We start from the raw sequence: 144,179 nt of genomic DNA, 5'->3' as shown, positions 1-144,179 counted from the left end.
CGTTGCCACCACCAATTTGATTGGCGACACGCTGCCACCAATAAAAGTTCGGCAGCCAAAGAGAATCAAATCAAATGCGAGCACGAAAGGAGCTAAATGCTAAAAAGTGGTCAGCAACTCAATTATCGTTTGACTTTATAAATTTTATCTTTAAAAGTAAATTTCCTTAAAAAGTTTTTTTTTAAGTGATTTGTGTCCCATTGCGATTTATGGTTGAAGAATATCAATCATAAAATGAGATAGTAACGAAAATACCTTGAACTAAGTATTAAATATTAATTTTATCTAAATTTCTTCATGCTACTAATGCAAATAAGAATTGGACAAAAAATAAGTCAAAACATCAATATAAAAAACTAAGCTTGAAAAGACATTTTTAGTTACTTCCTTAAAAAGTAATATTCTTCTTTTGTCTTGAATACATTTGATTTATAATTTTATCAAAGAATTTTGTAAAAAAAAAGCAGTTAAAAATACAGCATTTTACATAGAATAAGCATTCAACTATCAATTTCATTTACAGAGAAAATTTTAGGCATTAAGCTTTGCTAGAAAATCTGGAAGCGTTAAAATCAATTAAATTGAACGCTTTTTAAAACATGAGTACATAATATTAATTGAGTTGCTATATTTTGATTCCAGATTTTAGCATTGACAAGCGCTGCACTGCTCAAAATTAAAAATTACAAAAAAAAAAAAAAGGCCGAACTTGAAGAGGATTTTCTTATTTTCAATTTCAATTGAAGGAAAAACAACATATTCCGGCTTAAAACTGAAAACATATTGTAAATTGTGCATTCATACGTTACTTTCTTCCAGTCTGAAGAAGAAGCATATGTTGAAAGAAATTAATATTTTAAGTTGTAATACAAATTAAATATTAATCAAACAAGAAAATTATTTCTCAAATTACTTCAAATAACTAATAAATATTAACGAAACACATATCATACTAATAAACCAAGTCCGTGCAGTTGTAGAGTGAGAAGCTCTAAGCACAAAAGGGCTCAAATACGTCAAAAACGAATAGATGCGTTGGATTTCTGTTAAATTTAAATTTAAGTTAGCCGGGAAACAGCAATGCAATAAAGAAAAAGAGGTGCACACGGTATTTATATGGGGAACAGAATCTTTTTTTTTTTTTTTTGATGCGTCTATATTATATATATGTATGTCCAAAAAATATATTTAGACAGTGAGCTCTTATTTTTACCCACGCACGCGAAACCAATAACTTCGACGTCACTTGTTTTGACCACAACACCTTTCACTCACATTGACGTTATAAGGTTGGAAAACGTAGCTGTGAAATAATATCAGCAACTGTAAGCACAATCAAAATAATGCAAAAAAAAAAAAAAAAAAGCAAACAAAGTCTAAAGGGGCGAACGAATTTCGCCCTTTAGAATTGCTATGAATAGATTGAGAGAGGTCAATACGTGTGAGATTTTGCTGCAAAGTTACGCAGAGGTCAAGGAAGACGTCAGTGCTGACGTAATTGGGGGGATGATAATTTGTTTGTAAGCTTCCAGGCGTGGCCCACGAAGGTTAAAATTTGCAAAAACAGCGTAAAAACACGCTAAATTGAAGATTAAGTATCTCTAAATGCTGTCTTCAAAAGATTAGGTGTTATCTTTTAGCCCATCGACGTGTGGACATCCACTATGTTTCACTTGGAACATTTTGTTTTTTGAATTATTGATTCAAATTTGATATTAGCAATCAGGGGCGTACTTAAATTTTTTGTGAGGGCGGAAATACTCAATTTGTCGAATAAAACTGCAAATTTTACCGAATTTCGATAATTTTGACGAATGGAGTTCCAAGTGTAGCTGAATGATGATGACTTTGACGAATAGAACTCCAAATTTTGCCGAATCGCCAGACAAAATTTGCCGAATGATGAAATTTTTGGGAGGTCACAATCACCTCCCCTGACCTACCATCAGAGTACCCCTGTTTGCAATAATACCTCAGTAGAAAAAGATGCGTTAGAAAATAATTGTAACTGTTATTTCGAGGGGCGGGGGAAAAAAAGGTTAACTTAAAAAACACACACACACACACACATAGGGACGTAGCCGGAAAAAAAAAATCGGCAGAGGATAGGTTACATTTACATTTTCGGGGAGGGAGGATATGGTCAGTTTTGGTCTCCTCCTACGTTATAAAAGGAAAAAGTTTCGAGTATCGGGGGGGGGTGGGGGGGGACATATCCCCAAATCTCTTCTGAATACGTCCCTGCATGCGTGTGCTCGCATGTGTGTGTGTACGTGTAGTTTCTGTTCATAGAAAAAGTAATTAAATGAAAACCGAAAAAAATTATCTGTAGATTAAACATTGCCGACACTCATGAAAAAACTTTGAAAAACCTTGACTGAACCAAAGTGAAGTAAATTCAATGCGCTTCATATTTTCATGCAACAGAAACAGCTGCTACTGGTTTTATTTTTGCCGTGTCCGATTCACGGGTTGGGCATGGTCCATTCAGCCCTTCATACCTTCAGTGATTCTACAAAATGAGTTCCAAGCATGATTGGGAACTAAACACTTGAGGTCCTGCGTTCGGCTGACCACCTAGTTGGCCTTGCACACCCGAGCCCTCGTTCAAGAAAACTGAGTTGTCCCCATGGGCTGTTGAGCCCCTGAGTTTAGTTTGGTACCTAAATTATTGTTGATATGAATTTCATTTGTTTTAACTTAAACTTTTTGATTTAATACAAAAGATAAACCATCGTAGGAGCAATTTAGATTTATTGCACGCAAACCGTTTTAGATTGAATTATTTTGCTATTTTTCCTGCCTTTTTCCGTTTTTTTTCAAAGTTATGTAGAAAGACGACTCAAATATATTTAGAGAGAGAGAGACTTATTAATAGGAAATGCAGAACTGATGTAAAAAAAAAAAAAAAAAAGGTTGGGCGTCACTGTCTCAACACATTGTTAATAGCGAAAAAAAATAATCACCGCCGCGTTTTTCAACTTCGAAAACCTAAACTGATAAGAATTTCAAACAAGCAGGTTTCATTTTTTTAAATAGCAAATTTATCTCAGCATGTCAATATTTTGAACTCTTTAAAAAAATCATTGTTAAAAATTTCCCATAATCTCATAGAAAGATTTGTGGAGAAAGTGCTACTTCTTTTTCAAATGATAACATCAGAAGAAAACTACCCGGAAAGATATCGTTATCTGAAGGGACTTTTCGCAGCGGAAATATTCGTGTTAATAACTTTGGCAGTGGATGTTATCATTTAGAACGGAATTTCTTTTGACACATTAACCGAATGATAGTGTATGCTGTGAACAACACAATGCTTTGATTTTTTTTTCTCTTGAGACACGGAAAGATAAAGCCAACAGGATTATTTTAAATATTTGAACGTGGACTAAAAATTTGTTTCGATAGCTGAAACATTTTCTGTACATTACAAAGTTTTTGAAAAATACTGCTTTCTATTCGCAACTCCAGAGCTACAATACTAAAGAAAAATGTAAAACATTCCGTTTCTTTGGAGAAAATTACAGGCTTCAGAGAGTTTATGGTGTAATGTAATTTCAGAAGAATATAAAAGAAAGTTTCCCACAAACACGATGAAATATTACTGTCATTCATTAAGCTTCAAAGCAAGTTATAAGTTACGGCATCAATTTGTTTTTACCTTTTTCATCCGCCATTAGACAGTGGCTGCAGCGCCCCCTATAATTTATTGGAGTTGCGAATTTAAAAAAAAAGTTAGCTGAAGGAATTTTTTGGAAATATTCGTGTTAATTACTTTGGCAGTGGATGTTATCATTTAGAATGGAATTTCTTTTCACACATTAATCGAATGTGTTAGTGTTTTCAATGAAAAACACAATGCTTTGATTTTTTTTTCTTTTAAAACGTGGGAACATAAAGCTAACACTACCATTTTTAGTATTTGAACTTGAACTAAATGTGTGTTTGAAAAATGCTGCTGAATACATTTTCTGTACATTAATAAGTTTTTGACAAATATTGCTGTCTAAAAACACTCAATTGGCGTTGTGTCTGTAATGACGAAACAAATGAAAATTTTATGCGCAGACGGTAATAGAGAAAGAATAAGTTCGTTTTTCTTTAGCAAGATAATGCTCTTTGTTTGTGGTTTCCAAAGATCATTTGTTTCCGTATAAAAAATTGTTTTATCGAAATTGTTTTTTACATGTCGACTATGTCGTTAGGACAAAGTAACCTGCTGGAACAAAGTTTTCAACCAGCTATGTCTATTTTTATAGAGGTAATGTTACTGTCAGACTACATAAATTAAATTAAAAAAAAAAAAAACTACAGTCGAGCAGTAATGTTTTTCTAAGAACTTTGATGAACAAACACCTTTTAAAAAATGATAAGATTCCAATTTTATTTCTTAACTAGCTTTTACCCGCGGCTTCGCTCACGTTGATGTAGTTTTTTTTCCATCGATTCAAGTTAACGGTCAAAACAGGCAGAGGTCAAATAGTTGCCTGCCCCTTTAAATGTATCGAAAGGTATGATTAAAACCTGAAAAGCAGGGGGAAGGGGGGTAAATGAAATGTCGACGAAACTGGGAAGACACCCAAAAAATCACACAAAATAAATCACGAAAACGTTCAGGAGTTCTAAAGAAGTTAGTTTGGGTAATTCTCAAAAAATCCAATTCGAGTGGGGTCAACTATTCTTAAATAAAGTGAAACAGTTTCCTTATAATCCCGATCTCCGTCAAATAATATTCAGCGCTACACCGGCTATCTAAATTACTGTATAATGTATAGCTTTTTACTGGAGATATCGTCCCAAAATAGGGTCAACAATCACTACAAATCCTGATTCTAATAATGTCCCTTTAGATTGAGAACATCAAACCTTTAAAATCCCCATCAGAAGGAAATCAACTGTTTCTAAATAACGTAAACGGTCCTGATTACAATACCAAAAAGTTCAGAGTGAAAATACCATTAAAAGCAGAGTAAGGACAACAGTTTTTTTTAAAGTTCCCATTTAAATGAGGACAATAGTACAAAAACCCCTCATTTCACAAAGAGAAAAAAATCCCAAAAGTCTCTATTAGAATGGTCCTCTATCAGCGTTTTCAAATAACATTTCCCTCTGATGATCTCAGTCATGATTATTTCCAAAAATCTTCATCAGTACAGGTCCGATAGGATAAAAAACAAATACAAAAACAAAATAAAAGAAAAAAAAGAAAGAAAGAACAATATTCTCCATGGTTGACATTAAAATAGGGACATTAATTTAAAAAATCCTAATTAGCATCATCAACCCTTAAAAATACACACAACAAAAAAGAAAGAAGAAAATGAAAAGTTTCATAAAAATTTTAAATTATTCTACAATGCACTAACGTACTCGCCTGGTAAGACTGGAGATAAAAACAAACGAATTTGGTGGATTAATTTACATTTTAATAGTAGTTTTAATGTTATTTAAGAGTTTTGTTTCACTAATTTGGCGAATTAATTTGAACTTCAATACCTCATAGTACTTAATGATCTTTTTACCAAAATTAATTTGGGGGGAATTTTTACATTTTAATGCAACTTTTGTAATGGCTGTAGCGCCAAAATTTTTAAACCACTCGTCCCAACACTTTATTATAACTCTTCCTATCAAATAAGTTTTTAAAATGTCATTTTGTTTAGTTTCATTTTATAATTTTTATATTTTTACAATTAAAAGCAGCGTTAAAATGTAAAATAATAAATCCAAATCCATTATTAATCGCCAAAGGACCACAGTACCATTACATTCGCCAGAGTCTTGCCAAGTTTATGAAACTGCGTAAAATGTTTGGTTAATCTATATTCATAAGATATGATTTTTAACTCCGAACAGAAGATGCTATAAAGAAAATGTTTGCATGTATTTGGCCGTTCCTGGCCGAAAAAATAAATCTTTGTTCGACGGTTTAGCCTTGTCGGAAACTAGGGGCCTGACCGTTGAGGTGGGTCAGGCTCGAAATCGGAGTAGAGTAGATTTTACACGTTTAATATGGGAAGGGGAGGGACAGTGACCAAACTGACGAGGGAGCCGCCTGGGCTCTCGGCGGCCCTGATGAACATACCCTTGTGAAATAACAGCTAGTATTAAATTAGTTGCATATCGAATGTATAAAAATATCTTTAAAGAAATCTGAAGAAATTGTGTTATAGAAATCAGAAGTTTTAAAGAAGTAGTAATTAAAAATTAGATATTTGGAAAATAAAAGTATTTTTGGGCTACTGTCTGACCACGGATTGTATGGAAAGAGAAACATCCGTTTTACAGCTGGAAGTGGGCGAATCTATTATTTTTTAGCGATGTCAGTTTTGCAGAAACAGAGTCTCATCCAAATGAGCGGAATACCGGCATCAAAATTTTACTTCTCCCTCTCATTCAGATAGATTCCTTTTATCTAGACATTTGAAAATTCCATACTATACGTGGTTGGACAGTGCGTGTTTTTTTTTTTTTAGTTATTCTTTCAATTTCAGTGACTAAAAGTAGTATTTTTGACTGAAAGAACCAACCCCTCTTTCGTCTGTCAATTAAAAGGTTTTTACTTTCTTGTGCCCTATACTAGTTTTTAATCGTATTATGAATTTTTAATAATGCGCTTAAGTGTTCATTTACAAGTCAGCTTGCCCTAAAATCAGGGGTGATTGTAGTCCGGTATTTTACCGAATTTTCGGTATTTTCGGACGTATTCCCGGTATTTTCATGTCTGAAAATACCGGAATTATGTTCTTTATTATTTTATTCGTTATGCTTTTATCTCCCTACCTCCGCAATTTATTTTAAATTATATAATACTCATCAAATATACCTGCAAGAGCCTTAAGATGGACAACTATCCCTTAAGATGGACAAATGTCAAGATAATTTGTATAACACCAGCTCAAAAGTAACTTTGTAATCCATTAAAAATTTAATTAAATGTGCACGCAATATTTTGACTCAGAACTATTTAAAACTATGGCAAAGGTGCACTTAAGTAATAGGGGCCAAAGATTCCCCCCCCCCCGTTCTCGCTTTGAAACTTTCAGGTATTTTTTGATGAACTCACAATCACCCCTGCCTAAAATTAAAACAGATTATTGAAATACAATGAAATTTTCAGATGTCGAACTGAAAAGGCCATAATAAGCGATGAAAACAACCATATTAGTTTTGAAATAAGCAGTAAAAACAAACCTTCACTCGTGTTAAAAATGTAAAAATGCAATTAGTAGGGCTTGTGACCTTCTCGACTGGAGAGACTGGCTCGTTTTCAGAAATTTGAAACAAAGAAATGGAGAACTGAGCACCGAATAAACGCAATATCTTACGTAAACAAAGAAATGGCTGCTGCTGAAATGAAACTATTTTTGCATCGATCGCATTACACAGCCACGTGTAGTTAAGCATTTGGCAAATATTTTACGGCAGAATTGGGTTGCTTCCGAAAACTTTAAAATATTTTTTTTCTGAAAAAGCATGCTTAAAAATATAGGTTTTAACTATTTTTAAATTATTTGACAAAGTTTAATGTTTAAAAAAAATTATTTTAATCGGTGCGCAGATTCAATTTTATTTTGTACTTTTCTGCTCATGACATCACAAGTGATGAAATGCCATTCACTGATGCCCTTAGCGCAGAGCGTAATATTTTCTCTATATATTAAAAAAAAGCGACGTCTAAAAAATAGTGAAAGGAAGTCTGTGGCGGGTCTGCTTCCTGGAGACCCGGTAGCACCTACAGCCTTAAAATTTTGTACAAAATTACTTTGAACCCCTGCAGTTTGCACTTGGGGTTTATTTTCTTCTTCTTTTTTTTTTTTTTTCTTTAAATTTTGAATTCTTTTTTTTTTTTTTTTGGTAATAATTTTTTTTTACATAAAATTTCACGTAAATCTCTTATTAAAGGGATGAAAGATTTCCCACACCCCCTTACATTCTATATCGTTCGGAAGAGATTTTTTTCTGCATCAAATAAAGGTATTCAATTTTCACAATTAATTAGAAAAGCAGGTATAAGGGTTTCTAGTGAAAAGTCCTAGACTCAAGTCAATTCTAGCTTTAGCTAAAGAGCAAAATACATTACTAAAGATTACGAATATCAAAGCTACTTTTCAAACGGACAAACTTGCCGTTTTGCAATGCTCAGGAATGCCTTAGCACCTACAGCTGTGCAAACTGGTACAAGTTAGTTATGTTTGGAGCCAGGGAAAGGAAAGGGGGGTTCTTCAAAACTTTTTTTTTTTAAATATCTCTTCTATGCATATTTCTATCAAGTTCTTTTAGTCTTCGGGAGGGAGCGGAATTGTGTTCTAATAATAAGCGTTTTAGTTAAATTCTATTTTCTACGGGAATGAGAGGGAGATTTTCATTTTGTTCGAAACGGAACTCGTAACGTGTTTTTTCGTCTGATTCTTTCTAATAGACGATTTTACCTTTGCGAATCAAATAAGATTGCGGGGCAATCTTCGGAGGTTGGTGAGCGTCAGCGATCAGGTTGCGGAGCCCCCTAAGGCCATTAAATAAAAATATTACAGCGCAATGATAGTAATAAATTTCATGTTTGCTTCAGAAAAGTCATCATTCAAAATTCTCATTTTGATGGCAATTAATATTACTGTTCAATGACAGCCATTTTTTTGACAATGCGTAAACATTCATCGCGCCAAATTACATCACTTGTGACGTTATAAAGACCACACTGTATTTCCAAAATCGAATATTAAAAAATAAAAAATAAATGTTGAGGAAATAAAAGTTTTTTCGGGATTATTATTATTATTATTATTATTATTATTATTATTGCTTATTCTATCAATAGCAGAGACTTAAAGTAGTGCTTTTGACTGAAAGAAACAACCCCATTGCTTTCGCATGTCACTGCAAGTTACATATGAGGTAGTGATAAGAAAAAGGATGTAAGTGGACATTTTCAAGTTTTGAGTATAAAACGCATTTAAAGATACCATCCTAGGTAGACTTTTATTGAATTTGTTTTCTAAATCATGTTGTATAGCAGCAACTACCAGGGCTACTAGTACCATCTCTTGCCCCAAGACAGAGGAGAGATTCACATACCATGTGTACTGGTTATCCCCAAATTTTTAATTTTGCCACTTACATCCCTTTGCTTCTCACTGCCTCCATATGTAAATTTTGTTACTGAACCTTTATCTTCTTCTCGGGTTATACTAATTTTACTTTTTGTTGCTTATTTTGTGAGGTAAAGTGCAGTTTATATCCGTTCACGAATTACACTGAGCACTAAAATAGGTTGTGTAACTTTACTCCATAAAATCACTTCTCTGGAGTGACTTGACTGATATAACTGATGTAAAGTTACGCAGCGCAATACTAGTTTTATTTTTCTTTTAATGAAAACTAAGATTTTACTTATCAGTTATTATTTCTATACAAAATAAAATGAATTAGCTTTTGTAGTCAATAAGTCAAAGAGATTTTATTTTTTAAAACAGAATATCTACACTGTTAAAAATTCAGGAAGATTTTCTGGTAATTGTTACTGTAAAGTGCCGGACTTAACGCATCGCTGATATTTACGGTAATTTATACCTGAGAAATAAGCGATCCCAGCGCCAATTGTTTGCTGTGGCCTACCGAGGAAACCGTAAAATTTTACAGTAACATTTGATTTTTACGGTAATAGTTACTGGCAACATGGATGCCAGTAACAATTACCGTAAATTTTCCGGAAATTTTTTAACAGTGTATAGAAAAGAAAAAGAATAGTTTGTGGTGGCTACAAATGTTAAGAGTCCAAGCAAGAGAAGTTGTGGCTCAAAGTTACCCTCAATTTCTGAACAGAAAATGTTAAATTTTATCAAGATTGTTCAAATTAAAAAAAAAGTTTATATTATAATAAAGAAATCGTGTGAATTTTCCTTAAATTATTGCAATGTGTTACACTCAAATTTTTCAAAGATCTTACATAATTCCAGCCATAAATATTTGAGATAACACTGTAATATACGATGAAGCATAATTGTTTGTTTTACCATTGTAAAACTGATAACGTGAGTTAAAAACTTCACAAGACTTTAGAAAAATCCATTAAAAATGGATTTTAAATTTGTATGTGGATCATTCCACATCAAATTGCCTAAATTAAATAGTCGGTCGAGCCTTCATGTCTCCGATTTTTTGTCCGTTATTTTTTTATGAATAGATATCTATGAGAAAAGCCCAAAAAGACTTTTTGAATAAAAATTACGCTTTGGAGAAATTTTTCAAAAATTCGATTTTTTTTAGAGTTACCATTATGGCATGAATTTAGAAAATCTCTCTCTATTTTTTTCAACCAATTAAGCTAAATTTGGTATCAACTTCAAGTTAATACTTTTTTCTTTCAGTGTGAACGACAAAAAGTATTCTGTGAATAGTTGTGTGTTGCCACTCTTTATCTAAAGCCAGTTTTTGGTTGTCAATAATATTACATTTTTCTGACACCATCTACCTACAAACTACGATAGTCATTTCGTTTGTTTCTTTTTTAAATTTAAGGTTACAATTATTGAAATAAAAAACTGCCTTCGGTCCAAGCGGGTCGGGCAAAGCGGGTATAGGATTAAATCATATATTTATTTACACTTTATTGACTCTTGTGCTGACTTAGATTCTCTATTTCAGCAGGATAAGTATAAATTTAAAAAGGTATTTTTTAGGATGGCAATTAATTAGTCTATTAATTTAATGCGTTCGTTCTTTATATTTTATGAATAAATGTGCTGACTTTAAATTGGATAAGTACAAATGTTTATGCATTTTTTTACAATGGCACATAGCTAGTCAACTATTTTAATCATTCATATTTGATCGGCAAATGTACCAAATCACAAATAGTTAAGTTCAAATGAACTGTCAAAGGATAAAACTTGATTTGTATCGATAGTTAATCGCTAAAAAGTTGTTCACTTTGAAAAAGAATTGTGCAAAAACCTCCGTTTCAGACATCACAAAAAAAAAAAAACACTTTTGTTTGAAAGTGTACTAAATATTAAGAATAATAATATGAAGAATTGTGTAAAAAATATTTCTAATGACCTTTTATTTTTCGACATTAAAACATGGGGAAAAAATACTACTGAAAATTTTTTATAGTATAAACTTGTTTGGATTACGTAACACCTGACAATGATCTTCCACTCTTACAATACTCATGCAGCGCAACTCTAGATTTCTCTGAAGAAGATTATTTTTGATATTTGAAGTATATTTTAAAATCTCTTTGAAACTTATTGTTAGAAATTATGATTTTCTCGTCTTTTGATACAGAGGAAACAGAAAATTTTAAAAATAAATGCAGTCCGCACAAGCATGTCCTTCATTTCACATTTATAATCGACGAAAGTTATGTGTCGATTCAATTTCAAAGCGAAAGAAGATTGATGCATATTGCATGAGTATTGTAAGAGTGGATGAAAATTGGCAGGTGTTATGTAATCCAAACAAGTTTGCACTATGAAAACTTTTCAATAGTAATTTTTTTTTTCTTTTTATAAGGTCTAAAACGGAGGTTTTTGCACTAGGGGCATTCCACGGTATTTTTGACATTTATGTAGAGTCCGTAACATGACCTTTTTTGCCATAACTTTTTAATTTACTGTTTGATTAGCATATTATTTTATTTTGATCTTTTCCTACCAACACACCAGCTCAAAATAAAATAATTTGCAAATCAAACGGTAAATTAAAAAGTTATGGCAGAAAAAGGTCACGTTACGGACTCTACATAATGTCAAAAATACCGTGGAATGCCCCACTATTCTTTTCCAAAGTGAACAACTGTTTAGTGATTAACTATTGATACAAATCAATTTTTATCCTTTGGCAGTCCAGTACTAATTGTTCTGAAAAGTTTTTGGGCTTTTTAAGCTAAAAAGGGATTTAAAGTAATAAAAACTTGTATTTTCTGCAAAACAAACTTTACTTTTTTATTTCAAAACAACAAAAAACACCCTTCTAATTTTTTCTACATAGCAAGAGAATGATCTAAATATGCTACAAAAAAATGATGTGAATCATAGTAGCTACTCTCGAGACATGACTACACTGTAAAAAAATTCCGAAAGGTTACTGAGTATTTTCGTGTAACGTTTCGGGATTTTAGTGGTCTTTATCAACTTCCTGGAAAAATCAAGAATCATTGTCAAAAAGTTTCCTGAATGGCTACTAGTTGCAGGAATGCCGATTCCCACTGTTGGGGAAAATATTTTTAGCTCCCAGTTTAAAGATTAACTGAGCGTGTTTATAAAGTGTATCGGCTTCAGTTCGGTTACGGCCCGTCCAGACTGTTTAAGCTCCCAGAGGGAGCGGGTAAGTTTGGACAACGACAATTTGCAAGAATTGCAGGCGAGCAAAACTCTTTGTACTTACTTGCAATTCTGCTTACGAATCTCCCCTAATAAATCATTAAGGTATTAAGCTTTAGATTACCTACCTAAGTTTACTCTAAAGTTCCAGACACACGACTGGCTTAAACGGGAAGATTTCTGATTTTTTGAGGAAGGTTCCTGAATTTTAACGGAAAACTTTCATGGTTTTTGCTAGATTTGTTACTGGCAGAAGTTGGGCACATTAGCTGCCCATTATTTTCCAGGAACGTTTCTGAATCGTTTTTACAGTGTAGGGATTGCAATACCGGACCAAAAATTCAATACCGGTATTCGGTATTTTTAAAACGTGATTCCCCGGGATACCGGAATTAATACCTGTGCTTCAAATTTCTCAAAAAATGCTTGAAAACATATTGTTTCGTAGCCACATTTCATAATTTTGTACAAAAATTGTATTATTTTTGGAAATGTATTGTTAACAAATATAAAATGAACGAACATATGTCATAATAAAAAATCAATAATAATAAAAAAACTTAATGCATCTATTGAATTGTCTCTAAGCCTGGAACTCATTTAGTGATCAACTTTCCTAAAAATGAAAATACTCTTTCTGAATTGACGCAGATCGGTGGTACTGTTAACAATGCGCTATACACCTCCTCTAATTGTCTAGAAGTCCTTCATCTTCAAATAGTTCGGTCTCTTGCGTGTTATTTTTGGAAAAATCCTTTTGTGTGTGTGTTTCTTTTGCATTTATCATCATTATAATTTTTTTTAGTTTTATAGAAATTTTTAATTTCTTTCCAAGAGACGATACTTTTAGAATATTAACATCATTATCTCTTGAGCAGGAGAGGTTTATGTTTCATTTTTATTGTTAGCACTTCAATAACAATGAAACATAAACCACTCCCTGACATTTACTATAAATTTGACTAAATTTGATCTTGTCAGTTTCTCTTATTCGTTTTCGCGTTCTTTTCAAAATTCATTACAATTATAATTATGTAAATATCTGAAAACATGTTTCAAATGATTATGCCTAACCTCTATGCAAATTTTCAAGGCAATATATAATTTCTAAATATTATCTTGCCAAGTACAAAGCGAGACATGACAACAAACCAATACCGGTGACAACAAATTACCGTTTCTTTTACTAATAAGAAAATTTTAAGCCAAAAGTCAGTACAATTAAGACAAATATTTTAGAAAAATATCACAAAGTATTACTACAATTGATGGTTGGAATAAAGTATTCATAGGACAAATTCATTCGAAATTACACTCGAAATTAACTTTCACTAAAGGAAATAGAAAAAATAAAAACATGGTGCACAAAATCGCACAAAATTGCGATTCATCTCACCATCTAGTAATAAAAATATCACTTTGCAATCTTTCCGCTACTTTTGTTTAATGATATTCTATTAGTTGGTGCTTTTAAAGCAAAATTTTTACATCGATATATTGATTTTGGTTCTGTATCACGGAAAAAGAAATGTACATTTAGAACATTTATAGACATTTAATAAGTTAAATTGAAATTTTTTTAATTGAAACTATTTATTTTTTTCAGCTAATACCAAAAATACTGGTATTTTACCTCAGCAAACACCGGTATTACGAAATTGCAAAATTGCTCGAGATACCGGTATTCGGTATACCGGTATTGCAATCACTAGATATGACTTATTTAATCTCCCAAATGAAAAAGCATTATAACTGACTTTACATAAAGAGTGGCTACACCTTACAATTCACAGAATATTTTTTGTCGTTCACACTGAAAGAAAAAAGTATTAGCTTGAAACTGATACCGAATTCAGCTTAATTGGATGAAAAATAAAGAAATTAGAGAGATTTTCTAAATTCATGCCAAAATGGTGATACCGAAAAATGATCAAAAATCGAATTTTTGAAAAAATTCTACAAAGCGTTATTTTTATTCAAAAAAATCTCAAAAAAAATGGGCTTTTCTCATAAATATCCATTCATAAAAAATAATGAAAAAATTTGAAGACATGACGGCACATGGCATTAGGCGATTTGATGTGAAATGACCTATGTGGGAATCTAGTTTGGCATTTAGCAAAAAATAAGCGTACATCATTTTACGCATAAGTAAACCTTTCAGATCTCTTACCTTCTGCTTTTTATCGTATTTACTTATTTATTAATTTTTAGAGCATTTTTAAAAATTATGAATTAACATGTTGCTTATAAACAAGGAAGTTTAAGTAAACACAGCAAAGATTTTGAATAATTTTAATTTTGATGAATTTGAAATACGGAGCAAAATTGTTGTCCAATACCAAAAAATCACTTGTGATTTGTTTATTCAGTTTTATTCATTAAGATGAAATTATGCTCAATATTTATTCGTTCATAAAGCCTATATGCATTTTATAATACAAATTTTGCCGACTCGTAAGAATATTACTTTTTCTTACTTAGTTGAAGTATTTCAAAACTTTATCTGTTATTCTTTTCTCCCGCAGCATTTCAGAAGTGATTGCAGTCATAATGGGCTTGCAAATGATTTTTTTTTTTTTAACTTTTACCTTGGCCATGGAAATGACGCTATTCTTAAACAAAATATTAAAATATTAAATTAAAAAAATGTTTTAAAAAGAAATTCAACAAATATTCATAAAAGTATAAACTGCACTGACAAGTAAAAAGTAATGACTTTATTTTTCAAACAACATACTCTTAACTACGCTTTTAAACATAATTTTTAACATTTATTCTGCGTTTAAAAGTGATCAGAATGATTTCAATATAAAGACCTGACTTTTATGTAAATACAACAGAAACCAACCAAATATTTTTAGTTGTATTATTTTATTCATGATATATATATATATATATATATATATATATATATATATATATATATATATATATATATATATATATATATATATATATATATACTTCTATCATAACTTCCACCTTCAATACAAACATTTGCTTTTTTTCTTGTAGAAAAATAAGCTCCTAGCTCCATTCGAGCGGAGGAGGGAAGCGTTTTACCAGCACTTAAATGTAATTATTTTGAATAAGTTCTTGCAGTTATTAGCTACGCTTAATTACATTTTAAATTAAACTGTCTCCATCTGTAATAAACGTATGTATTTGCATTTGAGTGTGATCAACATACACCTACGCATTTACGATGATAAATAAGACGACATGTTTCTGACAGAAAAACATTTCTTTCAATTTCAAGATTGTTAATTGGTGATTTTTTTTTCTTCTTACGAGAGAATTGTATTTTTGAGCATTTTGTTTCGAAATCATAACAGAAAAATAAGAAAAGGAACGCATATACGCAGTTTAAAATTTTGACTTAACTTTAATGATTACTCAGTTCCAATAACTGCTTTTGAGAAAACAGTTTTAGATAAAATCAAAAACGGATTTATCAATTTTTTTATTGGACGTAACATAAAAATTACGTAAGAAACCAGCTTCGTCAATGAAATTATAATTCATTATTATCTCACAAAAAGACAATTTTTTTTTCTTTTTAATTTATTACTATTATTCTTATTATTATTTTAGCCCTGTTGATTTTTTTCTACTCCACATTGAAATTTAACTTTACTTATACAGGTTTAGTAAAAAAGCATTTCCGGGTTTAAAAACTTATATTTCATAAACTATTACACTTAGCACCATAAATGGTGCATAAAAATAAAAATAAACTGTGAAAGTTTTTTTTTTTTCATTCACAAATGTTCGATGTCTGCTCCTTTCATAACACGACACACATCTATAACATACATTTTGGAGGTTTTCACAGTCAATTTTTCGTAATGCTACATTTATGTGTTCACAAAATTAGTAGGAATTAACTATTTAACGAGCTGATGTGTGCGTCACATAACTTTCTTTTACTCCAATTTAATCTCATTTTCCCATTATTGGCAATTTTAATGAGATTCAATAGTTTACTCTCTAAATATCACCACCAGTGGCCAAATTGAAACCAGATTTAAAAGAAAAAAAAATTGCCAAATTTGTCGCCAAGTTGGTGACAAAACTTGCCGACAAAAAGACTGGCGATATATCGCCAAGTGTCCGCCAAATGATAACACCATTTGAGTATCCATCGAAATTAACAATGATTTCTTCCCAGAAAGGGGGAAAAGTCCCCTTTAGAAACACCCGAATACAACCGAAAGAGGAGGTGCACAACTAGACCCCACTATGAGTCTACGAACCAAATTTCAACTTTCTAGGACATACCGTTCTTGAGTTATGCGAGATACATCGGCACATACGCACATACATACATACCTACGTACGGACGTCACGAGAAAAGTTGTTGAAATTAACTCGAGGAATGTCAAAATGGATATTTCGGGTGTTTATACGTTCTTAGGCACTTATCCGCGTATGGTCGGATTGAAAAAAAAAAAAAACTCAACATTAATTTGGGGGTGAGCAAAATGGAAATTAAGGCCAAATTTTGAGTGAATTTTTTTCCGAGAATACAATACTTCCTGTTTTGTAAAAGGAGGTAAAAATAGGTTGCAGACAAAAAGCTATTTTTTGTTGCCTAGTGATAATTAGTGCGTCCATAAGCATGTTTTACCATGCTCTTTCAAATGCTACCTATTTGGATTTTTTAATTAATTAATTAATTTATTTATTTTTTCAAAATTCCTTGATCGTGTGCTTTTCTGGTTAGAAAACCAAAGATTAACTGTCACATTTGGAAATTATATGTTACTTGTAGGTTAAAGTTATCAAATGAAAAATTAACTTTCAACCATTTATGTGTACAAATTAATGCAGTACTTTAATATATATATATATATATATATATATATATATATATATATATATATATATATATATATATATATATATATATAAGAGAAATGAGTTTTAAATTTCATGTTTTTCGTAAGACAATTAGAAGTAAGTATGACTTTAGTAAATTTATAAAAATACCGGAGAAAGAAGTGAAAAGAGTATTTGATACTATGCTTAATAGGAAATATTATTCCCTTCATTACTAGAAAACTCATTAAGTGTGGTCTTGGCAGATGAAAACTGATTTCTGCCTTCGAAAGTAACCAAATCCTTCTTAAATAGTCTGCATCTACTGCATGAATAAGCCAGTCATTCAAAGAATCATGTTTCGATAGGCCACTAGCTGTTCTCAAATCATTAAAACTCTTCTGAAATTTCCACGGATCCTTTTCTCGAGTTTTAAAAATAAAATGTAAATTGCCTCGCAATTTACTAGAAAGTTAGCCAATGAGAGATTGAAAAGAAACGGATTTGAACCAATTAAACACGCTGGGTTTGGTAGAAGTCAACGTTCTTAAATAATCACGTTGTTAACAGGGGGCCCTAATGGGAGGTTACGGAAGGTCACCGTGACCTTCCAAAAATTTCCTTATTCGGTAAACTTTGTCTCACGATTCGGCAAAATTGGACTTTTATTCGGCAGAATTATCATCATTCGGCGAAATGTGGAGTTCCATTCGGCAAAATTTTATATCATTCGGCGAAATTTGGAGCCCCATTTGGCAAATTGAGAATTTCTGCTTCCAAAAAAATTGAGTTTGGGTCGCCCCTATGTTAATGTTCGAGGCTGATTAGGTAGGCTGTTAATGATATGCACTATTACCACCTCAGTTTTTAATTTTAACTTATCCTCTGACTAACCCAGGATAGTGCCTAGATTGGGAGGAGTCTTTCTCTGCCTTTTGTCTATTCATTTTACTCCATAATCATATTTAATTCCAAATTTACTAACCACTTTCTAACACTAAACAATGCTGTTTTTTTATCAACAACGTAACAGCTCCGTACCTTTAAATTCCCCTCTTGGAATTCGAGTTCGATCCTCACTCGGGTCAGTGCATTTCTTCACCAAAAGAAAACATTTTTGTGTTTACATAATATTTTTGAAGTGACAACTTCTTTAGACCCTTTGGGCATTTTTTGAGATGAGAAAAACAATAATATTTCTGATGTCGGTGGTACATGTGTTCGTCGTTGCCACTCCGCAAATGGTCGCCTAATTGTTATGGTTGCTGTTCATATTTCACCGGCTAAGTCTATTAACGCAATACAAGAATTTTCGAATTAACATTTATTTATTTTCACTAAAGACGCTTCTGCATTACTTCAAAATAAAATTGGGCAGAGCTTTGATGATTTGCCAATGATTTTGAGTGGGGATTTAAAAATGAACTCTGCAGATGATAAAAATCTACCATTAATGGAATATTTAAACAGAGAATTTAACTTAACGAAGTCCAGTGATTACAATCTTAGCGCAACGAGATATAAAACTACAATTGATGTAGTCTTTACAAGGTATTTAAATAGATTCGAATCAAACATCTTTATTACTTATTTTAGTTACCGTAAACCAATAGTATCAGCTTTGGAATATAATGATAATGATCAGGGTGTAAAAAAAATCATAATTTTTTTTGCAAAAAAAATTGGAATTTTTTTATTTAAATCAGATTTTGTTTGGCATTTTAATCTGATTTTTTCCCCCAAAGAGAATCCCAAATGGTCTGGCATGCCTCAAAATTCGAATTTTCCAGCATGCTGGTCAATCTCACGGCATGTCGGTTTTTAGAGGGATAATACAGGAAATTGATTACGTGGAAAGTTCTTTTTGTGCATGGAAAACTGAATAACACAAACTAAGAATTTGTTTTCAAAAATATTTCCTGTATTTGCATCAATATTTACTTTATAAACAAACTAAAATAGACCTTAACAAAATGTACATAATTGATATTCGGATTGCTGATAAACGTAAAAACTAGGCTGTAGCTGATATTTTGAACTAACAAATTATAAAATTTAAATTTTTGAAACTGCAATTACTTTTTAATGAAAATTAAACACACACCACACATACGCGCGAACAAACACACCAAATTTATTTTGTAGTTTTGAGTTTTCACTTCTGTCGGCATTTCCATTGCTGCCTGTTTTTTATATATAAATCTAAGAGAGTCTATTTTTAAAAAGATCTGTTCTGAAAAGTAAAATTGAACGATTTTTGTCATTGAAAAAAATCTTACCTTGAGCTAAATAAAAAAAGTACAAACATTAACTAATAACAACTACGCGTTTAAACTAATAAAGACCTAAAATTGAAAACGTTTTATTGCACAAAACTTGCATATTTATGCAGACACATGTTTCGGCGTTTTTCAATGCAAAAAGAAGTGGGCTTACGGATAAAAAGACAACCAACAAAGCCGTCACGAAACACGTGTCTGCGATAAGTAATCTGCAAATTTTGTGCATTACTTCCTTTGCATCGAAAAAGGCGTCCCCTGTAACGCCAAAACATGTGTCTGCAGTAATCCGCAAGTTATGTGTAATAAAGCCATGTTGTAACATGAATATAAGATTTACATATGTTCTTCTACTTTAGAGCTTCTAAATGCAAAGATTTTTATAATAATTTAAATCTATAAACTCAGCTCCAGCTCTGGTTAATACAGAAGAACAGCAAACTCCCCTCCCCCTCCAGAAGCAGAAGTTAATGATAAAATCAACCTGAATCTATTTTTCATCACTCTAAAACAGGCGTTCTTGTCAGTATTCTGTTTCAACTTTATTGTTATTACTCTACTTTAATTAAGAAGGAAATTTCAAAATTGCTTATATAAAGATAAAATTAAAACAAGCCAAAAATTAGCAGTGCACTATATTACAAATTTGCGAAATCTACTAATAATTTTTTGAGCAATAACCCCCCCCCCCCCCCCAAAAAAAAAATGGTCAATTCAACTGATATTTTTAATGTCAATATGTTAAATTAGTTTAAAGCCAAGATATGTTAGTATATTGAACAAAGACAATTACTTCTTTTTATAAAAAGATAGCATACCAGAAGTTAAACGAATCATCAGAAATCGGAATCAATTTTTGACATTTTGAATAAAATTAAATAAATAATTTCAAGTTCTGAGCAGAAAATGTAATGAGTGAATGCAGTTAAACTGAAAAGCATGTAATATAATGTTGGGACGCTGCTCTAGATCACAGAAGACGCTATTCTAAGGCATAGAATTCACAAGGTTTAGCAACAATTATTTCGTAGTTTCATGGTGCCCAACCTAAATTGTTTCTTAAAACTGTCATTCTGCTTTGGGGTGACTTTGAGACGCATTTTAAGAAAAATAGATTTTTTGTTCTGATTATTTAAGAAATTCTAAATTTCTTAAACTTACAATACTTTTGGGAAGTAGTGTGGTTTTTTTTTTTAAATCACTGCAAAAAAGCCCCTTAATTATATGTACAAGGACAACGAAGCATTTTGCTCAAAGGCATTTTTCCTCTAGACAACAATCTGTAATTTTTAAATATAACTTGAAATTTAAAAAAATGCTAAAATACATAAAACTGTGAAACTATGGTTTAAAGGTAAAATAAAATATTATAGTTCCTTTCCCTTAAAATCTCCTCGGGTAATGATTACCTTTTCAAGAAAACGTCTTTGATGCATCAGATTAAAAAACATTCTGCCCCTCCCCCCCCCCTCTAAAATCACTAAAGATAGCCTAAAACTAAACTTTTAAAAATTCAGTTTCGAAAAATCTACGCGTGATATCTTCCGTATCCCCTCACTCTTAAGTTCCCCTACAATGATGCTTTTAATACATCAGTTTCAAAACATTTTCACTTGAAATGATTACCTTTACCCTAACTTCCTTAAAGATGGCATAACTTTAGTTTTAAAACTTCTGTTTTAGAAAGTTTTCTCTATAAGTGCCCCATCCCTACCCCTTCTCCTCACCTTTCCATCACTAAAGACAATCTTAAATACTTTTATGACATTGGATTCGATAAATCTACGGGGGAGATCTCTCTACGCCTTTTCCTGAACTTCAAAAATGGCCTAAGATTTGCGTTATTGATATTAAATTCGGAAGTTCTCCCAGAATAACTCATAATAACTTCTGTTTCCCCAGTCTGAGGCCGTCCTTAACCCATCTTTTAATTAAATAAATGGCTTAAATACTACAGTAGACCCTCGTTTTATGCGGGTTTATTTTAAGCGGTTTCGATTATACGCGGTTTAATATTTGACACCTTTTTTTCATTTTACGCGGATGAGTTTCATGTTTTACGTGGATGCGGCAATGCAAACAGATAAAATTTCGCCCTATTTTAAAATCCAAATTCCTAAAGATTTCAGATTACACGTAATAAACTGCATTCGAGCTTGGGCCACTGGAGACCTTTTATGCAATCGGTTCTAGAGCTCTTTCCTGAAGTGAAATCATTAAACTCCCACAGTTCAGAACTCACTAGAAGAAGAGCTTTTAGGAGTGACGAAGGAGGACAAAAGCAATGAGGATACCGGCATCGCTGACATAGAACCAAAAACGTTTACATTGAAACTTTTGAGCCATACCTTGACAATTAAAATGATCTTTCTGATTTGTTAGTGAAGGAAGAATCTATTATGGAAGGAAGATTCTATCATGGAAATGATCATAGATGTGTTAATGCTCTGCAACAGAGAAAAAGTCTGGACGTTCAAAAGACTATCATAGCCAGCTCCTTTTCATAAACACTAAATTTATTTGAGTTTTCTTTATGCATGTTGGCATGTTGTGCATAGAAATCTATTTCAGTACACATTAAACTTATTATACAATTAGTCATCACAAGAATGAAGTATTTTTTTAATCTACGGAATCTAACTCCTATTTTAATACTAATATTAAATCTCAATTTACGCGGTTTCGATTTGTGCGGCATTTCCGAGGAACGTAACCCCCGGGTAAGACAAAGGGCTGTATATATAATTGTTTTTTTTTTTTTATTTTATAAATAACTAACAGAGTGCACGTTTTATTCAACATGTTTTCATAAAAACTTTCACCGTATTTTGCTTTCTTTTGTTTTTGTGTCACCATATTGCACTAAGCATATATCAAGGTTATTTTCTAAATCTAAAATTTAGTATTCACACGCAGAACAGCAATTGAAAATTGCAGTTTAAATATCGCAAAAAAGGACCGACTACTCAGAATTATATTCTGAACTAGCGGTTTTTAACCAATTTTCGTATCACGATTCGCTTATTAACAACCCGAGACTTGATAAATGCACTATACATATATAAAACACACGTTTAAATAAGACGCCACGTTTACATTAAGTGATTTAATGATTTCAGAAATTTGACTAAGAAAGGTAATAGAATTTTTAGTACACATTTTGAGCTCAGATTAAACATCCAAACATTACATTTCAGCAGCACTATGCATTTATGTTAAATATCAATTACAAAACTCAAATTTCATAAATGAATGTAATGTAACAAATAATAAAAATTAACCAGAAATAAATTGCTGAATGGCAAGCGATATTTTTTCCTCAAAACTGAGCTAAAATTAACTGAAATAAAACTGTAAACAATGCATTTTTTCACAAATATCATTGCTCAGAAAAATCTTGCTTCCTTGACTTAGACTCGAATCTCATCATGTTATTGTGGTCGATATAATCAAATTCTATTGGAACCCAATCTAAGCCATGGAACCTCCAGTGATTCGTGCTCTTTTGGTCTGTTTAGCCGAACATCGGTGCACGAGATGAACCATCGCTTGGGTCGTTTACAAGCAGAAGTACTAAACTAATAAAAAGTACTAACCATAAAAAATCATCTGAACTATTTGTTAAAACAAAATGTAATTGACCGACTTTATAAAAAAAGCACAAACATGAAACAAACTTGTTTTTAAAGATGGAAATAGAATAGCAGAAAAAATGTCTTACGACTTCCGTAAGAAATGCCTGACGGTTGGGAGCTCTTTTTTAAAATCCTAAATCCAAAGATCCTAATGAATTTTGTAATCTAAAGATTAGAAGCCCTACACCAAGGGAAAATATCAGGATTAGAATCGTAGCACGTTAATCTTTAAGTACCACACAGTTTTAAAACTTAGCCACTCACATTATTTCGTAACTTAAAGCAGTATGATAAACTCAGTTTATTTAAAGCAAAATTATAAAGCTCAGTAAATGTACAATTACAAAATTTATCATACTCTAAAGAACCTAAATTTAAACAAGTAACAAACCTGCAAAATCTTCAAAAGCAAGACGACGATGATTACGGATAAACCATAATGTTTACAAATACGGCTTGTTGCTGTTTTTGCGCAGCTTCGCAGAAATTGGTTCCAGATTCCTATTGGTTACATGGCGCACGTGATAAAAAAAGTTTCTGTTTTAATTGCACAAAATACTTATGATTCAAAAAATACAGCAAAATGTTTGCTCTAAAAGTACAGCATTTTTTTTCATGGAATACATACAGTATATATAGTACAACCAACCAGCCTTTTATCTCAGCGTTGCCGCAAAAAAAAGTGGCGATTTCTCAAGCACTCCACAAAGTGGCACCAGTATGTTTTGAAATGTGTCCCAAAGTTTTAATTCAACAACCAAACTGAGCAGAATTTGTTAGGTTCACTTTTGAAACACTTTCTTTCTAACTGAACATATTCGGAAATTATTTCAATACACTTGCATTAGGAGTACATCTTAGGCAACCGGAACTCTTTTCCTAAATAAAACTGTTCTCAATCTGCACCGGTTATTAGTAGTGTAAAAACTGAATTAGGTTGATGAAAACCTTCGAAAATGGAACTAAAAAGAATATATCGCGTTTTTTATTCAACTTAGAAATTTCGAACAGATGCCATCTTCATCAGAAAAATCAGAGCTTTCGCTGCAGGACGTCTGAAGGGAGAAGTGGGGGGGGGGGGGGGGGAGGGCGAGCTTGGCAATCGCCCTGGGCGCACGAAATGAGAGGGCGCCGCAAGGCGCCCCTCATTTCGTGTATCGTAGAGACACAATCATAAACACACAAAATCGAGAATCATTACAAATTTTTTCCTAGTATTCGAAAATATTCCTTTCTCCCATAGTCTAAACCATTTGTTTCTTTTGTATCATTGAAGCAGATACAAATTCTGTGAATATACCTGTTTAGAATCAAATAAAAGGCACTTTTCCTTTAGCTCCCACTAGACTTAAATTCTGTCCCTGTGTTGGATTACAGGTAAAGGGCGGTAGTACAGTAAAAATATGGGTCGGACCCAAACATCAAAAAAAAAAAAAAGTTTAAACCAGTTGAAAATTGTTTATTACCCTCCCAAAGAAAACATGTAAAAAGTCCCACCACATCCTGTGTTGGGTTTCGGAATGGGGGGCATCTAAAAATTGCTGTTTAGGATATTTTTTCGGAGTTTTTAATGTGCATTTCAGGTGGGAATATTGTATCATACTAAATTTAAAAGCATTAAATTTAAGGTGTTTACCCTCCAAGAGGGATGACACGACCCACCTATGCTGCAGAGCCCCCTCTCTCCGTAAAACGAAGCAGTATCCCCGAACCCCCCTCCATCAGGGTTGGCAAAAATCCGGGTTTTTTTAAAAAAGCCCATGAACACAGGGTGTTTTGGGTTTTTTAAATAAAACCCCAAAAAAACCCAACTAAAGTTGGGTTTTTTTTTTTAAAGAAATGTGGGGTTTTTTTTTTTTTTTTTTGTCTTTTTTAGGGAAAATATGGGATACTTGTAGCATATTGTAGCGTAAGTATATGGACAAAGTGCAAAAATTGTCTTCGGGTAAAAAAAGCTGGAAAACTAGTTAAAATTTAGTGTTTTCTGAAGAAAAGTATAAAAGGCGAAGAAACCCAAGAATGGTGAATGGTTCATTATTACCAACAGTTAAGGCAAAGTTACTTCTCGAGTGGTAAAATTTATTGTTCGTTTTTAATTACTACATTTCATTTTTTTTGCATTTTACTTTATTGTATTTCATTTTGTTATGCAAAACTACTGTAGAACTTCAAGTAGTTTAAATCCCTTTTTACTGAATTCCAGCTTAATCAAGACATTTCTTTGAATTTTATGTTGCCTGTGTTTCTATTTCTGTGTACAGAGTAAGAAATATTAAACTTTTTTGTAAGATAATGAAAATACTGTACCTTATTCAGTAAGTTACCGCCCTTATAGCCAGGGCTAAGGCAGAAATACATGAAATATACCGCCAGCTCAGTCAATTCCAGCCGAGGACTGCAGTTTCGTGCTTATTAGCACTCATCAGCCCGGCATAGGATTAACTGAGCTGGAGGTGGAAAACCTCTTAAGGAAGCCAAGAATGCCAAACAAACTGGTAGCTGATATAGAATTAGCACTGACCAGACGAGTGACCGAAACAATAGTTCGGTTCAACTCGAATATTGCAGGCAAGGCAGGTATATTCAGTAAGTTACCGCCCTATAGCCAGGGCTAAGGCAGAAATACATGAAATACACCGCCAGCTCAGTCAATTCAGATTGACTGAGCTGGTGGTGTATTTCATGTAATACTGTACCTGTTCTGTTTTCTGTCGACCGTTTGAAAAATCTGTTTATTTCTAAAAAATATACCTTGTGTTTATTCGAGATTTGTGACGTGTTGGTTGGCAAAAAATAATTCACATGAAAGACTTTTAACTAGATTAGTTTCCTCTGTACAATCTACAAATATTGAGAAAATCAGACGTGACAGGACTTGGCCAAGATAATTTGAGTTATTTATTGACCAGTTAAAGAAAAAAGTTAAATACATTTATTTAAAATCTTTGAAGTATTTTTTTAATGCTGTTAAGAGTTAAGAAATACTATTAAAGTTCAAATTTCATTTTTTATGTTCATTGTCTGTGGTGAAGAACAAATTAAAAAGAAGTTTAAATTGTGAAAGTATTTAAATTAATTATTTTTTTAAAAAAATTCTCAGAAATTTAAAAAAAAAAACAAAAGTGGGCTAAATAATGGGGATTTTTTAAATGGGTTTTTTCAAAAAAACCCATTGGGTCCAATGCGGCCAACCCTGCCCTCCATACATTTCAAGTGGAAGTATTGCGAAGTTGAAATTTGAAATCAAGTGTGTCCATCTTCCAAGAACGATGGCGCACCTCCTCCCAAAGCTACAGTACCCTCTAATCCAAATAAAATAATACTCGAACCCCCCCCCCCCTCGTCCACCATTTCAAGTAGAAGTATTATTTCATGCAAATTTAAAATGCATTAAATCAGGACTGTCCATCCCACAAGAACAGTGGCTCACCTCCCGAAACAAAATAATTTACGTAACGATTACCCTCCCCCCCCCTCTGGTGGCACATTTGATTAAATGATCAAAAAATTTCGCTGAACTGTTTTTTCCCTATAATATATTCCTTTTTTGCAGTATTTGAAATCTGAAATTTAAGTTTACGTTATATATAAGTGCATGCCCCAAATGCGTCATCAAATTGAGATTAACTCTCTGTTAGAGCTGGAGTTTTCGAATGACTTCTCCACCCCCCCCCCCTAAACTTTTAACAAAGAGTCTTCCTCATCAAGATATTTTTTGGCATCTAGATCCTCGACAAAATCGTTATTGTTGCAGCTATGTCTTACACAGTTTGTGCATCTTGTGGAGCACTTCAGTCCACTTTCAGACTTTTCAAACATCCACTATTTCCAATGATCTCCTCAGAGGAAGCACAAGACATATGGCACAGAAAATTTTCTAGAACAGAAGGCTTGGCTGTTGTAATAGGATGAAAATTATATTTCTTTGGTGCTTTCTCCTTCTTTGTACACATCAAAAACGACACTAGCTTTCCCACACTTACAAGCGAAATATGCACTGCATTGCTGGCAAAACTCTTTCCTTGAAGCTTGCAGATCATTACCGGAAAAAACCATGATGGAGAAGTTATATCTTCCATCTATAACATATATGACACTAACTGTTTGCTTTGTGATGGTGGATGGATCTTTTGCTTCAAGTAATAACACTTCAACGATACAGGATTTCTTTCCTTATGAAACCAGATTCAACGAAACTGATGGAACATCACCGCACAGCTCGTACTGGAAGATTTTAGCAACTTGTTATTCCATCCTTACTGTTCATACCATTCGGTGTAAAAGATGGTTTGGGTTTACACATCTTTACAGATAGTAACTACTCTCGTAACAGAAGCTAGAGACTTAACTGCATACTTCCTTTACAAAGAAATGCCACTAAATTTTTTGCTTTCAATATCCTTTTATGTTACTACCTCAGCGTTTAAGGCCTCATCACAACTCACCATATTATCAGCAACCGACCAGTATCAGCGAGCAATACCACTACCAAGTTTAGTCAATACCTGTAGAGAGGGAAGACACTTCTGATGACTTTAGAAACGGATTGTGATCTCAAAACTGGGAGACAGAAAGTTGTAAATATTTAGCACTCTACTGTTTTATTGCTCATTGCTCTCATCAAGACGTGTTCTATTGTTGAATCACAACAGGTTCCGGACTACCAAAATTTTTCGCTGCGTTGGACCGTTGGGCAGCTTGATGAGACACCTTTATCAATTTTTTTTATCGCATAATGTACTCAAAAGTTTTAGAGAGTGTTGCAAGTATATGTGTGCATATTTAGCATAATTCACATATCCGGCTCCGTAAAAGAGAGGCAGATTCCATATTGTTTGTATGCGCACCAAAGTTCGTCTGTCGAAGCAACAGGACGAGGATCACGAGCGAGACGCCGCCCAACGATATCCCACACATGTCAATCGGTGACATATCCGGGGACCTGCTGCAAATCAAGGTAGGATTTGACAGTCCTGGTGACATGTGGACGGCATTAAATGAAAACGGCTAAAATGAATGAAATTGAAGGTAGAATTATTGGTGATTGATGTTTGAGAAAAGTGCTTTTGAGTGCTAAAACTTCTTTACAATGTAATTTGACTTCACATTTTTGTTTCTTTTTTTCTCCCCCAAGGTGAAACTAAAATGAATGAAATTGAAAGCTTAAACATTGATGATTGAAGTTTGAGAAAAATGCTTTTGTGAATGCTAAAACTTCTTTACAATATAATGAGACTACATTGTTCTTTCTTTTTTTTCTCCCTCAAGATGAAAATAAAATGAATGAAATTGAAAGCAAGAACATTGATGATTGAATTTTGAGATAAGTGCTTTTGAGTGATAAAACTTCTTTACTACGTAATTAGACTCCACATTTTTGTTTCTTTTTTTTTTCTCCCCCAAGATGAAACTAAAATGAATGAAATTGAAAGCTAGAACATATTCATGATTGAAGTATGAGAAAAGTGCTAAAACTTCTAAACACTACACTCTTAATTCAAAAGAGGGAAAAAATAACTCTTAAAAAGAGTGAAATCTATTGCAGGTGCATTCATTCTTTCTGAGTGCGAGCTTTATCGAAAAAAGACGCTTTACAAAAAAACCAAGACTAAAACCTTTCTTTATTCGCGTGAAATTCGGAAACACTCCGTTTGATGAGCGAAATATGAAAACATTCTTTAAAAGAAGGACTCAAAAACATTTTCATTGGTTCGATTCTGTCACGTGATTTTGTTTAGGGAGAATCTTCTATACCTCCACGTAAGGCTTACCTAACGTTGGTCGCGAGTACCAAGTGGATGTCGCTATCTAAATGTCTTCATTTAATGAATTTAAGCAATATTTGTTGCCGAATGAGGTTTCTGAAGGAAGTGCACAAAAACTGCATGGTAAGTGCGAAGAATTTTCTTTTTTATTAAAACTTGTAACTGTTAATATTTCTTGAACTGCTCGTATATCATTACAAATCACCCACGTGCAATGTTACGGCAAACTTTTTGTAACTTTTTCTTCCAAATGAATGAAACTTTCATCAACAATTTTGTTTCGGTCATCGAATCAAAAATAGGACATTTGAAACAGTCGTTACCATCTTTGGTGTGTGTGTGTGTGTGTGTACTGTATATATATTTTAGGCAGGTGTTACAGACCCGACCATGCGCAAATCTATAGGTCGGATACCGAATCCGCTCCCGATGGTCGGAGCTCCAACCACTACGTATATTTTAAATTAATCAAATATTGTTTGTGTGTATAATAAACTTTAAAGAGTATCATAAACTTTGTACAATACACTCATTCATATGTGTAACATCCAATTCATTAATTAAGTAAGTGTCCTGAGGGGGAGGGGGTGGAAAATTCTCTACATACCCTTGCTTGGAGGGGGGGAGTTAGATCCATTCTTACTAATATTTTCCAAGCCGATATTTTATATTAGAAATCCGCGGTCAAGTGGTTTGGCAAATATTATATTTCATTTGCTTCAGGAAGGTAAAAGTATGTATTATAGGATGAGCTGTTTTGTGTTTCAAAGAATGAAACATGTAAAATATAATAAAAGAATCGCTCTGTGTTTTGCATGCCTTATTTTTAATTAGTATCGCATCATATACAAAAATTATTTGTCGAAAAAACATTCGGTCTAGATTCCTTACAGTAAACATTTCTTTGCTCAAAAAGGTTTTAAAAAAATAATAATGATAGTTAATTTATGAACGATCCCAGTGATGTAATATTTGTTATTTTATTATTGTGAAGAAAAAAAAGAATCTTACGTAAGATGGGGGGGGAGGGAATCTTCCATACCCTTACATAGGGGGAAGGGAAGGTCAAAAATATTGCCAAAATTGTCCTTACGTAATTAATGAATGGCCCCGAAGAAACAAAATTGAATTCAAACGTATCTTGTCATAATTTATGAGTGACTTTTTAAATTAATTTGACCTGAGCTAACTTTTAAAACATTATTAATGTTAAAAGGCACACCGAGAATATCAATATAGTTTCAAAATTTTAAATCTATTTATTTGGAACTGTGTGGGTTTGTTTAATTTTATTTCAATCTTTAAATTCGGAAATGTACGTAATATTGCACGTGGGTGATTTGTAACGATATACGAGTAGTTCAAGAAATATTACCAGTTAAAGTTTTAATAAATTAGAAAAGTCTTCGTACTTACCATACAGTTTTCGTGCAACCTCTTCGGAAACACTAAAAATAGTTTTTTTTTTTCACACTTTTTTAACCTAATTTTTTTTCAAATGAAATAACAATTTTAAAAACAGTTTTAAATTCAAATACACAGCATAAGCACATGAAAACACATTTAAAAAACAATTTCACCAAATGAGAGTGAAATGATTTTACCTATTTTATTCTAAAAAAGAGTGAAATAGCGGCTTTCCAAAAGGGAAAGCAGTCACTCATTTAGGATATTAATTTAGTCTTAAAAAAGAGTGGAAAACACTTATCAAAAGGGAGTGAAATTAGCTTATACAAATGGAGTGAAAATAACCGCTCCGCAAAAGGAATGAAATTCACTCCTATAAGGAAAGTGCGCTTTCGAAACTGTAAAGGAGTGAAAATTTACTCAGTCTGAGTTAAAATCGCTGGAATTTTTTAAGAGAGTATAATAAGACTTCACATTGTTTTCTTTTCTCTTCTCTCCCAAGATGAAAATAAAATGAATGAAATTGAAAGCAAGAAGATTGATGATTGAATTTCAAGAGAATTGTATCAAAACATTTAAAATATTGTTCTTGGACTAATTGATATTTTTAGCTCGGTCAGAAAGAAGCAATAATCGATTTCCAATGACGTCCAAATCGTGTATCGAGGAGCCCAAAGATAAGAGGGATAAAATTCTCTTACTCTTCAGATGAGAAAACTCCTCTCTTCTGCCCAGCAAAACAACATTTTCTAAATATAAACTAATCTATGCATCTCTCTGGTCAGGAAAACATCGACCTGGGAAAAGATTTAAGTACAATTCAAGAAGCCCACGTCATTCGGTATCCATCACATCCATCTGGGGAGATAACAGATACCTCATACAGAAACCAATTGGCACCTCAACATTACGTCATCGGGCATATAATCTGGATGATACTTTTATCATTATGTTTTTTTATAGCTTTTGATGTTTGTTTAATGACATCTTTGTCACAAAAAGAGAAATCGCAACTCTTTCTGAGCCAATTCCATGCAGGAGGTGTTCGCTCCGCAGGTGGTTTTTCTTCAGCGGGACGATTTTATCTTTGACGATTTGATGAATTCAATGTTGGAACTCACTAGGACTTCCCCCGAAAGTTCTATTACGGACACTTATGCAGATCAGTGTGGTCTTCAGCCCATTACACGTTATCTTTTAGTAAAATTATTTAGGTATTAAAATTAATTTTGAACTTAACAACGATGAATAATAATGTAAAGAATTGCTTGATTCTTCTTGTGCAAGTCATGATCGTAAGTATAAAAATATTTCAATAATCAGCTGCCTTTCGATTTATGAATTAGTAAAAATTACATGCAAAAAATTAGTCAATTTTGAAATTCCCACATTCGAAGTAAAATATAAAATACAGCCAAAACAATTGTTAGTGTAAAATTGCGCAAAACTCATTCTATTAATATTACTAAATTAAGCATATATGCATAATTTCTTAAGAAGTCTTTTTTTTTTGGAGAGGGGGTTTTTTTTTTTTTTTTTTTTTGGAGTTTTTTTTTTTTTTTTTTTTTTTTTGAGTTTTTTGGATGTTTTTAATTTTTCAAGTAATATTCTCGTCACAGTTGACCGGTGTTCCATTCATACTTTAAAAATGGCTGCATTAAATAAAATCAACGCATTTCTTCGTTGAAAAAAATATAGGGGTATTTTACGAAAACACTACAAATGATACAAAATTTTAACATACCAGATTGCAAAAGATATGGTGAAATGAATATGGTCTTTTTTTTTTAATGAGGTTTTATTTTTTTTTTTTTTAATTTGGTCACTCTTTTGAGTTTTATGAGTTTTAAGCTGTTGCTTAATTTCTTACGCACAATTAATTTTTAAGTTAAAATTTATTATTTGCACTTCAAATTTTATGACGAGTTTTTTTAACTTTTTTTTTTTTTTTTTTTTTTTGAAGTACAGTACAACTTTGGTTATCCGGACTAACTGGGATCGAAGGCAATCCGGATAATTCGGGTTGTAGAGATAATGAGCAAAACGCTTTCTTAAATGAGCAGATTTATCTTTTATTGCAGCAAAAAACGATGCTTTGTAACAAAATTACATAGGATCACCCATTTCTCGTAAACACTTTATCATTTATAATTTAGCTGAAGTGGTGTTGGATTAATGTTCCAAGTACGCCATGTTGTTTATTAGATTATCGTAATTTATTGTACGACCTATGCAGGAGTTATTAAAAGCTAATATTTGAAGCATTTATAGTTCCGCCCTTGCATTAATAATTTAGAATTATTTTTTAAGTGAATGTAATACTTTTATACTCAACAAAATTGATCCTGATAAATCGGAGATCCGGATAACCGAGGTTCTATTTTATTTAAAAAATATTTAAAACCTGTTTTTGATGAATTTTAACCATTAAAACATGCCTTAGTTTTTTTTTTTTTTTTTTTTTTTTTGGTGGAATTCTTTGTTGCAATTATTGAAGACATACTAAACGTTCTTCCATTTGAGTTTCGACAGTTACTTAATTTTTAAAACTACTATCATTTTCTTATTCGAAAGTACAAATGCTCGAGTCTTAAGTTACAGAATGATTAATGCTAATAATAATGCTCGAATGATATTTAAATCATAATTATTATTTAATCTCGTGTCTTTTATTATTATTATTTTCTTTTTGGTACTTTTTCGTTGCGCAATTTTAAAGATATTTCCTTCAATCTGTGAGAATTTTAGGTATCAAAATATAAATAAAATGAACATTTTTAAAGATCGAAACAACAGTTTGTCTAAAACGTTTTTCTTATAATATTGTACAAATTGTCGAATGCCGTGACCGGTTTTTTTTTTTTTTTTTTTTTTTTAAATTTCATAACTCATATTTGTGTAATGCTATCTACAATGTTCCTCGTCTTAAACGCCGTCGTAACTTATGCATCTTCTTTTTTGTTTCTATAACAAATATATGCTTAAATATACGTAACTGATTGCACTGATATTGTCAATTGCATCTAGCTTTCTGTGCCAAATAAGATAGCCTAAGAGTCATTTAATTTTCAGCGATATTTTTTACTCAGATTAATTATGTTGAATACTTTGTCTGTTTAAATTTTAAACTTTTTAACAATTATTGTCATGAGTTATGCATTTCTAGCATGCCTATTTATGAGTTCAAGTCAAGATGCTTTAAATTTTCAAACGTTTAATATGTTTTACTTAATTCACGTATGTTTCTGACATTATTTTAATTGCCACTGTATTAGTTTTTCTGTATTATACAATATTTTTAAATAATAAATAAATAATAATTACAAGTTAGAAAATAATTTTTACATTTTTGGTGGACTGCATTTCGCCTATTTGGTCTTTAATAATTGGAAACACTTATTTTACAAATTGTTTCGTTTCTCACTGATGGCGCAACGTTCAGCGCCAATTTTAGCTTCCTTTCCTACAATTATCAATAATGATCCGTTTTTTAACTTGATTCACTCGATGAAATTGGAGATGGATCCCCGAGGTTTTTCTGCGTATAAGAAGTGGTTATTCTTTTCTTTTTCTCATTCTTTTTTTCTTTTGTTGCTCAGAACATTTTATGTATAGGGTTACCATAAACGAATATACCGGTTTGAAAAATTTATATTTCATAAACTATTACACTTATACCACTACAAGTAATACATAAAAATAAAGATAAACTGTCCAAGTTTTTTTGAACGTAAATAACTATTTAAACGTGCACGTTCCGCACTAACGCAGCCAAAAATTCCATCCGGAGGGGTTTTTTGGTCATAACAATCCTTACACGTGTATTAACTACTGTATTAGGATTGGGGACAATGTTAAAATCAAGACCTCTAAGGGGGGGGTTACCCCCAAATCCCGCCACTTCGCTGCGCCACTGACAGTGCTGGAATAGCCACCACCATTGCCTATACAACATTGCAAGAACTGAAAGATCGCATATGTGCAGCATTACAAAAAAATGACAGTAAAACACTATAAAATGTATGATATAGACGTGTGTCGCGTTACGAAAGGCGCACACTTCGAACATTTGTGAGTGAAAAAAAACTTGGACAGTTTATCTTCATCTTTATGCATCATTTATAGTACTAAGTATAATGAAATAAAAATTTTTAAAACCGGAATATTCTTTTATGCTAACCCTGTGTTTTCTTCGTTCAACTATTACGAGCAATTTCGTACGCTTCTTCAATTCTTTTAAAGTTAAAGCATGAAAATTGAGGTTTACAAAAATTAAGCTGAAACTCGTTAAATACAGTAGACCCTCGTTTTACGCGGGGGTCATACGTTCCTCGGAAATGCCGCGTAAATCAAAACCATGTAAATTGAGACTTAATACTAGTGTTAAAATCGGGGTTATGTTCCGTACATGAAAAAAAAATACTTCATTCTTGTGATGGTTAATTGTATAATAAGTTTAATGTGTACTGAAATCGATTTCTATTCACAACATGCCAATATGCATAAAGAAAACTCAAATAAATTTAGCGTTTATGAAAAGGAGCTGACTGTGATAGTCTTTTGAACGTTCAGACTTTCTCTGTAGTTCTTTGCAGAGCATTAACACATCCATGATAGAATATTCCATGATATAATCTTCCTTCCATGATAAATTCTTCCTTCACTAACACATCAGAAAGATCATTTTTAATGTCAAGGTATGGCTCAAAAATTTCAATGTAAACGATTTTGGTTCTGTGCCAGCGATGTCGGTAACCTCGTTGCTTTTGTTCTCCTTTGTCACTCCTAAAAGCTCTTCTTCTAGTGAGTTCTGAACGGTGCGAGTTTAACAATTTTGCTTCTGGGAAGAGCTCTAGAACCGATTTCATAAAATGTCTCCAGTGGCCCAAGCTCGAATGCAGTTTATTACGGGTAATCTGAAATCTTTAGGAATTTGGATTTTAAAATAGGGCAAAATTTTATCTGTTTGCGTTGCCGCATCCGCGTAAAACCGAAACTCATCCGCGTAAAATAAAATTAAGGTGTCAAATATTAAACCGCGCATGACAAAAAAGGAAATACCTTTAGATGCAGTGAATATACGGTATTATTACTATTTCTTGTGAACAGAGGCGGCGGTTGGGGGCGGATATATTTTTAATGGAGAAAAGTGCAGTTCATTTTTTATAGGGTAATTCCACTAAGGACTAATTTTTAACTTCTTGAGTTTTTTATTTATTTTTCAGTATAGATACATTTTACGTGGTTAAAAATGTTTTCAATAAATGCTTTGAGAAGACTCACATAAATTAAAGCTACATATAGTATTTTCATACCGAGCTTAGAGACATAGCTCATTTACCTCTCCAAATAACTGCTTTCGTGTTTATCATTTCCTACGAAATGTTAATCAATTTTTGCATTGAATATATTTTTTCCTCTAAATTATTTTATAATTCTTTTTTTTCTCTTTTTCTTTCGTTTTAGCTCCTATCTCTGTTCACTTGTGTATACTCCAGAGCTTTTGGTGCTCATCGAAATGGCTGGAAACCAGGTCACAAAAAGCATAAATATATCTCGTAAGTATTGTCAGTAAATTTACTCAGTTAATCATTCAGAAACGATGGTAGGATTGAGTAAAAATCATGCGGAAATAGTCTGAAGTAGATATTCTGATCAAATTGGAAACTGAAGCTAACTTTTGCATGTCCATTTGCTCAGATTTTTAAGTGAGGAGAGAAAATAACATGCATTAGATAGAAATTGTTACACAAGTTAGCCTATATCAAAGTTTCAATAAATAAATAAATAAATATTTTAGCACTGAACAGAACACTAGCTTTGATTTTTTAAAATATAAATGTAAGAAATCGAAATTTGAAAAAAGTACTAATAATTATAATTAATAAAATACTTGGGTAGGATTGAACAACAATCATGGTGTAAAATGTACGTAATGTGAACAAATTGAGAATCAAGATTACTACTATATTGAGATTTCGTTGGATTTTGAAACATAGAGGAAAAATAAAATGTATTAGATCACAACGATTATGAAAGTAGTCATAAGATCTATCATTCAAAAGAAATAATTGTATTGGTACTGAACAGAGCTTTAGCTGTTATTCTTTCTAATTTAAATATAAGCAATGGAAATTGAAAACGAAAGGAAAAAACTACTAAAATAATTAGCAGAAACTTCAAAAGAACTGAAAATAAATCATGCAGAAAAATTTAGGCAGAAAAAAAAATAGAGTCTTTGCTAACATTCCCACTTACGTAGGTTTGTTCGGGGTTTTAAACATAAAGAGAGAAATAATAAGTATTAAATGGCAACTCTGTTTCAAGAATAACCATATATCTATACTTCAATTAAATATTGTATTACTTAATATTATATTAGCTTAAATTCTTTTAAATATAAAAGCAAGAAATTAAAGTTAAAAAAGGTACAAATAGTATTGGTAAGATTGAGTAAAAATCTTGCGACAAAAAAAGAGGATAGCGTGAGCAAATCAGGAATCGAGGCTATCATTTTTACGTCAATTTGTTCATGTTTTTAAACATAGAGAAAAACATTAATATGAATGATATAGCTATTGTTTCAAGAGTAAGGAAACTTCTAAGCTTCAAAAAAATTAAATCATTTAATACTAAAAAATATCTTTTATTACTTTTAAAATAGCGCTTGTATAAATACTACAAATGAGATTTAAAAAAAAATAATTAGGAAAAAAGTTAACCTAAACAAAATGGGAATCGAGGCTTACATTCACAAGTCGATTTTCTCAGATTTTTAACATAGTAAAAAAATAACCTGTCGTAGATGGCAATTTAGTTGTAAGAGTAAACATAGTTCTATGTTTCAAAAGACTGAAATATTTAGTAACTAAGCAGAAAATAAACTTTTAACAGAATATATTTATTTTTATTCATAAAATATTAATATAAGTGCAAGAAATGAAAATCTAAAAATACTGTATATAATAGTCTGCAATTTTGTGCAATTAAACGTTGTTATTTCTTATTGTAGGGGAATGTGGGGCAAAGTGAAATAGTGGGTCAACGTGAAATGGTGAAATATTTAGTCTGCTTTTAGCGCCACCTATCCAGTAATATTTTAACTACGTAGTAACATATGTAGCCTACTCCAGTGAGGAAAAGGGTAACTCTGAAACTCGTAGAATATGATAATACAAGCAATTTTCAAAAAATGATACTCACATTGAAATATTCTGATGTAAGTCGAAAATTATTTTTGGTATTATTGAATGATAAAGTTCTTGTAATTAACATTTGAAATATTAATTGAGACCTTCTAATATTCGGTGCAACATTTATTTTGTTAATATTAAGCCTATTTTTATTTTAAATATTTTTTACAATTAGATAAGTACATGCGGGGCAAAGTGGATGGAGCAAAGCGAAATAGTTAATTTCGTTTAATTATTCAATCATTTATTAAATCTCTTACTATTTTTTATTAATTATTTTATTAATATACCATAATTCAGTAATTCACTTATTTACTCATTCATTCATTTTTTTTCACTCGTTTATTTGTCTTCATACCACTAGTTAATTAATTTATTTAATTATTCATTTATTTTTTTTAGAATCTTTTCATTTAGTCATTCAACCTTTTATTTACTGATTCATTTGATCAAAAATATTTTTATAATCGAATAGAAAACATTTCCTTACAAAAATAATTCATTCTCACTTTGCCCCATAAAAAAATAAAGTGAAATTTTCCCACTTTTTTTTAAGCGAAAATTCACGTCCAAGAATAAAAAATACTATTTCAATGCCAATTAACCATTTAACTTTGCTCTACATTCCCCTACTTTTCAAGCACAAAAGTATTTATTCAACTAGTAAGTATTTTGGTTGGATTACACAAAATTCCTGCTGCAAAATGCAGATAATCTAATCAAATAGGGAATCAAAACTAGCATTCGCATGTCAGTTTGTTACGCTGGTATCACTAAATGCTTCTTTTATAAAACTAAAAAATTTTAGTCAAAATCGTAAACATCAATAAACGAGTAAAACCACACAGCTAGTGTGGCGTAATATTTCTGCTGAGTAAGTGTAAAAACAAGGTTTGAAAGAAATTCGGAAAAAAAATGGAGACATGTTTTTCAGGGTTTGTTTTAATGAACCGTTTTTTTTTTTTTTTTTTGGATGCAAAAACATGTAAGTTTATGGACATTAAGCCTTTCAAAGAAGCCCCTTTTTCAATACAGAAATATGTGAGCTTGTGGACGTAAAGTCACTCGACAAAAGCAAGGTTTTGGCCAAAGACTTTACTACCATAAGCTTATATCTGTCTGCACTGAAAAAGAGGTTCCTTGAAACACATCCTGAAAAACGTGTCTGCATTTTTTCCTTTCGAAACTTGCGTTTTTAACGTTGTTTTTCTTAGTAATGTTTTCTTTGATTCTCAAAAGTATTTATTGAGCAATAACGACTCACTTGACCGAGGTTGATGTTGCTCTGATTTTTCCGATTAATATGACGACGAGAAATAGTCATCCTCATTGTTTCAATATTTATAAAGAGATCAAATTTTTGATCTCCATACTTGCAAATCGTTTACGTTCACTCAAGGTTTAACTTAAGCAGATGATACTTTTAAAACGTAAATGAACTTAAACGTAAATGAACTTGAAAAGCAAGTCTTCCTCCAAATACAAATATTTCTGATTACTAGTCCCTATCATTTAAGGTTAGCAAGAAATAAAAATACCGTAAAGGTATATACTGTATATTTAATCTTTATGATGAGTATACGGGTGCAAATTTGTGCTAATAACCAGATCTTTATTACCGCGTCCTAATAACCATTTCATTTTTTATGATATGCCTCGTATTCATAATTTTGAAAATCAACAGTCATAATAGGACGGGTGAGAATTTCTTCTCCATTTCCATCCCAGTGCATTTGTGGAAGCAAGAAACTCAATGAGTAGACTCCTATCGCAATCCGTGATTGCAAAAAAAAAAAAAAAAAAAAAACATAATTTGAATTCAAGACGTCAAAGTTCAAGCGATTTTATTTTCTTATTTATCATTTCTGCTGAAGTTTCCACAATGTCTGAAGCAAACCTTTCTGTTTCAGGGACATTCCATGGGACCCTGTGCTGAAGAAGCGAGAGCAGCTCTACCTGACGGTGAATGAATCCGACGAATGCTGCCCCTCCGAGACCGAAATAGTCCAGCCTCTGGGTGGGGTCTCGAAATCCGGGAAGATTCTGGAATTGTACCGAGACCTCAACTCCACGCAGAGTTTCTACCAGACGTCTTGCAAGGAGGGAGTCAAAGGCCACGCTTGCAAATACATTGACGGCGACAGACGCCATCGTTCCGTCTGCGTCCAGAGGTACACTTACTCATATGCTCTTGTACGCGAATTCAACGAGAACGGGCCCTGGCGATTGGACTACATCAGGATACGAAGTGGGTGCACGTGTGAAATTCGACTTCACCATCATGGGAGGAAAAGGAAAAGAATAGATTGATGGACTGTAAAATAATCTACCTCACGTCATGGGCTCTCTAAGAAAAATTTGATGGCTGACTCTTGTCTAGTCAACCACTATGGCTCTGGTTACTTCCCCATACCGAGTAGTGAACCAACTACGGTTCATGTAACAAGCCATTATGTAAGGATGAAAAATTGTATTACTTTAGAAGTATTTTTTGACTGCAACATTGTATTGGTTGAATCTCACTCTACGAAGATATAAACTTTGAGTTGAAATAAACCACCACAAAAGACTGAGCTATATCCTCTGTTATTTTAATGTTAAATGTGTTCATGTTATGATTTTAATCGTGTGTTTTAAAGGTAAACTACGGATATTGACATTTTCTGAGAGTTTACAGTTGAGAGAGAGAAAAGACAATGATCATTTTCATTATAAACGTTAATTGTATCAATTCAACAATCAACTTTTAGGCAGAACAACATATGAGGCAGTGAGAAGCAAAGGGATGTAAGTGGAAATTGTCATGTTTGGAATAAAATACATTTTAAGATAAGGTCCTTGTTAGGTTTTCATTGAAAAGTTTTCTAAATCATGCTGTGTAACAGCACCTACCAGGGCTACAAGTACTATATCTTGCCCCAAGACAGAGGAGAGGTTTCACCTATCATTTGTACTGGTTATCTTTAAGTGTTTAATTTTCGCTCTTACATCCCTTTGCTTCTTACCGCTTTACAAGAGATAATTATTCATTTATATGCGTAGTATGAAAGTAAATAGTATTTTAAATAAAGAACTGAATCGGCAGCATACGATAGAACAGTCGTATATAATGAATAAATCTGCTTCAAAATGTTTTTTTTTACCCGAAAATTAGAAGGAAAAATTAATTTCTTTTGGAAAAATGATCCGATGTTGATTAGAATTCCAAATAATATTATCTAAGCAGTTACGTTGACCCGATTAGCAACGCATTGTACAGAAAAAATGTGCTAAAAGATGATTTTAGCTTATAACTTGTGATGACAAAACGCATACGAAACGAAGTTGAAACTCATTGTTTCGAATTGTACATTTATATTTATTTTAAATAATTTATATTTATAATATTCATATTAAACAGCAATAGTTCAGGTTTTAATCTATGACTCGGAAGAAAAAGAACCTTATTACATAACTAAAATTATCAGTACTAAATATTTACATACTCCTACATGTGTTTAAGATGAGGAAGTTTAAATAATATCCAAGAAAACATTGTAAATTTGTTTTAAACGTTGTCTCACATCGTTTAAAAATTGTGCTATCAAAAATATTTGTGTTTCATAATGGTATTTAAGCAGGAGTATTTTCAGTAGCGTTGGGGTGTTAAACTCTCATAGTAGCATTTCACTGAGATGGTTATTAATAAAATAACGCACTGATGACTTAATCTGAAGTGTATAGTCAAATAAGGTAAATTATGATTTCAGTGAAAAACAAACGTCAAAAGATCTCGAGAAAATACAGCAGTTCTCTCACGACTTTCTAGTTGTGTGGTGAGGGTTTGTGTTTTTTTTTTTCCACTGCTGAAGAAACTCCATTGTAGCCTTGAAATAACTACTTGCTGTACTTCAGAGAGAATTTATGAATTATTTACGTTGGGTTTTCACTTTATTCATATTGAAGCACAAAGATTATTCGCTCATTTTTCATTTAAATAAAGTATGGTTCAGCCTATAGCTCATTTTCTGCTCAAATAGGACATAAGTTGAAAATAAGAATAAATCTCCTAAAAGCCTTTCCGTAAATAGAATATTTCACTGATTTATGTTTTTTTTTTTTTTTTTTTTTTTGACTATTTCTACTTAAAAGAACTATTTTCCGTATGCAAGGTGCCAAAGTCATCATCATATGTATGTATAACTTGTTGTTATTTATTATTTTAAAAATATACTTAATTTTGCAATTTTTTTTATACATTTGCATTTATATCGATGAATAAAACATTTGATTAAACAATAATTATCTTTTGGATATGAATGCTTAAATTAGTATTTAGTACCTCAAAGACAAGAACGTAATTGTGTTTCTACTTGAAAAAAAGGTAAATACACCAAATTAACAAATTTTAAAATATTTAAAGTAACTTTTGAACTTTTAAGAATGTTTTTGCAGAAAATCAATTCTGGAAAATGTCTGATTTTCTTTGGGGAGGAAGACAATACGTAAAGAAAACATAGCTGCCACATGTAATCAGCTTGGAAAAAGACAATGTATACATTTTTGCAATGTCAAATACTTTCATTTCAATGATTTTTAATAGATGCTTCTTTTCTGCGATTGTCAGTTCGGTTTGGGATTAAAAACAATCATAAACAAACGTATAGTTATGTACTCCTGAAATATTTTCCATTACGTCGTCTCATTCATTTATTGTAATCGAGACTGTTAACTACATTCCAAAGAAAATTAAAACATTTCTTGTGTGGCGAGTCCTCATAAAATCATTCGAGATGTTTTGTGTTACAACGTATTGAAGTGTGTTTAATGTAATTCGATTGAATGTAATGCTTGTAATTTCACTGTGATTGTAATGCACAATTATTATTTATTGACATCATGTTTTATTGTTTCTCATTAGTGCAAGACTTTTTGTGTCAGTACTTGTGAACTTATCACTGCAATGTTGAACAAACAACGGATTTGAAATGAATAATACTAAAAATAAAAATTTTAATCATTAAAAATATGTATATTTTTTGTTTCGCTTTTGAAGCTCAAGCTTTTACGAAAACATCTTAAGTGGTTATTCTAGTCTAGAAATTCAAAACAATTGTCTCTAAGTAAGGGTTTTGTAATTTTTTATTTTAGTTATTTAAAAAAAAGTTCAAAAAAGATTTCAAAAAACGAACTTTTTGTTTTTTTTTTTTTTTTTTCAAAGGTACACAATTTTGTGATTTTTTTTAAATTTTCAATTTGGCTACATCCCAGAATTCTACATCTTTGTTTAGTAAGAATTAACCTTAATTTTAGGTTTCATATCACCTAGAGGATTGGAATCATGTCAACCAGGAACCCCCCCCCTCCTTTTTTACAGTCCCTACTTTGCCAGCTTCCGCAAACTACAATTTTGAATTTTTTTTCATCTATTATTTTTATACTTTTTAAGTATCAATAAAAAAAAACTGATAAAATGGATAGTGAAAATAGCTACTGGTTTTATTTCTATGACTCCCATAAAATCACCTAAAAATCAAACCTCTAGACTAAAATACCCTCTTAATGTGAATTAATTACTGTAGTAAAATGTGATAGGATGCTTTCAGATGTTAATTAACAGTTGTCGAAAATGTATCAGTTTAAAAAATGTATAAATCGTGATCTTAATAGATATTTTTAATTTCGTACCATTTTCTTTGACTAATAAAAGTTGAGTACTGTATTTTACTTTGTAAAACTATTGGAAAATATGTGCAAAAACGAAACATTTTAAAACAATTTATTCAAAGTTAATAAAACTATTAATATAATGACGTGTCAGTTGCTTAAGTGGTTAACCATTTTGAAACAAATATGAATTTACCTATATCACACTTTCTTTTCTTTTCTTCTTTACTTTTCAGCTGCACAGAGTTATTTATTTATCTCCGAAAGAGGAAGGAAATAAAAAAAAATTTGAAAAAAAAAGAACCGACTTCAAAATTGCTCTAAAAAGGGAAAAATAATTTTATTCTTTAAACACCATTGATAATACTCTTAAACATAATTTTTGAAGTTGGCGCAAAAAGAAAAAGTAAAATCCAGTGTAACCATGCTTCGTTCAGATTTTTTTTTAGAAAATCATCCTATGTTAGGAACGAAACCTTTATATCGTTACTCAAATATACTGTCATCAATACATAATGTGTGTGGTAGTGAAGAAACTGGGCCTGCTTAAAATTATGTTTAAGAGTATTATCGATGGTGTTTAAAGAATAAAATTATTTTTCCCTTTTTAGAACAATTTTGAAGTCGGTTCGATTTTTTTTTTTCTTTTTCAAAAATTTTTCTTTCATATTTTTTAGTGTGAATGTATTTCAGAAATAGTAAGAAGTTATTACACATCACGAAACTTCACCTTATTTTTTTCATAAAAATGCCAGGTATACTTTAAAAAAACTATAAACACACCTTAAACTTTAAGCGATTGGCACTAAAAATTTATCTTTGTTCCTCTCTGGAATTCATTTGTGTGTTAATTTAATTAAACCATTTAAATATTACGTCCTCCTAAACTGATTTACATTTCACAGCATACAAGTTGCTTGTGATGCAATCCTGTATCTTTTTAATTAGCCCTGATCATCTGTTATTGGCATAGATGATAACGATAAAAATACTAGTATAGTTGAGGCAAACCTAACCTGTAGCATTGTGAAGGTTAAGCAGATCCTAATCACTGCATTACCTCGCTTCAAGGTTAAGCTTACCACCACTACAGAGCAATGACACTGAAGAAACTTGATGCTTGCTTCAGAGAAGCCTTCATTCAAAATTATCATTACAATTACTATTAATGTTACTGTTGTGTGGCACCAAACTTTTGTAACAATGGGTTTTATCTTACTACTATTATATATGCGAAAGTTTGTCTGTATGGATTTATGGATGTTTGTTACTCTTTCACGCAAAAACTATTGAATGGATTTTGATGAAACTTTACAATAATATGGCTTATGCATCAGAATAACACATATGGTAGTTTTCGTCCCATTATGGGGGGCAAAACCCTCTTAGGGGGGCAATAAAACACAATTTTCGTATAAATTCTCTAATATGGGGGTGAAAAAATACTTGCACATATTGACATTATATGTCCATCGAAAGCTCTGATTTTTCTGCTGAAGATGGCACCTGTTCGAAATTTCTAAGTAGAATAAAAAACGAGTTATGAGCTTTTTAGTTCCATGTTCGAAGGCTTTCCTTAACTCAATACGATATTTAGTGTATCATCTCAACTCCCTGTCGATAACGACTATTGTTGTATTGTTGACTATCTTTGCTTTTCGTGACTGTTCAAGGCTTTTCTCAAGTCAAATCTTGAAGTAAGATTTTTGCACAAGATTGGCAAATAATACATGGATTTGGCTGATTTTTTTCCATTTTAATGCAACTTTGAGGCAATTAATGATTTTTTTTTTAAATTTATTTGTATTGACTGGGTATTTAATCGATCAGCTGGAATCTAGCCAAACTTTTTTTGTGGAATCATTTCAATAGCTAAGGCATTTTGGCATTTTTTTCAACTGTCGCTGTTTTTGAAGCTAAAGACTACGCAATACTGTTTCTCGGTTTTCACCATGTAACCAAATATCGCCATTTCTTTCATATTTCTTTCTTTAAATTTGTTAACACGTAAAATAATTCGCCAACTAATTCGCAAATTCATAAACAGCGCAAAAACTTCCATTACTTTGTCTTTGCACACAATTTCAAACAATTGCCAAATTTTTACTATTTATTGGAAACATTTCGGGTAGCATCATTGTTGACCCTATTTTGGGACGATTTCTACGGTAAGAAGTTACACATTATACAATAATTTAGATTGCTGGTGTAGCGCTGGATATTATGTATTTGATGGAAATCGGGAAGGGAACTGTTTCACTTTATTTAAGAATAGTTGACCTCACTCGAATTGGATTTTTTGGGAATTACCCAAACTGACTTCTTTACAACTCCTGAACGTTTTCGTGATTTATTTTTTGTGATTTTTGGATTTCTTTTCAGTTTTGCCAACATTTCATTTACTCCCTTTCCCCGTAACTTTCAGTTTTAATCATACCTTTTGATACATTTAAGGGGGCAGGCAATTTGAAATGTTCCTCGAAACTAGAGACAAACAATGTTTTGGTAACTATTTGACCTCTGCTTGTAATGAACATTAACTTGAATCAATTGAAAAAAAACTTCATCAACGTGAGCGAAGCCGCGGGCAAAAACTAGTATTTAATAATTTAATAGGGAAATTGCATGAAATTTACAGTTTTTTACCCACAACTTTTTTTCTAATGAACAAATGTGGTGAAGCAAAGTAATGGGACCGAAGTTGAACCATTTCCTATCCATTAAAAAAAAAGAATTATCAGAATTGGTTCACTAGATAAGACGCAGTGAGTGGACAAACAAAAACAAAAAAAAAAAAAAAAAAAAAAAAAAAAAAAAAAAAAACATACATACGGTATGAACTGATAACCGCCTCCTTTCTGAAGTCGGTTAAAAATCTTTAAAATGAAACCTTACTTGTGAAGCTTGATGAGGTATAAAGGAAATCCCAGCGTTCCCACACAAAAATACCTTTAAGAAATAATGTTTATTGTTACAAATTTTATAAATAGTAATTATTTTTATGATTAATTTGTTGTGATTTGGCTAAATTTGGCGTGTATTCCATGATTTTTCATCTAAAATTATATTAGTTACGCAACTTGTAAATAGCTTCTTGTAATGTACATACAACCCCCTAATGTTCGACTGAAATATACGGTCCCTCCCCCCTTTCTGAGTGATAAGGTTTGTGAATGGAATAAGAAGAAAATATGAGAAATTGGTAGAACATTGTAGGATTTTCTGGATATTTCTTTGCTGAATGTAAAACGCCGGGTGTCTTATGAATGGAAGAGAGACAGTTTTACTTTCTAACTGTTTAGTCTCGTTTTTCACTGCTGCCTGTGAATGTATTAGCGCTTGCGTTGTAATTTTCGAAATACTGTTCTTTTCACGTATTTTGGATTTAAATGCGTGGTGTACTGAGTAATGTACAATGTTTATAACGATATTCGATTAATTGCTGGATGTTTGCAATTGTTACCTGCTCTATTGTTAATATTTATAAATAAATTTATTGTGTTTTTATCAAGATTGGATTCGTCATCTCGAAGAAAGTTTGAAGTTGCACCGGATTCTTAACAATTTGGCGCCCAACGTGGGTCTTGTTCTGGACGTTCTTGAAATAATTTGTGTAACCTCGGACATTTCGTCTTAAAGACTACCTGTACTTGGACATTTTGTGGTAATTACTAGCGCAATGGATGATCAATTAAAACGACTTCTTGATGCAATCAACTCTGTGAAGAGTGATATGGCAGCTAATCAAGAACAATTAAAAAGTAATTTGACTGCAAGTTTTATGGCGAATCAAGAGCAATTGAAAAATGAATTTGCTTCTAACCAAGAGAAGCTTACTGCATACAAGGAAGAAATCAAAAGCGATCTTAACTCAGTCAGAAACGTTATGGAAAATAAATTTAATGCAATAGAAAATAGGAATGACGCAATAGAAGAAAAATTTGAAGAAAAATTGAGTACCGTTGTAGGCCAATTCAATGCTGTAGAAAATAAATTGGAAGAAGAAGATAGAAAATTTCATCTACTTAAAGAAGAGATCTTTAAAGACCTGAAAAGGAAATTGGTGACATCTGGAAGCGTTGCTGCTGACGTTGTGAATTCGGCTACACGACCTTCAATTAAGCTTGCCACATTTGACGGCAAATCCTCATGGCAAGTGTGCAAGACCTAGTTCCAAATAGTTTCCGAAACAAATGGATGGGACTCGGTTACAAAGGCCTGCCATCTTGCAGCATCCCTGGCAGGTGACGCAGCAGACATTTTACAGACTCTTCCGGACAGCCAGCGCCTGGATTTCGCCGCCCTAAAATCTGCGTTGGAGCTTCGCTTCGGAGAGGAGTGCCAGAAGGACTTTAGCCGATTCCAGCTGAAATCTCGTCTACAGAAGACTGGAGAGACCCTGCAAGAGCTAGCAGGGGACGTCGAGAGATTGTCTCATCTGGCTTTCCGCGACTGCCCTGTAGAAGTTAAAGACAACCTGACCCTAAATCGCCGGAGTTCAGGATCCGGAAATCCAGTAGGCTCTCCGGATAGCGGACGTTAAAGATCTGAAGTCCGCCCTAGTGTATGCCATGAAATTCGAAGCCGCCCAGCAAGCAACCCGCAAGGATCGTCATGCTATCAGGGGCGTGGAAGTGAGTGGCCAGGATTCGCATTCAACCCGGCTCTCAGAAATTGAGAAAACTAGGACAACAGCACTAGACCCGCAATCAGACGGCATGGGGGAGATATTTAACAGCAAAATCTTAAATAATCTCTCGCTTATGGTCTCCAGAAATCAACAGGATTGGAACAAGAAGCTACATTTGTTCCTGCTGGCCTACCGCAGTGCTGTCCACGAGACTACCTTATGGTCTCGTCTTCGGTCATCCTCCGGATGCGCCTTCATCACCTGAGGAGTACATCCAGTATCTCCAGGCCCGGTTGGAAGACGTTCATAACTTCGCACGAGAGCGAATCAACATCGCGGCGGAGAAGATGAAGGCCAGATACGACACAAGGTCCACTGGACATGAATTCCAAGAAGGTGACAAGGTTTGGTTATGGAACCCCATCCGACGGAAAGGTCTTTCTGAAAATTGCAGTCGCAATGGGATGGACCCTATAAGGTCCTTAACCGACTGAATGACGTCGTAGTGAGGATCTAAAAATCCCCTAATGCAAAACCTGGGGTTGTACATTATGATCGGCTAGCCCCATACTAATCGGACTCGTAACAATATGATCGTAGTATTTTGGACTCGGTTTGTTTTAAATAAATAATAAGATTCAATATTAAAAAGCATTTAAAGTATTAGATAAGAGAATATTCCATGGGATATTCATAATTATTTATTTACTTATTTTTATTTTTATTAATTACTTTTTGCTTTCATATACTTATTTATTCATGCCATTAATTTTTCCATTTATTCGAATTTTCTATTTTTATAATTAAAGATCAATAAAATTTTTCTGCACGGACGAGACGTAACAGAAACACAATAACTATTCCGTTAAAAAATAAATAAATAAATAAATAAAAAACAAGATAACTAAAAAAATTAAACATAGCAACTGGATCTAAAAGTTAAACGTATTTGAACACATGTCTGAAACTGCATAAATACATTTCATTTGGTTCGACGAGTAGGTATAAGAAAGAATTTTTTCTACTAAGTGCAAAAATTTTATTCAACCAGTTTAAATTTTCAAAGGCTAAAATAAAACATCTAAACGCAATTCTTGACGTTTATTTTTTTTCTCAAAATTTTGGAAAAACTTTGCTAATATTTCAAGAATAAAAACATTAATATTAAGAGGCAAAAAAGTAATAGAAGAATTATATTGATTCATCAGTACATTGCTAAAAAAATTTAACATATAACTCCATAAATAAAAGTATCGCCAGAAATATTACAGCCTTTGATAAATTCTTCCTCCAAGGCATACTTTAAGACATAGAGTATTTTCCCCCATATGGGGGTCGGAAAAAAACTGTTTACTTCGTTCACTGAATTTCATCTTTTCAGTTCATAAATTCAATTTCGTTTGCAAATAAAGAAGCAATTTTGAAGGAAAACTTTTCCTCTCTTCCTCCACACGAGCCAACTTTTATATTTAAGCTTGCTTAATGTACAAATACTTCAAGAAGTATATTCAAATTGGTTTACACAAAACTTAAGATAAGTATAACTTTTTGTTTCGAAAGTTTCTTTTTATTTAATTAATGATTCACCTGGAGTTCCATCCTCCAAGACATTTTCTATAATACGACAATCTCTATATCTTTTCTTTTCTCTTTCTTTTTTTTCTTTCTACAAGCACCGTTTTTTCTTTCAATAACACTGAACACAAATTAAGGGGTTTATGTATTTAAGCTAGTCCTCTCTGCAGTCTGAGGTACTTGTAATCTCTATTTTTACATCTGTGTTTGTTTTCTTAAATCCTCCTCCTCCACATCATTATTTTCTTTCGTTATCGCTATTACATCCTCAGATGTCAGTCGCCAACAAAACCTTTGAGGTATTCAGAATCCAGTTTGACCATTTTTTGAAAATGTCTGTGTGTGTGTTTGTGTGTTTGCTTGATCGCGCGCGAGCGTGTGTGTGTGCGTGTGTGTGTGAGAGAGGGAGAGAGAGAATGTGTGTGTGTGAGAGAGAGAGAGAGAGTATGTGTGTGTGTGAGAGAGAGATAGTATGTGTGTCTGTGAGAGAATGTGTGAGAGAGAGGGAAAGTATGTGTGTGGGGGGAAGAGAGTAAAGAGAGTATGTGTGTGATAGAGAAAGAGAGTATGTGTGTGGGTGCCTGTGCATGTGTGCGTGTAACTGTGTCTGTCTGTATGTATGTGCGTGAACGTGAACGGATTTTCTTTCTTTCAATGATAAAATTTGGTGACATAAACCCCTTTTGTGAGTTGGGTTGATTAATTTTTGACCCCAATTCCTCAAAGGGGGTTAAAGCATCCGAGTGTTTCCTTCGCTATGCGTGATTGCAGTATCTCAAGAAGTACTGGACGGAATCTCCCAAAAATTATTCCACAGGTAGACCTCAAAAGTAGAAATGTTGATTCGGTTTTAATCCTAATAGTTCCAACGGAGATGAGGCAATCAAACGCTTTTTTCACCTTGTCATTCAACAAAACAGGGATACTTTCTATTCATAATTTTTCTTTTCAAATACAATTATAACTCTGGAATCTCTCTCCCCCCCCCCCCCCACACACATACACACAAAAGAATCAGAAAAATGTTTTCAATCTTATTTTTAATCTTGAGAAAGCTGAATTTCCTTTATCAATAGCATTAAGATAATTATTAATTTCTTAGAAGATGCACTCATGTATGTCTGCCTTGTCAGTTAATCAACGTGTACCATTGGATCATTTTGGAAACATTTTAATGTGACTAATAATACTCGTACTTTTACATTTTTGTTGATAACATATATACTTCTTCAGTGGTTGACTATTGTGTGTTCTCCGAAAAATATTATAGATTGGATTGTTCAAAATCCGTTTTCTCTCTCTTAAGCATGAAACAACTGACCTATTAAAATAATGATGCTTTTTAAACTGAACCATTGATAAAGATTTCATGATGAGATACTTGTCATTCAGGAATATATTACATTAAAAATAATCTCAAGAGAACATTATGGAACAGTCGGGAAATATGGAATATCGAGGTTCTGGCACTGTCTGGAACACATTTCACATGAGAATGCTCAAAAAAGATTGCCATGATACAATGCAGTGAGAGTTGAACATTTGTTGTTGATGTACTCGTCAATATTTAGCTGAGTGCGTTTTGTGATTTTCGAGAAATTCTCCAAACAAGTTTGCAAAAATTTTACTCTATTAGTACACATGTGACTTGAAATCGATAGTGATCATAATGTACACCTAAAGAACTGCTGTTCGCAATACTGTGGGCGTGTTTTAACTGACATTATTTTGTCCATCAGTATCAGTTTAAAGATTCCTTTTCCAAGATGGCGTGTCGATTTTATCAGAGAAAACCAGGTACTTAGCCGTTTTCGCCGTAACCCTGTTTTTTTCAAGAGTCCTTATGTGGTCATCCCTGGTACGTCCAAGTTTGAAAAAATGTTTCCCACCCTTGCACCACTACCTCCATAAAAGTAGAAGTCAAATAGGGGCAGGAAACCTGAATCTTCTTCTAAAACTACCGATTTCCCATATGAAAAAGAAAGGATCAACTGGGAGATAATATAACATAGAAAGAAACAAAAGATTAATTACAACAAAATAAACCGAACGCTTGAAGTTTTTCAATGGTTTAAACCAGGTTTTCTCAACGCGGGCCACATGGCCCTCTTCGTGGACAGAACAAATCAAATAGAAAATATGAAAGAGGGAAGCCATGAATCTTACGAAGAGGGGACGGTTTAATCATTTCAAACTAGTAAAATCTTTCAAATGAGGATAAAATAGTCCACTAATAATGTCTACTACACATTTTTAAACGACAAAAACTGTACTTGAGCATGATCTTAGCACAAACCGCAAAACTTGCATTAGTTTTTTTTTTTTTTTTTCTAAAATATTTTTTGAAAAAATACATCAGAAAATATGCATTCAGTGCAAAACAATCGCGTAATTAGTCTTTGAAGGATTAATTTTCAATTGCTATTTTTTTTAATTCTTCCTTATTACTTCGTTTTTCGTGTGGAAAGTAGAGCAAAATGATTAGCAATGATGAACTTTAATTAGTTGTGTTTGTTCAAGAAAAAAATACAGCTTAATCTTTTACAAGCAATAATAGAGCAACAGCAGTTCGGCTTTTTTTACGTTGCTGTATTGTTTACTGCGTTACTAGTACATTGTTTTTTGCAATATTTGTCGAAATGAATAATATAGAATTCCGTTTAACCTGATTTTAAAATTTTAAAACTATGCTGAATGTAAATATTTTTCTTAAGCCAAGAACATGAAAGAAGGCTAAATATCCTGCAAAAAGTAAGGCCTAGTATTCTGAAATAAATATTAATTTGTTCAATAAATGTTTAGAGCTAAAAATTTTGAGCTTCAGCTTTGAAAAAGTGAGAAGTTTTTGTCTGCCTTGAATGAATTTTGAAAGATATAATCCAATTCAAAGATATTTTTTACAAAAGTTCTTCGCCATAAGGATCAATTCCAAAGTTAATTTTTTTTATATTTTAGCAGTTTTTCTTGAAGTTTTGAAATTGGAATTAAATTTGACACGGAACTCTGGAAGAATATTGCAGAATCTTGCATAAATCCACATCTAAACGACAAACAGTTGGATTTGGCTTTTTAAAACTGATCTTTGAATGTAGAACTTTCACAAAACTTTTCGTTGAACTATTTTAAGGCTGTTTTTAAGGGGACAGAAAAAAAACCCTTAATATTATCAGCTGCGTTAAAAACTGAAAACCATTTTATTTATAAACCATGAGCAGTGGTAGAGCTTGACTACGGAAAGATGGTGAGTAAATTGGCATCTGCCGTATGAAAAAAAAAAAAAGTATGACATAACCCCAAAGGCTATAATCGGATATTTTCTCATCTGTAAGCTGACATCTTTTGAGCAAAAATGTAGTTCCTTGTAGCCTTAAATCACGTGTTTGCATATTTTTCAATGTGCATATTTATGTGTAATGGGGTTGTTTCCTTCAATCAAAAGTAGTACTTTTTGACACTGAAATTGATCGAATAAGCAAAAAATAAATAAATAAATAAATGACATGGACCCAGAAAATACTTTTATTTTCCCAACAGTAATTTTTTTAAATGTCCGAATTTCAAACAAGGAGTTGTCTTGATGAAGTCACAAATGATGCTCTTTGGCGCATTTTGTACCGCGTTTCCATGTTATGATAACCAAGCAGCGAATTAAAATTGCGCTCTACGCTTGTTATCAAGCATATCGTTGCCAATACACGTGAGTAAAGATGCGAATTAAATATTTTGAGCTGTGAATGGCAACACTAAATGTCATTTCATTATTTGTGACGTCACACGACAGAAGCGTATACAGTGAAAGTGCAACGATTTAAGTAATTTTTTTAAAAATATTAAGCTTAAAAAAAATATTTAAAAAATGGTCAGATCCTATGTTTTTAAGCATGCTCTTTCAGAAAAAAAATTCTTTTAAAATTTTGGAAACGACCCCATTTACTTTTGCTTCGTAGCATAAAGGTATTTATTTATTTCTCAGTAGTAGGTTTTTCCCATGAACAATGCCAGCGATAGAGCCCGGGTCATCTGCGTGAAAGATAGCGGCAAAGTTTTGACAAATGACCAACATGGGACAATTTTTTTCTAATTGGTTGTAGTTTTATCATTTAAAATATTATTACCGAATTTTATGTCGTTGACAAACCGAAACTTAGTCGTCAAAACACAGCGCATATAATCCAAAACCGTTCAATTGAAGCTTAACCCCCCCCCCCATCAGCGATATTTCTTTATTTTAATTACCTAAAAGAAATATCGCATTAATATACACCAGCGCAACACTGGATAATCAGCAAGATTTTTCATAATTGTCCTAATTGTTTTGAAAGCAAATCCAATTTGAAGGTACTAAATTTTTCATTCGCATCCCGTGTATTTGCAATCGTAAAAAATTTACTCAATTGTTTCTTTATTTGGGTAAAAATCTTCGAAAAAAAGAGCTGTTCTCATATGCTTGTTAACCTGAGAGCACTTTTAAGAGCACGTTTAAGTGGCTGCATTAAGATGTCTCTGTATTCGAAGTTTTATTTTAATGCGAGTCTATGTGCAAGAAAAACAACTTACAGCTTTTGGTTTTGAAATAAGTCTATGAACTAAGAAATTTTGAAATTCAACGCACGTGGAAGGTGGTTTTTCTATATACCTCACAAAAAGTAAGTAGGGTAGACCGGGGCACATTTACGAGGATTTTTTTCAATGAATATTCTAATTTTCATGTGTGAACCTAGGAAATTTTAGACATTGTGGTTTTATGAAGCAGTTAATGCAGTCGAAATTTATACATTCAGTTGCTCAGCTTGTATTTTTAACCTTAAAAAAAGTGTTTTTTGAGTCCAAGTCGGCAACTTGCCCCGAAAACGGGGCAAGTTTACGCATGGAGTGGGAGACGTTCACGCATATCCAAAATGATACCAAATAGTAAGTGAAGTAGATGTTTAACCAAATTTAAATATTTATTTATCTTAAAACACTTTAAAAATAAGAAAATCACAAATAATTAAGCAAAGATCATTTTATAGGCTAAACTAAAATCGTAGGACTTATCGATAATTAAAAACAGGAACTATTAAGTCATCTTCTTCATCACTGTTAGATTTTACTAACAAAAATGAAATATTTCTTTCCGCATAGTTGTCATGAGACTGCGTTCTGACATCTAAGACGTTAAACCCTGTCTTGTCCTTTTTTCGATTGGTTGTGTGCTTTCAAACAATAGATGAAAGCGCAATTCTCTACTTCGTAAACAGAATCGTTCATTAATTTCCTTTTAACAGAGTGTACCAATTTTTCCCTGTCGCAGGCTTCGGTTTCATGCTTTTTTTTTTTTTTTTGATATCTTCTATTTCTGCTACAATAGAAACTTGTAAATTTTAAAGTAATTTCTCATTTTTGTTCTGTTCTGCCCATTTATTTCTTTTCTTTGTAGTTTCTAACTGCTCTTGTCTGAGGGCTTCTTTGATCGGAGTATCAGTTAGGATTGTTAGAATCCTCTTTTTTTACCTTCCTGGTTCCTAAGCTTTGGTCTTACCTTTTGAAATGGTCTCATTTGCTGTAGTCCATATGTGATGATGTGGAAAGCTTAGTGGGGAAAATACTTGTTATTGATAAGCCTTTTCATTATTTTGACATCTAACGTGGATCTGTTTGAACGTAATGTCTTACCATTTTTAAAATGAAGAAAATGTATCAGAGGCTGAATAGTGTATAAAGTTAAAACTGAACAAGCATGAAGACATCACTTTATTATTGTAAGCTATAAGATACGAATCTTTTACTTAATTTAAAATGAATGTTTTTTTTTAATTAAATAACCTGAAAAAACTAAAGGTTTGAAACAGTACAAAGCGAAAAAAGCGTCCGAGGCCCGTTTAGAAGTAAGACAGAGTAGTAAGACACAGTACGTACGTATGTCCGGGGTGGTCTTCAAAGCTACTGGACCGATTTTAACCATTTGTTCACCATAGATAGCTACATTATCAGGGAGCAACATAGGCTATAATTTATTTCTAAAAACACTCAGTTTTAAAAAGTTATGATGGAAAACAGTAAATTTCATGTAATTTCTCCATTAAATGCCATGGAAATATAAGTTCGTTGCTTGAGGCATCTGGGGCCTTGCCCCTTATACTCTGGTGTGGTATGTTGAAAGTTCCCCGGTTGGGGACATGCCTTTATTTTGGCGCAGAAGATGGTTGCGTGGATGTACGAGAGATGTGGCTTCCTCTAACGGGAGTACCATAATGGTTAGCCGAGGGCTCTTCAAAGTAAATTTCAACTAAAGTTCTTTTTTAAATAAGTTTAAGTTTTTTGTTTCGCTTCCTACATATTTTTTTAAGTTTTATACTTATTTCCCCCGTGGGGGATTTCTAGGCTATTTGAATGAATAAAAAAAAAAAATAAAATTAAGAGAATGATAAAATGTTGATAAGAAATTTAAAAAAAAAATAGTGAAATGAAAATCGATAGGAGCATGCTCCCAGCCAGAGTGTAGCACAATAACTAGAGTCGAAACGAGGTTTGAACCTGATATCCATTAAATGATAAAATATTAAACCCATTATTATTACGAAATATCATTTCCTTACAACAGCAATGTTAACAGTAATCATAATGAAAATTTGAATCAAGGCTTCTCTGGAACAAGCATGACATTTATTGCTTTCTTAGGAATTTTATTCTCATTTATGCTAATAACCGATAACGGGACTAAGTAAAAATAGAATTGATTTAGGCAACAGTGGGAAAACAGAAAGTGTTTATTGTCTAAAATTACTCAGGCCTGCAAAGTTCGGGTCATGAAAAAGTGATTGTACAGTAAATGAGCGACTTTTATTCTATGGGGTGACATCCATTTTTCTCAATCACATAAGAGATTTTCACCAATTGGGCTTTAACATATAGGCAGAAAAGCCTATTTTTTCCTATTCTGGGATAAATAGTCTTTTCAAAATATCTGTAAGCTTATTACTTACAAACGAGTTTATGCATCAAACATACAATCGAAAATAGTTACTAAATATGTATACTAATTTCTTAGAAATAAGAACATAGTAGTAATTAGTCATAACGATTTAATTATAACGTAAGGCTTATTTTTTTCCACTGGTGCTGTTTTTGCAGTCAAAGACTATGTAATAATGTTTCTCGGCTTTCATCATGTAACCAAAATATCGCCAATAGAAAAGAATCTTTAAAACTTTTGTTAAAATGTAAAATAATCCGCTAACTAAATTAGGCAAATCTATAAACAGCACAAAAACTTCCATTAATTTGTCTTTGTGCACAATTTCAAGCACTCGTCAAGTTTTACTACTTATTTCGGAAATATTTCGAAAATGTTTAGCATCATTTTATGATCAACAAAAATATCTCAGTATTTGGCGATAATATCTTTTCTTGACGAAAATTAGTAACAGACAGTTTTACAAAGTAGGGAGGGAGAGCATTATCCAAGGTATCCCAAAACAATTACCGCAAATTTGGTAACATTTTAAATCGCTCCAAAAACCCACAATAATTGAAATTTCCCAAAATAACTAAAGCAAGTAGAGTGGATTACTGGCGGGTACATTTTTTTAAACAATTTGTATTTCAATAGCCATATCGGGAAAAAAAATTTAGACTATGTAACTAAAAAAAAAAAAAAAAAAACAAGGAAAAGATATTAACTGATTTTTTTTTTTTTTAAACAATTGAAATTTTATATTTTGGAAATTCTTTACAAATTTTATATGCTTAAATGTTGTTCCTTCGTTTCTAACTAAATTATATTTCGTTCTCACGAATTTCGTTACTTATTGCTATTTTACTTTTAAGGGTTAGGAAGAAGCTCGATTTTTAACCACGTCGAAGTGGTGTGTTATGAGTTCTTTCAGTTAAAACAGAAAACGAATGAAAGTAGCGATTGTTTCTCCATTATTACTGACCCAGACAACGTCGGGTATTTTTGCTAGTAGTAAATAAAAGATTTTTTAATTAATTTTTTAAGCTTAAATTTAACACAAATTGCCTATTATTGCCTATTAAAGGGGTGACAAATAGTTTAACATTCGTAGGACGATAAATTGCTACACGTGTAAGAAGGTAGCAATGATGGTTTTTAAACTGGTCAAGATCTGAAAATCGAACGTTAGATAAAATATAAGCCTAGTTCATTTTACAAGACTAATACTCACGACTACCAGACGTTAAAGGCAGGTTCTTGAAAAAGTATTAATTTAACGGGTTTACAGTTAATTGAAAAAGTTTTACAAACAAAAACACAAAATATTTTACCTCCTTAATGATAATTTGATAATTTGTTTTTCCAGCGATGCACGAAGTATCCAAGTTCACTTAATTCATAAAAACTTCAAAACAAAAATTCTGTTAACATTTTTTTTTTTTTGTTGCCAGAGTTTTTCATATACGTCTGCTCAACTTTAGTATTCGCAACTTCAATAAACTATAGGGGGCGCTGCAGCAAATGTCTAATGGCGAATGAAAAACGTAAAACAAACAAATGCCGTAGCTTATAACTTGCTCTGACGCTTAGTGAATGGCAGTAATTTTTCATCGTGTTTGTGGGAAGATTTCTTTTCTGTTCTTCTGAAATTACATTATACCATAAACTGTCCTAAAGGCCATATCACACGTAACGAAATTCGCTCAACCTACCCGTTCAACATCAAGCTTTCATTCAACTTTCTCTTGGAGAAGTTGAACAGGGTTTCCAGGCTCTCAAATGAAGGGTTGATCCTAAACGTGGCTTCTGTCTACCACTTTAGGCGACTTAGCACAATGTACTCTGAGCGATGTTTTTTGGATTTAATGGGTTTTTTTTTCTCAATTTATTTCAAAACTGTAAATAAATTTCAGTTTTGAAAGTTGCAATCATTCGAAATTATGAAAAAGTGATTTATAAACATGTTAATTTTACTAGCTCAATACAGCGATAACAGCCCTTTTACCTAAAAACAATGAGTAAAAGCAGGCCTGGATCTGTAAGTTTTGATCCCCCCTTCCCCGATAAGAATTGATTAAAACCATGGAAGCTTTTCTTCACTATTTTTTTTTAAATTCAATATTATTATTTGTTTATGTTTTAAACGGCTATTTTAATTATCAGACAAAGTTTTTTTTTTTTTTTTGACTTATTTTGTTTTTGAGGGAGTTTGAAATTCTTAACTCCTGATTTTTTTCCTCTCATTTTACGTATAAGTTCATTACAAAATCAATGGACCATAAGAAACTTTTTACAATAAAAAATTTTGTTTTATCCATCTTTCTGGGTCTTAGCAAGTTTTTTTTTTTTTTTTTTGCAAATGTAGGTAACTCTTATGTAACTATTACGTTTTTTACACTTTGATTAGTCTTGCTGCTTTTCATAATATATTTAAAGGTTTTTTTTAATAATTTTATTTGAAACGGACATTTTCGTGGCTCATATTAAGGTAATTCTATGTATTTATTTCACATTTGCTGATTTTCCCAAATAAAATCTTTTAATTATCCTGATACTTTACAGAAATTCCCAAATGTGTTTGCAACGTTGAAGGTTTAAGTGTATTCGTTTATCTAAAAAGTTTTCCAATTTCTTGGGTCGTTGCCCTGACCCCCCAACTGCGGGCATGTAGATCTGGACCTGAGTAAGAGTCGATATTTATAAATAACTTGTCTAATTATGTAAAAGCTGTGATTTTTAAACCGGTAAACTTGTCTACCACTTTAAAATATGTGACAAAATTTAATAACAGCAATTATAAATCAAGTAAATGGACATTTCTGAGTTATTACTTTTAAACACTTATCTGCCCAAAACCTGACTAAAAAATTTGTATTTAGTATGAAATTGCTACAACAAATGATTCTCAGTTTAAAGTATTTTGATTTCATACACTAGAGGAAACTTTTCGACTCTTTTGGATTAAAAAAAATATATGTTTAGTAAAAAATCCCAAACAGAATGTTGATTCAACAAGCTGCTTGTCTGTAGAATGAGAGAGATGAATAAAAGAGCTACTATTAGTATAGGATAACAAGTAATGGAAATAGCAGTATATTGAATAGTAACAATAATAATGACTATTTATTCCTTAATTTTTTTTAAAGCTGAAAGTGAAAGGCAATGCATACATTTGTCTAGTTTAATTTTCAAACTTTAATAAAATTTGGATCTTTAGTCAACATTTACATTTATTCCCACTCTAAATCTTTTCTCCTCAAACCATGCAGTGATAAAATACTAATTTCAAATCCTTTTGCACACCATGTCTATTTCTAAGTTTGGAATGGATCAATTCAAAACTGGAGAATATCCTCTCTATTGATGCTGAACAGGGGTATATTGTTTTGTCTAAAACTTTCCCATCATACTTTTGCTGGGACATCCTGAATTGAGAGATAACCGCTACAAAAGCTATTAGAGTTGGTATTTAAGTTTTTGACATTTATGTCTTTGGTTGTATCAAGCAACTATTAGTTCCTCTATAAACAGAGAATATTTATATTAGAGAAAAAATTAATAACATAAAAAAAAGTAAATATCACCATTCAAAATATTTAGATACTATTATACTTAACTATTGAGTTCTGATCAACTTAGTTTCATTTTTACTCAAAAGAAAAGAGACATTGCATAAATCCTTTCCCAGAAAGCCTTTTTGATTGATAAAATTAATTGTATCTAATTGTTACAAATGAATTAAGTTATTAAAAAGTTTAAAACAAAACTACTTTGAAAACAAGCTGTAACTGTTATCCATAACTACTTTTACAGTGTAACAAATTTACAAGAAAATTTATCAATTAATTTTAATCAAACTTATTAATTAAACTATTAATTTTAATGATATAATGTGAAATAATTTTTCAGCATCAGGAAACCATATGTGTTTATAAAAACTATCAATGTCAGTATTGGAGTTTTTAACAGGTCATTTCAAAAACAGTTTTTTTTTTTTTTTTTTTTTTTTTTTGTCAAAAACCCAACCTCGTCTAAGTATTATTATTTTGCTATTGAATGTACACCAAGTTTAGTTGTTAAAATAGAAATCTTTTTAGCAATGCACAAAAAGTGGAATAACAAAATTTTCTACTTTTATATATACATGCTACTGTTTTTATATGAAACCTCTGTACATGACCCATTCTATTTTATCTTTCCAACACATGCACATAAAATTTATTACTTTTAAAAAAAATCAAAACTTAAATTTTTAAATAGTGAAGAGTATAAAGTACTTATTGCATAGTTTACAAGTTACATAGAACGCAAGAATACCAACTTTTCTACTGATTTAGGCAGGTTTGTACTACTTTTCATAGTTTGAAAAATTGGACTTAAAATGGTTCTATTGATTTAATTGAGTCATGCAGGTACATTCAATTAAGTAAGAAATTGTGAGTTGTTTTACTTTTGTTCTCTGAGAAGAACAATGCTTCATAGATGTTTTTACAAAGCATACTGAAGGAACATTATCTTTTATAATATATACCAAGAAAGAAAAAAAAATTAAAAAAGTTCATTTTTTTCTAGTATTCTTTAGAGAAACTGACACATAAAATTTATACATAAACTTTATTTACAATAAATTCCATACACACACACACACTCATATGTATTAATACATAATTTCAATTACATTTCAAAGTTCAACAATAATTAACTTCGCCCTGGAACAAACAGTTTTTGACTGCAACCTCTATAACTGCATCTGTAAGCAATAACTTGAAATTCTTTCTCACATAATCTAAAATTAAGAAAACAAATTAGACAAGTATATATAACATGAATATTATACAGGGAGGAGGACAGGCAAAGTACCCCCTAGCTTTTATGAAATGTAAAATCAATGTATTTCGTAAAGTATAGGCATGGTGTGTGTGCTGTTTTTAAACAATCCACATGTTATACCAGACAGCCCGATTATCATATCCAGAGACTACAGTTTCGTTTTTATTGGAACTCATCAGTCCGGAAGAGCGAATAACCGAGCTGGAGGCAGATGTCATCTCAGCGATAACATCTGCCTCTAGCCTCTGAATGTGATAACCGGGTGTCTGGTATTTTACATACAGAAGAAAACTTAAGTAAAAGATGATAAATTGTCGCAAAAAAAAAAAAAAAATGTGTTGTTATTAATAACAATTGATTTATGATGTGTATATACTTAAATGTTTAGGACAAAGGAGCTAAACATTTATTTCATTTATTCATTTGCTTATTTTTTGTGCATAATTCTATTGCATGAATTTAATTTGCTAAAGAAGATGAACTTTTGTTTCTATTAAATGTTTGGAAAGTGAAGCTTATCTATGAATTAATATTTAACTTTGTGTATGTGTAATGCAATATTTGGCCAATTTTGATGCACTATAACTCTGACACCAGTTGAATCTCAGTCACCAAATTGTAATCATAGGTTCATATAATAAAACGGTGCTACCTGCTACCTGTATCAATTTCATTGTTTTTCACTCGTTCCCAATTGAAATAATTTGCTTTAAACTTTGCGAAAATGCAATATTTGGCCAACTTTAATGCTCTATAACTCTAGTACCAGTTGAGTCTCAGTCATCAAATTGTAATCATATTTTCATGTCATAAAAAAGGTGTTACCTGTATCAATTTCATAATTTTTCACTAGTCCCTTTTGAGATATTTTACTTTAAACTTAGTCAAAATTCGATTTTTTCCATTTTTGAAAAAGTTTGCAAAAAAAAAAAAAAGGACAAAGTTCTTAAGTTTAAAATTCCTACAACAAGTAGTCCTATATTATATCTACAGAAGAAAAAAAATATAGCTGAGACTCTCCTCCTTTTACTAATTTTGTTGCACTAAAACTCGTATTTTATGCTAATTTTCAGTTTGTAATTGTTATTTTTTTTCTTCACCTTTCTCACCATTTAAATAATATTTTGCAAGCAAATCGTATCTGGGGCATCCTTCTGGTGATGGATTTTGTTTTGTCCTGATAACTGTAAAATTGACCGAGTTAGATGCATTTACGTAAAACTTGTTTTTGGTCCAAAAACGGCAACTAAGCAAACTTAAAGTGGTGGGTTAAAAAAAAAGTATGAGCTTAAAAAATTTTCTTTTAACACTTTTGAACTCACCTAGTAGTGAGAATTTACTAGTAAAAAAATTAGGAAAATCAAAAATGTCGAGCAACACGGCCTGGGTGATTTCTACGGATTGACCCATTACCGTTGCTCTTGCTTCAGATTGTTTATAAACATTCATTGATTTGGCAAGATTGCACACTACGAGATTGGCGAATTTGGCAAGGAAATTCTTACGACGACTTTGAACTAGAAATTAACCTTTTAACACAATAATAAGGTGGAGATTTATAAAATATTACGTTTTATATTTGTTTTTGACGAAAATATAGTACTAATAACTCACCTGAAGTTATTCTAGCAGTTTATTCCATTCCTTGCACACGCTGTTGATGTTGTTACAGGCGGCCATGTTGTATTTTGACGTAACAGGTCAGAGGATTGCTTCCTCCTGATTGGCTGAAAGTTGAGGTTGATCCAACTTTTTTGCCGAGAAGATAAAAAGTTGAATGGAATACGTTCAACCTCGGAAAGCATAGCACACGGGGATTTTCCGGTCGGAATTCGCTCTCGCGGTTGAGTCGAACCGAAGTTGATCGTCAGGTTGAACGAATTTCGCTACGTGTGATATGGCCTTAAGCCTGTATTTTACCCCAAAGAAAACACGTGGAATGGAATGTGTTACCTTTTTCTTTAGTATTGTTAATCACCGCAAGGTAGCGTATTCGAGTTGCGAATTGCAGATGATTGTTCTAAAGAAACTTGGTATTTAATATTTTACATTATCAAATTTAAAAAAAAAATGAATTAATTATTACAAACGACATTTAAAATATCGTTTGCTTACAAAAGGGAAAAATTCTAAATCAAAGGCTAAACTAATAAGAATTATGGATGGCGTTGTAATTTGCAGTTCTAGAACTTGAATACGCCACCTTGAGGTGATTTAAGAAATTAGCAAAAGGGGTAAAACATTTCAATTTCACGCGGACAAGGCAGATGTGTTACTGGAAAAGTCATACCTTACGAAAGTACGTGGGTCTAGGTTTTATATCTTCCAGCAACCATGGGCCAGAGACTACATTGCCTCCTATAGTTTATTTGAATTTCGAATAATTCCTCCATGCAGAATGCACCATAAGCCTAAGACTTTTTTTGCATTTCGCATCATTCTTTTTTTTCGTATTGTCTTTATAAAAGAATGAAATAATACAGACTAATCACTGCGAAAATATTCTTCATTTTTTAATTACAATCTAATCTCTTGTACATGCATGAATTATGGTGGTTACTTAATCATTTCAGCATCATAGTTTAATTATTATCGTTGGGCGATAGCTCGTTAAATTTACTAATGTTCTTCAGAGGCAGAAAGGCTTCAATAATAATCTCTACATAGTATACATTGGTGTGCAAAAATTAAGGACGAAGTCGAAAAATTAGCATATCAGCTGAACGAAGAGGCAGAGCGGACAGAAAAACCAACGAGGAGATTAAGTAAGGTGATGTACGGTAGCACATGCGCAGATATGCAGGCAGACGTAATGTGGGAGTGTCTGAGTAGTATAAAGCACGTTGTCGGTGTAAGATCAGTATTTCTGGCAAAGAGATTGCACGCCGTATAGCAGTTAAAATCACACCGAGTTGCTGCCTCAGCGAGAAATGGCGAATAATCAATCTGTTAGACGACATCTGGATGCTTTTACTTGAGGTCGAATCATTTTGAAGTTGGAGGAAGGCCGCAGTGTGACAAGTGTAGCTGCAGAGTTCGGAATTGCTCACAGCATCGTTTCAAGACTTTGGAAACAATTTCAAACTACAGGAACAGCTATCCGGGGGCTCAGTAGTGGTCGTCCACGAGGAATCACACCCGCTGATGACCGGTATATTGTCTTACAGGCCAGAAGAAACAGGCGGCAGACAGCGGGAGAAATCGCTAGACACACGACACAGGCGACTGGACGACTGATATCGCGTTTTACCGTGGCCAGAAGATTGCACGGTTGTGGTCTGTTTGCACGACGCCCTATACGGTGTGTACCTCTACCGCCTGCCCATCGGAGAAGGCGTTCTCTGTGGTGCCGGGAACACCGGACTTGGAGAGACAATGAATGGGGACTAGTACTCTTTACAGATGAGAGCAGATTCAGTCTGAGTAGCAAATCTCATCGCATACTCATCTGGAGAGAGCGGGGAAGCCGCAATCATCCCTCGAACATCATTGAAAGGTACAGGTATGGAGGTCGCGGTGTTCTCGTTTGGGGAGGCATCATGCTTGGTAGTCGTACAGACCTGCACATCTTCGACGCAGGTTCAGTCAACGGGACCCGTTATTGTAACGAGATTCTTCTTCCACATGTGCGTCTTTTTAGAGGCGCTATGGGTCCGCAGTTCCTTTTCATGGACGACAATGCACCATGTCATCGCACAGTAGCTGCCGAACAGCTCTTAGAGAGTGAGGATATTGAAAGTATGGATTGGCCGGCACGATCTCCGGATCTTAATCCCATCGAGCATGTATGGGATTTTCTAGGCAGACGCTTGGCAGCTCGTACCTTACCACCAGTAACGATTCGGGAGCTTCGATTGGCGCTGCAAGACGAATGGGCAGCAATGCTTCAACAACTCATTGACACCCACATTCTCAGCATGGGCAGACGCTGTGAAACCTGCCTAGCAGTCGGGGGAGATCATATCCCCTACTAAAGACCGGATGTTTCTTGCTGGACACCCATCACAGGGATGTTTCGGCCTTCAGTCGCATTGCGCTCCATGCTACTTTTTCAATAAAGCTTCTTTTTATCCCTCTGATTTCTCTTTTAGTAAGTGTTGCTTACATTACGCATGTCCTTACGTATTGGGGATCTTACGGTATTAAATGTGTTGATTTGGAAAGCTTTTGTACAAAGTTATATTGAAAAAACCGTCTCGTCCTTAATTTTTGCACACCAGTGTAAAATGAAGTCTCCAAAAAGCGTCTGTATGTTTGAACTCGCAGAACTCGAATATTACCCGGCCAATTTCGCTGAAATTTTCACAGTTTGCACCTTTAAGTCCTGAAAAGGTTTGCGGACCAGTTCGAAGAAAATTCGATGAATAGCTCTTTTTTTTTTTATTCCAATTTAGGCCCAATTTTCACATAAATACCCGAAAGGGGGGGGGGAAATTGCTTTCACATATTAATATCACATATCGTTGGAAAGGGTAAAATTATCCGCATTCTACGCAATTTGTTTCAATAGTCTAACTTAATTATGGTGGGAGTTATTTGCGTTTTTAGCTCATTTTTTTTAGGCATAGCTGAAATTTAGGCAATACTTTCTTCATTAAAAACATTAATAAAAATTTAAAGAATCATCCCACAGTTTTATTTTTGACACCGTTGGAAAAAGCGACTTTTTTTACTCCAGATCTATCTCGACCTTTGGTTGAAAAACTAAGCTTCTGTGCCCAAAGGAAAAAAAGTTACAAGCTTTTTTAAATCAAGTTCGAAAAATCTCATCTACTTTCAATTTGTTAACCATCTTATTCTCGCGTTTCCACGGTTACGCTTTTTGAGACCATTGTTTCTTTCCATGTTTCTCAGGAAATTTCTTAAATTTATTTTATTTTGTGTTATGCTTTTTATGGGTTACGCATTTTAAATCCATCTTTCTCATTTTAATTTCTTCAAAGTATTTTAATATCTGTCGTCATTGTTTGAAAGGGAAATTTTGGATGATTGTTTTTTTTTTCTTTTATTTAAGCCTGATTTTTGAATATACGTCACTCGACCCAATTTTTATTTTCAAGGTAGACCGGGCAAAGCCGGGCAATGCAGCTAGTAATTAAAAAAAGAGATGCGTGGAAAGGGGAGGATGAATGAGTTTAAGAACGAAATTGAAAAAAAAATTCCGTCCAGAACTAAACGAATCTACTTTCCCGTGTACCAGCGTCGTTTTTTTAGCATCTGAATAATATTCTCATTAGTATAGATAAAAGTGCAAATTATGTCGAACATACTTTTTAATACTTGAAGTTGACTTCTGAAAACATAGTACGTCTCTCTCATCTGATGAATTACATACATAAAAAAATAAATAAACAAACAGACAAAGTAGGAACACCTCTTAAACAATGCAGCAAAATATTTAAAAAAAAAAAAAAGAAAAGAAAAATCTTTAATCATTTTCAAAAGAAAAAAAAGATGAAGTAAAAATAAAATGTACATCAAAATAAATCCAATTTATGATTTTAAAAAAATCATTTGTTTTTCTTTTTTTTGGGGGGGGGGGTAATAATAAAGCGCAAGGAATTCATTTTTCCTTCTTGTTAAAAAATAAAAAATAAAATATATATATATATATATATATATATATATATATATATATATATATATATACATATATATATATATATATATATATATATATATATATATATATACATATATATATATATATATATATATATATATATATATATATATATATATATATATATATATATATATATATATATATATATATATATATATATATATATATATATAACGTAAACTTTAAAAAAATAAATAAATTAAAAAAAGAAAATTTTGATTTTTTACTTTCTGAATTCAAATTATTCTTTCGCAACTACGAGTGTGTGTGTGTGTGGGCAGTGGTGTGTGTGCGTAGACCTATATGTGTGCGCGTAGGCGTGTGTGTGTAGATCTATATGTGTGCGCGTAGACGTGTGTGTATGTGTGAAAGAGCAAGAGCGTGTGTGTGTGTGCGCGTTTGTGCGTTGGACATCCGCCCATGAGGAGCGGATTCCCGTGCTGCTGTGGAGGCGCAGGACCGGAGGAGCAGTATTTGGAGTCGGTGGTGCTCGCACAGGACCGGGGGTGAGGGGGGGGCATCAAAGAACGCGGACGTCATTCAACGGTCAAGTGAGAATAATAAGCAATTCGTATTTGCTCAATAATAAAATGGGGTCGTTTCCAAAATTTTAAAAGTATTTTTCTGAAAGATCATGCTTAAAAATATAGGATCTGACCATTTTTTAAATAATTTGTTCAAGTTTAATATTTTTAAAAAATTTCTAAAATTGGTACGTTTTTATTGTTTTTATTTCTGTCGTGTGACATCACAAATGATGAATCGCCATTCAGTGTTGCCATTCACGGAGAAAAATATTTAATTCGCATCTTTATTCATGTGTATTGACAACGATATGGTTGCTGGCAAGCGCAGAGCGCAATATTTCATTCGCTTCTTGATTATCATAACGTGGAAAGATGCGGCAAAGTGCATCATTTGTGACGTCATAAAGACCACGCCTTGTTTTCAAAATTGGACATTAAGAAAATAAATAATTAAAAAATAACTGTTGGAAAAATGAAAGTATTTTCTGGGTCCATGTTACTTTTTTTACTCATTCTATCAATTTCAGTGACTAAAAGTAGTAGTTTTGACTGAAAGAAACAACCCCATTCCCAACGACTCCGTAGCTTTTGATTTGATTCAAAAAAAAATCTAAGCTCACTATTTTAAGTATGTAAGTTCTGAAAATACTCCTTGCTGGCAGAAGGACTAAACAATGTTTTTATTTAGTTCTCATGATTCAGTGCGGATACAAATAAGTACACAAGAAATTTGCATTGATAAACAATAAAGAGTTTTAAAAATATTTTTAAATTAAAAATAGTCTCATTTATCTGTTTGTAAGTACGAGATAACGCATCAGTTTTCCATAATATTATATGTTAAGTGTTAAATTGTACTTAGTAAATGGTACAGATTTTTTTTTTAATTACACATTAACAACTGATCACTTTTTTTTCTTCTTCTTTTTAAAATATTGATATAATAGAAAGCTTCCTCTAATGGGCCTTTCCACTGTCACGTGCGGTACAATCTGACTCGATAATTTCACAAACATTTTGTTATAGATCGTAATATTTTACAAGCACATTTTTTTAATATTTGCATTCGATACAAAGATACTCCTGACACAGTAATATTTTTATTTAACAACTTTGTAACTTAAAATTTAATTCAGTTGCATGTGTTACGTGTGGGACATCCAAAGTCAACCTCTTGTAGTTTACCTGTATACATTACTTAATATTTTTTCCTCTATTGATACAGCAATGATGAAACGAATTGTTGGTTTTGAAAGATTTCAACGTAAAGAAAACATGTCTCATTTGTTGAGAAACAATAATTTAAAAAGAGAAAATATGTGTATGGTCATTTCACTGAAGACGGTCGTTTGTCCGCACGTGACGGTTCCTATATTTCATTTAAAAAACAAAAAATTAAAAGGCAATGACGAAATTTTTTGTTTAAGAAATCACACATACGTTAGGAGTTTCTTAAAGAACACAATTTTGTTCATTACCTTTTTAAATTATTATTTTGAATGAAATTTATGATGCGTTACGTGCGGTACAAAATGACCGTTTTCCGAGAAACGGCCATAATACAGTTTACTTACATTAAATTAATACTTGCATGCTATTTATACTAGAACAGCCAAAATTTTGCATTTCAAAATATGACATGTAAAGCTGCCTTCCAAATACAGCCAAAACGGTTATGAAACTAATAATTTCTTCTAATCGCTCTAAATAGAAGAACACATCATGCAGGGTTTGGTTAAGCCAAAGTTTATTGAAAATAGCAGCGAAATGGAACGAATTTCAATCCCTCTCTCTTTACTCTTGCGGAAGGAACAATGCGGACAAAACGAAACTTATTTTTGATCCTCAAAGCCATCGATCAATCATTCTGAAAGACCTCGTTAATTTGATCCAACTACAAAGAATATGTGTTTCTTCTTAATCTAATCCCAGTCTATTTTTAGAGAAAAATGAACTGCTAGCTATTAATAACTTAAAGAATTTTATGTACCTTAATCCGGGCTGCTTTACTTGAGTCTTTTAGTATTTCGACTTCATTAGCGATTTTTTGCTTGTTGTTTTGTCTCTTCTGTCTGTATTGCAAACGTCTTTGAGAAAAGACTATAAAATAATATGTTGAGAGATGGAAAATAGTCTTTGAATATGTGTTTGAATTATAAAAGGAATGTGTAAAGTTTGCAATATAACAGAAAAAAAAATTATTTTGACTTTTTGACACTTTGAATTCAAATTATGGTTGAAATTTGTTTGAAAAAGAATGTCAATACTAACCAAATTTAACAATGTTTTCGGTAAAAACTAAATGTGCACTGGAATGGTGCTTCAGCTTGTAATAAAATAACCGAGGAGTTGACAAAAAAAAAAAAAAAAATAGTCAGAAATTTTAATTTTTACAGGAGAAGGCGATTAGGAGAGATTTAACTTGCTGCTAAAACCATATTATTGAACCGTTTGTAGCCTGTAAAAAGTTTGTTTTAAATATAAAACGATTCATTAGTGTGGTTTTAGCCTTAGAGCGATAATACTCAATACTGCTTGATCTGCGTTTCTTATTTCTATTACTTTGTTGCACAAAGGTATACTGCCATGGGAAGATAAAACGCAGTGTCAGCAAATTTTTCACTTTTTTTTTTGTAAACATTTCAACATTTTTCTCTTGTTAGTATGGAATCTATAACGCTTTTCTTTAAATATCTCAAAATCTCATTTCTGCAGATACTGTGCTTTACCTTCCCACGGCGATATGTATAGTATCAATTTCGTATTATAAGATATATATATATTTCAAGAAGCCAGAGTGTTACCACTTTTTTTTCCCCAAAAAGCTACATATGAAAATGTTTTCCTTAAGTTGAGTAATTTTTTCTTTCTTTTTTTTCGCGTTACATATTCCCATTTCACAACCAATCTCATTTTTCTAAATCTCAGAAATGAACGATGACCTTTTCTAATCACAATAGTGAAAAAGTAAACTAGTCTGCCCCATGAAAATAAAGCACTAGAACGGAGAGGTGCAAAATAAGGAATACTATGTCTACGAGAAAAGAAAATTGCGTCGTATTAAAAAATGCGCTCTGTTATTAGAGGTAAAAGACGCGTCAAAACGGGACGAACCGTTTAGATTTTTAGCCATTATGTACTTTGAAAAAGGTCATGTGGTTACATTGTGAGGGACAACGCCCCCGCGTGAGGGAGAAAGGGTGCGCTCAGCGTGAGTTTTTTTCGTAGGGTCGCAAAAGAGACAATGAAGACATATATTCCGAACTTTTCTCATATAAATTTTAAGTTATGTTATTCACAGCAATTTATTCCCGTCCTTTGGAATCTATGTATATATATTTTAAAAAATCATTATGCTTGTGATACCTTTTGATTCTCGCCAAAATTTCCCAGACCCTCTTCTTGAAAATAATTTATGCGGGTAATGTGTGGGGTCGTTTCCGAAATTTTATAAGTATTTTTTCTGAAAGAGCATATTTTAAAACATAGAATTTGACCATTTTTTAAATAATTTGACAAAGTTTACTATTTTTTAAAAAATATTTAACTCAATTTTATTTTGTGCACTTCTGCGCATGACATCCCAAATGATAGCCAGCCATTCACTGTTACCATTAGTGCAGAGCGCAATATTTAATTCGCTTCTTAACTTATACGTAGTGGCAACGATATGATTAATAGCAAGCGTAGAGAGCAATATTTAATTCGTTACTAAATTATCATGACCTGGAAACGCGGTAGACAGCAAGCGTATAAGCATTCAGCGCGCCAGTGGAGTAGCGCCAAAGCAGGAGCAGATTTAGAGTCTATTCAAGGAGGTTGAAAACCGTAAGAGTCATCCCTCCAGACTTGTCATGCAGGGGGGTCAGGGAGTCAATTGCCCCCCCCCTCCCGGCTTTGAAATATTAATAATTTTACATGTAAGTGCGCGTGGTTTTTGTCGTTTTCCAATAAAATTTGCGATGAGCCCCCCCCCTTGAAAGAATTCGAAATGACAGGGCTTCACCCCCGCCCCCCCCCTCCTACCCCAACTTTGCTATCACCAATGAGCCACTGTGTCGACCAATTGGTTTGTTTGTCAGTAGGAAATTGTATTTTCTGTGATAAAAATATAAATACACACAAACAGTATTTCTACTACGGCATTTTCCGTGGAAAAACTTCCAATTAACCTAAAACATTTAAAATTTTTTACAAAACTTAAAATAAGCAAGCAGAAATCATTAGGTAAAGCAATAGTAATAATTAAGTAAAACTACCCTTTTTTCCGCTTTTTTTTTCTTTTCCAAAATGAAACTAATAAGCATTCTAATAGGTATTTGAAAGGGAATACGTCTCTAAGAAAATGACGTACTTTTCAAAAACAGGAATACATTTTTATGAAAATATATTCTTTTAAAATTGGAATCTTTGGGAATTAGAAACACTGATACTTAAAATGAAAAAAAAAGGAAAAAACAGTGTAAAAATTCATTAACTTTGGGATGAATATTGAAATAATGCCCTAAGGTTCAACCGAGTTGTGAGGAAAAAGCTCTTGAACTTTACTTTGTTTCTTTTTTACTTGCGATTTTTTTTTTTTTTGCCTTAACTCCTTAACAATCAGTTTCGCAAACGCTTTTAATTTCGATACTGGTTGGCTTATTATTATTATTGTCTTTTAAATACTAACCCCCCCCCCCCCTATCGCCTCCTTGAAGTGCCAAATTACACCTTTGAGAGTGATCACCCCTAGGGTTGGGAACCACTGTTCTTAAATCATATCAACGTCTCATCAAACCAATATAGTGTAGTCCTGGAAAGAAAAGATGCAAAGTCACAAATGGGTCATTCTCCAGAAAACGTAACTTTTGAACGCAAATATTTTTCAATTTCGAAACCTTTTGTTTTCTTTTTTCATTCTTACATGAAAGTATTACCTACTAGAAGTAACCATAAACAATGGCTTACCCAAGTTCCAATTATTTTACTCATAAATAAAAATAAATAAATAAAAAATGCCTTGTTCACGGAAATAAAAAAAAGAGAAAATTTTGTTTAATGTTTAAAAATTGAGGCCAATTTAATATCTAAGTAGTAATTTTGTTAGTTGTGCAAACAATAAGCTATTTTTAGGATTGGTGGGAATATAATATTAAGCTCTTTTAATTAAAGTACGGTTTAATTAGTAGTTTCAAATGTATGTTAAAAAATAGTATTTAGTAAATTTGAGGGCAATTTATAATTTTGGTAGATACCCTATTATTGATGTGTATTACCCTTCCATCATTTATTTTCACCTCATAAATAATGACATTGATAAGGCCTGTCACGGAGGTGAGGATCTTTCCCTTAATATAGGCCTAATAGATACATTTTTCATGGTAAACTTTTTTTTCTTCGTTGCTACAATCTGCACGTTAAGCATATGAAAACATGTTCACTTCTTTTTTTACATTAATTTACTTCCCTGAAATTCAAGTCCACGGAGGTGAGAAGTCAGAATAACCACTCTAAGTTTTTAAAGCAAAATCTATCTTTTTGTTTTTAGACAAAAATCTGACAACTTCAACTATGGTTGAAAATAAACAAGGGGGCTCCCTTGTATCATGGAAAATAAAATTTGATGTCATTATTGCCACGTGTTAATGAGGAATGGCATTTTGTGTTTAGGTCACGGAGGTCAGCGTTTTTCGTGTGACATGACTATACTTATCCTAAAAAAACGAGCTAAAACACAATATTAAAAAATTAATTGTACTTAAACAATTAGTATTTGAGACACTTGTGAAAGGAATAATAAATAAATAAACATAATTTTTTTAATTATATTTTTTTTATTTAAATAAGTTATTAAACAGTCACACAAGATGTGTGACATGCCACGGAGGTGAGATTTCGCATGTTATGAATCAAAAATATACTAAAATAAAAATTACTATTAAAAAATTGTTAGTAAGTTGAAATAGATATATTTTTATTGAAATTAAAAAGCATTGTTAAATGAATTGTTCCTTAAATTTTTTTATGTAAAAGCGCGTGACAGAAAAGTTACTTTTTTTGAAGAATGACCCTCATACAAATAACAACGCATTAAAAATTGTTAAAGTTGCAAAAATGGTGTAGGAGGCAAGTTTATTTTCAAATTAAAAGTGGGTAACGCTATTCATCCTTGACTACACTAACTCTCAATTTAATTTCAAGAAAATTAGGAATTAACTTGATTGAAAATAGTAGCAATTGCTAGTAATTTCTTCAATTCTGTACTATTGGTTTCAGAAAATGACGGTCACGGAGGGGGCGGTCGCCCCCACCGCCCCCTAGTAAATCCACCACTGCACCAAAGTACATCACTTGTGACGTCATAAAGACCACTCCTTGTTTGAAAAATCAGACGTTTAAAAAAATAATTTAAAAATAACTGTTGGGAAAAATCGAAGTATTTTCTGGGTCAATGTTATTTTGTTTGCTCATTCTATCAACTTCAGTGACTACAAGTAGTACTTTTGACTGAAGGAAAGGACCCCATTCACGCCCGCAAATCGTTTGGAAAATTTTTATGCAAAAGCGGGAATTAACTTTTTCGACTTGTGTGTAAAACTAACGATACAGTGGACTCTCTATCTGAACATTCCCATAAGTAAACATCCCGATATTCTGAGCACATTTTGATGGTTCCAGCGAAGACTATATTAGTATATTTTTAAAATCATTATAAAAAAAAAAAAAACGAGCTGATGTGTGCATCACATGACTTCCTTTTACTCCAATTTTAAAGTTATTTTCCCATTATTGGCAATTGTAATGTGATTCAATAGTTTACTCTCTAAATATCACCACCAGTGGCCAAATTGAAACCAGATTTTTAAAAAAAAATCGCCAAATTTGTCGCCAAGTTGGCGACCAAAAGACTGCCATATGTCTCCCAGTGTCCGCCAAATTATAACACCACTTGAGTATATATCGAAATTAACAATGATTCCCCCCCCCCCAAAAGGGACAAAAGACTCCTTTACAAACACCCAAATGCAACCAAAAGGGGAGGTGCACAACTACACCCCACTAGGAGTCTGCGTACCAAAGGACATACCGTTCTTGAGTTATGCAACATACATACGGACGTCACGAGAAAAGTCGTTGTAATAAACTCGGGGAATGTCAAAATGGATACTTCGGGTTTTTATACGTTCTTAGGCACTTATCCGCGTGTGGTCGAGTTGAAAAAAAAACTCAACATTAATTCGAGGGTGAGCAAATGGAAATTAAGGCCGAATTTTGAGTGAAATTTTTTTTGCGAATACAATACTTCCTTTTTTATAAAAGGAAGTAATTATTTATAAAAAAGTAATTATTTAAGTAATTATTTTGTAAAAGGAACGAAGCTGAAAATTTATATAGGTTAGTTTCAAAGGCTTGTATGCACCTTTGCAAAATTTCGTTCAAATCGGAGATGGTGAAACCGACCGAGGTTTAAACCAGAGATGTCAAGAACCCTAAAGGGAAAAATGAGGAAGGAAACACAATTGAAGTTCTATAAGGTTATGGCGGTGCCAACCTTACTATATGGCTGACTTTGAATACCCAAGACAGTAGTAGAATTCAAGCAGCAGAGATGAAATATTTGCCATCACTGAAGAACTGCACTATCCTAGACAAAATAAGGAATGAATCTATTTGAAGTGAATTACAGATATTCAGCCTCATTGGAAAAATTACAGAATATCGTAACGATTGGAAAAGCCATGTTTGACGTATGACACGAAGGAGACTTCCAAGAGCTGCCTTTTATTATAGACCAAGGGGCAAACAAGACCATGGTAGGCTCGGATTTAGATAAGTCCCATCAACTCGTACAATAGAAATTTTTTCTCAAACGCAGAATCGAAAAAGAGTGAGTACAGTACATGACTAGTTATGGGCATGGTTAATGATCTTTTTTTTAAATTTGGATCGATGTTGAACTGTTTGTTGCAGTTCTAGTTGATGGAAAAAAACTAATTCTCACAGAGTTAAAACTTAGAAATTGCGCTTTTATAACTGTGAAAATTTTGACTATAATTCACATACAATATGCCCACTAAAGTCCACAGTCACTCTTAATTTCGGAACGGCTCGGCTGCTGCTATGTCTACAACCGTGGTGATTAGGTATTAGAGTCATTCCATGTCAAAAGTGACCTACTAGTGGACACCAGTCGACCATCCCCAAATTGAATGACACAGGTGTAGAGATTCCAATGAAACTAATCTACGCAAATTTTCAGCTTCCGAGATCTAGAATTACCCAAAAATGTGATCCTAAATGGCGGACTAGCTTTTTGTGACACATTGACATTCTTAGGCTAAAACTGCAGAACATTTTAACATACTTTAAGCCTGAAATTTTGGGAGCTTAAAGTACTGATGGGTTTCAGTTGCAGAGCTTAAATATCTAATTCCTAAAAGATATTGTCATCCAAAGTGGCTATCAAAACCGTTCAAGTGAAAAATAGCCTGTTTTCAAAGCGCTGTAGCTCAAGTTTGTCATCTTGCATCTTCTTTTCGTTATGACCATTTTTTTCCAATTAAAATAAGCCTTTTTTTTCGATGGTGTTTTTTCAGATAAGAATAAAAAAATCAGCTCGAAATTATGCCTGTCGTAACGAATTGCAATGTTGAAGCTTAGGTTGCTGAAAATTTTATCACATTGGAAGCCTGAAAGTTTAAGGACTTAAGTACTTATGGTTGACAATACGTTCCAGCACTTTCTTGAGTTTGAGATCGAATCAAGTAGCTGGAGGATTGGCTTGCATTTTAATTCATGTTTTAATGCAATTTCAAAAACGTGTTTCACAAACTTGCAACAATATCCAAGTTTAAATTAGCAACCAATTGAGATTCAGTAATAGAATATTTTGAATCAAAATGTATCGCAAAATATTTAGCAAGAAGCTGAGGATCTTGGAATACCGGTGAAACTTCCGGCTTCAATCTCTTAGTATAGCGGGGCCTCTCTAAGTAATTTCTTTACTCTATGATGTAAAGTCTTGACAAAACGCAGCGGATACTTTTTTCTCCCCTGAATTTCAGAATGCCATAAATTTTGAACAAAAGCAATTCAAAAGCTTGTATTTGTAATTATATGGTCAACATATACATATTTTTAACTGGTTACAGTTGCAGAGCGCATATATTGAATTTCTAAAAGATATTGCCATCCAAAGTGGCTATCAAAATTGCTCAAGTAAAAAATACGCCTATTTTCAAAGCCCTGTAGCTCAAGTTTGTCCCCTCGCATCGTCTTTTCGTTAGTACCACTAGGAAGATTTTTTATTCTTCTTTTAAAAATTGTTAGAAAAATAAATATGAGAGGAACAAAATATCTTGTTCAGGAAACAGACTGATGCGTCAGACGGTCAATTTAATGAGAGTAGTGTGTCGCGCCAATTTGAAATCGGATTCAAAAAATAGATTTTTTTCGCCAAGCTGGCGACAAAATTTAGCGACCAAAAGCTTGCCGATAGATCGGCTAATTATAACATCAGTTCAGTCTGCATTGAAATAAACACTGATTTTTCCCAAAAAAGGTGTAAAAGGACTCCTTTTGTAACATCCGAGTGCAACCAAAAGGGGAAGTGCACAACTAGACCCCACTAAGAGTCTACATACCGAATTTCAAGTTTTCTACGGCATATCGTTTTTAGTTATGAGAGATACACGCATACGCACATACAAAAGGCACGCGAAATCTCGTGGTATGTAACTTGAGGATCGTTGAAGTGATGTTGGGCGTCCTTATGTTCTTAGGTACATATGCACATGCGGTTGGGCCGAAAAAGGGACTCCACATTAAATGGGGGGTGAGCAAAACGTAAATTTAGGCCGATAGTTGAGTGAAAATTTTTCCCTGAATACAATACTTTCATTTTTATGTAAAAGGAAAGGAAGTAAAAAAGAATTAACAATAAAAAGCTCATCAAAATAAATCGTTTATTGAGCTCCTTCTTCCCGATAACAATACAACGCCTTCAATTTTATTTTTCTCCCTTTCCAAAAAATGAAATGTCCACTAAAATAAATTAAGATGTGGATAAAAACTGCACTAAATACTTCGAAAAAGACAATATTGTCTAAAATCTTTACATGAAAGCTCAAATTTGAATAAATCATAGTTACTTTTACTTTATCTTTAGAATACATTCACACGCTCCCATACCACCAGGTTGAGAACCTCTACCTTGCATCAAAAGTTTAAAACTTAACGAGATGTCTAATCATGTTCAAAAAAAGCATATTAATAATGTTGAAATCTTGGAGAATCGTGTGTATTGAGCATACAGAATGGCGTTCAATTTTTTAAAAATATATAATAGACAAGAGGAAAAAACAAGACTATTTGAGGCTTGATTAAAAAATTTAATACGTCAGTTCATGTAAACAGCAAGGTGAAGAATATTTACAATGTAATAATGAATTTTTATAAGTGTTCATGTCTATGAAATTCTAAAAAATATGAGCAAAATCCGAATAAACACTTATGAGTATGGAAGTTTTGAAGAAACCTTATAAATAAAACATGATGCTGTCAGCTTGACAAGTTATAACACAAAACCGAATTGAATTTTTTAAATTCAATAAATAAAATCTTTGAACACAATTGCCTTTACACTGACAAAATACAAACACCCTAACTCTAACCACTTCATTAAACAGTTTTAAAAATAAATAGAATGAAGTTGAAAACTAATGTTAGTTCCAAAGCCCACCTAATCACAAATATACATAAAAAAAATTACATATATTTCACACGCTTTTGTACTTTAACATTTATTGCATAGTTTGTTTGTTTTTTTGCAAAAAAATATAAAAACACACAAAAGATTCTTCAACTAATTAAATACTAAAACTGAAAATGCAAAGTAATAAGAACATTATTTCAAGTGCGTACAAACTATATTTGTAGTTAAAGAAGAAAAAAAGCTATACATTGAAATAATACCTGGCTATGACTAGCAATATTTACTTGAGAAACAAATTAGAATTACTAATTGCACATTGTTACTAACAATGCTAGGAGAGAAGTAATGTTTAAAAAAAACTGTAATACAATGGTGTCACATGCCATATAAGTTTGGTGGTAACTGATATTGAAAAGTCATATTTAAATATAAATTAAGGCAGGATAAAAAAAAGAAATTAACAAAAAAAAAAAAAAAAAATTTTTTTTTTAAATGCATTTATATTTACATTAGTGAATACAGCTTGCTTATATCTTTCAATATATGTTACTTACTAGCAATATTGTACACTTGTTAGTACGTAACTTGTTTTTGAAGAAAAAATAAAAGGAAAAGTATGCACATTTATACTCAGCAGTATTAAAATAAATAAGGAGGGAAAAAAGGAGCTGTGCTTATCAGGGGCGCAACAAAATTAAATTTTTGGAATGCCAGAAAGTCCCAATTGGCCAACTGGAAATCTAAATCTTGCAGAATGTAACTCCAAATTTTGCTGAATAAAACTCTGAATTCTGGGGAATGCCGAAAATTCTGCCCAATTGTCAGACAAAAATTGGTGAATAAGGAAATTTCTGGAAGGTCACAGTGACCTCCCATTGGGGTATCCCTGATGCTTATGTACAGCTCCTCTTTTCTTATGGGACAGGTTTCTTTTCTTGATATAGTTTGATTAAGTTTCAATCTGTATTGTTTTGAATTTTTTGATTCCATAAATGGAACACAATGAGAAACTTAGTTGCTACAGAATTTATGAAGGTTCCCCTTTGAAATGTTAATCCTTGAATGCATATTAAGGTTTAATGAATCATACTAGATTTTACTGAATTTGGCATTAAAAATATCACATAACAAACGGCTCTCGGCGCTGAATCCATAATAATCGGAAACCGTTGCAATTTCATTAATGCTAATTTCAGTACAAAATGGAACGCCTTATTTGTGCACCATCGTGTATAAAAGCGATAATGTAGCATAAAATCAATGCAAACAGAGTAAAAGCAAAGCTTATTTCATAATTCCTAACACAATTAATAATGTAAAAATCTCTTACACAATAAAATTTGCTTGTGTTTTACAAGATCGTTTCTTTTATTTAGAAGAATAAAAAAGCGACCATACCTTTCCCATGCACCAAAGAATCGAGCTTCCAGGACATCATTTACAACCATTCTTGAATTTTATACATTATTTGGGAAATGAACATGATTTGTCTGTAACATTAAAAAAAAAAAAAAAAAAAAAAAAAACCAACAACAGATGTTAAGAAAAGTTGTGCATCTCCGACCCTCAATTATCTCAACTGTAAAACTACTGTTCTTTAATCTCATCAATTCAAACTTCAAGGTACCTTGCTTACATATTAATTTAATAATTGACCAGAAGTAAAACAGGTTTCGACTTCATTTCCATAAAAAGGTGAAGTATTGAGGGTTTTAAAAAGGTAATTACTGTGAATTAATATGCATCGATGAGTACTTAACATCAAAAGCAGTTTTATTGAAAGAACATACACATTTTAAAATGATTCAAGGAAGAAGCTGTTTTTGATACAGTCATCCCCACTTAATCAGGTAACGAATAATCGAATACCCCGCTTATAGGAATATAAATCTACGGAACAGAAAAATTCCTAGAGCAATAATGTTAAATTTTCCTGCTTTAAGAAATATTTTTTTTTCATCGTTACTCAGCTTAATCTCATACATGTTCAAAGTTTCTTGAGCATAACTCTTTATTTCAAGTCGAATTTTTCGTCTCTTTTAACAAAGCACATAAGAGGCTAACCGTATCTTAGTTGGCTTCCAGCTGTAATCTTATCTAAGTTTGTAAAATGCATCAGGGCCTGGGGGTTGGGAGGGTTGAAAGAATTGGACCACATGCAGTGAGCGGGGATTATAATGTTTCGTTGATTGGGTCTGGTCTGGTCTGGTCGGGTCCCGTCCTGTCTAATGCTATAAGGAGCTTGGCTCTTTTCTGTACAGAAAAGTGGTTCTCAGGGCTATTTACTTCTTGTTCTTGAAAGAGACATTTGTCAATGACATCGTTAGACTTGGTTTGACTTTTGACGAGTTTCTGCAGCTGGGAGAATACGGAAAGGCTTTTTCCTGAATGAATTGAGTGTTGATTTTCCCTTCTGCCTCAGACTGATTGTGCAGTAAAATGAACGATGGCAAAAGGAACGATATAAGGTTATGAGTTAAGTTAAAGTTTTGGAAGCAATTAAAAATAAGAAAAGACAGACGGATATTGAGAAGGAATTAGGGATTTTCCAAACTCAGGTTTCAAGAGCAAACCAAAACGCAGATAAAACTGAGGAAAAGGTCTTTCAGAAAAGACAAAACTATGTTAATATGATTTTTTATATGTATTCATTTATGTAATACATATAAAATTTTTTATATGTATTACATAAAAATTTTTTATGATTTACGCAAAAACATTAAACATTTTAATTTTGATAAATGCATGTCAATATTTAAGTAACGAAGAATCATTTACCATCGTATTCCGTTTATTTGAATAAGGCATGTTGGAACCATTGATATTCATTTTAGCGTGGCTGACTGTACTGTGAGAAGGGGGTCATTTTGGCCAAAGTCAGCCGAAATAGCATATTTCATCAATCTTATTTGCTGACAAGAAAATGTTAGGGATGAAAATTCGTTATTTTTGAAGACTATTTCTTAAATTACTCTCTCTCTTTCCTAAGATTTATTGGAATTCTGCTTTTTAAATATTTCCAAAAACAAAAGTAAATAATAGTTACTATATAGTAAATTTTGTTGATAACAAAATTCAGATTTGTGGGTTTTAGGTTAGTAAAATTTTTCAAATATAAATAGCTTCATTTTATCACAGAACAAGAAAAGCAAATTATGTTATGTGCAATCGCACCATCTGTCACTGATAGTCGAAATTTAGCAGAAAGGGTAAAGAAAAGCAAGAAAAGAAACAGCAAATCACGCAAATTTCAAAGGCCTGGTGGGGGGAGTAAATATAACATGATGTAATTACTTGGTTCACAAACAAAGGGTCTTACTATTCAACTATTTACACTACAGGAGACTAAAAATAATGCATAAGGAATTTAAAAAATATTTTTAAAAAAGTCAATTTTTACATATTTGGCAAAACTTTAGGAACCTGGCGAGGGGTCAGAATATATTTTAATTACTAAAAACATTTGATGTCGATACACAACATTCCCTACCATTGATGATTAAAAAAATAATACATATAATTTCTTGATTTTTTTTTTTTTTTAATGTCCATTTTTAACATATTTGGGGAATGTTCAAGAGCGTGGCGGAGGGATCTAAACACATTTTAATTTCTAAAAGAAATGCTTACATGAACATTGAATGCCAATATACAACTTTTCCTAAAACAGGCAATTTTGATTTTTAAAAAAAGTTAAAATCGACCCACCCTATTATGACACAATCCCCCCATCCCCCTTTAAGAACATTCTGGCTGCGTTGGAGAATTGTCTAAAGTAGCTTGAAATACTGCTTTGGGCAGATAAAAGGCTGCATCGGCAGAAATGAGTTTTCGAGATATGTGAAGAAATTAGTTTTGGATTCAATACTAACAATAGGGAAATGTTGGAATTTGACACCCTTTTGAAGTTTTTCTTCTTCAGTAGAAACTAAATAATAATAAGCAAGCTTGCACAATGAAGCTAACATACAACAGATGAAAAAATGCAAAAATATCAAAAATTTGCAGTCATTGCCTTTTACCTGCCCACAAAACAGAATACATCTTTTGCTCAAATTAAGAATTGTGTGGCTGGAGAAAAAAAAGGGGGTATTTAAATCCATTCCGGTTTTTACTCATTTCAATTTTGAGTCGATACCCCATTATCCATGTTTTTCGACTCTCTGCGTAAACTCGAAGATGAACCAATAAGGATTACAAAAAACTTGGTATTCAAAACAACGCTTTATTTCTTGAGTGCCATTAAAAAAAAATCCTATTAATTATTATTTTTAATTTAAACTAACTATGGTGAAATCATGAGCTACATACAGTAGTACAATCTAATGGGTACATGATAGCAAGTTAAAATTTTACAAGTGAAATAATTCTTTTGATTTACATATGAAAACTTTCATTCTGTCAATTGTTACAACATTAATATTCGAGCTTTAAGTGAATTAGATATAAATTTATCTTAAGGTTTGCCTCTCTCTCTGTAAGTGAGAGTACTTTAGTACTCATAAATATACACAAATCAAGAGAAGAACTTTGAATTTGATGCTGGAAGCTAGTTTCTTTTCAGACTGTGCTTGAAGTGGTATTTATTTAAAGCATATAGTGGACCACTCAGACAGTACTATCGCTAATTTATGTAACTCCTAGGATTCATCCGAGAAATTCATCACACGGCTGTCACTCTATTTTTAGACTCATTATAATGCATCATTACAAACACAAATAAATAAATTTTACAGTAGTAAAGACAGTCAAACATATAGGGTCATTTCACGGTAGTTTAGACATTTATGTAGAGTCCGTAACATGACCTTTTTTTGCCATAACTTTTAAATTTACTGTTTGATTAGCATATCATTTTATTTTGAGCTCTTCCTACCAACACACCAACTCAAATCAAAATAATTTGCAAATCAAACAGTAAATTAAAAAGTTATGGCCAAAGAAGGTTAAGTTACGGACTCGACATGAATGTCAAAAATACCGTGAAATGCCCCTATAAGTATAATAAAACAAAGTAAATAGTTCTGTAAAAGTCAAAAACGAGTCTTTCTGTTATGGGAAAGTTCACCAAGAAAAGTAACGAGAATGTAGAATTTATTCCCCAGCTGATTTCAAAGTTATTTTTTATTTTTTGTTCTACTAATTATTTTCTGTTTTAATGATTGTATACACTCACACGCTTTATTATTACTAACACTTTTGGCATTTTGATGATACATTTCTAATGACTTACCTTTCATGGCGTTGAGATACTGACTTATAAATCTTTAATAATTAATTGAATATTTTTTGTTGTTTTTTTTCATCAACTAAATGCCTGTTTGTTTACAATTTGCATTCTATCTATATATGATGAAGAGACCTCCTTAAATCTTTGATACATTTAACATGCATCTTAAGTTAGTTAATTCTTTCTAACATTGGTGTCTTTTTAGGATTAACGGGTATATATGAAAGTTGTAAATCTAAGCTGGAATTACATGAACTAAAGCAAAAATTTCAAACCAACCCCTCAGCTCTAAATTAGAAATACTTGCATCATCAACATGATGAGACTAAATAAATATACACAGGGTGCATGTGAAAAAGAGGTAGTAACTAGTTACAAAAGAGTTTCAAAAATTAAGTTCATCAATTTAACATAATTTAGCATATTTTTTTTTCTTTCGATGACAAACAAAATTTTCCTATATAGTTAGAATGATGTCATGTACAAAACAGTGATAAAGTGTCAAAGATTACAATATTTTACAAGATTATCAACATTATTCACTGTACATTTATTTCACAAACAGCAGAAGTTTGGGTTTCTTTCTTAATTTTTTACATTTTGAAAACTATATTGTGCTAGCAGCCTTACGAAAGCTCTTTGGCCGAGCATGACTCATTAATATATACTCAGAAAGTTGAGAAAATAAAAATGAATGTGGTATATTGCATGTAAATAAAAAGAACCCCTTTATTCTACAAAGTAGAAGGATCAATTAAAATCTAGATATTTACAATATAAAAATGTCAATTTAAAATTATGTGAAAAACATAACAAAACAAAAAAACAAAAAGATAATAATAAAATTAATTTAGTAAATTATTTAATAAAGGGGAAAACTCTATAGTCTCCATTTTGGACACTAAGAGACTTAAAAAACATAGGGAAAATGTTTAAGTTAAATTTAATGTCATTACGCTAACAGGGAAAAAACTCAATAAAAACATACTTAAATGCAAAGGAACTATGCAGAGTCAATTATATAAAGTGCAAATACCGAAACATTTCCTCAAGTCGAGTAAAACATTTTTCTTTTTTTGCTGACATATCTTAATAGTTTAATATAGAATTGTACAGAATGTTAAAAACTATCACTTGCAAAAAGCAAAGTGAATAAAATTGGCAATTCAGAGCAGTTTTAAACTAATCACATAAATATTATAAGAAATAAATTAAACAGAGTTAAAATTTAGAAATATTTATATATCTTACTTGGGTTATACTTTCTGAAGTTCACAATGAATCAAACAACAAATGTTTTTGATTATGATAGATATTAAAATAGAAATAATGCAGCACATTATTTCATGAGACATTACAATGACAATAAAATGGAATGAACATTTTCTCATAAAATTACCCAATACTTAAACATTTTACCTATGTTAAAAGCATGCTAACCATCTTGTCATGATGACTGACAAAAAGTGGACATGAAACTGATGGGACAAACAACAATTCATGATTAAAACTCAAACTGGCAAAATGCCTACAACACAGATGCAATACATTTAAAAACATACATTTCTGATTTGAAAATTACTGCTGTACATATCACGAAATCGTCAGATCAGCAAATTGGAGCAGGCGCCGAACACAGGACATCAACTTCGTCTGTTGGGAAGTAGGCTACACTGCACCAATGCAGATTCAGGCAGTGCATGAGCAGACAGTAGCAGATCTCAACTGGCACAATAGTTATAATTTAATACGTTCGCCACTAGGCGAACTACTACACTCAGCTTAAAGATAGATTTGTTTTCCTTCGTATTCTTTTACCTAAACTCCCATCCAATAGGTATGAGAGATCTACAGTCTGTTTACATGGCATTTGACTCAGAAGCTTGAGTAAGAATTTATTTAAATGAGTTCTTTTTTTCTCCCTCTGAAAAGATAAAAATAATAATAATAAATAAATAAGTAAACATACATACATATATACATGTGAGCCTGTTACCATGAAAGATCGAAATGAGATAATATCAACTTTCATCGATGATTCAACAAAAATATTCCGTCTTTCCCCTGTGTTTGGTATGCAAATGTTGATATTCACCGACTACTGGATGATATTTATCAGATTTCAAACTTTCACAGCTACATATACACATAAGTTTTGGAAGGTGATGCACAATGAGTGTTAACTAAATAAATTGACAAAAAAAGTTTCTTTTTTAAATTAAGAAAAATGAAGAACAATTTTACTATTTTTCCTTTAATGGTTTCCACAAAATTTCAAGTGAGATTTTTCAAAATTTTGTAACTTTGATAGAGACACAGCAAGACATAACAAAAAAGAAAACTTTTATTCCTTTTTTATATTTCTTACTTAGAATTCAGTTTATTTATTTGTGCTTAATGTTTTCACTGTTAATTTCTAATTAGCTATAGAAATTAACAGTTGAAACACAGCATAGCACAATTTTGTGCATTCCCACACTACAAGGATTAAATTGCCTTTTGGCTCATACTTCAAATGAAGTTATTAGAAATTGAAATTCTGTGGCTGCTATTTTGAGGGGAAGGAGGTTGCAGCATAATTTTTAGGCTTTTGAAGCATTATATTCTTTGTTCATTCTGTAAATGTTGTGATACCTTTGTTTTTGAGCTTTGATGATCATTTTGAGAACAAGCAATAAAAATAATTATTTTAAAATTAATAAAACAGCTTTAAACACTATGTCATGCTTTGAGTATAAGCATCTTTAATTTCCCATATTTACATGTTTATCTTAATAAAAAAGAAAAGAATTTATTAAAATAAATTTAATTTTGTTAAAATCTACATGAGCTATATCTTTGGTAAGCCTGGTAAGCATTAAGCCTATATTTGGTGAATGATGCTGGCTTAAATTAACTCAATGGATGGAACTGGATCAACATTTTTGAATAGGCATGGAGTAGTAGACACGGGATATGTGGAGCAGAGTGCCTCCTTTGCAGAGTTGCAGAGTTCCGCTATTTTTCGGGGCAGCTCCGCAAGATGCGGAGCAGTTGGCAACCCTGCTTTAGTTAAAATTCAGTTTTTTAAAAAGTAGACAAAGCATACACTCAAGTAATACATTGATCCCACCAAAGTATTGACTAATCTATGTGTGCGCTATGCATCAAGCAAAAGCATAACTCGTTATGAAGATGTTATAGCACAAGATATTAGAAACAGAAGATTACACGATCACTGAAACACACTATGCGTAGCAATCAGGGTTTCGCCCGCTACGGTCACATTTTTCGCAAAATGGGAAAATACTATCTACATTTTAAAAATGAAGCAAGTCATTTTCACTTTTTTGCTCGAGTAAAAAATTAAATGAATGATGCATGATCTGACAGAGGAAGCTAGATAGTGGTGATATTCCACTTAATCTTATTAGAAATCTTTACTAAGATGTTAAAACTACTATTGAGTTCAAAAACTCAGTCTTAATAAGCATTATATCCTCCCAGTGGTCAATGTAATGGGAGGAGTGGCCAAGTTCACTTTTAAAAACAAAACTTGCGTTTTCTCAATAATTTAAGTATAATTCTAATTTTTTTTTAAATTTCAAATTAAAAATAAATACGGCTACTGCATATTTATTTATTTAAAGATGAGAATTTCAGTAATGGCGAAATTAATATGTTAATATTCCGAAAAATGTATATAAAATATTTACTTTAACCCCCCCCCCCCCCCAAAAAAAAAAAAAAAACTAGCTTCTAGTTTGTTCCCAAATCAAGGATAACAAAAAACCTATAAATTGTGCATAAACAATTTAAACAATTTTCATATCCACCCCACCCGCCAAAAGTAATGTAGCAATATAATATATTATGTTGGTAAGTCGAGTTTTTGATCAGACGCAATTCAACATTTCCTGTTTCATTTAACTAGATAAAACTATGCAGAACTTACACTTTCTGGCGTTTCTTCTAATCTAGTATCAATTTCTTTCACAGGACTTTTCTTTTTCTTTTCATCTTTTTGATTTAGGTCAGATTTTGAGGATTTTCTTTCAGCACATGATCCACGGTCAGAAGCTACTTTCTTTTGGTAAGCGGAAGGAACAGTATGAGGCTATAAATTTAATTGTTAGGAGTATTATTCAAGGATACATGCATTAAATATCATATCAAAAAAACATTAAAAATGCATCAAATTAGATCAACAAATTCAGCAATGTATATATACGTTACTGCAAAAGACCAAACATTTCATGCAACTTTCACACTACGTCCGCACATCTCGTCACCAATGTACTTTTCTCCCTAAAACCAGTTTTCGGCTGGCATTGCCATGATAGCAAGCCGTATTGTACGAGACCCGTCTACAGATCGAGAAGCGAAATATCTGACGTCCGTAGAGTTGGGATTGCATTTTTTCATTGATCTCCACCAGACGAGCTCGCTCTCTCTATTGGGTGAGAGTACTGATGTGTGTTTCTCTGGGCGTTCGCAATGTATGAATGTTTATTCCTTTTCGGAAAACGTAAGTCTGTCCGCTTTACAGGATGTGTGTGTGGATGCTGTTTGAATTACGCTTCAGGTGAATCACCAGTGAATATTATTGCATTCTACAATTTTCATCTTTTATAATAACACCCCACACACCAAACACATATAATGTATACATATACACAGGGTAACGGCACCAGTAACAGACATGCTCAAGACATCGCTCTCCGGTAAACTCAATTTTCTGAGCCTATTAATCTATTCAGAATTTTTAAATGATATTTCTTTCTTGCAACTACATCTCATTTAACAATTGGCTGCTTTTAGATCCTCTGAATTATTTAATTCTATTCTTATTTGCTCAATTTTGAAAAAAGGTCCGACCCCCCAGTAACAGACACCGAAAAATCTGATGATACCCAGTAATAGATAAGGCAAGGAAAGGATGAGTAATGGACAGAATTCCCCTTTTCTCCTCAAAATGTGCAAAAGTTCTTTACTTTTAGATTTAAAATCTTATGAAATTCAAATGGGCTTGAAAAACTGGCAGACCTTGTGATGGCTGTTCATAACCTTCCACCACAGCCTTGTAAATATCAACTGGCTCATAAAATTCACTCTGATAACACTAGATGGTTGCACCGTATTCATGGGTCGCAGCAATATCCGTTTTACCTGCCTAAAAGTCTTATTATTTAAACACAAACTTATGAATGTCTGTTACTGAACCCTTGTCTGTAACTGGTGCCTTTACCCTACAAGGTGACCAGTAATTAACAAGCTGATGTTAAAAATATATGTTTTGAAAACTTCTCATTCAAATATGTCTATTTAAACTCTAAAATAAAGCACAATACATGGGAATTAGTTTAAAACATCTTTGATGTGTCACCAATATCTAGCTGCAATTTGGCACAAACAAAGAGTGAAATTCTGCACCACTCGCTTAATTAAAAGATATTATTTTCAGCTTATGTCGAAAATACCGGTATTATGAAATTCTAAAGTAGCCAGTCACTAATTACAGTACTCACATGAAATTAGGCAGAAGTATCTAACCTGTGTGATGATTGCACTATATTTCTTACACTGTGTCCATAGCTGAATATTTATAATATATTCCCATGTCATTATACACAAGATTTATTATGTGACTTAATAATCAAATTTTAATAATATTCAAATCCTTATTCACAACTTCTTGAGTCAATGAACTTTAAAATACAGGGTGTTTCAAAAAGAATAACCCAATTTGAAATGTGTACAGGGTTGTCCAAATTAAAGTTCACCAACTCAGAGGCCTGTGCAAGATGTTCTATGGGTCATAATGTGATGAAATTTTGGAAACAGACACTTCAGATCATGTGCTCGTGATTTATTTAAAAAAAAAATAGTACTAAAAGTTGCCGATAGATGGTGCTTAACACAAGTAATTGGGAAATTTGCATATTTCAACAATGTGATTTGAAGAAATAAAGCTTCTGCGCAACGTATGCAAATGAGCCCTACAAAAGTGGAAGGTGGAAGACAGGCGCTGCACAGGCAGTTATTTTCAACATCGCTGGTACACAATGGTGACTTTGAAAGACAAATCTCTATTGGTCAAACTTTTTTACCAGAATGACGAGAACTCATGTGCTGCTTTAAGAGCATTCCGTCGGCTGAAGAACATGCGCCAAGGACCGATGTCACCACGCGCTTTAAGAGAGATGATGAGGAAGTTCGAAAGATCTGGACAACTCGGAATTTTGCCAGGTAGAGGACACCATGCTGTGAATTCTGCACGCGTAGAAGACGTTGCTTTGGCGGTCGTGGATAACACTAGACAATCGCCACATGGTGTTGTCAGTGTGCCACGTGTTTCTCGTGCTGTGGATATGCCCTATATGACCGTCTGGCATGTGATGCGTCAAATCCTACGCCATTTTCCTTACAAAATCCATAGTCTTCATCAGCTGTCGGACGGGGACTCTGTGGTTCGGGAAACATTTGCGCTGCAGTTCCTTGCCAGAATGGAAGTTGATGCTGTTTGGCCGTGGAATATCCTTTGGACGGATGAGGCCCATTTTCACCTGAATGGTCAAGTGAATGCGCACAACTGCCGCATTTGGGCAAGTGAAAACCCGCGAGCAATTCATCAAGTGCCCTTGCAACCTGCAAAGGTTACGGTATGGTGCGGTTTCACTGCAACATTCATCATTGGGCCTTATTTTTTTGAAGAGGTGACTTCAAGAGGATTCGAAACCTGCTCTGTCACAGGAAGACGATATCAGGACATGTTGACAATGTTTGTGATTCCTGAACTGCAACAACGTGGCCACCTCCAGGTCACGATATTTATGCAGGATGGTGCACCTCCCCATATTTTTCTGGGTGTTCAACAGGTGTTACGGGCAACTTTCACTGAAGCAAGTGTGATCAGCCGCTGTTTACCAACAGCTTGGCCTCCTCGCTCGCCTGATCTCATGCGATTTTTGGTTATGGGGATTTTTAAAAGATCAAGTCTACCGAGAAAATCCAGCAACCTTGGCAGATCTGAAAGACTCAATTATTCAGAATGTGCATGGTTCTAATGTGCACTTATTGCGTTCCGCTGTGGAACACGCTGCTTTACGGATGGAAAAAGTTGTGGAGAACCACGGCAGACATATAGAACATCTATAGAATGTCTTGTTGATCTGCAACGCCACCTATCGGCAATTTCAGGTACTTTTTTTTTTTTTAAATTAATCACGAGCGCATGATCTAAATTTTCTGTTTCCAAAATTTCATCACATTATGACCCATAGAACATCCTGCACAGGCCTCTGAGTTGGGGAACTTTAATTTGGACAACCCTGTATATTATGAAAACTATTGAAACTAGACACTTCAGATTAAGTTTATATTACATGGATATTAATGAATTTTATATTGCATGGATAATAATAATGTTTCTAACAATGCCTAATTCAATGAAACGGATCAAAATCTGAATAGTTATGATTTCTTAAAAATGGGTCATTCTTTTTGAAACACCCTGTACTTGGCATTATTTATGTTTATGGTTTATGCTACACCCTTTATCTGGAAGCTAAGTCATAGGTTGTGAGAAAAATCTGGAAAAAACATATTGCTGCAGAATGTATTTCAGGATTATGACGTGCATTTTTCTTCAAAATGTTAATTACATATTTTTGAATAGAGATAAAAAAAATGTTGCCTTCTTAAATGGTCGTCTTTTAGAAAAATTAATTTTGATAAAATTTAACATGCATATTAAATTATTTTCAAATTTATATATTTTTTGCTTCAATTTTGACATTTTTTACAATGTACTGAGTAAAACTATTTTCACGATTTAAAATTATATATAGCTCTACGAAAAGTAAAAGTAGCAGAACAGTTGTTAGTATAAAGTTGAAATAGATGTACCAATAGCTAATAATACTAATAACAGTAAACTTACCACAAAAGTTCTTTTAGGATTTAACTTCTTATCAAAATGATCAAAAGCATATTTTTTTGTACATACAGGATACCTGAAACATAATCAAAAACTTTTAAAATAATTCATATAAAATTAAGCTATAGAAATTCAGAAGCCTCCACTCATAGTGATTACAGAAAATGTTATCCATTACCAAACAGGGGGGGGGGGGGTCTAAAGATTCAGTGAATCATTCAGTACACTTCCAGTATGAACATTTTAAAAATTTCTACTATCATATCAATAACAAATATGACGACCAGTAACAGGTTCTGGGTCCAGCTAGGCTGGTCCTAGTCAGTTTATTAGACCCCAATGAAGATCAATGGCCCTCTTAAAACTATCTACCACCTTACTCATTACAACCTCTTCCGGTCAGTTGCTCTAAGTGCCCACAACCATACAAAAGTAATAATTTTTCTTAATTTCTTGATTAGCATGAGATTTGAATAGCTTAAAACAATGACCCTCTCGTCCTGCTTTCTGTGCAAAAATTTAACCCATTAACATCTTTCATTTTGATAAATTTAAATAACTGAATCATGTCCCTTCTGACTCTTCTATGCTCCAGGCTATACATATTAAGACCTATAAGTCTGAAATCATTATCTAAATCTGAAAGTCCCCTTACTACCCCAGTAGCCCTTCTTTAAAGCTTTTTCATATTCAGATAAGGAGACCAAAACTGAACACTAAACTCCAAATGAGGTCTTACCAAACTTCTATATCAAGACAGAAGAACCTTATTTGAACCTGTTTGAAATAGATCAAATACCTAAGTTTCTGGCTAAAACGTAGTGAGTTAAAGTAATACGAAAATGAATGAGTAAATAAAGTAACAACTGAATTAAGCTAAAGGTTTCCCAAGTATCAAAATCAAATTTTTCATTCCTCATGATATTTTCTAAAAATGTTAAGTACTAATTACTTTTTATAGCTGTTTGATAAAAACACTTACTTTATCTTTGATATCTTGTAGAACATATGAGCAGTTTTATCAACTCGATATTCACAGATATATATATCTTCCTCTTTGTATCCTTTCGGTCGTCCTTTGCAATAAGTCGGAAGATCTAATACACAGCAGTGGCCAATAATAGAATCAAATGAAATAATTTCATATAATGGTACCCTGAACACCTATAAAGATAAAACAATGCATACAAGTTAAAGTATATTCAGTTATATATACATTACACACACAATATTCAGTTATTTGCAAAATAACACAACGAAAATTCAATTTCTTAACATTCCAGCATTTATATATTTCGAAAAAGAACAACTTACTCTTAAACAATGCAGGTCCTCAAATAGCATTAATATAACACTCCAAGTACATGTTATGTACTGAGGAAAATCTTACTATGTGCATTAATTTTTATGTTTAATTTATAAATACAAAAAAAAAATTATAAATCCTGTTCAACTGGAATCTAGGAAACTTAATTCTAGTACAGTTGGGTTTCTGTTTAACGACTTTCTCTATTTAAAGACGACTTATCATGGTCCTGGATGCTCCACTGTAGTTTTAGAAGCATTCTATTTAAGAACGCACTCTACTTAAGGACGATTTATTGTGGTCCCTTGAAAGTCGTTAAATAGAGATCCAACTGTATGTTTTAAGGTATTGTGTATACAGGGTGCATTATGAAATTAATGAGCATAGTTTGATACAGGCTGAGTAATCTGTACAATAGACCTGGTCACTGTCCTAAGGTGGGAAAAAAATTGATTTTTATTAGGCACAGAATGAAAAAGGAGCCAAAAGATGTTTTAAGGTTAAATATATAATTCTGTTAGATATTTAGAAATAATTTTCTGAATCCAAGTTGAATTTAGAAAAGATACATTTCAAAAAAAAAAAAAAATCTTTTTATCGAAACAAGTTTACAAATAGAAAAAATCAAATTGAATTCATCAGAGAATTGAGTTCATTCCTTTATTATGAAAACATTTATAATTAGTGAGATTTACAACTACGCATTAGTCTTCAACAAGGAACTCTTGCAAGTGTACCGAATTAGGTGTAAACCGAACAAGGGGTCTTTGTTTTTATAAATTTTTGGAAAAAAAAACACAGAACTGATTACTACTACTGAAATCTTTCCTAAGGATCATAAGAATAATACATACCTCATTAGGAAAAAACTTTCTAGATGGTTCATGATAAGTTTCATGTGGTCGTAAATAATGATGTCCAAAGGCATACTTTTTATTCCTACAGAAACCAGGGAAAATAATTAATTCAAACACTTATACTACAATCTGAAGAGTCAAACAGCAAATTATAAGAAACGAAAAAATTCAAAATGCAGTATAACTTGTAAATTTGACCAAATGTCCACATTGAATTTTTGACCTGCAGGCCGGCAAGAGCTTTAAAAAATTTGTGGGCAGGAATTTTTTTTTCTTCTTTTCATTATTTCTTTTCCTTTCCTGTATTTTTTTTTTTTTTTTTTTGAGCAATCATGAGTTGCTTATTATCCTCACTTGGCTAAAGTTGATATTGCTCTGATTTTTCAGATCACTATGACAATGGCTGTTTCTAATATTTATTTAGAGAGCAAAATTGTGGTTGTCATAGTTTCAAATCGTCTAAGTTTGATTTTATCCTCTTTTTTTTTTTTTTTTTTCAGGGTTTAACCCAAGCCCTGAATTATCGAAAAAAGTTTTTTTTTGTTCAAAATTATGTTTTTTCAGGAAATAAACACTTATATAGATGAACTTACAGTAAACATCTAAATACAAAATTTTTAGATTACTGATTCCCATCATTCAGAATGATAAGAAATAAGAATATATAACATTATACGTTGTAAATAATCTTTATGACAAGTGTAATTTCATGAAGAAAATTACTTTAAAAAAAAATTTACATTATCTAATATTCTGAATTTAATTGTTCATCTGTTATATATATTTATTTTACTTCACTCAATTTAACATAATACATGCGGAAAATGCACTTTTACATTGTTAGTCAAAAAATAAATGGCCACAGCACACGTAAGTCTGTGAAGAAATACATCCGCATACAATATGTTAAACCCTTTACAAACACTAAGACTGAAAAACTCACTCTTCATCTTTCCATAACCTCTCCACACGAAAAATATCCAACTGTTCTGTTTTTTCTCCTCTAAGACTTTCCCTTGCAGCAGCATCTCCATTTTCCATTCCCTGAGCCAAAATTTGATCTTGAACTTTTTCACATGAAGACGAACCTTCTTCTTCTTCATATCGAAGATAAACACAATCTCCTGCATCATTGAATCATACAAATGAATAAATGAAGACAAATAAATAGTACACGCAATTAAAGAAGAATACCAAGCAGTATCAAAACTATGGACTAAGTTTTAAAAAAAATGAAATCACCTTGTTTTATTTGTAATTCATCTTTTAGAAGAGTTATATAATACTGACAGTCTGGAGTGGCATAATGTGGTCGAGGTATCATTAGTACTTCCTGGAAAAATAAAATTACATTAAAACGTTTAATGCATTAAGGGCCAAAGGTGGTAAAGCATATAACTAACAAATATTTGAGAAATACACGTAGATTTCCAGATGGCTGTAGTAGTATGCAATACTTAAAAGCAAAAACATGAAATAAATTTACCATGTCCCTAAAAAGGAACAGTTTTAAGGAACCCATAAAATAGTAGTAATCAAATAAAGTTATTAAAGTATTAAATCATACACAACATAAAATACTCTTACACTTACTGACTTCGAACAGGTACAATCTTAAAACAACTAATAGTTCTTCACTATAAAGATAATGAAAAATGAGCTTCCATTAAATGAATGTCCTTGATCTCAGCCAAGGGACTTTTTGAGGCAGAAATAATTTAGAGTATTTTAAAGATACAAGCAAATATTATTAGAGTGACTTGTACTTTCATTTTCTAAAGCCTTAGATATAAAAGGTGATTCATTATAAACTAGCTGCATTGCCCGGCTTTGCACGGTCCACCTCAAAAATAAAAGTTATGTCAAGTGATGCATATTCATTATTCAACGATCAGGCTTCAATTAGAAAAAAAAAATACTACAAAATTTCCCATCAAAATAATCATCCTCAAAGAAAGAAAACGGCAAATCAAAAGTTCCCGAAAAAATTAAACGCAACCCCTAAAATACAACTAAAATCCTAAAAAAAGGAAGATGATAAATTGCCAAAAAATAATCAAATGGGGAAATTTTTACCTCAAAACAGGAAGAAAATTTTATTTAGTTACAGTCGAGAAAAAAAAAGTGGCAACCTTCTGAACGCTAATTTAATATGAGATCGCGCAAACAATAATTTTCTGATTTAAAATTCTGTTCCATTAGGCTTAGCAGTGCTTTTTAATTTTTTCACGATGCTTTTTTTTTTTTTTGAAACTATGGAAGTTTTTTGTGGGCTTTTGAATAGGACCTAAATCAAAGAAATCAGATAATTATTTAGGGTAGAAAGATCCATTTTCAGGTCCTAAAATTAAAATTCGAACGGTTCAGTACTTTTTTGGCATTCGAACCCCCCCCCCCCCCTACGTTCCTTCTCGGGTGCCCAAGTACCTCCATGCCAAATTTGGGCGAGATCCGACGTAAACTGTGGATTTGTATAGGGAACATACATACATAGCAGGCTTGGAGTAATCGCCGATTACGTAATCGTAATCTGCGTAATCGATTACATTTTTGTGTAATTGTAATCATAATCATAATCTGTCAATGGGACACTCGTAATCTTGTAATCGTAATTTTAATCAAGTGTTTCTTGCATAATCGTAATTGTAATCTAAGTTTAGATAATCATAATTTTGTTCCGTAATCGTGTAATCCCGACTTGCTGAAAGTGAAAACTTTCAAGTTGCGTTTCTACAATGCTATGCAGACGATGGGATCTGGACTGAGGAAAAGATAAGACTTCAATAGAAACATACAAAGGACTAGACAGCAGAGCCTTTAGGCCCTGCTGCTAAAAGGGCTCGTTGGCGAAGGGTCATAAACATGCCGCATCTTAGTGGGTTTCGTACCCTGTAGGTGTCATTGACAGGAACGCGTCCCCAAGTTGGATTGGTCATCAATTTTCCTTTTCATCTGTGAATGATAGACAAACAAGCGGAGCTACCACCTCGGAAAGAGAACAATATCAACAGTGCTGTACGAACACATGTTTTCGTTTCGACAAAGTTCTAAAAAAACAGTTTTATGCTTTTGGTGTTTTTTTTTTACTTTCATTGGCGGAAGAGGAGTAATTTTGTCAAAAGAAGAGCGAATTTGGATTTGCACTTCAGTGCTCATTCACACGCACTATCTTAACGGTTCTTTGATTTTTGTGATGACATCACTCTGGTAAGTGATTTTTCAAAATATTTTCACATCTAATTTAATCTTAAATTTATGCTTTATATTTCAATGCTGATACTTTTTAATAGGTATATAAGAGAAAAAAGTTTGCATTTAAAGATTTTAAAAACATTAGTTTTAACCTTTGTAAAAACACTTCTTTTTGAAACTAAAGATAACGATATAAAAATATCATTATAAAATGCTTATGCATGTGGGAGAAAAAATAATGCCTGGAAATCATAGCAAAACTTATTATACTCATTTTTAATTTTAAAGTGCTTTCCAATTATATTGCTTTAAGAGTGTTCAAGCACCATCTTGAGGACCTCCTGACCAAAAATTTGCAATACTCTAATACGACAGTAAAAAGCTGTTGTCAGCACTAACTTCTAGAATGAGTCACTATGAAGAACCAGAAGCATTTCAAGTGGCTTCATTTTTAGACCCAAGGCTCAAATGTAACTGGTATGATTCAAGCACAAAAAATAAAATAAAAGAAATTATCAAGGAAGAAATAATGTCTAACAAAGACTGTCATAACATTTGCACTGAATCAGAAGATAAGGACACAAAAGATGTGTCACCAAAACAGCCTGCAAAAAAAGGGAAATTGTTCGCATTTTTAGAAAAACCAGCCAGCACTTACAAAAATAATAATTCCTTAATACAGGAGAAAATCGAAAGCGAAATAAATGCGTATGAAACTAGCGCACCAAATGAGCATAATATTGATCCCCTAGAATACTGGGATCCAATATTCATTAGGGTGGTCCAAAAAAGGCCTTTTAAAAAAAATTCCTGATTTTTATTGGTCCTACCCCCTCATTTGGTTCCATCTGAGTAAAAAATAACTATTGTGAAGTTTGAGCTCATAATTTTAACATTTAGAGGTAGCTCAACAGCCTCAAAGTTCCGCGTTTTACCATTTTATGCCATAAATGCAGATAGAAATAAAATTGACGCTATGCAAATATGCATATTTTAAGCAATACCTTTTCTTCTATTGTCGTGATGGTAAAATGTATTGTTTCAAAATATCCATGTTTTGAAACAATACAAAATTTTGGACATCTATCATATGACTGTCATATGATATATCTATCATATGACTGATGTGTCATATGACTCATAGGCCCAGGTGCTACAAATTAGATACCATGTGGGGGAGCTTTACAGAGAAATATTAAGCATAGTTCAAGACAGTCACCACTCGATAGTCACCTCTCGCTTGCATGTCATGCAGTAATCTTTCAGCAAATACTATTGTATCATCCTTTACATCTGTCACTTGTGCTAAAATGTCCTTGTTCTTGATGCCTATGATGTATTAGTCCTTGTCTATGAATTTCCAGTAGGCCTAGAATCGTCTGGTGCGGAAGAAAAACCCAAACATTTAAACCACTGCACCAATAATTAATTCCATAATGTGATGTCGACATGGAAAATATAGTAACCCTTTCTTTAGTTTTTGCTTTAGTAAAACACGGGTACCCTTGCTTTCCCCGGTATTAACACTCGTTGTGTCAAAGCACATTGCAGAAACTTTGTCAGTTAGGCACCAGTCCTGCAAAGCTCACCTTTTTTTGTGTCATTGTACTTCTGATTTTGTTTTGTTTTTTTCAATAACTTCCATTGTTAATAAAGTTTTTCCAACTTGGGCTTACAGTTTTGTGGTCTTTGTACAGGTATTCTGGCTTTCTGCCAAAATTTTATTTCTTCTGTTGTATTTCTTGAAGATTCTCTTACAGTTTTCTTTAATTCAATATGGTTATAAAGAAACATACCCAATGCTATACAAATTGAAGGTAGTTTACTACCTGTCAGCTCACTTATGGTTGAATTAAGAAGATAAACCTCTGATTTTGATCTAATTGATATATTTGCCATGCTCAGTTATTTTAAAGTAAAGAGACATATGCATTTCAAAAATAAGTGCAAACTGCCATTCCAACAGTGGTGAAATCAAAACCAAAACAATTAAAAATTCATACATAAGCAACAATAAGTTGAAAATTTATTCGATCACGACTGTTAAAGGAATAGATTTTATGTATTTACTTGTATTTATAAAAGTATATTCATAATGGCTATTGTTAAGCCTCTATATAAAATAGCAATTTTATAAAGCAATTGTTTTCTTGTTAATAAAAATAGCAATTGTATTTTACCTTAGTCAGGTCAATGATTGTGTGTCGTACGCGTTCTATTCAGCAATGATGAAAACTTTATCTGCGTTGAGCTACCTCTAAATATTATCGAAATATTTTCAAATTTTGTCTGATTTATTTTTTAATACATTGGAACAAAATGGGAGGGTAGGACTCAAAAAATTTTCACCTTCGAAATTTTGGACCACCCTAAATTCATGTATATCCATTACTGAGCAAAATTGCTCCCAAGTACTTGTCAATTTGTGCATCATCTGCACCTGTTGAGCTGTTATTCAGTATTGCCTGAAAGTTTTATACCTCACAGAGAATGAGGATGAAACATGATACATTTAAAGCATTGGTATTATTAAAATGCAATAAAAAATTGTCTTGATTGCAGTATTTATTTTGAACATTTATTTTCCTATCATTTATTTATACTATTTGAATATATTTTAATACTATGCATGTTTTGCATGGTTTTTTTTTTCAAAAAATAGGTTGAATTAAATAATATTATAGCAAATTGTAGAGAATAGAATGCAGAAATATAGTGCATAAATTTTAGAAACTGTATTTGTTGCATGAAAAATAATAATGAAAATTTAAATCATGTACAAAATGCCTTATAATGTGGCAAGTCATTTGGATATAGGACACCTAATTACCTGTGCAGGATATATGGTCAAAATAGTTATGTAGCATTTAAAAGCACAATCAAAAATCATAATTTTTTAACTATGACATTGTTGCCGCAAAATAATAATGAGAATAATATAGTATATGTGTGCATGACATTTCCTCTCACGAGTCTGTAATCGTAATCAAAATCGTAATCGGCACATCGTAATTGTAATCGATTACATTTTTGACATAATCTAATCGTTGCTGTAATCGTAATTACGTTTTGGCAGAGCATTATAATCGTAATCATAATTGTAATCTCCTATTTTTCAAGCTGGTAATCATAATCGTAATCGATTACATTTTCTCGTAATCAACTTCAAGCCTGATACATAGTCTTTGTTTTATTTATAAAGATGCAGGGCTGAAACATATTTTAGTCAAAAGAAAAAGATAAAAGAGATTCATTTAAAGTTATGCGAGTGGACTTAGGTAGCCCATCTATACCTGAAACCATTTGTACTCTTATCACAGTAAATGTTTAAGCTTGCTTTGTCAGCAAAAATTGCCATTCATTACAATTTAAAATTCCTTTCAACAATTTATCCAGAATAATTCTTTGCTTGATTCCAGATCCAAAAACAATAATTTTGGACCATGGTGTAAAGTTTTTAACCCGAAACTGAGGGGAATGAAATATTTTTAAGTGTTAAAAGAATTTCACGCTAAAATGTTCGTATTAAATTGCACAGTACACTGTCCAGACAGCTGTATCATTTTGTGCTAAACGAATTTTCATTTTAAGCATGTTCGTGTTAAGAGTATCTCCTTGTATGCAGCTGAGTTGAGTGCAGGCTTGTTATTGGTTGCGTTCGACGAAACTCACCGGTCGACCGGTAAGTAACTGGTTACTAACCGAATCGTTCTATGATCAACCGGTTACCACGGCGGTTACCATTCTAAGCAGTTGATTGGTTGTTTGGAGCAAATGATCATTAGTTGTCACGTGATTAACTAACCGGTCGCTCTCGGTCGAACTCGTTGAACACAACCTTAGTATAAGGCTTTAAAACATGGGTATCATGACATTTGCCCTAATTAACATTTCATAGTGGGTTTGAACAATACTAAAAATAGACAAAACAAACTGTAAATTAAATTACCTTTGATAGCTCTAATCCGCTACACTGCTCGCACAAATATTTTTCAACTTTTCCATCAACACCAACACAATCACAATGTTGCCAAACCTAAAAAAGAATTTCCAGCATCATTTAGAGCAAGTTAAAATAGACTAATAAAAATGCAAAAAATCAATACGAAAAACACTTACTAAGCATTTTTCACATTGAATCATAAGACCTTCATCTTTATAAATATTGCAAATGCATCTTATAACTTCATCATCTTCATCAGATTTGTCTGAAAAATTCAGAAAGAAGTGAATATAGTACCAAAAAAAAAAACTGTATACAAATAGAAGCTTGTTTATACTTATCAGCCTACCATCAGTTTTAGATGATAAAAATACAGAGGATATTGCTTCTCCAAGAATATCTTCAAATAATATCATTGCATCTGTTTTTGCTGCTTCATAAGATTTACGCAAATGAGAAATTTTCAAGCCAAATTCTGAAGTTCGACCATAAAACTCCTAAAAATTTAAGAATAATTTTTATTAGACAAAATGAAAGATAATTAATTTCCATTCAATAGTTTTCACATCAAATCAAAAACATCATGAACTTTAGTTTTATAAAGCATGATTAAATCCCATTCCAGGACCAGTCGTAACTTCAAATGTGCACTTTTATTCACATTGAGATTGTAGAATAGAGATCCTCTTGCAGATTTTTTAGATCATAAGTTTAAAAAAGCTGCCTTCAGATGGTAAAGTGTTCTTTTTACAGCAATCATGTGAAAGATTAAATATAAATATGCTGGCACAAGCACCTTAGTGGAGCATAGTGTGTTTCTACATTCAAGCACAACTATCCTAAAAATGATTAAAGAGAAGAATCTTAATACAAGTGTTCTTCAATAGAAATACAAATTAACAACATTGAAGTCCCAAAACCGATCCCCATGTATCACAATTGTAAAACTGCACATTCATTCATATAAGTACAAAAATTTAAAAAAAAAAAAAATAATACTTAGGTTAAATAAACGGTACGCGTTTTGAGAAAGTTTCCATTCGCTGGAAGCAAAGAGAATGAATTCATGATAAATGATTCAAAAAGCTGAAGCAGTGAACTCTTATTTATTAAAATTTGCAATATCAAGCTACCAATGCTAGTAGGTCCAGTTTATGCTAATTTTTGGGAAAAAAAATCACTAGCTAGATTAATTTTCAGCAAAAATTCTGTAATTCAATAAACTTTCAACATCAGAAAAAAAGGTGCCATGGAAATATATCTATACAAAGCAGTAAGATCTTATTTAACTAAGCAATTTCATTTTTGGAAGGAATACCATAACCATTGCATCAAAGGCAAATTCCATGTACAATTTTTATTTACTTTGAATGAGCCATATTCTAAAAAAAAATATCATACCATAAAAACCACATCTTGAACAATTCAAAAAACTTTAAGAAGATGTTATCATGAAAACATTACATAAATGGTCTACTTCACGGCTTGAAAAGAACAGGGTGGCGACAGGAACTGGGAAAAAAAGTTCCCTGACTTTTCCCTGATTTACGTTACCAATGATAATGGTTACCTTTCTAAACCCTACCTGAAAAGCATTGCATATTAAATAAAATGCAGTGTTTAAAACGGTTTAAGCTGTTAATTAAAAATATATTTTGAAAAGATCCTCCTTTTTTTGGTAAAAATAGTTATTAAATTATCGACAGAGAAATATTATAGGAAACCTAAAACAAATACTTTACTTCCAGGAACCAGTTAACATAAGAATTCTGAGAAATTATTAAAACCATTCTCAAAGGCATATCTAATCATGACGAAACTAAAAATTTTAAATGGAAATAATCTTGAACTGAACTTTTAAGCAGTATAATTGTTACTGCAAGAGTAACAAGTGATAGTTAAAGTAAAGAAGCAATGTAGTTCTACTTACCTAAAAAATACTGATCCGTGTGCAGGTAAACAGCAGTATCTGCAGAAATTAGTTTTCGACATATTTGAAGAAATGCGTAGTGGATTCAGTACTAACAATGGGAAAATGTTGGAATTAGACGTTTTTTCTCGCTTTTTTTTCAGCGGAAACCAAATAAGCGAGCTTGTACAATAAAGGTAACGTACCATAGATGACAAAATGCAAAAATAAAAAAGAATACTTTGCAGTTTCTGCCCTTTACCTACACACGGCAGAATAGACATATTTATGTAAAACAAATTGAAATCTTCCAACAACCAGTCATATTGAGCTATTCTAATTAAGAACTTAGGTTTTAATGAATGAATACAGTATTTTAACTATTAAAAAATAAGAAAAATATTTACTTATGTACACAACTCGGTTTCAAATGATTTCATTAGTTGTCGAAAAAAAAATCTTAGATTACTTTAGTTACAAACAACATCGCAAAACAACATTGCAAAAACAATTATTAATTTCAAAATATACAGGGTTCATTATGAAAGTAATGAGCATTTACTGGCAAAATATATTTATTGATCGTAATTTGTACAAATGTTCAATATTCTTCAAAATACATTCCTCCTGCATCAATACACTTGCTACGCCTGAAAGGCACCCTGAAACTCTTCCAAGGGAATGCCTCTCAGGAACGTTGTAACATGGTGTTGGATGTTTCCCCAAGGTTCCCCAATGTTTTCCTTTCTTCTCTCTCTCTCTTGAGTCGTGGAAAAAAAAAAGAAGTCACATGAAGCTAAGTAGGGACTGTAAGGTGGTGAGGGATCACCGGGGGGGGGGGGGGGACATCCATAGCGGGGTTCGTCGGCAATCTCCTCCTGGCTCTCTTTGAATGCCTTGTGCCACTTCCCAGACTGTGATCTTGAAATGCAATCGTCCTTGAAGGCTTCTTGCAGCATCTGGAATGTTTCGGTTGCATTTTTTCCAAACCTCACACAAAACTTTATGGCGTATCATTTGTTCAAGCGAACGCTCCATTGCGTTATGTTACAAAAGTTGAAAACATACTTCAAGCGGAGGCACTTATCTCCGCTCACACTGCTCGAAAGCAACTGACGACTGGATGCAATGAAAGGGCATATCCCGCACCACATTTCCCAGCCGGTTTTACCATGCTGCCATCTATCGTCGCGTCACAATAACATTATGCTCATTACTTTCATAATGGACCCTGTATATGTATATGGTTTTAAAATAAAAGAGTTTTTAAAGTCTGAAAAAAAAATCCCTTCAAGTAATCTGAAGTAACAGGGAATAATAACATGGCAAAAAAAAAAACAAATTTGATTTTAAGTCAAATTAATTTTAGCAACTAAATTAATTTAGGAAAACAAAGATCCTTTCTTGAAATCGTGATATAACAGTATGCTAATTACTTCAACACAATGAGTAAAAGCAAGGGAGCAAAGTCATTTGCCTGTAGGGTTGTTTATTTTACATAGCATGGAATGCGTGAAGAAAAGTTCAAGCTAAGTAAAATAAACAACTTGACAGACACAGAATCAATCTTAGGAAGCTCATCCTAAGATTGAATACTTTGATCTTGAGGAAAAAAGATGCACAAATATTCGGCAATGTATAATCGCACCTTATTAATTTTACTTTTTTAAAACAAAAAATAGGCAGAAAATTCGCAGGGAATCAAAGTACTTCATTTTGCAAGGGAAAAAAAATTTTTTTTTTCTTCATTTGATCAATTTTCCCTGATTTTTTGTTATTTTTTCAAAATTCCCTGATTTTTCCCTGAGTGATAAAGTTCCCTGACTTTTCCCTGATCTCAATGATCTGTCGCCACCCTGAAGAAGGTCTTATAGTTAAGCTTGTAACAGTAACAATTCTTCCAGACTTAATTTTAACTTGGTTGGATCCAAATGCAGTACAAATTATTAAAAGTAGTCAAAAAAAAAAAAAAAAAAAGCTAACAAAACTTCAGAATTCTAGGAGGAACTTAGATGTATTATACAAACAAAAATAAAAACAGTGCGATGGGAAAAAAAAAGTTCAACGAGAGAAATGTACAGCAGAGTGTTATGTGAACATACAGTATTTTCTTAAGTACATCAAATTTAATGTTATTTAAGCAATACCAACATATGTGGTACTTAAAATGGAAATTTTTTAACTTACAAAATGAAAGGCAACTTACTTCAGCATTTTCAAAAAGCCTCAGAAAATCATCTTCAAAAGCTTCTACACTTGCATAATGCCCAGTAATTATATTCTTCTCAATCATTGAAAAATCAATTGGGAACTTAATTTTGTTGTAATAGTCAGAATTCCTAAAAAATAAATAATACACTTCAATCATTTTGAATTCATACAAAAATTTAAACATTCTAACCCTAAAACTACTAACACACTTAAAAGATGAGTTGCAATAACCATAGCTCAAAAAAATGTTATTTATATAAAATGTAAGTAAAAGAAAGTAAAGAGATTTAGAAGAAGAATATAAAGAATATAAGTAAAATATAAGTAAAGAGCTTTTATGGAATCTCACAATTTTTAAGAACTATAAAAATACACCTTAAAATGTATTGCTCCATTTAAAGTATTGAGGAACAAAGTAATTTAACTTAGATACATTTAGTAAGACAAGCTTATTTTACTTTAAAAAATTTCATTTACTGAGATAAGTTCATTTTTATTTCTCTAATGAGCTGATCTGCTAAAAACACAACTAAAAAGTAAAGTGAATGCACACTATTACAATGCAAGAATTATTTTAGGCAATAACAAGTGAACAGTTCAACTAGGCCCCTAAAATGCTCAGATTTAATATGCTCAAGAAAGCAATGCTCAGATGTAAGAAATATATTATTTTTCAGGGAAGGGTAAAGATTAAGGCAGATAGTTTCTAAAAAAAAGATGTGCTCTTAAAAATGTTCAATGGGTATTGTCCAATATCACTGTGTGGCCAAAAAAAAAAAAAAAAAAAAGAGGAAACCCTTCAAAATGCTTTTGACATAATTTGGCTGATTCTTAAGCAAAATAACCCACTGAATCCAAATATTGGCACTGTTTTCTCTTATCACATCTCACTTTTTACATGATACTGGTGAATTAGAAAAAGTGAGACGGCTTGCTCACATTTGTTGTACTTTTCCAAAGAATGTTTTATGTTGGCATCTTTATGAAAATATAACAATTATGGCAAATTAATAAAGAAATTACATGATCAGGAGAGGAGGGGGGGGGGTGGGGGGGACGGGCAACAGGCAGTTATAAATGGAAAAGAGGGAGGGGTTCTTTTTATTTTAAAGGAAGAAGTACTGTCATCCTTATATCAAAATTGAGGTATAACAAAAAATGATTTTACTTTTGAGGTTGCTAATTGGAAGTCATTAAATAACTTGGGGAATTTTACTGGGAACTCAAAGGAAATATGGACAGAAAACATTTTTCAGAAATGTGAGAATTTATACGAAAAATACAAAGACTACAGCACATGTACAAAGTTTTTTGAACTGTGCATCAATTGATATTAAGGTCGAATACTAACAGAGGCAATAATTGAAGGAAAGTTCTAATACATTTCTAGTTTGTACTCCTTTTTACAAATTAAGACTTACAATTGTTACAACGAACATACTAAACACACAGATTTAGACATGCAATCCCTCTCATTTTTGATTTCAAACAGAAAGTATTTATTTAACATGCAAATTATTCAAATCTTGCTTTATTTTTTTGAAAATGCATATATGCACAACAGAATATATCAGTAGTTAATCTATAGCTTTAAAAAACATATAATGCGTAAAGTTTTTAAACTCCAATTTGTATTTTGTTACATGCTAGATGTTAATTTAGATTTAAATTAACCTGATTTAAAGTTATCAAATCCTGAAAGAAAAAAGGTTAATACTTAAGCAACTGAAAATCAGAAACATGTTTGGAAGATTTTGTCTCAAAATAAAACGGGAAAAAAAAACTATGAATTCACAAAATTGAATAAAATAATATATCTTACAGTACAAAAATAATAGATCAGTGCCAATTCCCACCCTCCCACTTATGGTGCACAATCAATTAACTCATATTATATTTTCCTTGCAAAATTCAAACTGGAAAAATAAATACACAAAATTTAATAATTGAAAGAAAAAAAATCTCCCTATTTTGAATTTTCCTCAACTACTCACAGAACTTCATATCTTGTACAAAAACATTTTAGTCCACAAAAATTATTTTGAAAAATCTGTTTTCATTTCAATTTTTAAATAACTGAGATCACTTGACAGTTACTTGTTCTAATTTTATCATGTGTTTGGAGTTAATGCAACATTGAAATATCCTCTTATACTATAGATTTCAAAACTACTTAAAAACAAATAAATAAACAAATATATCCTACTAAGGAAGCATTAAAAAAAAAAAGTAATAATTTACAGACCTTCTTTTCGTTGGTAGTTGAAAGAAAGGAGTAGCCAAAACATTTCCATCTTCACCTAAAAGTAAAGCATTCCTTAACTGAAGTAAAATATATATAAATTTCAGATGGCAAAAGTTATTACAAATCTAATCAGTGCAGTGGAAAAAAAAGCATTTACTGTGAAAAAATACTGATTCATCTATTATAGATATTTTCTAAATATTTCACTAAACCTTTGTAGATGAGTAAACTGTGGTACAGTTATACAAAAATACAGTAAAACTCTGGCAACTCCATTACCTCAGGACAAAATTAGCAAAATTCAGTTTTAGGAGCCGAATGCAGAAAGCTTTGGCAAGTTTCGAAAAAACGAAACTTAATTTTTATTTTGGTGCAAAATTAACGAATTTTGTCATTTTAGGAGCAGAATGTAGCAAGATTTTAAAGGGAGTGGTTTGGCTTAATTGGAGCAGATTTTCCAACCTTGAACCCCCCCCCCCCCCCCCCCCCCAAGTGTTGGATAATTCTGTTTAACGGCTGATATAAAACAGCCATAAAAATGTAAATTAATTAAACTTTACAGCAGTTTTGAGTGATTTCATATATAAGGCAAAGCTAATTTTCGCAAAATGTTTTGATGTGATTTTTTTAATGATATAAATACTTGAATGACAACTAAAATTTGAGTAACACAATTTATTACTTCATTCAGCAAGAAGTTTAAAACCTTTTCAGTACATAACTCAAATGCATACCTCTAAAACACTATCAGTAAGAAAATACTTTCCATGCTACTACAGGATTAGTAAAGTAGATAGCCGAAACAACCACTGTGTTCTGCTCACATACAGGGCATGGCAATTACTCGGTACACATAAAAATTAAATAACATTTCCTCAGTGGAAGAAAAAAGAAAAGAAAAAGAAATGTGTGATAGTATTTAAATGCAAATGTGAAGCAAATTTAATTTTTATAACCTAATTGATCAGCTAGATAAGAGGCATAAGTGAACTTTAAATTTATACTTTCTTACAATTAGAGAGATTGCAACAGTTTATTTAAAGCTACAAAAATATTCATTAACGTAAATTCAGGGTTCATACTCAATTTGGATGAAAAAATTCCATGACTTTTTCATGACTTCAATGAAAATTTTCATGACCTCGTTACACGAAGATAATAGCACTATTTAATCTCAAACTTGGTAATATTTGGAAATGAGCATTAGCAAAACGTCTATATGAATGCCACAGCCTCATTGAAGCACTTACTCGTAATGGAAAAAAAATACGTGCACACTTAAAAAACTAAACTATTCTTATTTGTCTTCATCACATAAATTTAAATAAAGTAAAAATGCAGTGAAGTGAATATGATGGTGCTTAAATGTCTGATATTTTTTTTTAAAACAGGCAGAATGATATTGAATGGGACAAAGGTTTAATGAGTCATCACTAAGTTCCAATAAATTTGCTTCAAAAGTTACCTTTTAGTGTCAACAGTGTCTTTAATCATCCACGTAACTTGACAGTATTTTGGTTCTTTAAAGTAAAGCCACATAGTTTTGTTCTTTATGTTTCTAAACCAGATCTTTTTTGAAAAACCATTCAGTAATGCATCAATCTTCTGATTCAAAAATATATTTGTTTTGTATACAAATTTGCATATTTTCAAATGCATATAAATAGGTTCAGAAATTCCAGAACACGTTTAATTCCCTATATTGAACGTGGCAGGGGGTCGCATGGATTAGTTTTGCGTGTCGTATGTTGGATACTACTGTTTTAGAGCATTAGAATTCCTCTTTTTCTGTATATTCTATTGCCTGACTTAAGATCTTTATTTTCTAAAACATTCAACAAATTAAGATAAACTCTGATAAATTTAATAATAAAGTCCTTACAAGTGATGGAATCGAACTCGCATGCAACTGAAATGCTTTTTCTTTCTTTTTTTTTTTTTTGATTGGGCGTGGCAAAATTAAGAACGTGAAATTTTGCTACTACAGAATATGAAACATAAGAAGTGTTGAAAATAACAGAAAATTCAAAAAAAAAAAAGAAAATTAATTTGAATTCTGAAATTTTGAATTCAAATTATATTTTTCGCAATCACGAACTGAGACAGGACCCTACTCATTGGAGTTATTGTTTCTAGAAACGACTCCTGTCCCCCCCTCCCCCCAAGTCTGCCTCTCCTCCTGGGCGGTTACGTGTGCATTAGTTGCGTGTGTGCGTAGACCTGTGTGTATGCACATAGGCGTGTGTGAAGTCCTGTGTGTGTATGTGTGTGAATGTGCGTGTGTAGGACATAGACGCCTCCGACCAGGAGAAGCGGATTGCTCAAAACCGGAGCAGCCGCGCCGCGCCGCGCCGTCAGCAGAGGACGGTGGTGCTGCAGTGGCTTCTGGTCCAAGTTGAAACTAGTATGTTGTGGCCATCACAAAACTTTCTTCTATATTTTTTTTTTCTTTTTTTTTTCTGATCCCTCCCCATGCTTGACGAGGAAGCAATATTCCCAACAAAAACAAAATTACACATGCAAAAACTTGACCCAATGTCTGAATTATTGCAAAAGCAAAGCAAAGAGCGAAAATTGAAAGTTATTTTAAAAGCCTTGCTTGAATGAATTACAAATATTTTATTTGTTAACAAACATAAGATGGCAACAGTTAAAAATTTTAAATCATTGAGATAATATTTCCTATCATTTCCATACAATTAAAATCACGAGAAATACGCAGACGACAATCTATTACGATTTATCTTTCTTATTGCTGCATTAATAAAAATATTTTTATTCGCAAAAAAAAAAAAAAAAAAATCAACACCTCTTGGAGCGATCGGCGTCAAAATAGAACCAAAGCCTGTTTACATATGGATTCCCATATATTCCAAATTTCAAACAGAACGTAGCATTACTTCTTGAGATAGGGCACTCAAAATGGAAAAAAAAGAACGGGTGATTGCGCTACCCCCCCCCTTTTTAGCTGTTGACACAAAAATAAAATCAGTTCTTATACCCACTAAGGGCTACTTGCCGATAAATTTTTCTTTCATTCCGTTCATTATTTCTTGAGATACAGCAGTCACAATTGACGACAAAAAACGTTCTATAGCTCAACCCCCGTTTGAGTTATTGACACCAAAATTGAATCAGCACCTGTTCCTGTCAATACCAACATATGGACCAAATTTTGTTTGATTCCGCCAGTAACTTCCTGAGGAATAGCAAGCACGCGTAACTCGAAAAACGTCCCATTGCTCCACCCCCCTTGGAGGAATTCGCGCCAAAAACTAATGGGCACAAGTTCACATAGGGGCACATATGTGTACTAAATTTCGTTCGATTTCATGCGGTAGTTTTTGTTGTAGAGCGGCCACAAAAAACTGGTCACACACAGACGTGACACACATACATACACACACACACACATACATACACACACACACACATACATACACACACACACACAGACAGACAGACATTTTCCAAAAATGGTCGAAATGGACTCAGCACACCTCAAAACGTTCGAATCTGTCAAAATTCGAAATTCGAAAATTTGCACGAATCCAATACTTTCTTCTATATATTAGATATAGAAGAAAGTAAAAGGCACGGACACCAAAAACGGTCAAATGAGAACAATAAGCAATCGTGATTGCTTCATAAGTGGTGTCCAGGCAGTAAAATCACATCGCAAAAAATGGCAAGCGGCTGCGACAGAAGTGGATGCAATGAGATTTCAAAATTCAGATTTAATTTTGGGATCGTTCAATTTTCCACTTTTAATAGCTTTTATATGCTATTCTGTTAAATCACTCAAGATTTCTAATGCTCCTTTAGCTACTGTTCCTTTCTCTTTGTCCAGGACATTTTTCCATGACTTGAAATAAATTTCCATGACTTTCAATGAAAATTTCAATTTTCCATGACTTTTCCAGGTCTGAAATTCTGTTATTTTTTCCCCATGACTTTCCAGGATTTCCATGACCCGTACAAACCCTGTAAATTAGAGAAAGAAAATAATTTTGAAGTAGTGAAATATAAAAAAAAAAAAAACCATAATAATGATCAGCACCATAAAAAAAACTTCCTAAAGATGAAATGATAAATGACAGGGAAAGAAAAAATGTTCAGTTCTTTCACCTTTGAAATTTACAGTGTTTGATATTTTGTTAAGAACGAGAAAGAAATGAAAAATGAATACTAAATCCTGATGAAAAATTATACCACTTTATAATGCACCAAAATCAATTATTTAGGAATGCAAAAAGCAACCAATAACACAGGCCTGGGAAATTAGGGTCTTTGAAATATACAAAAAAAGCTTAATCCGATCTTAGTATTATTTGGTCTGCTGATTTCGTAAATTACCTCTATTTTTTCCCATCATGTCAGAATTTTTTATAAAATTCATCTCTATTTTTGCTAAAAGCCCTCGTCAAAAAGGATTCTCTTGAACCATTTGAAATTCACTGGAGACGTGTCAACCTCTCTACAGCCCTCAGACTTTTATCTCTTTGGACCGCTCCAAGAAGCTTTGAGAGATCGTCGATTAGCCCCAGACATGGTCATTTGGGATGCAGTGCAAAAGTGGCTTCATGACCAACCGAAAACCTTCTACCAGGAAGGCATACCGAAGCTTTTGGTTTGCTAGACCTAGTGCATTGCTAAAGGTGGAGACTATATCTGTTGTACACTTAACTTAGTTATACAAAGTTGTAGAATGAAAAGTTAAAGTAATTTTTGACTAACCCTAGTAAATGCATTTGACCATCATGCACACTATAAAGAACCAATAAATATGAAAAATTTTAAAGTCTAACCTTTGGATGATGTCACAGCTTTGAAAATATCCTTAAAAACTTGAGCTAGTCGAGCAGTTTTAGTTAATTCTGTATTTTCTTCTGCTATGGCAAGTCTCCTAAACATTATATTAAAAAATTTAGTGGAAAATATAAGTGAAATCATTGCAAACAGGAGGAAAAAACAATATAAGAAGACAGAGGTAGATTTTAAAAAAATAATTGAAAGAATACCTTGTCTTCACAGATCTTGAGGTATTCAAAGCAGTAAATTGAGTAAGGAAAGCATCTACAACAGAATATTTAATTAAGTAAAGATTTGACTAACAAAAATATGAATGTACTACAGTATGAAAGCACATGTAGTAACTAACACAATTATAAATCATAAAAGCGTTAAATCAATTTATAATACAATAATTAATAACATTAAACATTTAAAGAAATTTTAACAGACAGTTTCAAAAACTGGAAAGAGTAAAAAAAAATTCAAAAGACTGAAGTTAAAATATTCTTTGTAATTATCCAAAAACATGCATTTTCTAAAAAATATATTAATCATTTTACATGAGTTAAAATGAAGCATTTTGAAAAATAATTTATAATAAAGAAATGAGCATTAGTCACAACAATATTTAATAATTTAAAAAATCACAGACAAATATAGTTTAAAAATCAATATAGTTTCATTCAATATAGTTTGAATTATTCCTAATTCTTTAGCAAAAATTACAACATTTGCTACCATAAGCAACCATTGTAGATTGAGATTTTAAACAAAACAATATCAGAAAACATTTACAATGGCTCCCAAAAGTGTTCTTACACCTCTTATTTCAATGAAATAGGACCTAATCCATTGGCTAGAATTAATACTTCGGAACAGGTATTTAATTATAAGATCTATGATCAATTTTACACAAAAAAATTTTTTTTTTTAATATTAAAACTTAATTTTTTAAAAACCAAAAACCTAAAAGTGCCGAAAATTTTATCTCACAAAAGTCTTCGTACACTTTAAAAAATGTCTATATATTATTGAATAATCTTAACTTTTTGTTAAGTTATTATTTAGTAGAATATCATGCAGTAACAAAAACACTTTTTAAATGTCTGGGAATAGATTTCATTCTTTTTTCTTTCTTTTTATTGCGTAATTTCTGAGCAAGTGTTCAACTACACTTCGAGTCTTACTGTTTCTAGCTCTATTTTCGTTTCAAAGCCATATTATCGTAATCTAGCCTTCAGATATCTCTTAATATGTTACATTAAGTTCAAATCTGGAGATTGAAGGGGTATTTTCTAAACTTTAGGACAATTTTTGAGGCACTAGACGCAAATGTTAAAAACCGTGTGCTTCTTATCGTTATCTTGATAAAAAACAAAGTTGTTTCCGATAACCAAATTTTTGGCTAAGAACAAAAATTTGGTTTTTAAAATATTTAAATGAACAGCATGATTCATTACTTAATCGAAAAATTCCTAACTATCAAGTCCTGATGCTGATATGCACCCTCACACAAGAACGCCTTCACCATCCTGATTAACTTGTCCCACTAAGTTCTTAAGATTAAGTTCCTATTTTTTTTTCTCCTATTTACAATTATACAACAATTTACCAAAAATGTTAAATTCATTTTTATCTGTAAGTAAGACGTAATTCCAAAACGTTTTGAACTTATTTATCATTGATGTTGTGACGAAAAGCGTAAGCTTTCTGCTTTTCGCACGGCCAAGAAAATTTCTGCGGGAAGAGGTCTCATGTAATTCAGCTAATCAGAGGACTAGGCGAACAATTTTAGGTGAAAATTAAATGTAAAAATTTTCATTTAACTCTGCAGAAACTTTTACAGCACGCAAAAGTGTATTTTTCTTAATTTTTTTAACTGTTAATCTCCGATGACGCTTAGTCAACTCTGCCGGTTGATCTTTTCTTATCTTGTTTTCAGTCTAATTCTTTTCTTTTAAGCATTTTATCAAGCACTTTACAATAGAATGGAATAAATTAACTAGCTTAGAAACATTTCAAACCAATTTACCATTACTGTGAGGAAAAAATTCAACTTTCGAATGGTGTTTGTGGCTTTTTACGAATACCAGCCATTTTAAAATTTTAAGCACAATATTAACCCATTAATGCCTAGCGTCCCTTTTTAGGGATGGTCCAAAAATTGTGTCTCAATTTCCCTTCAACTCAATAATTGTGTTCATTTATTACTTTAGTATCGTTTCAAGTCGTTACTAACAGATAGCAGCACATAATCGTTATAAAATGTGTTCTGTAACCATTTTGTTATGATCTTCGAGAAGAATTTAACTGTTCACAATGCCAAGAACAAAAAAGTAAGTTTTCAAAATTTTTAACAAGTAAATCAATTTGTATTTGATACATATGTTACTTTGATCAATATTTCAGTTTACCTTTTCTTGCATTTTTGTAGATTTTAAAAAATTTATGGATTTTATAGCAATTTAAGAGTGTCCCTAAAAAGGGAAGCTAGGCAGTAAGAATGCATTGTTTCATCGTTGCTAGTTTCTTGCTTAGAATTCATAATTGGCCTCAAAAGAAGTTATTAGATGTTTTTAGACTAAAAAATAGGCAATATGTTTTATTTTTAAAAATTAAAAAGACTAATTAATAATAAAACTACCTTTTTTAAAGATATTTCAGTAATATTTTTTTTCTGCAATTTCGAAAAATACTTAGGTAAATTTGAAAAGCTAACTGTTTCAAAAATTAACTTGTTTGAAACCCGAGTTATTTTTTGACATTATTAATTTTCAATAACTCATTGAGATTTTCTCATTGTTTAGTCTGACTGTTGAAGAAGCCTTAGCACTTCTGGAACAGCTCTCTGATGATGAAGAATACAAGGAGGCTGGTATATGCATTTGTCCACCTTCACAAGTTAGTGAAATTACTGACGAAGACAGTGGGCCGGATGACTCAGTTGATGTCAATCAATTATCAGGTCAACAGTTGAAATCTTCTGCTACAATGACCATTAGAAAAGTTAATCAGGGTAAGGTAGTATGTGTTGGAGATAGTCAGTCAAGTGACAGTGATGACGTTGAGCAACATCTTCCAAGCAAACGCAGAAAAATAAAGAAAACAAATACAGAAAGAAATGGGGTTAAGAAAGATATATCCATCAATAAAAAAAATAATAATGTATGGTATGTGGAAACACCAAGCTTTTTGAATGTTGAACGGACACCAGTGTCAATATTTGAAGAGTTTTTTACAGATGAAATACTGGATGAATTTGTTTTTCAGAGCACCCTCTATGCTCGACAAAAGAACAATACATCCTTTTCTGTAACGCGAGAGGAGCTGCGTTTATTCTTGGCTATCCTATTAACAAGTGGATATGCATGCTTGCCCCAGCGGAGACTCTACTGGAGTCCATCAACTGATGTCAACAACATAGCAATTAGTTCTGCAATGAGTAGAAATCGATTTGAGCAAATTATGCAGTATTTACATTTTGCTGACAACACCAAACTCAACAAAAATGACAAAGTCGGAAAACTTAGACCCTTATTTAGCATGTTGAATGAAAGATTTTTGTTCTTCCAACCTTACAGCAACAGCTTTCAATTGACGAAAGTATGGTACAGAGCTAGATAATGTAGGCGCACGCCGTGCGCGGATACATCCGCTGACGTGCAGATACATTCGCCGCGGAGTTGCACGTCGTCCGATAATCGTAATAATTCTTAAATAAAAGATATAGATTAGATCGATTGAAGATCAATTTGAAACGAATAGGTAAGAAGTAAAGGTAATATCTTTACTTCTAATTCTAAAGAAGTAAAGATATTATCTTTACTTCTAATTCGTTTTAAATTGATATTGATATTATTTATTTAGATTGTAAAAATTATTACAAGATAGTATATGCACCCACGTGTTCTGTGGATGTATTCGAAGCTGTGCGGATACATTCGTTGCGGGCACGCGCACGTCGCGATAATCGTTTAAATTCTTACTGCTTACTTCTAATCTGTTTTAAACTGATATTATTTAAATAATTTGTAAAAGTTATAAATAGATAATATGATAGCCAAAAATGTCTATTTGAGAAATATTCTCACCAATTCATTTTGAAAGCTAAGTGAAAACTAAGTGTAAATGTTTTTACTCACTTGTATTTCTTTAATAATAAAAAAGCAGTTAATCTTGTCCCTTAAAGGACGCTTGTTTCAATTCGCGTACGGGAGAATCTACGTGTAAACATCAGAACGACTTCGAACGACGTGTTTCGTCAGGAAGAAGGATGTGATGTCAGAGCACGAGCGGAGATGATGTAATCTCCCGATAGCTCCGCGGCAAATCGAATGTTCTGGAAACATCCAGATTAAGCTCTTACGTAGGCATATCTGGCGTGACGTGCATTGAATGCGCTGTATTATATAAGCAGGGGGAAATGAGAAGGAAATCACTTCTTCTGCTCGCGTTTCTCATTTTCGACTGACGATAGTCGTATTTTTGAGAGGATCGTTCGTTGTTGAGGCGACGTCCTGCACTTAGGGGATGGCTTTTAGAATTTCGCCATGAGAGTTAGGGACTTAAAATTTTTGAAACATTTTTAGGATAATTCATGTTAGGATGTCAAATGTTTTTTTTTGGGAAGATGTTCTTTTGGAACATGAAGGATGTTTTTGAAAAGTGTTGAAATTCCTCATACTTGTTTATACCCTTTACCTATGTTAAAGTTTGTTTTACAGTTGTTAATTATTGGATTATTATAAATAAAATGATTTAGCCACACAACTGGAATTCTGACATTTCATTCACTTGAAAGCTACAGAAATGTGAAACAGAAAGGCATCTGCTAAACTTGGTGCTTACCTTCCTTGCAGGAGTTAGACACAATTTGTTAGGTCAACATAATACATACGCAACCGCGTAAGGTGGATACATTCGCAGCTGTGCGGATACATTCGCTGTGGGCACGCGCATCTCCCGATAATCGTTGAAGTTCTTACTTTTCACTTTTAATTTCTTTTAATCTGATATTGTTTATTTATTTTTTTTAATTATTAATAGATAGCATAAGTGGTATGCGCTTGCGTGCCCATACGCAAGCGCGTAAGGCGGGTGAATATATACTATCTATTCGCTGCTGTGCGGATACATTCGTTGCGACCACTCGCATATTGCAACATTCATTCAAGTTCTCCTTCTTTACTTCTAATTTGTTAAAAATTAATATTGCTTATGTAAAACGTAGTAGTCATAGCTAGATAATATAGATGGGCGCAGATACATTCGCTGCCGTAAGAAAATATTTGCTGCTTTGTGGATATATTCATTGCGGACATGCGCATCTCTCCATGCTTGCGAGTAATGTTTTAGTTTTCCACCTGTCTTTTTTTTTCTTCTGTTGAAAAATTACTAAAATGTTAATCCTCCCTTTTCTGTTATGCATCAAGTGGTGACAACTGAGCAATTCTTTTCACGTGGCTTTGTATTTTATTTCCTTTCTTCCTTTTTTTACGTGCTCATATCAAATCACAAAATTAGCTCTGTTGCTTTAAAGCTTATCATATGGGGCCAGCATGCAGCGAATTACTATTTTTTCCTTCTATCTCAGAAATTTGGGTACCCTATTGATTTCTTGACGCATGCAAAGATATCTGCTAAAAGCTAAAAGAAGCTTAGTTTTAAGACTTTTAAATTTAGCTTAGGTCTTTGCATCCATAGGCTCACATAATTTGCATGAAAATTAGTTCCTTGTAACCTCAAAGCATATACCTGCAAGCATTTATTTCTTATGATTAAAAATGTTTTTTCTTTTTTTTTTACCCCCCCCCCCCTTTTTTTTTAATGTGATCGACAATGATTAGCTTGCATATACTTTTGAGTTGCGTGCACAGATACTTTATATTTTTATCTGACTATGGTATGGTACCATACTATGGTCGTCACAACTGCAAACAATTTATTCGTGGCAAACCCATCCGTTTTGGTTACAAGGTTTGGTGTCTAAATACTAGACTAGGGTATTTAGTCCAATTTGAACCTTACCAAGGAGCAGGAACTGTGCCTATTATTGAAAATTTGGGCATGGGGGGTTCAGTTGTTGTAGATTTAATTTCAGAGTTACCTGAGCATTCCAACTTTGATCTCTACTGTGACAATTTATTTACTTCTCCTGCACTAATTGATCATTTGTCACAAAAAGGTTTCAATGTCACCGGGACAGTACGGAAGAATCGGATTGAAAGATGCCCATTAACAAAAGTTTCGTTGTTCAAAAAAGAAAAGAGAGGAAGTTTTGAATACATGTTTGATGCGAAACAAAATAATGTCATGCTGGTTAGGTGGAATGACAACAACGTCGTAACTATTGCGTTGAATGTTTATGGTGTTTACCCTGTAGTAAAGGCCAAGCGATGGTCAAATAGCGAAAAGAAAATAATTGAAATAGATCAACCAATATGGTTGCCCAGTACAATCGTTGCATGGGGGAGACAGATCGCATAGATCAAAATATTGGCAATTACCGTTGTTCCTTCCGATCTGAAAAATGGTGGTGGCCTCTATTCATTTTTGGTTTAGAAGCTGCTGTGCAGAATGCATGGCAGTTGTATAGAGACTGTCCTTCATCAAATATAAACCCATTGCAGCTGCTGCAATTCCGAAGAGAAATATGTTTGGCGTACTTTACAAAATATAATGCAGATCGCAATTTTAAACCTGGAAGACCTGTTGGTAAACCTGGGAAATTAAACTCAAGGGTACCGGATTTAGTTAGATATGATGGAGATAGTCATTATGTTGTTGTAAATAAAACTCAAGTAAGATGTGCTTATTGCGGCAAAAAAGTCTATAGGAAATGCAGCAAATGCAATGTAGGTTTACATGACAAATGCTTTGTTGACTTTCATACTAAATGAAACCAATATTTAATTGTCCTTCAAACTCAATTTACGATTTATATTAATTTCTGTTCTTATTTTATCTTATAAAATGTTTTTTTTTTTTCAAGTATTAAATCGTCGGCAAAAAAATATTTGTCGTTGAAAAAGCATGTACCCTCTGATGCCTAGCGTCCCTTTTTAGGGACGATTTTTCTGTTTTTAATAAAACATTTATTTTTTGCATTAGATTTTTTTAATTATTTTTCCTGTCTATTAAACACTATTTGCAACCTGCAAACAAAAAATCTTTGAAAAAAAATGTCAGGCATTAATGGGTTAAGGAATAAAAAAACAAAAAATTAAAGCCAACTAACCTTTAAGGCTCAACACAATGCAAAAATAATAAAGCACATGATGATTTTAATTATGAATTTATTCTAAAATATTTGGGTGCATGATGACTATTGTGTCGTATTATTTTTCTGTCTCTTCATTTTTTGTCTCATTTCAAAAAGAAGATCCGTCAATATTTTGGAAAAACTACTGGGTTTTATTTAGAATGACATAGAAATGATGTGAAAAAATATTTTACTTCATATTCAAATTCAGTTGCATGTTATTTAAATTTTACTAAAAAATTTCAAAGTGTACAAACACTTTTGGGAGCCACTGTATAACGTTTTAATCCATAACTCATCAAGTTAAAAGTATTAAAGACAACATATTTTCAGTTTAACTTTCCCCATAAAGATTTAAATTCATCTACAGACGGAACCAAATTTTTCTCGAAATTGACTACTGTAATAAGATTAAAGCAATTGATGAGATAAAAAACTTATCATAAGGAAGAAAAAACCATCACATGAAAAATGGAAGAAGTATTTTCTTTATAACTCTTATTTATTTATCTATTATTAATATTTTTGTATTAGTAGCAGCAATAATTAATTCCATCTTTATTTTTTCAAAGTAGTAGTAGCAATTAATTCTTTAATTATGTTTTTGCAAAGCAACTCTTGGAAATTCTTATCAATTATGCTGAATAACACTAGCTTTTTGAGAAGTTTTTCTGCACAAAAAGTTCAAAATCCTCGTTCTTTCAATTTTTGAACACTGACAGTACAATTTTTTCCCCCCATCTAGCTTTTAAATTAAAGAATTAAGATTGAATCATACCTTGTTTATTTACTGACATCTCCCGCTCTGCTTCTTTCTCAGCAGCAACTCTTGCTTGGTCTTTAGCTTTTTTAACTTTTTCATAATTTCTTAGAAGAAAGCAATGATGTTTCTGAACATAACATCTCTGCTGATGAGACATAGGTTTCATTTGAATTGTAAATGACTGTCTGTTGTATGGCAGGTACTCGTTTTTCACATGCTGTTTGAAAGGAAATAAAACAAAAAATTAAAATTAATGAGATGCACTATACATAACAAGAAATAAAATTCAAACCCTTTTCAAGGAATTTTTTCTGTTTTTTCAAGGATTTAAGATTAATATTTTCTAAAACATTCATCTCCAACCTTTTTTACATACAAGCACATTCTAGGATACCGTGTATCACTCTCTTTTTAATAGTTAACCTATGAAAATTACTGTTAATAAAAATAAACTTGTATAAAATAAATAGTATATAAACAATGCATACAAAATCTACAAAGATTAAAAATTTTAAATAAAAAATTTGAATCTCCAATTCAATACATTTTTATTCTTCTGAAATATAAGAAATGATTAACAGAACTAAAAGTGAAACGAAATGAAACTTAAATATTTTTGATCAAGTAAAAGATACATCAATGGTTAAAATAAAGGAAGCAAAAATTGTGCTTAAAAAGTTACAATTTGGCTACTTAAATAAAATACTGTTCAGGTTTCAGTGAGAAGCAGTTTTCCTTAAAACAATCAGTGAGAATAAAAATAAACAAAATATTGCTGAATAACGAGATAAAATTTTTGGCATACAATAGGATTGGACCTTTTTCAGTTTATTGAATACCAAACATTTTTTTTTTTTTTCGAAGTAGCTTATCAGTAATGAAACATATGATTGTTAGAGGTGCCAACCCCAGAGCCCTTGGTTTTAACACATATTGCCAATCCTCACTCCAGAGTTTATCTAAATGAAGGTCTGTACTACAAAATTTTGTTGTCTTTAGTGAAGAGTAAAAAAATAATAAGTTAAAATCGTGAAAATATGTAATTTAATTTTTCATTTAAAACTTTTCGAAAATTCAAAAAACCCAAAAGTGGGCTATATTGTGAGGTGTTTTAAATGGGAGTTTTCAAACAAAAACCCATCAAGTCCCATCCAGCCAACCTTGGTTTGTTAACTAAATCCAAATACTTTTACAAATGTTATTCTTTATAATTTATGGTTAAAATCTTTAAGACAATATTTTGTTATTATTTGATGTTTTAACTATTAAATAGATAGTTAATTATAAAACCTTCACTTACCTCTTTTTGAATCTCTACTGGTCGATCATCTTTCCTTTTCTTGGGTCGACCAGGTCCTTTTTTCAAATCAACAACAGCTTTATGTTTTACTTGCTTAGTTTTTTCTTTATTTTGACCATTTAGACGTTCTTTCTTTTGGGAACGACCGCCAATGAAACCTCGACATTTTGAACTTCCACACCTACATATTTGCTGGAAAGAAGAAACACTTTTTAAATGGATGTATAACAAATAATTGAGAAAATCCATACATTTACAGATTCTGAAGTGCTTGTAAATGAAGTTTATGATCTATAGAGAAAGGTACACAGTTAAAATCCCGTTTAAACGAATACCAATGCAATGAAATTTCCGTTTCAACGAAATGAACTTTTAGTCCCAATTTATTTGCTGTTATTTTGCCTGGATTCCATTACAACAAAATTCCCCTTACAATGAGCAAATTTTGTAGCCCCTTGAAGTTTGTTGTGACAGGATTCTATTGTAAATCTAAAAGCAACAAATTTCCTAAATATATCCAGCAAAACTACGTAATAAAGAAGCCAAAAATTTTGAGCACAAGTTAACCAATGATATATTTGAGCCATTTTTTAAAAATTTCGTGAACTTTACTCAAATTGGAAAAAAAAATCAAATTTTATTGTATGTAAAATATAAAAATATTACAAGCATGAAGGTGCAATGTGTATAAAAGGTCCAAAAATACACACGTAATTCCTATTTTGCAAAAAAAGAGAGTGCCTGCACATGCTTGATGCTGAAAGTGCCTTTTGCATGAATCTTAAAAATCTTTAAAAATATGTGCAAGAAACCTTTTTTCACACTAAAAAACTGGAGAACATCCAGTTATAGGGGAGACTAGGGATACTTGACCCTTGGGGATACATGATCCCATAGCCAAAAATGTACCTAAATCATTAAATAGAGATTTGAAACCTGAGAATTATGTTAAAGTTATACTTCTACATAAAATCTGGCAACACTTTGTTTTTTTCAGCCATTTTGTTTTAGCTCAAGAAATGATTGAATGTGTCAGGGAAACTTTTTTTATGAAAGCATTCTGAAGTTTACATTATCCAATATATACAACTTAAAAAAAAATACTGAAGTGTAATGTTAAAGTATAGACAGTCTTTTATACTTGAGACACATTTTTAGTAAATTGCCACTGATTGTTAATAATATAAAAAGTATGTTTGTAAAAATCGCGCATTAGGGATACTTGATCCCTTCCTATAGAGGGATACATGATCCCATATGACAATATAAACATAGTGAAAACAGTACAACTGTTGTTTACTTAGTTGATATTAACTTTAAACATTCAAAACCATATTAACATAATAAAAGTTATCATAATGAGTGATAGATTTGCATAATCACTGCATTAAATATGCTAAACAATAAAAATATCACTTTGCACTTGTAACCCACATAACACCTTAAACATCTATCTAAACATAAACTAACTCTACTGATGAGTTATGTTTTGATTAGCCAAATGAGTTTGAACAAGTTGAAATAGATGTCAAATCCTTGTTTAAATGAGAAAAAAAAAAGAGTTTGCTATCGTTAGATTTACATCAAAAAAGTTAGTTGCCCATTATGTAGACCCATTAGCAGATAGAATACTAAGTAGGATTTCTAGAGATTGAAATAAGTTTTCTAAAGCGATAAAATAACATGCTTAATCAATCTATTTTTCCTGAAAAATTGACAAAAGTGTAGTAAATGAGAATGAATGTGTTAAGATCCAGATGGGTTGAGCTGAACTTTAAGAACTACAACAAATGAATTGTTTGCATTTCACTTTTTAGGTTTTGAAAATATATGCTAGGCTTTCTATTCTTTTCCATAAATATGCTGATACGTATATTTTTTATCCCTCTTTTTTAAAATTAATTCAATTGATAAAACTCTTAATTTTACTATTGCAAGACAAGAAGCAAATATGTTGATTTTTGTGCTTGTCGTTCTTTTTCCTTTTTTATTTGTTGTAATTTAAGTTTCATTACGCTACTTTAAAAAAATTGTTAAGTTTTATTTATGAAATATATTGCTCACAACTGTATTAGAGAATAAGTTACTGATCAAAAGCATCATGAGTTCATTTAAGTTGTGTACTTTTTTACAAATGTCCTAGTGGAATTTAAAACAATGTTATTTTGCGTTCACTTTATTATAATTTAATTAAAAGAAAATTAGAACTAGTGTTATTTTTTAGAAACATTATGTAGAAAACTAAAATCTATAAATAAAAGCTGATCTAACGAAAAGTTTATGAATTTTCTCAGTGGGATCAAGTATCCCCCATGAAGGGATCCTGTATCCCTTGATGTGAGTATACATGATCCCTTTATAAAGTTATTGAAAAAAATTATTTTACCAAAACTTTGTTTAACTTCAACTAAAAAAAAAATACTGTCAGATAGAGGAAAAAATTATCTTTCTTCAAATACTTTTTTAAAAAAAGACTGATATTTTGCAGCCAAGAAAAAAATTGAAAACTAAAGTGGGGGATCAAGTATCCCCAGTCTTCCCTACTTTTTAAAATGGAAATAAATGATGCAGAGTATTTCAGAACTTATGCCTATATTTTTGTAAAATTATTTTATTCCAACAAATTTCTAATCATTTATCATCATTCTGTTTATATGTAGTAGTAGCAGGCTGAAGATCAAAAAACTGGCAAAACTTAGATGAAAGAAATTTTGAGCACAAATAAGCACTCCTTGATTGAAAAAAAAAACGAAAAGCTAACAATTTTTAATCATTAAAAAAAAAAAAAAAAAAAAAAAAAAAACTGAAATTTATTCAAAAAATTAAGAAAGTTAGAGAACTTTCCTTCCAAACAGGTGCTTTAATTTTGTAACATTCAATCAAAAGCATTAAGTTTCTCTGTGTAATTAAACGGTTGAAAAAATAATGGGAAAGACCAAAAATCAAGATGTAAAAATGTTTTAAAGAAATGTTAATTCCTTAACCAGTTGCATTTGTAGGCAATTTTACACGGTGCTGGAGTGTGACACCCTATGCAAAAAACAATTTTAGTCATCAGAGTGGAATTACTTTTACAAAATCATTTTAAGGTCTAAAGGAAAAAAAAAGTAATTTTTCAAACTTAAAATTGTAAAGAAAAATTGATTTTCAGTGAAAAAATATTGCAAATATATAAAATTAGCTGTACCCGACGCGCGTTGCTACGCCAACAAAAAAATACATCATTATACTGATTTTCATGACAATCAGTTGAACGGGGCAGAAGTTGCTACTCTGCAGTGCCACCTGGTGGCGAGTGGCTTCAATGAGCATATTATGCACCTTCTCCGTGGAAAAATACATATATATAGCAATTTTCATAATAATCGGTCCAGGTATGAAGTGAAGCCGTGACTATACTCAAATTTTGTACTCACGCAATTTGCAAGATCAATCAATCGCTAAAAATATCAAATAGAAAAAGTTTTAAATCCCCCTGTTGCATGAAAAGTCATAAAACAATAAAGAAAGAATTTATTTGTTCAAACTCAAGAAAAATGGCAACAGCTAACTTCTTATCAATGAGATCTTTCACGCGAATTAATTTCTGCAGCCGATAATTTTATTCGTATTTATCCAATGGATTGTGACTTAAATTGGAATAAAAAAGGAACTATCGATCGGATTTTTTTTCGAACTGGTCTATAAACATTCCCAGTACCAAAAATAACAAACGGTGAAAGTTTCAGCCAAATCTGCCGGGTAGTTTTTGAGTTCATGGATGACATACAGACAAACATTCATTTATATATATATATATAGATTTGATGGAACAGACAGAATGTTGAAGTCCATTCCTTCACACAAAACATCTGCTCTTTATCAGAAAAACAAGTACTTTAAACATAATTAGTAAGAGTATATAACACAACACTTTGGTAGTGACAAAGATATATTTTAAAGATATATTTTAAAGTGAACTTTAATACAATCTGGCCACCGAAGATGTGGAATCTACCAAGCGGCCAAGTTAGGATGAATCCACCTGAAAGAATCTTGCAGGGGAGAACAGAAAATAGCAATGAGATTTTAAGGCACACCTTTTAGAATGTAGAGCCTTATTAATTTACTGTATTTATTCTCTTACTTGAAAATAAGGGGAAACAAAACGATAAAATGTTTTCATTTTGTCCGGAAATATAAAAGCATAATGGTAAGTACAAAATTATCTTGTAAAAAAGATAAATCAACTAGTTTTTGTAGTAATAATAAAGGTTGAATATAGTTTAGATTAAAAAAATTATTACAATGAACAAATTGTCATTTTTACAAAACTGGGTCTAAATAATTAAGAGGCAAAAGCAAACATTTGTGACAAAAAAACTACCACCCCTGTATACCAATAGATGCATCCATTTCCACCTATAAATGGGAGGTTTACCTTTCCATATCATCGGTGCTCAGACTGCATAACTAAAACTTTTTAAAATCTCTTGTTCAAACAAGGCTATTTAAAACATAGGTAACAAATTGAAACTGAAACTAACTACCCTTGACACCCTGTTACAGTGAATATCACTACAATGAAACATCATTTCCAATGAAATAAATTTTCAGTCCTGATTTAATTTCCATTACAGTGCTTAAATTCCATTACAATGACAAAATTTGCGGTTCGTATCAGGCTTGTAGAAACAGGATTTCTCTGTATTTCTAAATATAAAAACATACAAACAAACATATCTACTCAAAATCAAATAACTTACCTGTGTTTCTAAGTTGTAGTTAATGAAATTGTAATCATAGCAAAGCTCTGTATTTGGATAGATGTCTTTCAATGAAAATAGTGCAACTCTATAATGCCCATTAACAAACCTAAAAGTATTCAAGCAAATAGCATTATTTACAATGAAACATGCAGTCAAGACTATCTAAAAGTAATATCATACAATCACTTAAGAATTAGGATGAAATTTTAAATAAAGCTTAACAGAAATTATACGTTCATACATACCATTTCTGCATTTCACAATTAGGCTCACATGAGTGGTTAACAAAACGTCCTTCCCCAGCGAGTCGATAGCCATCAATAACAGTTCCAGAATCTAAACTCAAGCAATAATGATGCTGATCATTTTGATAACGCTCTGCCATACGATGGCGAAATTCCGTGTCACTGACAACTTCACCGACATACTCCAAAATAAATTCACCTGCAATACGAAAATGCAAAACTAATACAGGCAAGAAAGAGAAAATTGGTATATATTAACAAATTTTAAATAAGTAAGTAACAGTTATGAATAATCCAGTACATTCTATCCGCCCCTTGAAGCTAGTTCCTTTCTCCTAGCGAGAATTGTAAAGACTTTCCTCTTTTATTTTACTGGCAGGTTTTGATAGCTATATTCTTGCAATTTCATTGTGAACTTGAGTTCTATCTAAAGATGGGAATAGGACGGAAAAAAGCCAGGGGGGGGGGCAATTTTTTTTTCCTGAGGAGGGGTTTATTTCCAATCAGGGAAAATTTTGAAAATTCTAGCACAAATAATGTATTTAAAAATTTATAATATTTACATTCCGAGGTTTTTTTTTATTGTTCAGTATCTCTAATGAAACTACTAACTTTGATAATGCAAGCTGAAAGAAAATTTAATTTCCCAATCCAACAAAATACTGTGTGCTATTTTTCCCACTAAAACTGTAAATGTATAATACACAGCAAAGTTACATCAATAACATTAATTAATGGAAATGTTAGACCTGGGGCCTGCATAAAAAGTTAAATTTTGTATTTTGTGACTCATTTTTATTTTTTCTACAAACTTTCAATATCTTCACCCTGCATCTGATTTTGAACATTTTTGCAATTGGAAGTATAACATCAAGGACTAACGGTTGCGAAAATAAAGGTCTTGCAGGTTAAAACGGAACACCCTGTATATATTTTTTTAATCTAAAGCGTCAAAGAGTAAAATTTCCTGAAGTTTCAGGAAAATCTGTGATGGTCAGGTTCATTTTTTTTTTATTTTCTTTTGATTGATTTGACATGGATGACCCAAATGCTAAAAAATTGGGACTTTGACCATTTTTTATGGCTATGAACTACTAAATTTGGCTTTTAAAGGGGCTCCCACAATTAATACTTGAAAATAGGGCATTTATAGGGGCTTTGAGGGTTCGTGGGAACATTGTTTAAGGATATACAATTCAAAAAATAGTTTTTAATGCTTTGAAATTCATTTAAAATTTTCTAAATCTATCAAAAGAAAATTACAATACCATTTCTAATATATTCTGTAGTTCTTATACCCCAACCTCGATCTTTGGTCATGAAGCGTTCAAGGCCTGGGCTCCATTCATGTTTGAAAATTCTCTGATTTGAGCACTGGTCTCCACAGGGGCACAATTGAGGAGAACATTCAACATACATCATCCTACAATAAGATGTAACATATACTATGAAATCTAAATAGTAGCTTCTTCTTTTTCTTTATCACTTAAGTTTTGCAAAATTAAGAGAATGTAACATGTTAATATATGATAATGAAATAATTGATATTTTTAATGAAATAACAGAAGCAAGTTTTCTAATAACATTGGTCTATTTTCACGATCAAATGAACTATCAACACGTTATTTACCTATTCAAACAATCAGCTCCACAACCTTTTCTTCGATTGTCTTTTGGCGGAGTACAATTACAAGATGGGTCATCATTTTTAAAATCAGTCGGTGGTTTAATGTCAACATAAACATCTGAAAGAAACATAAAATTTTATTTCAGACTTAGAAATTCTTTATTGCAAAATTTGCAATTAATGCATAATTAGAAATTACATGTTACAATAAAAGTTTACATAAGAATTCACGAACCAGAGCTTTTGATTAAGTTAAAAAATACATAAAACCCTGATTGAAAAATGGAAGCATTCACTTTTATGAAGGGCAACAACAAACACACAAAACAACACAAAACATGAAAAGTTTAAAGATTTATAAACAGGATCACATATTGAGAAATTAAAAAAAAAAATGTCACTATCATACTAAAAAGTTCTAATGTATTACTCTCAACAAGTAGTTAAAAAACAAGAGCGAGGACACTAAAAACTATTTTGAAGCTCATTTAAGCAAAATTTTCTGAAGAAATTCAGAAATTCATCAACTATAATAATTCTGAAAAGGACTAGAAGCTATAAGGTAAGTCAAACAGAAAGGCATTCAATGAACATTATGATCCAAAAGTTGTATTTAAAAAAATCGAATAGTTCAATTTTTATTTAGCAAATTATTCTATCCAATTAAATGGGAAAAAATAAATTAACATGCTGTCATTTTTAACATGATTCAAAACAAATTACAAATAATGCTTACTTGTTCTTATTTTCCTGTAATTGGTAGTCAACTCATCATTGTACACAAGCTGAAAAAGAGGTAGAAAATTTCACAATTAGATGAAAAAAATTGAGCAAAACATTTTTGAAAAGATGATATTGTGAAGGTGGTTACTAATCAATTGAAACAGTTTTTTTTGCAAGGTTTTCCAAGTTCTTTATTTAAGAATTTTAAGGAATGCACCAAGTCTTAATAAGAGTGGAAGCCTATGGAATCTCAGTTATGGTACTTATTTTTAGTTTTATGTGAAATTTTACTTTTTAAATTTTAGATTTATAAAGCATGACAACAAGTTTTCAAGACTATAGGCTCCTGCACTTTTTTTTTTTTTTTTTTTTCGTAAAAAAACTAGCCCTGAAGTATGAATCTTACAAAAAAAAAGTCAATTAAATGATTTTAATCAATCATTTAGATAATCATTTTACATTAGAGGGCAAAAAAAAGAAAAGGTTTGCATTCAATGCTTTTTTCCCTACAAACTCTTAAAATTTTTAAATCATTGCTTACTTTTATTCTACCAATAGTACAAAATTTAATAAATTACACATTGTAAATGCATCATCTTAAGCATCATTGGGCAAAAATTGACATGCACTTTTTCTTTCTGGGCTTTGGTGAATCTTCTGCAAGTGCACCCCCCCCCCTCCCCTATTCAGACTGTTTTCAAGCACTAGATCTGAAAAATCTTACACTAAAGTTTTTTTTTCAGCCCTTGGACATATGAATAAGTTGCCAATTTTCAAGTGTTAGAGGAATTTGCATATTTGTGAAAGGTCAATTTTTGAGTGCTAAATGGAAAAGTTATAGACAGGAAATGCAAACTCTATAATTTTAATTGCTGCATCAGAACTAGGGTAACGGCCCCAGTAACAGACATGCTTAAGACATCGTTCTCAGGTATACTCAATTTTCTGAGCCTTTTAATGAATTTAGAATTTTTAAACTATTTTTCGCTCATACAGCTATATCTCATACAATGTTTGGCTGCTTCTGCATCCTCTGAATTAGTTAATTCTATTTTTATTTTCTCAATTTCGAAAAAAGGTCCAACCCCTCAATAACTGACTGAAAAATGATGGTACCCAGTAACAGATAAGAGGAGTAATGATCAAAATTCCTTTCTTTTCTTCAAAATGTGCATAAGTTCTTTATTTTTAGAACTAAAGCCTTATTTAATTCAAATGAACATGAAACACCTGCTGACCTTGTGGTGGCTGTTCATAACCTTCCACCACTGCCTTGTAAATACCAACTGGCTCATAAAATTCACTCTGACAACATTAGATGGTTGCACCGTATTCATGGGCCACATCAACATCAGTTTTACCCACCTAAAATTCTTTTCTTTTTAAACCAAACTTATGACTGTCTGCTACTGGACCCTTATCTTTTACTGGTGCCATTACCCTAAATTGCCTAAGTAAAATGTTTTTTAAAAAATATACGATGTAAATAATTCGTCACAAGGTTCAAATACAGTCGAACCTTGATATCTCGAACCTCCTTATCTCGAAACCCTTGATGTCTCGAAAAAAACATTTTTCCCCTGCATTTTCTATAAAAACCTCTATGTATTTTTTATAGTTATCTCGAAATTTATTTTGCAAAACTTTTGATATGTTGAAATTCTTACACAGAAGCAAGTTTCAGTTGTCGTTTTTCTTTGGCAATTTTTGTAGTAAAAGGACTACTTTTCATCTCTCTTCTTGAAAACTTGGTGATTAGGAGATTGAAGCAAGATAATAGGGGAGTGTTGGTATGAAAGGGGTGCTGTGTTTTCCCCAGAGTAATCCCCCTCCTCCCAAATCTTTGTGCATTTCTCTCGAACATGTTGTCCACTTTAAGGAAAAGGGGTTGATTTTTCACCAGTCAGTTTACAAGTGAAAACGGAAAATGGGTTCCTCATTTTCATCATTCTGCTTTTTTAACTCCTACAAAATGGCTGCTGAAAACTTTTTGAATGTGGGGAGCTACTAGTTGAAGATAAGAATTTTTAAATTTTAAGGTGAAAAACCAAGTTGAAATTGTTGTTCATATCAAGATCTCTTCCTGTGCACTTTCGACAGTTATAAAATTTCAAATCTAGTAAAATATTGAAGACTATTTTATTGATCGTAATTCAAAGTGGTCTTATAGTACATATATAAATGCAAATAGCGTATGTTTGTGTTATTATGAGAGTTTCTAGTGTAATTTTTTAAAAACCTTGATAACTCAAACACTTGATATATCGAATTTTTTCTCCGTCCCGAGAGATTTCAGATACTGAGGTTGTACTGTAAGAGGAAAGCTTTTCATATGATCAAGGGTACTGTAAGCAAAACATGTAGTAAAAAATAAAAACTGATCGAAATACCTGCTTGTTTTTGTACAGCCACCAAATTTCATAAGGCAACTTGTATACAAATCTTTTTTCCATGAAATGCTTTCCATAATTAATGGGCAACGGCATTAAACCAAATTCATGATCTTCAGGTATATATTCCTTTATTTCTCTTGATTTTGATTTTTTGCCATTTGATTTCTTAACAGTATGGCTACAAAGGGGAAAAATACAACATTCTCTCATAAGAATTGAGTGTTAAGAATCAAAAATATATGTATAACAGTCAAAATTTCAGAATTGTTAAAATTTTCAAATCAATAAATGAGTACAATGAGTAAGCAAAAAATAATACTCAGTATAACATATAATATATACAGTAAAATCCCTCTAATGCTGACACTAATGGGACGGTTTTTTTAGTCCGCAATAGAGAGGTGTCCGCAGGACAGGGATTTAATAAAGTTATTTGCATTGGAACTGGGGAATTAAAAATTGTCCTCATTCGAGGGATGTCCGCCTTTGAGTGGTGGCCGTTTGGAGGGATTTTACTGTAATGATACAATATGTCATGTCATCTATTGACAGAAAAGAAGAAACACTAAGAAAAAGCTACAGCTGTTTAGCCTGCCTCACAGCCCGCAACGTAATTAGGAAATTGTGGCCGGTGGTATAATCTAGTGGGTTAAATTTCTACCTTTAATACACATTTTGAATAATCAGTTATTATGTAAACTAATAAACCTGAAAATAAGAACAGCTGGAAAAAGGATTAAGCAAAAGAAATTGCACAAAAAATATACCTGAGAAAAAAGGCAGGAAAATGACTTAAAATGCTAGGAAAATAGGGTAAAATTAGTTAGGTAAGTTACTCACTTATCTTGCTTGAAAGATGACGAGTACAATCCTGCTCTCAAAAACTTCTTTTTGGGAAAATTGATCTCTCGCTTACGATTTTTCCTGGGATCTATGGGAGTAGATTTCCGACCAGAAGACGGCTCAGTTACTTGAATCACTTGTTGATACCTAGCAAAATAAAAATAATTCATGATTATTTTAAAACAGCATACTTCTCAAAATTAGGGAACATGATATTGGAAATGGTGTTCAAATAAGTGAAGATTTTTTTAAGACCAAGTACATTTTTCCATGATATGTAAAATTTACAATTATTTTGCAGTTGATTTGTTTTGCAAAGAATCAAATCGAGCTATTTTATCTGTAATTAACGATCAGATGTTTTAAAATTGCACTAAAAAAAGTAAGTTTTAATATATTTCTTCCCTTGTTTTACCATTTTACTCTTGCTAACTACTAATATCCCTTGTTTTACCATTTTACTCTTACTAACTACTAATAGCAGTACAAAACAGCATAATCAAACTGAATTTTAACAATTAACCTTCTTACCATGAAATACACCCCCGACTCACACAATTCCAATTTAATTGGGTGAGCTGGGGGTGTATTTCATGTATTCCTGCCTTAGCCCTGGCTGTAGGGCGGTAACTCACTGATCAATTAACCTTCTTGTCTGCTTGTAATTCATTTGAAACTTTTACTTCAAATTGTGATATTTTAGATTCATAATTATCTGCAATCTTCATATCATCATCTTTTTTTGACTAGTGAGCCCCAGTTATTCATGTAAAACATAGTCGACCTTAAAATGACCACAAGACTTATCCTCCAAATGGGACCACAGAACTTATTGTTGGCCCATTGAAGCTATTAAATAATAGAAAATGAGACAGCGTGAAATATAAATGTCAAGCTACAGTCGGAGTGACTATCAAAAAGCAAGCTTCCCCGATTACTCAAAAAAAAAAAAACCTTAAGTAGATTACTTAAATGGAGGAAAGCTGCAAAAAGCGTGTAATTTAAAAAGTTCTAAAAATCTATAATTTTATACTTGCTTAGGTTCGGGTTTGAAACCGATTTGTTAACTTTATTGACAATTAACTTTATAATTACTACTATCGGTACCCGCACGGCTTTGTCTGTAATAGAAAATTCAAAGGTCATTTGGTTCGCCTGTATATTTACAAATAATGGATGATGAATTTCTCGCCAATTTGCTACGTTCATTTGCTCGCCCATGTTACAGTTCCACGTTATGATAATTTGGTAATTTATTCGCCAACATTATGATAATTTGCTTGGTAAAATGTTCTTAAAATTGGAATAGAAAAAGAACAAAATTGAATTTTCGAAAAATCGCTCTGAGGTGCTCACCCCTATGCTGTGAAATAATTGTGTGCCAAATTTCATGAAAATCGGTCGAACGGTCTAGGTGCTATGTGCGTAACAGACATCCCGACATTCAGAGACACAGACTTTCAGCTTTATTAGTAAAGATTATCCATTTTTATTTTCAGAAACAATTAAAAAGCAGAAATGTGACATTGCTTCTGATTGGCTGTTAGGTAGATTTAATTGCATCTCTTTCTGTAAGTGGCTATGTATACTTGATTTTTTATATTATACAGAGAAATTTCAAATTGAAGCAAAATATAATGAGCTACCTACTATTAAAACAAAAAACAATTAATGCAGCAATGCCTAGTTTTATACATGATGTCAATTAATTTAAATTTAATATTGGCTTTCAAGGACATGCATTTTTTAGTTTACAACAAATCATTAAAGCACGAAAAATTACAAAAAGATTTTCTTTTCAATCTCTAGATTTAAAAAAAAGATAATAAAAAAGAACACTAAAAGTAATATACTTACTTTGGATCCAGAACTTCTTCATCATCCATCTTTGGTTTCTTCAAAATTGTACAGTCTTCATCATTTTCATCATTGCCACTGGTAAGGTCCAAAACTTCAATTTCACATTTCTGGGCAATGTTCTTACGTTTCCTTCGAGATGTACAAGATTCTTTCTCAGAAGACTTGATTACTGTTTCAATAGCATCTCCAACTGTATCATCCAGAGTAAGGTCAATCACTTCCCCATCTGCATTCACATCTTTTGTTTGAACATCTACTACTTGCTGAACTACAGGTCTTGCCTTTTTCTTTCTAATACGGACGAATCCCGTTTTATTCCTGAACCTTCGCTTCTTCTTTTGTCCGTTTACTGCCGATTCTGATTCCTCTTTATTCTTCTGAACCTGTACACATGCCTCCTTCAAAAGACGTTTGCGTTTTTGCCTATATGCCAAAGAAACATCGGAAACTTTGGGTTTCAGTTGTTGTTGGGCCTGTCTTTTCTTATTGGTCTGAGGCAATATTTGATTCTTCATTTTAGTTAAAGATGCAAGTGGTATGTCATCAGCAAAATCTTCCTGTTTGTCTGAAAATAACTCTTCTGAAACTGTTTCTTCAGGAGTTGGAGAGAATTGCTTGATGCAACAATCAATAGTCTCTTCAATCGACTCTGAAGAAGCTAATTTCTTGTCACATTTAGCTTTCTTATTTTTCATCCGAACTTCCATTGCATGTTCAATATTTTTCTCACTTTCTACAGTATCACTCATCATATGTTTGCGTATACAGTCTTCAATAGTTTCATCAAAAGAATTTTTCAAACTGAATTGCTTTTTAGATGCTGGTGTTTTCGTGACAACTGGCTCAAGCACAGGCTTCACATTCTGGTTTTGAACAGGAGCAACATGGCATCTTCGTTTTTTCAGAGGAAGGCAGCTTTCATTGACTGCTTTAGTCTTTTGAGTTATTAAAGTCTTAGGTGCAGATTTGACCACCTTGTTTTTAAAACCAGACTTTGATTTTTTCTTGGGAGGAAGCACCTTTGCTTTTGTTACCTTATTTTTGGTAGGAGCAGAATGAGCAAGACGAGAGCGTTTTTCATTTTTCTTAATGTATTTCTTCACTTGAAACATTAAAGGTACAACATTTATTTCAATCCTAGTTTTATTAGTCTTTTTAGATATGAAGCAATTCATTAGTGATGTTGCCAGATCATCTAAGTCAGCAATAAAAGTCGGATCTTCAGAATACTTGGCCTTAACGGCTCTCTTCTTTTTTAAATGCTTCATTTCAAGGGACGAGTGTCTATCTATTCCACTTGATCCACATGCATCAGAATAATTGTCAGGTACATGGCACTCTTCTTCATTTACTGACAATGATGATAAGGCATCATCTTTTTCTGATTCTTTCTCTAAGAGATCTGTTTCATTGATTTCTGAAAAATCTATAGTCGATGAAGTATGGTGAATTCCTTTCTCTATTTCCTCTAATAAGATTTTTTGAGATAAAGTTCTACTATCTTTACATAATTTTTTTGGTTTACAAGTTAACGTTTTACCTTCACCTTTCTGAATATCGAAGTTTTCTTTTTCCTCTTCAACTTTTGATTTGGCATCCTTTTTAGTGCTTTTAGTAGCTAAATTAGTATTGGAGTATGTTTCTGGTAAAACTTCTTTAGAACTACTAACAGTTTTTTCTGCACAACCTAAATTTTTCTCACCTACACTTTTCTTTGCCCTTTTAACAGTATTACTATTCTCAATTTTTGAAATATACTTCTTCTGGTTTCTGCCTTTATTACCACTTTTGACCACTTTAGCTTTTTTCGCAGATTGCTTTAAATTATTTACTTTATTTACAGATTTTGTAGTGTTGATAACAGAACTTTTTCCTTTCTTAGGCATTTTATCATTTAATTTAGCATTAGCATTGATATTATCATCACATGGTTCATCATCTTGGAGGGAGCTCTTAGTGAGCAATGCATCAACTTTGGAAGTTTTATTTACAAGAGTTTTGTTTGAAACATTCTGAGGTGCAGTATCCTTTTTTACAGCTTTGGAAGTCCTTCGTTTGCTTGAGCTCTTGCTTGTAGTTTGAACTTTAGCATCAGTACAATCAATATCTGGTGAAACAATAACATCTACTGAAGTATCGAGGACATTTCTTGATTTTAGTTCCACCTTTTTATCATCTAATTCAGACAAAGGTACCAAAGAATTATCTTCAACGGGGGTATCTTTTTTCCCTACATATTTAGAAACTTTTTTGGGCCTTGTGTTAGTAGCAATTTGCTTTGTTTTTGCACAACTTTGCTTTGAGTCCACTAAAACATCCAATAAATGGGCAGATAATGATTGAGAAGATTCTTTGTCAGTTTTGGATGAATTTATTTTGTTACAAGCTTTTTTTGTCTTCCCTTTGGTTCCACATGTTCCTGAAATTTCAGGTGATGAAAATTTATCTGGAGACACAGATATTTCTTTCACATTATCTTTTACTTGTTCATTACTGTAAAACTCTTTAGTCTCAGCATCATCATGAATACCAACATTGGCAACTTCTGCAATTATTGCATCAACGTTATCATAACTGCAAGCTTTTGCTTCAATCTCTTTTTTTCGTTTATTTCGAATATCTTTACGTAATGATGTTTTAACACTGACGTCTTTAGAAAAGTTATCATTTTTAAGATTATCACTGATATTTATTGGCAATGATGACTTGCTCAAATCTTCAATGCTCTGTTTCATTTCTTCTTCAGTATATTTTCCTTTAGTTTCTTCTTGTGGGATAATTCCTTTTTTCAATTCTTGTTTGGCTTCATCATTTAACTGATCTTCATCTGCTTTCCCTTTCATTAATTTATTTTTGCTATCATCTATTTTTGGTAAGATTTTGATTGTACTTTCATTATGAACAGAATTTGATTCCACAGGTTGCAAATTTTCAATTTCTTTCTCTTTGTTATCCTCTTTAATTAAGTTTTCATCAATATTTTCAACATTTTCTGATAAATATTGTCCATTTTTCACATTTTTATTTAAATTAATTTTTGACCTTTTAGTTTTAGAACTTTTCCCTCTACATTTATGGTGACTAATTTGATTTTTAATTAGATTGCTATTGTTTGATGTACTTTCTACATTAGTTTCAGATGAGATCCTAAGCAGGGAAAACAAAGAGGAATCTGGTTCACCAGTTGTTTCAGTTGGTTTTGTTAACTCTTGCATCATTTCATTCTTTTCATCAACATCCAACGATAACTTACATTCAATATTACTACTTGATGAATTTTCAATGTTTTTTTCATCAATTCTATGCTCAGTGGTGTTGCATTCAAATCCATCACTCAACATATTTTTCATATTGGTTTGGTTTTTAATGTCTGAAACTAGATTTTTTGCACATTCACTTTCAAAATCAACATTTATTTTTTTTCTTCCACGAGTATTGCCTTTACTTTTTTTACTAACATTGGAACTCTTCTTTCCTTTTAAACTCTTAACAGTACTCTTGGCACATTTCTTCGACTGTTTTATTTCCTGAATCATGGAAGATGAAGCTGTAGAAGGAGATTCTGTAAGAAGTTCTAAAGATTGCTTTGGCGATGTTTCAGATTCTTGAGCAATAGAAGAATCCACTTTTGCTTCATTTAAAGCAGTAGTCACATCAGTTTGAATTGGCATAGGAGATTCTTTGGCATCAGATGGAATACTTTCAATTGTTAAATTTTTTAAGCAATATTCTACATCCTCATGGAGAGAAGAATCAGAATTAACACTATGTGGTACTATTTTTGCTTCAACTTCTGTAGGAACTCCAATGGGCTCCAGTGATTTGTCTTTACACGCATCAACAATTTCATTTTGAGAAACGGGTTCCTCCCACTTTTTTTCTAATGGTACTGGTTTGCAATTAGTCGACTTGCCCTTGCGTTTTCCCTTTTTCAATGACTTTTTTCTGCCTGCTTTACTAGTCTGATTTGATTTCTTATCTGAATCATTAATAATGCATGCATCAGTGCTCTCAGAGATATTTTCAGTTAAGCACAAAACTGAGTTATCTTCCTGTTTAGTTTGAGGGGCAGAGTTAGACAATGATGCAACAAGTACTTGATCATTATTACTACCTTCACACAGTTTTTCCGAGTTTTCTGATGCTCCGATTGTGCTAGAAATCGATTGACTGCATACATCTGGACTAATTGGTTTTGTTTCATGCTGTACCTCATCAGAAATTTCTTCATGAGAAACAGCAATTTCTTCATGTTTTACTTCTGCTTCTGTAGATGCAAGCTCATTTTCTTTTTGAATTGTAGGTGATATAACTTTTTCTGAACAATCCACCAGCATTTTCTCACACACAGAAGTAGTGTCTGAATCTGGATGATCCGAATTCATATTACTGGACACATCGCACGTAGGGTCGCCCTTGATTTCGGTACTTTTGTTGTTCTTCTCATCACTTGACATGCAAGCTCTGGTATTTAAAAACATATCGATGTTGTCATCACTTGAGAGTTTATCACAGAAACTATCACCAGTAGCATCACAAGTCAAAGCTGTTACAGGTATGCTGTTAACATCAACATCACTGAGTTCATCCGATTCTACTCCTTGAAATTGAGAACTTATGGAATCTTGAACACTTTGAACTAAAAGTTGAAGCTCATTGTCAGCCTTAGTATTTACATCATTGCTTCGCTTTGATGTTTTACATCTTTTACGCTTATATTCGGATGTGGACGCTGATGGTAATAATTGTGAAGATGTGTGAATTGAAAATACAGAACACTCTGTTTTTTCTTCCCCCACTGACTGTTCACTGAACATCAAATGAAGGGAACTTTGTGAAAATGTATCTGAATTAGTAACTTTAATGTCACAAGATAAGCCAGATATAACTGGAGATAGTGGGACATTATTTGGTTTGGTTGTTTCCTCAGAATCAATAGTTTTTTTGCTAGCTGACTGTATTTCTTCCCCTACAGATGTCTTCGCAGATTTTAATTCAAAAGCAGAATCTTCATCGGGTTTGGGGCTGCTGCATTTTGATTCTAAACTTTCCTGGATCAGTAAAGGAGCAGGATCATCATCCACAAAACATTTCCTCTTTTCAACATTAGGCACTGGCTCTTCGTGTCTTTGGGACCACAATGGTTCTGATGGGGTTAAAACTGGGGGTGAAGGAGTCGGAGATACATGCTTAGGGGCTTCTGATTCAAGTTTCTCAAGATGATTTTCAGTTTGCTTACTGGTCTGATAGAATTCATTATTGACAGGACTGACAGGCATCTGATTTGTGTTTCTGTTGGATTCTGACCCTTCACATTCAATCCGCAAAGGAGAATCACCCGAAGATTGAATGCCACTGTCCGGAGAAACATGAGACAAAGCAACAGGAAGAGCATCCAAATCAAGACTAGTTGCAGCAACAGAAGTTTCCTTCAAAATGGATGGCATTTGCTCCATGCAATAGCCAAAACCATAACTTGTACTATTTTGATTTTTAAAACTTGCACTATTTACATTTAACTGTTTATCAGATGATTTTAATAGTTCAATTTTACTGGTAATATTACATTCAACTTCTGCATTAGTTACACTTAAAACTTGCATAAGTTCTGAGCTACTTTGGTTTTTGAAGTTGTCTTCAACGATGGCACAATGTTTTTCTTCCACTTTTCTCCACATGCTAAAGCATTCCTGAACACTTTCATCCTTAGCATCCACAATAGAACCATCTTCTTCGGACGATGAGTTTGTACAGCAGTCGATATCACTAATTTGCATATTCTTATTCCGCGCACAGTCAATTGTGACACACTTGCCCTTTCCAAATTCCTGTTTATCAGATGATCTTTTATTATGTTCATTTGTACATGATGTTTTGGAAGAAATAGTTCCATCACAAGATGGCTTGTATGGTAATGTGCAAGTGGCTTGGCACTTTGTAGATGCTTTTCTGCATACTTTATTTTTCTTACGCCTACAATACCTATAATTGGAAACACTGCAACATGTCTCACTTTCAGAACCGGTTGAACTTCCACTGGAGCTGCTACTACTACTTGAGCTGTTTGTACTACTACTGGAACCGCTGGAGCTACTTCCACTACTACTATTGCTACTACAACCAGTACTGCTACCACTTGTGCTACCACTACTACTGCTACCAGAGGAGCCACTGGAGCTGCCACTAGAACTTGATGAACTGGAGCTGGCACTGGTGCTACATCGTCTAGCATTCCTAGGAGCTTTACAGCTGGAATATGGGCCATTACACGTCACTCTGGAATCTTTTGTTTGGAGACATCGTTTCTATAAAGAATAAAGTGAAATTAATAATTAAATTTCCTTAGATATAACATGAAGTCATTATTAAGCTGTTACAAATAATGTGCATAAGAATTTATTTTAAAAAGTATCTATTCCTTAAAAAAATTACCAATTTACTTCAATTTAAAACCTTTCAATTTTTGAACATAAATTATTTTTTTAGCACATTCACATTACAAGGAAAAACACAAATTAAACATGAGCTGATTAGGTATTGAAGATCAAAGTTTAAAGAATCACTATGAATCTAAGAAATCTAGTACACCTAATAGTCAATGCTATTTATTTTTAGTTTCCAGTATTTTTTTATTTTTTTAAGGGTATACCTATAAAAGTTTTATCACAATAAAATGAAACCATTGGATTTTTAGAGCTAATAAGCAAATGAAAAGTTCCTCCATGGGGGGGGGGGGTGAAAAAATCTCACTGATATGTTTTAATTTTTTAATATAATTAAATATTGTTTTAATTATATACTTCAGTTTTAATTATGTCATCATCTCTAGAATGAGTTTATATGAAATCCAATATCCATTATACTTGTTTCATTTTTTTAAAAGTTGATAATACTAGTTTAAGCTTAATAAATGTATCATGCAGTTAACTGTGCATGTCAAGTTGTGCATTACCAAGCAAAAGATTTTTTTTTCTCTTAATTTCAACAGCATTATTAAGAATTAATTCATCAGTACAAAATTTGTACATTGTCCAAAAATACAATAAGTCTAGTTTTCTTTGGTTGCAAGGAATTTCTTTCTCTTCAGTTCATTTAACTTACCAAATACAAATAACTACTAACAGTTTATTAGTATTAATAATTAAAGTCAAATTTACAAGGGCCAACAAAGCTAGGCCCAGAGCTTGTTGTTGGTCGTCACTCTTGTATTGCATTTATATTTAGAAATATTTAAAAATATATCACCAAAATAAAATTATTGAGTAAGCAGATTTTATGTTTACATGTGTTAAAACACATTCTGAGGCTGTAGTTTCGTTCTTATTAGAACTCATCAGTCTAGATTAGTAAATAACCGAGCTAGAGGCAGATGTCATCTCATTAAAGCTGAGAGTGCCAACAAACTGGTAGATAAAATAGATTTATCTCTCAGCTTCAATGAGATGACATTTGCCTCCAGCTCGGTTATTCACTAATCCAGAGAGATGAGTTCAAATAAGAACGAAACTGAAGTCTCTTGATGTGATAACCGGACTAGCTGGTATATTGCATGCAGTTTCGCCTTAGCCCTGGCTTTGGGGCAGTAACTTACTGCTGTATTTAAGTCACAGGTTTTTTTTTTTTTTTTTTTCAGAATATATTCCAGCTGCAAGGTTATTTTCTTTTTTATTATAACAAAATGAAAAGGCAGTTTTCTTAAATAATTAGTATTTTGGGGGAGGGGGGGGGGGCTGAAAAGTTTGAGAAAAGATTAAACAAATAAAGAAACATCATCAACAAATGACAGAAATTTTAATATAAACTTGATAAAAAATAAAATAAAATATTTGAATATTACCTGACTACTTTTCCTTTTACAACGTCTTCTATCAGAAGCTTCACATTTTTTCCCAGAACATTTTAATATTCCACTTGCATTTTTCCCAACAATGTCAAGTTTCCCAGGCTCACTGCCATTTAAAGGAGATTCCATTGAGCCATCTTCAGGATCAAAATTGCCATTTGCAACATCTTGAGCTTTCTTAATACGTCTCGCTGCTATTTTTAGTTTCAGAGGACCATTAGCAAAGTTACTTTCTTTCACAATAGAGAACTCTCTTTCTGCTGTAGTTGAACTTCTACTTGAACTACATTCACCGTCTGAATCACTGCTGCTGCAACTTTCACTTGTAGAACTACTGGATTCGCTACAGCTCTGCTTCCGCGAACGCCATTTTTTGGCAAGATGTTTCTTAGCCGCCACCGTTCGCATCGTGGAGCCGTACTCCACGCCGTGCTGAGTCAACAGACTCTGTGCCATGCTCAAACATTCCTGCTCATTTTTGGTCTTCTGTCAGCAACTTTCTCACTTTTTATTACCATGACCGGAGCTCCTAAAAAATAAAAAGTGAAATCAACTCTTTAAAAAATACTTAGTCGTTTTAAATAAAATATATACAAACATTCTTATTATGAGTGATAGTTAACAACACTAATCAAGTAAAATCAGCTATTGCACACTTTCACACTGAAGTTTTTTTACGTGGCACAAAAATATGAGTGAATGCTTACTTCGTTCCAGATAACCGAGTTTGATTTTCAGAAAGCAAGGTATGATACATGATTATGGTACTCGGATACCTTTGATTCCAAATCATGAGGTTCTTATAGCATTTCCCAAGACACTTCTCCAGTAGCATTAGAAATAAGCTGTTGTGTCCTTAGTCATATTTTGAAATCAAAAATTAAATTTTGTCAACCCGATTTCCAACAAAAATATTGAAAAAAAAGATAAAGGAAAGACTGAAAGATGAGATTCAATCTTTCCCTAAAAGATTGAATCTCACCAAACCTCTTTCCCAATTCATGGAAAATGTGGAATGCTGATGGCAATTTGATCAAAAAATATTATGATAGTGATTCAAATGATGTATGACAAAAAAATTTACGGAAGTTTAATTTCTTAAATACAGGCAATTCTGTCTTTATCAAATGACATTTTCCACACGTACATGAACAGCAGCATATGTTTTCGAATAATGCTATCCTGAATAAGGTATTGCCTATTTCTTCTTTAAGAATTTTTTAAAAAACTCGTCTACCCCACTGTTTTTTGCACAGGGAAAACTCTTGACATAGACACATTTGACACAGGAATCAAAAAATTATATTAACGGAGATTTTTTGATAAAAGAATTTCTCACTTTCAAGCCAAGTCGAACATGTCTATCAATCAGCAAACGATTAAATTTCAAATGAGTGACTATATGCAATGAGTTTTTGAGTTTTACAAATTAGTTTCATCAAACAACGAATCTCATGACAACTTCTGCTAATGACTATTCCGCTGACGTTTAAAAATGAACCGACAGAGCTAAAAGATAAACAGTAAAAAGTTACTTTCATTTAATTTTCATGAACAAAAATAGCAAAAAAAAAAAGCAATAACGATGAACAACTATCTGTAAAAACCTAAAAAAAAGGTATGAGCATTAATATATCTTAGTTGTCATGGAGTTCTGAAACAACATTCCTTTTGCTATATTTAGTAAATAGTAGCTTTAAATCAGACGATTCAACTTAAGAGAAATGACTAAAATGCAAGTTTTTCACCAGCAACGAATTTTAAAACTAACACAAAAAATTCGCTCTGAAACTTTTCGGAAGGGAATAGCGGGCTCAGCATGTAGTATCAGCTTCGTTATTGCCTGCTAAATATTGGCATTGTGAATGGACTTTCATCCTTTTGGCATCACTGAAAGCGAAAGTTTCCACACTGCACTAGAAAATTTGAGGAACTTAATTAGTAATTAGAAATGTGCAAATGTCATCTACTATTATTTCAAACAGGTTTTTTTTAGAGAAAGGGGGGGGGGACTAAAACCTAAAAGGTACGAAGATCTAAAACCTAAGAGGTACATCATATTTCAGTCTAGGAAATTATCAGAAAAACAGTTATCTAAAACAGATGCTAAAAGATTGCAATAAATGCACTTTCGCAAAAAAAAACGGCTAAAACTGTGTAAAATACTATGAAAAAGTTGTTACTTTAGCAATTGTTCATATAAATCAGCGACAACTTAGTATTTTATTGGTAGGTGAACTTCTTCTATGTGTTGGGGCAAGAGATGGTACAGTAGCCTTTGTAGTTGCTGCTATACACAGTGGCATAGCTAAGGAGGGGCAGAGGGGGCTGTCCGCCCCGGGCGGCACTTTTTGGGGGGAGGCAATTTCACACTTTTGATGCGAAAAAATTTCACACGTTTTCACAATGAGGAAATCATGCTTTTAATCTATTACTGGAGGCAAAAAAGAGAAAAAAAGTCTTCGAATTGTAAAGTTTTAGTACGACAATTATAAGAAAATTACTTTAATACAAAACATGTGTTTTTCTTGTGGACATCTGAGCACTATTGTTTGTTTCTTCTCTTCCTTCGTCTGAAACTACAGACTGAGGGAAGTGGTAGTGTAAAGTCAAGGGACCATATTTTTTCTTTCTTTTTGCTGTTAAGGTTAACTATTACGGAGGAAACAATTAATTTCATAACCTTTCGTTATATGATAAAGCTGCCAATTTATTTTAAGTTAGATTTTAACCTTGGAAACCATCACATTAAAAAAAAACACTTATTTTTAAAGCAAAGTGACAACAAGAGTAAATGGGCGGAGGTCTCAAATAGTGAGCGATTTCTTGCTTATTTTCAGGATAGCAATATCTGTTTCAACAATTGCTTTGATTGGTCATTGACTACAAAATTTTCACCAAGACAGAATGAATTTTATGTTCATTTTATGTATATATATATATATATATATATATATATATATATATATATATATATATATATATATATATAAACTCACATTTCTAACAATAATTGCTTGTACTACAATATTATATCAACTATTTTCTTTATACAGTGAGTTTCGTATTTAG

General features: G+C 32.3%; 2 protein-coding genes across 2 annotated transcripts; one reads left to right on the top strand and one right to left on the bottom strand.

Moving 5' to 3' along the window:
• The first annotated feature begins 31,480 nt into the window (after positions 1-31,480).
• On the top strand, positions 31,481-47,618 carry LOC129223213 (uncharacterized). Its single transcript, XM_054857778.1, has 5 exons — positions 31,481-31,531; positions 35,703-35,794; positions 39,340-39,696; positions 41,759-41,792; positions 47,460-47,618. Exons 1-5 carry the CDS (start codon positions 31,481-31,483, stop codon positions 47,616-47,618), a joined length of 693 nt encoding a protein of 230 aa, XP_054713753.1.
• A 36,766-nt stretch (positions 47,619-84,384) lies between these two features.
• On the bottom strand, positions 84,385-141,722 carry LOC129223212 (serine-rich adhesin for platelets-like). The gene is made up of 27 exons (XM_054857777.1): positions 141,102-141,722; positions 135,132-139,569; positions 134,805-134,882; positions 133,262-134,732; positions 131,402-131,551; positions 130,559-130,739; positions 128,182-128,230; positions 127,449-127,563; positions 127,087-127,241; positions 125,819-126,017; positions 125,571-125,679; positions 120,826-121,017; positions 119,541-119,742; positions 111,729-111,783; positions 111,516-111,613; positions 106,708-106,762; positions 104,458-104,590; positions 100,692-100,839; positions 100,519-100,607; positions 100,349-100,435; positions 94,450-94,540; positions 94,151-94,331; positions 93,205-93,289; positions 92,027-92,208; positions 91,048-91,120; positions 87,061-87,222; positions 84,385-85,050 (listed from the first exon to the last, which is right to left on the bottom strand). Exons 1-27 carry the CDS (start codon positions 141,561-141,563, stop codon positions 84,904-84,906), a joined length of 9,387 nt encoding a protein of 3,128 aa, XP_054713752.1. The 5' UTR covers positions 141,564-141,722; the 3' UTR covers positions 84,385-84,903.
• Between the last annotated feature and the right edge of the window lie 2,457 nt (positions 141,723-144,179).

This window comes from Uloborus diversus, chromosome 5 (genome assembly GCF_026930045.1).
Source record: "Uloborus diversus isolate 005 chromosome 5, Udiv.v.3.1, whole genome shotgun sequence".
NCBI lineage: Eukaryota > Metazoa > Arthropoda > Arachnida > Araneae > Uloboridae > Uloborus > Uloborus diversus.
Note: the sequence above shows the minus strand (reverse complement) of the source record. Positions and strands in the feature narration are given on the sequence as shown.

Bases quoted from the DNA above. Each gene is read 5' to 3' on its own strand.
- LOC129223213 (XM_054857778.1), top strand. From the start codon at position 31,481: ATGAATAATAATGTAAAGAATTGCTTGATTCTTCTTGTGCAAGTCATG. The intron at 39,697-41,758 runs TCGACTTCACCA...GTACCTCAAAGA, and splicing joins AGTGGGTGCACGTGTGAAAT to CAAGAACGTAATTGTGTTTC. The intron at 41,793-47,459 runs GTAAATACACCA...TCTCGTCTACAG, and splicing joins TGTTTCTACTTGAAAAAAAG to AAGACTGGAGAGACCCTGCA.
- LOC129223212 (XM_054857777.1), bottom strand. From the start codon at position 141,563: ATGGCACAGAGTCTGTTGACTCAGCACGGCGTGGAGTACGGCTCCACG. The intron at 126,018-127,086 runs GTATTGTAATTT...TTCGTATTGCAG, and splicing joins TACAGAATATATTAGAAATG to GTGAATTTATTTTGGAGTAT. The intron at 119,743-120,825 runs GTAAGTGAAGGT...CCTTTCAAACAG, and splicing joins CAGTAGAGATTCAAAAAGAG to CATGTGAAAAACGAGTACCT.